This window comes from Diabrotica undecimpunctata, chromosome 8, assembly GCF_040954645.1.
Source record: "Diabrotica undecimpunctata isolate CICGRU chromosome 8, icDiaUnde3, whole genome shotgun sequence".
NCBI lineage: Eukaryota > Metazoa > Arthropoda > Insecta > Coleoptera > Chrysomelidae > Diabrotica > Diabrotica undecimpunctata.
The window spans coordinates 87,810,337-87,928,905 of record NC_092810.1 but is presented as its reverse complement, the minus strand read 5'-3'; the positions used below and the strand labels follow the sequence as shown (position 1 = coordinate 87,928,905).

Here is a 118,569-nt window from a genome sequence, read left to right as displayed (position 1 = left end):
CCGGTTTGTTTTGCTTACCCTATCTCGAACCCAGTAATTTCTGTCCCCAATTTTAGACCCCCTATAAGTAATACCCTATGTGGTAGGCAATATAACCGCTACAAATAATCTCAAGAAAAGAAAAAGCAGTTATCCAAAAATTAAGAATTGGACATACCTACCCGTCACACATGACTACTTAATGAAGTCCGAACCTAAGCTGCTCAAGTGTAATAACTGTGAAACACATCCTTTGACTGTCCTGGGTACGCGAAACATAGAATGGAATACAAACTAAAGTCAAATATTAAAGACATTAAAGACTCACCTGATCAAGTATTTAGCCCCATTGGTTTCTTGAAAGACATTCAGTTATTTAACAGATTCCATTTACTTTACCTCTAATTTATAACTTAGTAATAAAACTGTAGTATTTAGTCATAGGTTCTTATTTAAGGCTTATAAATTAACTGTAGAAGTAATATGTCCTTATTGTAATGATTGTATACAATATTGTTTATGTCCATGGCCATTGCAGCCGAGACACATTATTTTAAACAAAAAATTCTCGAAATAAATCATTAAAAAAGCAGATTTCTATAAAAATATATTACATTGTAATTATTATTTACAATTAAAAACTCTTAAAATTTTAAAGAACAATATACACGATTTATTACAAAAACTCCTAGTCTACAAAAAATTAAATATAATTTGCTTTGGTTATCATATCCTAAAAATTCGATATGTTGTTCGACACAAGACACAAGAATGTTTTTATATTGTTAGGACACATTAGTTACAAAAACAAATTAATAAATGCCAAATACAAAGAAAAATACCTTTCTACATCATCGTTAAAAAAATTTAATCTTGGTATATATCTAAAAAGACCGTTGGTACTTTGTACCTATGGCTTTAGGATATTCTTCTAGAGTTTCCGTCTGGGTTGATAGTCTTAGTTTTTTCTTTTTACTACTATTTTACTACTCTTTTTTTTTGTTCTCCGATACATTCGAAGGAATGTTTACTTCTTCGTTTTTTTAGCAACAGCATTACCGCTGATCACTTCAGCCTACATTTTGTTGTCATCTTTTATTAGACATTTTTTGTTTGTATTTCTTTTTTTATACATAGTCATTTTAAGAGAGGTAAGAGAGGAGTAGGTCGCAAACAAATGTCATCGTTACGAAATATAAAGAACTGGACAGGCATAAATTTTTCTTATATTTCTTCTGTTTACTTGAGTAATAATAGGGTTTCGAAGATACCATAAATGTTCTATAGTGGTTGTAACTGTATAGTAGATACCAAATTATTTTAGAAAATTTATGCAGGGTGCTAATAAATGGGACAGAGAAGGATGAAGAAAAATCGTGCAAAAACTGTAAAGGCCTGATGGTGTCACCACATCCCAAAAGGGATTAGGACTGAGGAGGAGGAGGCTAATAAATACATTTCTATTTGAATAGGATTATTACCTCAGACAGGTATCATAGCAATACAGTACAACAGGAATGATATCTGTTTGAGTTTATAATTCCATTCCAATAACTACTTTGCTAAAATAATTACTTGTTATTAATTACTAAAAAAAACTAACCTTGCACACTTTGTCTAAAATAATTCGGTACCTACGATACCTAAAGAAAGATCAGTACCTAACAGGATGATGATGTGTCCATTAACTGAGGACTGAACATCAATGTAAAAAAGTAAGTTAAACACCATGGTCACCAATCTACAAATCCAAATAAGTGCCACCACAAGATAGTTCACAAAAGACCCGAAGATGACCGGAAAACCGTGTGCCTGACTACGAGTAGGGTTCAAACGAACGAAGTTTTTGTTCATTTGAAACAATTATAAAAAAATAAACAATAAGAATTTCTACCTAGATAATCAACTAAAAATTTTTATTCGCGTTTTTCTATCAAAAATATTTTGTCATATTTAAACAACATAATCAAAGAGAGGAAAATACAAATACTTGGGTCATGTGCTGAGAGGTGAAAGATATGCATTACTCCAAATCATATTGAAAGGTAAAGTGCAGGGCAAAAGATCAGTTGAAACACAGAAATCTTTCGTGCAGCAGTTTCCAAAACTATAATTGCCATTTGGATTGCTAGCCTTCGAAAGTAGACGGCACAATAAGAAGAGAAGAAACGACAAACTTCTTGGTACTTAGAGGGTACTATTGATGTCCAGTTTTCAACTGTTGTCCTATTATTAGTTACATATTATTGCATCACACAAAACTATTGCAATGCGTCTAAACTGAAAGTATTAAAACTTAAAGTAAAAAAACTACGATATTTGGCAAGAAACAAGATCTAAGTCTTCGAGATTACTTTCTCCACGATAATAGTAACCTACGCACGTAGATCTTCGGGAGGTCTTTCTAGCGTACAGGGTCTTCTAAATTCTTGACCTACTTCGTGGATCCATTTATTCGACACCCATTTAGAACCTGCCAAAACAGGACAGGCGGCGTGTCTGGTCAAAACATCGCCATCGCCACTAGGATGAAGGTTGTGCCAGAAAGCAGCTGATCCTTTTTTGGGCCAGAGGGCAGCACCGACGATAGGAAAAACAGTGGCTCCACCTTGTGGCACGTCACTCATATAGAACAGAACCGTAGCTATTCTGTTTCCGGTTCCTAAACTTTTGAAGGCGTTTTTCTCGTCTTTTCTCGCGAAATCGAAGTGAGGTTCGTAATGGCCGCCTATACCGTAGTTAACAACTTGTAATTCTTCAGCTGTTGCCATCGAGAGGCCAGTCATATCTTCGACTCTTTGAGCAATATCGGCTATATGTTGATGCTCGTGTTCTTTTAACCACGCGGATTTACTGATTCTATAGTGGGCTATTTCTAACTCCCCTGTTACCGAATTTTGTACTGTAGCTCTTTGGAATTTCGGTCTGGCCAGACGTTTGACTGTTTCAATTTCTTTGTCTCCCATAACGTCGTGGAAAATGTACAGATTTGGGTTTATGAACGCTTCTTCCACTTTGAAAGGTGCGATCCTTAAGAAGGGATTGTTGTTTGTAACATACCTGAAAAAGAATAGAAAATAATTATTGAGTTGAGAATAAAAAATCAATAGTAGTAAAAAGCAATTTTTGAATATTTTTAGTTTGTACTTTAGTCCTTCCACAAACTGACTTTTTATTACTTGATATGATAACTTTCCTACCGAGAAATACTCCAAGAGCAAACTGGATTTACCAAAGGTAGAGGTACTCGAGAACACCCTCTGAACATAAGACAAGTAGTAGAAAAATCTAGGAAATTCAATATCTCACTACTATACATTTGTTTCATAGAATATCGCAAAGCGCTCGACAGGGTCCAATGAAAACACTTATGGCGAATACTAAAAGAAGTAGGCCTACCACAACACTTAATTTCGCTTATAACTGAACTACGAGTATACTAACACACTACTGGAACAATTAAAGTGCTTGATACACTCTCAAACGAATTCCATCCAGAACAAGGTGTCAGACAAGGATATATACTGTCTCCACAATTATTAATTTAATATATATGAGGACATATTATGATAAGAACGTTTGAAGGATGGGATCTCAATAAATGGCAGAAAAATAAACAACCTACGTTTTGCAAACGACACTGCCCTTCTTGCAAATAGTCAAGAAGAGTTAATTGATCTCATACTATTGGTTCAAAACGAAAATCAAATATTTGGTCTGCAGTTAAACATATCAAAGAAAGAGATCAGGATAGTGGATAGACTACATAACAATCATCCACGCATAAACACGATTGACCAGTTTGAGGTTATGAGCTCATACTTATATCTGGGATCATTGATCACAAATACGGGGTCACTAAAAGAAGAAGTAAAACTTAGATGTGATCTAACAAATTTCACAAACTCTAAAAATAAGGTTGATCAACTGCTTAATATTCCCAATATTGACATATGGATGTGAATCTTGGACCCTACAACAAGCGGAAAGAAGAAAGATAGACGCCACTGAAATGTTTTGTTGGAGAAGAATGTTACGAATTTCGTGGACCGAACACAGAACAAATAATTTAATTTTAAACGAGCTAAAGGTCAGCAAATGGTTTTCCAGCAAAGTACATCATAACTAAGTACATAATACATCATAATTAAAGAATATAATTTAGAAATGGTACTACAATTAAAAAAAAGAAAACAAATTATTCATGTAATACCGAAAACAAAATTTGCATAAAACTACTGAATTTATGTCCATAGGTTTGCGATCACTACATGAATATCTTCCCTATTCTACGCGCGCCGTTAAATATTCATATCTGTCTAAGCTCTGATCTTGCGAAGCCATGATATTGCTCTTGTGCCTGCGTCTCTGTGGTCTTGTATCTTTCATTAAATTTCATTGATCTTAGCAAATTATGTCATCTCTCATTATGTCTATCTTCTTAATCTTTCTTAATTGTTGTTATTAATTCTAGCTCCCTATATTTATGTTGTTTAGTACTGTTTGATTCGTTTTGTTGATCATTTAGTTTATCATGTACCGTTGACCTGAAGATGCACAGCAAATTATAGTATGCGAAACCGATCGATCTTCTTCTTCACGTGCCATCTCCGCGACGGAGGTTGGCAATCATCATGGCTATTCTGATCTTAGATGCTGCTGCTCTGAATAGTTCAATTGATGTGCATCCGTACCATTCCCTCAAGTTACGCAACCATGAGATTCTTCTTCTTCCTACACTTCTCTTGCCCTGGATTTTCCCTTGTATAATCAATTGAAGTAGGTTGTATCTCTCATTACGCATAACATGCCCCAGGTATTGCAGCTTTCGTGTCTTGATGGTTTCCAATACTTCCATTCTTTTGTTGATTCTTCTGATGACTTCGTTGTTTGTTACATGCTCGGTCCATGATATCTTCAGGATTCTTCTATACACCCACATTTAAAATGCGTCCAACTTTTTAGCAGTCGACGCGTTAAGTGTCCATGCTTCTCTCCCATAAAGCAGAGTCGAGAAAATATAACACCTTGCCAGCCTAACTCTCCGATCGATGGTGCTAGAATAAATTGATTTTGAGTAGGTCTTATTATTATTTCTTTTTACCTATTTGAAATTGACTCACACAGGCAACATATTCAAGATGTTATCAAGAGTATTTGAATATCCACGCAATCAAATATTTCTGTAAGGTCACGCATTAATCCGTTACTAGGTTTTCCTGCATCAAGACCCTGAACAATATGTTCGATTACTTCCAATAAAGCTTTAGTCGTTGAGTATTTTTTTTCTAAAACCAAACTGAGAGTTACATATAATTGATTTGTTATCAAGATAAGTCACCAAATGAACGAAGAAGTATTGGCAGATCAAGAAAAAGATGGTGCGATAATTTAAACAGTGGTCAGAAACAAAAAAATATCATACTTATCTTTAAAAAATGCGTTTAATTCGTCTACCTTATTTGTAATACTCTGTACATTTAAGTAAAACACAGAGAAGTTTCTTTAGTAATGATATAGTTATTTTTTTATTAGAAAAAAAAAGTCGCATCCACCGAAAGGTTATTAGCGACGGAACAACATATAAATAACAAAAGTGAATAACTATAGATTATAGAAAATATTTATAGATCTTAGATCATCATCATCTTTGGCTCGACAATCCTCTGCGGATCCTGGCCTGCTCTAAGATTCTAAGATTAGTCGCCTTTCTGTTCGGTTTCTGGCAATGTGTTGCCATCTTCTGATCTCTAGTATCCCTAGGTCGGTCTCAACTCCATCTAACCATCTAATTCGCGGTCGGCATCTGCTTCTTCTTCTTGTAGGTGTTCCTGTCGTTAGCTTTTTAGCAATCATGTTGTCAGGCATTCGTATTATGTGTCCGGCCCATCTAAGTCGCTGCGTTTTATTGAACGTTACGACATCTGGTTCATTAAAGAGTTGGTATAATTATAAAGTAAAGAAAGTAAAAAAGTAAATTATAAAAAGTGTTTGACTGTTAATCGAACGTTACACTAATCACATATGGGTGGGTTATTCTTTGTGAAAAGGTAAGAGTGCGTTTAACAACTTGGTATAATCCTAGACGTAAACGCGCAAGCTCAATTTGTGTATCCACTGAGAAACATTAGTTTTGCTTTTATTACAATTATGATTCGCGCAAGCACAATTTGTTAATGCCTGTTATGCGACGATGGCATCCACTGAAAAACATTATTTTTGCTTTTATTACGATTATGACTTGTTTAAGTCATTGGAAACACGCTTGTCTATAGGCTCCGAATAATCGCTTAAAATTGCCTGTCGTGCAGTCCTGTCAGCTTTTTTGTTTCCCGTTATTCCGACGTGTGAGGGTACCCACAAAAATTGAATTTTTCTTCCATGTTGATGAGCTTGGGACAGCTGGTATTTTAGGAACTTTAGTAGACGGAAAAGAAGATTGTTTTCTGAGGAAACGATTGATGCCCCCACTCCGTCTTCGGACTTAGATGCACCTGTGTAGATTTTATGGTGGTCGGGGTACTTTTCTAAGAGGACTTCGAACTTAAAGAATTAGGAAATTGTTTGTACTGGATGTATCGAAATAAACCGAAGATGTATCACAGATTGGTAAATCGATCAGCCAAGGATCAGGGATTAAATATCCGAGGAGAAAACACCTGGAAAATTAGTGTTTAGATTTTGAAGTATGGATTTAATTCTTTCGTAATACGGTTTTTTAGTACAGCGAATATATTGCAATTTGTTTACATATTTATTGTAAAGGTATTTTGATATATTGGTTTTAAAATATTACAAGCGACTGAAGCTGCATGTGATAGTGCAAGGAGATTGATTAGCCGTGAATAATCTAGATTAGAACCTATTAAAGATCTATACAGAAGAAGTATAGTGGATTGGTCTGAGCCCCAGTTTTTAGAGAGATCTTAATACATTTAATCTTTTATTACAGGAAAGGATGAATTGTGAGCTGTGATCTTTCCATGTTAGCTATGAATCAAAGATTAAAACCAAGAATTTGTGATGATTTTTAAACTCCAGCTGTTTCTCATAGATTCTCAGGGTTGAGGGTTGTGGCAAAGAGCTTTAAGAGAATACAACACTCCTATTGATTTTTCTATTGAAAATTGAACACCTGTAAGGTGGTGCCAATTTTCGAGTGTCTAAAAGGTTTTGAAGAATTAAGGACGTTAAGGAGATATTTTTGCCTTTAATAGATACAACTAGGTCGTCAGCATATAAACAGGCTTGTAAGGGTGCTTGAACGTTTTGATTATATCATTTATTGCAACTAGAAATAATGTAATATTGCTACTAGAAATAATAAATGACTGAGTATGGATCCTTGGGTGTACCATTTTCCAAATTATAAATATTTGAAAAAATATTATTTATTTTCACTTGAAAAGATCTGTTGTTTAAAAAGTTTTTGTTGAGGACAAGGCAGTGACCTTGAATATTCCATTTATGAAGTTGTCTCAAAATGTTGTACTTCCAAGCTTTATTAAACGCACGTTCTAAATAAAAAAAATATAGTAACACATTTTTGGTTTGTAGCAAAAGCTTCATGTATCTCACTTTCCAAGTCTAAAATGTCTGTGGTTGACCGATCTTTTCTAAAGCTATTTTGCTCGGAGATTAAGAAATTTGAATTTTCTAAAACCCATAATAGCCAGAGTTAACAATATTTTCTAGTAATTTTCATGCTGTAGATGTCAAAAATATGGGTCGGTATGATTCTGGGTCATATTTCGGTTTGTCAGTTTTTAAAAGAGGAATGACTATTGCCTTTGACCAAATAGCTGGCCATTGGTGGCCAAGCCAAATTTTGTTAATTATGTTTAAGAGATATGTTATGGCTGAAACAGGGAAATGTTTCAGAAATGCTGAAGAAATATCATGAGGTCTAGAATTAGAATCCTTCAAGTTAAGAAGAGATAAGTTTATCTCTTGAAAGGACATATTATGGTTTAAGGAATTATTTTAAACTTCAAACGGATGAATGGGGTTTTGTTCGGCGAATTCTTTGCATTTGCATATTGATAGCTGAATTTTAAAAGATGGAGTAAACCAATCATATCAGTTGTAAATGATTCTTTGACGACGTTAATAGTGTCGGGTGACCCTTGGACGTTATCAATCGTTAAGGACAACTGGTGGTAATTTAAAACGAAAGGTGGTGTATGATTATCTATAAAATTTTCAAGAGTTTTCCGTGTAGCTGGATCTTTGAATGAGCGCGGTTTTTTTAAGTTGGAAGAATTGGGTTTTGTGAACAGATTTTGTGATGAAATTGCTGAATCCGTAGGAGGAGAAATGATCTCACCAAAACTGCGTTTTCTGGAGGTACTTGCGTTGGCGCACGTATTGTCAGGGGTTTTACTTACATGCTGTGGATTTATTACATTTGGAAGTACTGGAACAAACTCATAAGTAGTGACAGAAGTCGAGCTTGCAGTTTTATTTGTAAGATTGGCTGAAATAGTTGTTTCAGAAAAATGTGACAATTTATCAGTTTTCTACAATTTTATCTAACGAGAGAGGTGCTGTAGGTTGGAGGATATTGCTTCCGAATTTTGTGAAAACGGTGTTGTCGATGAATGAGGTTGATTGAAAGTGTTGCTAAAACTAGGAGTGTCGGTAATTTCTTGGTTATAAAGATTTGAAGGTGAGCTTACAGTTAAAGCATTACAGGGATTCGAAAGACAATGGCTAGCGATATGTCCTGAAGCTTTATATTTATAGCAGATTAGACTATCCTGAGAAATGAAAATTCTATAGGAAGTATTTATTTACTGTAAACGAATCAGGTACGACAAAATTATATGGACTGACATAGTCTTCTCTTCGGAAACTTAGTATGTGGCAATATCCCGGTAGGTTTAAAAAAATGGTTAAATCATATTTAAGCCAATATTTTTCGATTCATTGCAAAGTTCTTCATAAGGAATAGTTGAAGGTCCATTTGAAAGTATTAGTCTCTCAGCTGGTGTTATAAGTCGACGTGCCTTTATACTTTGATCTTGAACCTCGATTGAGCCGTGGGAATTCATAAAACCCTCTAACAATTACTTAATACGAGATACGTAGATAGATATACGCAAATTCCTTAAGGGATAAGGTAATTCTGAAGACGAGTTCCATCGATTGCGCCGAAAATTATAGCATGATTTTTTTTTGAAATTACTGCTGGTCTAAAACTGTGGAATATGACTTAACGGTGGTAAATTCGCTTTGAATAGGGGTGGAAATCGACATAGTTTTATCTTGGACAGTGGGCCCGAAATTCTCGGCGCTCACCTGTCCAGTTGCTATGGCATGCACACCTCGTATCGATACGAAATTTTAAGATTATTTAAATTGTAATTTTAAATTGAAACCAATTTGATTTGTGGCTTAATAATTATCTGCAGATGACTTACAGACTTATAATTTATGCTGATTATTGTACTATAACTTAACTAAACACCATTCGAAAATCCTACCGTAAATTGCAAATTTTGTAGGATCAAAGAAAAACAATGTTTACTATTTTTACCGCTAGGGACGGCCTCCCGATATAGTTATTTTATATATAAATGAACGAAAAAATTCATTAATATATATGCCGTCAGGTCATAGTTCACAATTTAAAAGTTTTTGTGACGATGCTTCAAGAACTACAATTTTCAATGAAGCATAACTTTTTGTATGTCTTGAGTTTAATTGGTTAACCTCAATGTTTTCATCAATAGCCTTAACCCGGTATCTGGCAACACCACAAATAGATGTCGCAAAATTATTTTATTGTGTATATAATCTTATATAACTCTCAAAAACACACTGTGGTACAAAAAAACCGGAAGGAGATAGGGGAAAGTGGTTTTTGAATCCGTTGCCTACAAGCAACATTGCCAGTCAAGAAACACTATTTGATACTGATAACTTCACTAATGAAGATCTCAAAATTTTGTTAATCATAAATAAAAAACTGTTTAACTAAAGGACATTTTATTGATTTAATAAAAAAATTAAAAGTACCTAAGACTAAAAAATTATAAATATAGGCCTAATTCTAACTGTGGAATGATAAAAAGCAATTTTTGTTCGGTGTAAAACAAAGCCGCATGTTACATTTTTCACACTGCACAGTTGTATAGCCAGTTTTACAAAATCTACATCTTCCTTTAGCGGTATAAAGTGGCCAGTGACCTAACGCATCTGTTCTGGTAGCATCATCAGGTCTTACAACAAGAGGGTGGCGAATAATGTTATCTGTATTTTCTATACTTGATGGACGGCCTCGCTTTACTTTGTTCTTTCCAGTGTTGGACAAGGACCTAGCTAGTTCCATTCTAAACTTCTTGAGAGGCATACAATTTATATTATTGGCTTTACTATCATTTTGATATAATATCCAAGCATTTATAATACAGACATCTAAGAGCCAGATAACTATTGGAAAGTACCATCTTTTACTACGACTTGGACTTCTGTAAAGACCCAATAAAGAGTTAGCTTTATCCACGCCACCCATGTGTTTATTGTATTGAGTGATTAGATTTGGGCATGGCAGGTTTATTTTTCTTTTATGTTCTTTAGAATACCTTTGTACATGATTGACTGGCTCAATCCCACAACCAGTGCTAGCAAGAAGTACACATTTGTTATCTGCCCATTTGACAACTATAATATTCTTTTGTTCATCGGATTTATAAACATAGGAACCCCTGCCACGTTTTAGCAAAACCTTATCAGTATCCAAGGTGCAACCTGCTATTCTATTTGAGCGAATAGTGCCCAAGCTAAGGATATTATACTTTTCCTTCAAGTAATCAAATAGTCTCAAACTGGAAAACCAATTGTCACAAAAAATCATTGAATTCTGGTGGTCATCCAATGTTTTACATAGTGCAATCACTGAAGATGCACCGACACCCAAGGATTGTTCTTCAGAAATCTGATTAATAGTTCCCTGTAGTTGAAAAAATGTCGAAGATCCTTGGTAAGGAATGAAATCGGCAATATATCCTGAAACACCTGCCCTTACAAAGAACTTGTAACCCCATTTATGAGGCTTATTTTGTATGTATTGTCGTAAATTGCCACTGTATGTACCTTTGTATGCAACCATAGCCTCATCTATGGAATATTGGTTTTCGAACTGATACTTATAACAATTTGTAGAAATATGATCTAAGAGGGGACGAATTTTGAAATAGCGGTCTTTCGTTTCTGAAGTTGCTTCTAAGTTATCATTGAAATGGACCAGTGTTCTCAGTTTTTGAAATCTTTTTAGGGACATAACATCAGCAACAAAAGGAATTCTTGAAGAAGTAGCCCAATAATCTTCTATTGCTGGCAGCTGTATTACCCCCATAAAAATCAAAATGGAGAAAAAGTCTGTTATTTCGGAAGTATTTGTGTTGACACTTAACCCAGTTTTTTGAGTACTGTATAAATTCGTCTGGTATACAATATTCTCTATTAGATTTAGTGAAAAAAACCTCGTAAAATACTCAAGAGGCAAGGCTACCTCTACTGCATTATTGCCTATAGTTGGATTTTCGAACGGAATGGTTTCTATGTCACTTTCAGACCAGTTATAATTTACTGACTCCACTACTTTTTTACGTTTTCTTGGTGGTTCTTCATGATCGCCTTGTTTTCAATTTCTTCATCATACTCCTCCATATCAGACAAATCAGAGAGATCAGGGTTAACAGAAACAATACACGACATTTTGGTCTTTTTTTCCATAAAAGAAGGTAATTAATATTTCATTTAAATTTTCCATATTGAAATCTTATACTGAAAAAAAAGTCAATTACTAAACTGACAATGTTGCTTCAGGGCCACATGATGTTTGTTCAACAAAATAATATCATTACTTACCGTATACAGCAAAAAATAGCAGAGAATTACACTAAAACAACCTTTGTTTATACACCAAATAAAAATTCAACCTCATAGTACTCCTAACAAACGGTTGATAATAAAAATTATGACAGACCCACTTACACGTAGGTCTCTACTGGTATCCTCTCTAGTAAAATTATTTTTTTCAAATATCTCTATTGAATATTAGATGTCGCCACCAGTTTTATATAACTAACACGACTTGTTGCTTACAATTATCATTGTCACATAACAGCTATATAAAGTAGAAATTGATTTAAGAGCTTATAACGACGATGTTGCCTGAGAGCATCAAAACCAGATACCGGGTTAAGATGATTTATTAGATCTTCCAAAGATGTATCTGGCGACCAGTTGGTTGTATGATTGTAGTTCATAGTTCTTTTTACAGCTGACTTTAGTACAAGGCGTAGTAGTTACTCGTGCCTATTAGAACATTTTTTCGTTTTTTAAATGTTTTATGTTTATTGGTCTTGGTGTCATTTTGAGGAGCGAGAATTTGTTGTCACTCAGTTGAATTACATTGGAACATAAATTATTGTGCATAAGGAACTACTGTTGTTACATTTTAAAGTGTCGTTTCAGGTTGTTTTATATTGGCAGCAGTTTTGACAGCTCTTGGCACTTGGATAACTTCCTTATAACTTTTTTATCTAATTTGGAGGTACTTTGATGATCTAAAGCATTTCTGTCATTATACTATTAATTTCATGGCTTAATATTGTTATTTGATCTTGTAAGGCTTTAAAAGCAATTTCTGGGTTGAAAATAATTTTATCCTTTTGCTCAATCAGATCTTTCATATAAGTAATATTTAGAGCACTTATTATGTTACCATGACTACTTTTGTTAGATAATTCGACCTCTTGTATCTCGATGTTTTCGGGATTGTAACAATTAATGGTCTGTTGATCTATCTTTATTACAGTTTTATTAGTAGAATGTAATATATTTCCACAAGTAATGCATCATAATCTCGTCTGGGCTGTTTTTTTACATCTCGTGCAATTGTTAATGTTGTCCAACAATACAACCTCATCACAATTATTATCAATAATTATAATATATAAATTCTGATTTAAATATTTACCGTGGTGGAATAAATCGACTAACGCTTGTTGACAGGTTTGAAAGGATATCTGATGTTATTAATATACCGTGCGTTAAGTTTTGGATTAGATATTGCAAATACAGCAAGCGCTAAAATCGGCAACATTGCCTCGTACGAGGTAATTGTAATTCTCCGATCCCCACCGCTCGTTTTCTCGTTTTCTGTCTAGAGTTCTAGACACGTCCTAGACAGAATACAGAAAACGAGAAAACCATTTAGTAACACATAATAAGGCAAGGGATATGCAACTCCGTTCGTCGATTTTGGTTTTGCTTACGTACACCCGGTTCATTTATTATAACATAAACTCGATAAAAATACACTGACTATTATAAAGCGGTGTATTTGTATTGGTTTTTAATAATGTGAAAAATTTTTTGTGGTTGAATTAAAAATAAAAGCGCATTTCTTTAAAAAGATAAAACAAAAAATATACTCTTATTGAAAATAAAAAATAATTCCTAATAAAATAAGAAATAATTCTTTATGCCCTACAGAAATTATTCAAATATTTGACCTTATACGGCTGAGCAGTATCACAATCTGTCATAAAAACTTCTGCGGACAGAAGTAAGAGTTTCTGCTGTAATGGAGACTTCTCTTATTCGGTTTCTTAATTCATCCAAATTTTGGGCTCTAGCCTCAGGATAATCATAGATGATGCTTTTTAAATGTCCCCAAAAAAAGAAGTCCATGGGTGTAAGATCTGGAGATCGGGCAGGCCACTTAATATCGCCTGTTCCACTGATAACTCAATTCGGAAAGTATTGTTTAAGTACTTCCTAATTATTCGAGCGTTGTGAACTGAACAGCCGTCTTGATGGAACCAAACATTCTCCATGTTTACATCAGGAAGATTGAGAATAGCGAGAAGAACATGATTCTGTAACAAATCGAGGTATACTCTACTATTCAAGTTGCCCTCAATAAAAAATGGTGTTATTATGTGGTCTCCTAAAATGCCAGTCCAGATGTCCAACTTTTTCAGGACGTTGAAACAACATTTCTGTGCTGGTTTTCCCGCGCCCAATACCTCGTAATGGAAGGATTGTGTCTCAATACTAACGAAACAGAAGATTCATCAGTAAATAAAACGTTTTTAATAAAATTGGGTTCATCATTAACCTTCGTTATTAGAATTTCACAAAACTCCATTCTTCGAAAGTAGTCGTTTGGATAAAGCTGCTGCGTTTTCGAATATTTAAAATTCTTGTAACCGTGCTTTTTCCACACTTTCGTTACAGTAACATTGCTAACATCCAACTCCCTAGCAACGTTTCTACTGGAACGTGTTGAATCTACCTCGATTGTTGCACAAATTTGTGTATCCCGGTATTCTCTTTCCTCAACTTTTTCTGGTGACACTTCTTGAGCGTGACATTTTTTGAGGCAATAACAATATTATGAACAACCCCTGTATAATGACAAATTATTGGCGAAACGGAGGTTCGTGGAAAGTCGACGGCGCGCAGTTTTGCCATTTATAGTGTGTATATCTAATTTAAAACTTAACGTACGGTATTTACCATTTATTTTCGACGTTTATACCAATTATTGCGTCGTCTAGTGCTTCTTTGAATATACATTCAGAGTATAAGTTGAAGAGCAATGGAGACATGACACAGCCTTGCCGGATACCTCTTTCCGTTTGGTTCCAATAGGTTTTGAATTATGCGGTGGTCTTTTCAGTCTATCATCAGCTTTTGTAATTTATTCGATAATTATTTACCATGCTTCCCCCTATCAAAAGTCTTCACGTAATATATGAAGCGCAGGTATATTTTTTTCTGGTGATCAAGGCATGTGTGAATTAGTGTTACAAAACAAGCTTGTCCCAAAAAATAAGCACAGAAGATCGATTGTGTTCCCACAAATATTGCTTTAGGACGTCAATGCTTAGCAATAATAACAATATACTTGTATGTAAATTTTAAGGTATTTTTTCTTTATGCAAACATTTACTTTAACGCTTTCTTAAATAATTTTAAAACTTCTTTTTTTTAACATATCATTTAACAAGTTTTGATTCGTGAATCTTTTAAACATTCCTCATCATTCAACATCATTTTAAACCATCTCCAATGGTTTATACGCTTGAAACTAATAATAAAATAATTCGACAGGCTATTGACCAGCGTGTTATTAGGAGAAATTCTTCATCGATGAACTGTGGTTTTATTAATCTTAATAAACACACCATATTTGTAATAAGAATTAATAGAAGTGCTGGTTATTTTCAAATAATAATAAAAATCCGACACACATTCATCAGAATATAGTTGTTAGTCCAGTCAATACTTGTTAAACAAAAATAGCTGAAGTTGATTGTATGTAATGTGTCGAACCTTAAGATTTTTATAGAAATGCTTCGGGCTTTTTGATCTCATTTTGTTTTACATTAGATTGATTGGCTAGAAGCCATACCATTGTATGGCTTCTAGCTTCTAGTAGACTAATTGCGTATTACACTGGATATGTGTAGTACGTTTCTAAGTACCATTTTCTTTTTGTTCTTGTATTGTCATTTACATAGAGGCTCATTCCAAGCTTGAACTCTAGACGTCAAATAAACTACGTCTACATAGTTTGTCGGTAGTTCTCAGAAAATATAATAACTAAAAAATAAAATGCCGCAAGTAAATAGCTTTGGAACCGTATTAAGATTCCTCTGTGTACCCAACTGACGTAAATTTGAACTAATCGACATCAAAAATGATCGGCAACAGGTAGAAATTTTCGTATCGAATTTCTGAACCACTTCTAAATTAGTTTAACGCTATCATCGAGATTTGATTGATATTTACAGCATTTTTATATTAAATATAAAATTAAATTGCATTTGATGTCGACACTGAAAGAAAAGTATATGTGTTTCCGTTTATTGCGAAAACAGTGTAGTACAAAATGTTTAGTTAAGTGAACGCATATTTGTGTATAGGGAAGTAACAAAACGGTTTATTACACTGTTCTCCCGATACACGAACAAATTGGGACATCATCTGGAGTTTTTCCTGGTTTTCCTCAAGATTTATAATGAAATTATTAATGACGAGAGTTAGGAAAAGAAAAATATTAATAACAACCAAACATACGATAATCACTTTTCTAATACCGGCTATTGAAAGTTAATTTTATGTCAAATGAACTATCCTTCGATATTGACAACCCAGAAACGCACATCAAAAATACTAAGAATACAATTTTAAAGTCCTCTGCTTTAAAATATATAAATATGTCTAAATTGTCAAAAAATAGTTTTTTTAATAAATAACGGGACTTCTGGTTCATACCAATAAGATATTTTACAAAAATGCAGAACGGTTGCTATCATTTCACTAGTTTCAAACGGTTGGTGAACTCGAAATGATTGTTAAAGCATTAACGTGTGAACACGCACGTTCTGGGTAAATATCCGTTAATTATGAAATGGATGAGTGCAATTTCGTTAACGATCACTTACAACAATTTTTTTTTATATTGTCTAAAGCACGAGCTTATTTTCAACCATACTTGGGGGCTTTGAACTTAAATAATTAATTCCATAAGATTAGAACTTATCATGCGTTGAATATACAATGGACTCTCTCTCCTATAGAGATGAACGGAATATGGACTCCAGATTAAAACAAATATCACTAAAAAAAATACTTTAAACGCAATATAGATTGCTCCGAAAATAAATATGGCGTCGTTAGTATGTTCCTAATGTATTTTTATGTCAGAAGAATTCTTAGAACATTGAAAAACAGGACAAAGAACACAGAACAAAACGGAAACAACATATAAACACAATGCATGAAAATCAGCTAACTAAACAAATACTAAATTACAAACCGAAAGAAAGAAAAAGAGTAATGCTTGATCTCTAGAATTAGGAATAAAAAGACTATGAATAAAACCTTACGGCATGCATTAAAGCTGAAATATAAAATTCACTCACGCACAAAAGGACACTGATACGCCCATCCCTACTTCCTAAACATATATATATATATATATATATATATATATATAAGCGGGGATCCTACAGCTTCTGCCGCTTCCCGCATTTCGATCGCCATCTTTTTCTATCTCTCCAGGTGTCTTCATCAATGGCTCTATCTTTCATGGTTTCCATAACACCTTGTATCCAAGACTTGGCTGGTCTTCCTCGTTTCCTTTTATTACTTGGATTGTATTCCATAGCTCTTTTTGGCCATCTGTTGTCGTCCATCCTCTGTACGTGTCCATACCATATTAACTGTCTAGTTTCTATTCTTTCAGAAGTTGTATGTACTCTATCTGTTTTTCTTCTAATTTCAGAATTAGGTATACGTTCTACTCTTGATATACGGCAAGCTCTTCTTAGGTAGTCCATTTCAACCGTGTCAACTTTTTTCTTTCCTTTTACTGTCATTTGCCAACATTCTGCTCCATATGTAAGAATGGGCTCTACAATTACTTTGTAGATAGTCATTTTAGTTCTCATAGTAGCTTTGTTGGACCAAAGTATCGAATTCAGAATTTGAACACTCTTCCTGCCTTGTTGCACTCTATAGTCTATATCTCGTTCCGTTGTTCCTTTACTGCAGATAATACTTCCCAAATATTTGTATTCGTAGCACCTTTTCATTTGTCTAATTTCCAAATCCGGGTCTTCGTCTTCATTGCCTATTCGCATATATTCTGTTTTAGACATATTCATACTCATCCCCCATTTTTCGTATTCATCTTTGAGCTTTCTAAGCATATAATCTGCATCTTCTTCACAGCTTGCAATTAGTACTTGATCATCTGCAAAGAACAGCGTTGTCAGATAATGGTTGTTAAGCTTCAACCCCATTCCCGCACATTTTTGTCTCCACTGGTGCAGTGCTTCTTGGATATATATTTTGAATAGGGTGGGGGAAAGACAACATCCTTGTCTCAAGCCTTTCGTTACTGTAAATACCCTTGAGAAAGTATTTCCTGTTTTTACAGTGCTTTGAGGACATTTATAGATGTTCAGTATTGCTTTTAGATATGTTTTACTAAGGTCCGTTTTCGTCAAGACACTAAATAAGAGTTTTAAAGGAACTGTATCATACGCCTTCTCCAGATCTATAAATACCAGATGCGTAGGGAGGTTTCGAGCTGTTCGTTTTTCAATTACTTGTTGAAGGGTAAATGTGTTGTCCACGCACGATCTTCCTGCTCTGAAGCCGCTTTGTTCTTCAATTTCTTTATACTCCTCTTCTATTCTTCTTTTCAATATACGACCATATAACCTTCCCAGCGAGCTAGTTACGCTAATGCCTCTATAATTTCCGCATTCTTTTCTGTCTCCCTTTTTATAAATGGGGCTAATGTGGGCCAAATTCCAATCGTCTGGAATCGTTTGGCCTTCAATTAAGCATTTATTAAAAATATTCACTATGCTTTCCAAAAGAGCATCCGGTCCATGTTTCACCAACTCGATGGGAATGTCTCCAGGCCCGGGTGCTTTTCCATTTTTCATTTGTTTCAATTCTTTTTTCAGTTCTTCTTTGTTTATCTTATGCACCTCTGAGTTTTCTGTCATTGAGATATGGTCAGGTCTTTCCATAAATTCGTGCCTACTTTCTGTTAATAGCGTTTCGTAATATTTTTCCCACTTTTTATTTTGAATCAGGTTTATATTTCCCTCATCTTTTCTTTCTTTTCTAATACTTTTTATGAATTTCCAAGCTTGTGTCACTTTGGTTCCTCCTAAGCATCGGTCCATCTCTTCGCATTTCTCTTCCCACATTTCGTTTTTTCTTTTAGTGACTTCCTTCTTTGCTTCCCTGTTGAGTCTGCTGTAAATTCTGCGGTCTTCTGAGTCTTTCGTGGATAGCCATGTTTGATAAGCTTTTTTTTTGTCTTTAATTAATTTTCCTACTTCTTCGTTCCACCACTCAGGATTTTTTCTTTTGTCAGCTTCTTCGTACCCCAATGCCTCTTTGGCCGCCTGATGAATGCAATTTTTTATATCTTGATATTCTTTTTCGGCTGTTTCTCTTCGAGTTAAGTGAGTTAGTTTTGAGGCTAGTCTAAGTTTGTAGAGGAATTGTACTGATTCTTGTTTGAGGCTATCAATATTATATCTTATCTTTGTGGAAGCTGCTACCTTCTCCTGTTCAATTTTGTTCTTGTTTACTTTCCTGTAGTGTATGGTTATTTTTGCGACCACCATATAGTGGTCAGATCCGCATTCGGCACCACGATACACCCTTACGTCATTTGTTTGGAGCCTTTTGTTTTCTGGTTGGATGAGATAGTCGATTATAGATTTTATCTTTTTCTTTGGTTGTTCCCAGGTAAATTTATGTATATCTTTGTGCTGATAAAATCCATTCATTATTTTAAGCTGTAATGTTTCACAAAGATCAATGAGTCGCTCTCCGTTGTTGTTTATTTTGTCTTCACCATATCTTCCTACCACATTGTCTTGTAATTTTTTGCCTACCCGAGCATTGAAATCTCCTAATAGGCATATTTCTTTGGATCGGTTTACATGGGTCAACACGTCAAGCAATTTGTCATAGAATTCATCCTTAACTTTTGTATCAGAATCGTCACTAGGAGCATATACTCCTATTATAACTATCGTCTCCCCATGTTTCTCAAGATCCATCATAATGATCTGCTCGTCTATCTCTTCCCAACTCTTGATATTGTTTTTGAGTTTTGTATGCACGGCTATAGACACACCTCTTTTTGCTCTTAATGATTTTTCAACTCCACTGTATAAATGAATATAGTCGTTCTTGATTTCATTTCCCTTTCCTTTCTTTTTTGTTTCTGTAAGAACGCATATGTCTATTTGTTGTCGTTCTAATTCTTGAAAAACTTCAGTTTCCTTGGTTCTTAGACCTTGTACATTCCATGTGGCCAATTTCATAGTCCTTTTTCGTAGCAGTCGTCGTCTTTTGTTTCCGTCCTTATTCCGAGGCTCTTGATCGAAATTTTTAGCAAATAACTTTTTTCTAGAAGAAGGGGTGCTGGCCCATCGTTCAAACCCCCAGACTTGGAGGACCAGGATTTGTGAAGAGTATGTAGTAGGAGTAAATGTAGTGACCCGTCTGCCCTCGGAAACCTAATAGCCATTCGGGGTCGGAAAAAAACGAGAGTTAGCCAAGAGAGGCTGATAGGAAAGATTAAAGACATTTTACTCAAGACAAGTTGAAACAGAGTAAAATGTGAAGGCCCTTATGATCCGCCAGGTGCGTTTCATAAGCGTATGAGTATTGATACAATTTGTGTTCCCGCTCACACCTCGGGGTGTTGACTACAGACTGTATGGCTCGTCCAGCATGCCATAGCATGGAGGATAGGGTACACGTCATTTATACAATGTAGATACCCCAGCTCCATGGCCTAACCCTTCCTAAACATAATTTTTATATTCAGAACCGTTTATTTTGACGAATAGGTTATCTAACTTACAGTTAACGAATTTGTATACCTGGGAACGCTCGTCAATACTGAAAATGACACTACCGCAGAGATAATCCGCAGAATTTGCACGGCTAATAGATGCTATTTTGGGTTTAATCTCTTTTTTAAATCTAAAGTTATATCAAGAAATACAAAAGTAAAACTCTACAAAACAATAATACGCCCAGTCCTAACATATGGTTCAGAAACCTGGACTTTAACAAAAAGCAATGAAAACATGTTAGGATGTTTCGAAAGAAAAATACTAAGGCGCATCTATGGAGCGGTAAATGAAAATGGTGTCTGGAGAAGACGATACAACTTCGAACTCTATAGGATATACCAGGAACCAGATATCGTAAAACACATAAAGATAGGACGTCTGAGGTGGGTAGGCCATGTAATGCGGATGGAGCAAACCGACCCAGATAGAAAAACGCTCCTTGATAGACCTATTGGTCAAAGAAGAAGAGGAAGACCCAGAACAAGATTTCTAGATAACATCGATGAAGACATGAGAAATATGGAAATACGTGCTTGGCGGAGGAAGGCGATGGATAGGGACGACTGGAGAAAAATTCTTGGGGAGGCTAGGACCCACACAGGGTTGTAAAGCCAAAATGATGATGATGATGATGGTTATCTAACTTAATGGTATTATAATTTAATAATATCATCGCTACATACCGACATTTCAGTTTGGCTTCTAAATCGGCAGGCATTTTTATTTCCCCTCTACACAATCTTTCATAATGTTCTCTTCCATACGGATCAGAAGGCACAAACACCTCGTCTTGCTGTTGTATATCTTCGGATTCATCATCGCCTTTCTTTTTCGGCGAACTGATCGATTTTTGTAGCTCGTCTTCGTAATAAACCTTATTTCCTAACGCCCTCGGATGTGTTGGAACGATCTCCAAAAGCTTATTTGTTAGATCTAATGCTAGGTGTATATTACCTAAAACAAAAAAGGAGGAAATCATTATAATTTATACCACACAGCAGCTTACAAATTCGAATGTAAATACTAATTTTTGAAACAACCTTACTATTAGTTTGATTTCATTACTTCTGACGTGAAACTAATTTGCAAATCTAAAGAAATTTATGACTCGTATTTGTGTGAAGCTTATCTAATATAATATCTTAAAGGACTCTTTATGTTGTTTTTCTTCTTCTTGTAGAGTCTATCCGTTCCGGATGTTGGCGACCATCATGGCAATCTGTATTTTACACACTGCTGCTCTGATAAGATTTGCGGTTGTTGTGTTGAACCAAGTACGTAGATTTTTCAGCCAGGAAATCCTTCGCCTTGCTGATCCTCGTTTTCCTTATACTTTTTCCTGTAGAATTAATTGCAGGAACCCCTATCTTTCACCGTTCCTCATGGTATGATCGAGGTATTCAATTTTGGCTGTTTTTATTGTGGTTAACAGCTCTTTGCTTTTTGTATTATTAATAAAACTTCCTGATTAGTAACGTGGTCGATATAGGATATCTTCAGGATTAGACGATTGTTCAACTTGTTGTTTTTACAATTATAAAATTGTTTCCTTACATTTTTCGCGATGACTTTATTAAGCTGCTTTGTTTTTCAGTTTATATTTCTTATATAAGGTTTATAACGAATTTGGTCACCTTCTACTTCCCAGTTTTCCATCCATCTAGTCGCATTCACTCAAATCTTTCGTTCGTAGCCTTAGTTATCCAGTATTGCATGATTTCTCTTGGGCGCCCTCTTTTTCCTTTTCTCTGTTGGTTTCAATATCTATATTTTTTACCAAATGAACTAATGTTCTAACGATTCGTACCAAATTAACGATTCTATGATCTTTTGGAAAGAGACAAAGAAAGAAAAGATACTGTGAGGACATAATAAAGGCAGTTGATAAAAATATGAAAGCAATAAGCAAAGGCAATACTCCAATTGAAATTATAAAAATAATGAATATTTTAATACTACAAAACAACTACTCAAAAAATACTCAATATTTGTTGCAATAAAAAAAAAGCAAAAAATGTGAGGAATGTAGTAGATTAGCAAATTAGACTACCAGTCTAATGGGCCATACATGGAATGGACAACTATCTCTACGAGTAATACGTATATGAATATATAGCACATTAAATGAACACATGAGAGACGCACTTTCCCAATAACGAGAAATGGTGAAGAGATGCAGAGAAACTTCTATGTATACTTGGGCTTCATATACTATAATAACCCCTTCGATAAGGTAAAATACATGATAATCATTACTACTACATACTAAAATCATATAATTTATATAATTTAATATTAATATAATTTAATATTTAAATTAATATAATTTAATATTTACAACTTATCATTCAAGAAAAAATCGAAGGTACAGGGGAACGGAAGAGTGCAACAATAAAATGTCGATAGAGTTTAGATCAGAGGTAGACAAGATAAAATGGGCTAATGTAGTTGCCAACGTCCTAATGGATACGAAAAACTAAGAAGAAACGCAGCATTGTAACATATACATCATAAACATGTGTTCATACTTACTATTGTTGTGGATTTGTGCACCTAAGTAATTATAATTTTCGAATTTTTTTAGTATATCTCCGTTATCCATTTGTAGGTTTATATTTTGGTCTCATGCATACATACATTCATCTTTAGCAATTGTTAGTCTTCATTAACTGTTAATTCTCATTTGATGTAATCCTCAAATAACTTTCTGTTCGTATATTGACTGCTACGGCAGTATATTTTATATTTTATATTTCTGGGCAAGACTGACTTGGAATTTACATTTCTTAATTGTATTTCTTAAATAACTTTACTTGATAAAAATACAAATATCAAGAATTTACAATTAAGAATATTGACATCTCTCTTTTTAATATGAACTTTGATATGATTTCTAGCTTTGAGTGATGCTACAGTTGCCTTTTGTATAGGTCTCTATTATACAGTAGCGTGATAAGTTTTTTTACACAATAGATTTTTTTTTTGAAAATTATTGACTTCGGAAACTACATACATTCACCATTTATTAATTTATTTAAATTCTAAAATTTCCGTTTCAATCGAGCACACCATAATAACCATAACCTTAACTAATATATTACCCTGTTTATAAGTAGAAAATGCTAAATATTCCAAAATATCACTCTGATGTATCGTTTGGTTGGCTTCTTTACGCAACCTTTCGTTGGCTTCGGTCATCCACAATAAAGTATGGTAATAATCACCGTTGTTGTAACTCTGTCGTCCCAGTTCAAAACAGTCAGCTGCAGTCAGTTCAACACTGTACTTAATGCCGTTCAATTCGCCCCTGGCTAGTGAAGATGTGTCTAACCTGGAAAAGAATAATTATTACAATACCACCACTATTTCATTACATATATCGTTAAAATATTACTAAAACATGGATTTTTCAACAAATTAGAAACGAAAAAGAACTTTTGTAGACTGTAGCATGAATTTTTTCCTTTGAATCTCGAATAGTTAAATATATAGATAAAAAGAATTTATTTGATACACCCCTGGCTTGTACGTAACAGTAATCTGAAGTTGTTTACTTAAGGTGGTATGACACAATGTTAAAATTTATATACTTTTAGGTACAGTTATCGTCACTATTTCAAAACAAATCTTCAACTTATGATTATGTACGTAAACTGTAAACTTTATATTTTAATGATATCTAGTTAAAATTTCCAAAGAAAGCAGTATTTTTTTCATAACTGTACTTAAAAATAAATCCATGTCATAACTTTAGTGGTAACGTACCTAAAAATTTGTATTGTGTGATAATTTTTGAAGTTAGGTACAAGATAACTATCCAAAAATCTCTATTTTAAGCAAATGTTTGTTATACAGACTTCCGTAATTTTTAAACTAACTGAACCTAAAGATAAAATTACAATTAAAAGCTGCAAACTAGGGATTTTGTTGATGTTACCGTAATAAGCTGGCATTTTGATAGCGAGAAATTAGTTCGGCTCTCGCTTAATAGATGAGAAAATAAGTTCACGTGTCATTTAGTAGAAGGCAGCAGTGATGTATTAAATAGCGACAGATGCGCGTTTGCCGAATTTAACAAAAATCTGCAAAACATTGAAAACTAGTTTTGCGGTTATGCCAATTGTCTATGGGTTATGCAGTAACCATGGTAATACGAGTCACGTGGTTTTGTTAGCAAAGCGGCCCCTCCCAGTTAATATTTTGGCTTCGTTTGTCTTTATATGTTCAATCATGATTGTATAACGTCACAATGTCTTAAATACAAGCATATCATTTTTATCCTTGGCACCCTGACGTTATATATTCGTAGTTGAAAGTCAAACTGTGATCAATAAAGTTTAATGCGGGATTATACTGGTTTTTACATAATACATAAACATAAAAACAATTCCAGTTTTAATCACTTTTTAACAAATTTAATTTTTATAGACAAAACAATATTATGTAATGATCGATTAAATTTTGTCAATTAATTATTTCCGTAAGTGAAAAATATTATTGAAATTTACTTGAGTCGTAATTAGAAATAAGACGAAAATCTGAAGTTTTCTGAGAAAAAAACTTCTGTTGACATTCGATATGAATAAAATTGTTATTGTAGTGACGCTGTTTTTCAACTGACTAACGTATTTTAGATTTCTTATAAATACTGTTCTTATACATAAATAGTCCAATTACCATAATCCCTTTTTTGATCATAATTTACCTATTTTTCAAACAATTCCAAATTTCTTCATATCAGTTTGGAATAAATATTTTTGGGCAGGTAAATAATTCAGAATTGTCGCCTGAAATAAGTACCTCATAAAATATTTCCAAATGAATGAACGTTTTGTGTATAGTTATAGTAGGATAAATGTCAAGTAACTACTTTATATGTTTACTTAAAAAATTCCCTAATCAGCACATCCAGCTTAGTGCTAAAGTGAGGCAATTAAATTGTACGACTTTTACGTCTGGGAATGTATCATGCGTCATATTAATAATAATATTAGAATTGCATACAGCAGCGCACCCAGAATTGACCTCTGGGGGGGTTTTGGTTGGTCACCGATTTTTTTTTATGATGTTACCTCCATTTTGAGTCCTTAAAATGTGTGAGTAACAGTGTCGGAATAGGGTCCTGGGGGGGTTTTAACCCCCAAAACCCCCCCCTGGGTGCGCCAGTGATTGCATAGGATACAGTTAGTTAGATTTGTAGATTTGTATATACCACCAAAGCAAACTGTATTAAAATAAAAGCAAACTTGTGTAATTTAATACAAAAGTAAGTTTTTTGTACTTAAAATTTAATTTTGTATTATTTCGAACCCAGAAAACGAAGAACGAATTATTTCTGCGAAAACGCAGAACGGTATTTCTTAGTGCATTTGCGAAAATTGCTATTGTTTTGGACAGTTTGTTAGCTGAACCGGTAGACATGAGACCCTGGCAGAAAATTAGCGTAAAGTGGGAACCTGGGAACTCTTACAAGTAAAGAACAATGAGTTTTGTGCAGTGGAGAGTGTGGTACTTAAAAGTATATTCGAAGAAGAGTTAATCAGTGAGATGGAGGCAAAGGATAAATACAATCCAAGATACTTTAAACTTAAGTACAAATATGATACCTATTCTGATTTCATGACCAAGATATATGTACTTTTTACTGTACTTAAATCAGAATAGGCAAGGACAACCAGACCTGTGAATTTCAACGACGAATAACACTTGCTTGGGCGGCGTATGATTCACTAAGAGACATCTTTAAGAGCAACATCCCGATAGCTATGAAACGGAAGACATTTGACCAATGCGTTCTTCCGATTATGACATACGGGGCAGAAACCCTCACGCTCACAAAAACAACAGCACTAAAAATGCGAGTGGCACAAAGGCGCATGGAAAGATCAATTCTCGGCGTGACAAAAAAGACAAAATAAGGAATCAAGACTTAAGGAAAAGAACAGGTATCAGCGATGTCGTCGAACGTATAGCCAAGCTGAAATGGAATTGGGAGGTCACATAGCGAGACTGAAAGACACAAGATGGACCAGAAAACTAATTGACTGGCGCCCACGAGAAAACAAACGCAGCAGAGGACGACCACCAACACGCTGGATGGACGACATTACACGAATATCCAAGAAATGGCAACGAGAAGCACACAACCGTGAAGAGTGGCAAAAAATGGGAGAGACCTATGTCCAGCAGTGGACAGAAGAGGTTGCATGATGATTATGATAATGACAAATATGATGACAGAACAGGTTCAGTAAGTTCAGAGTCATCAAGTGTAAAGGCAAGCGCAAATTTAAATTACCTCCAATCGAGTTCAAAAATTATTCAGAGTTTGCAGTTTAGGTTTGGCAGAGAGGATCTCCAGATTGAAGTTTATATTAGGGAGCTCTTAAAGTTAATTTTGAGTCGAGTTTCTAGTAGTCCTTGTAATATTTCTGCTCTTTATGATATAGTTGCGAGTCAACTTCATTCACTTGAGACCTTCGACAAAACTGCTGACTAGTTTGGCGCGGTATTGTATTCTCTTATTGAGTCATGTTTGCTAGAAGATAAGATTCGACTATGGCATCTTATGTTACCGTGTCCATGGAAAATATCGGAGAAACTGCAGAAGTTACAACTTTAGAAACAAGATTGAGTGGGCTAACGAGCTTTTTACAGAGTGAAGTTCAAAATGAACAAAAAATTGATTAGCAACGGAAGGTTTTCATTTACCGTATTTTACCGCTTATACGTATTTCGACCTCTTTAGGTCTCCTCAGAGCGGTATAGCCACTACTCTGAATCGAAACAAAATCTATCCCGTCGTAGACCAATAGTTATCAAAATAACTATTTACGGACGTAACTACGCCATCTAATAACAAAAAGAGAAATTAAACGATTTCTACCTTGTAACAGTCGTTACTTTTACTACTATTTATGTTAAAGCCATTTCAGAGATGTAGTATGGGTTGCCTAACTTTAAGTGTTCATTTGCCCATTAAGTGTGTATTTTTAATAATTTAAGTTGTCACTCTGATCTAATTTGGTACCATTGCGAACCAGAGAGATGACAGGAGATTAGGGGGAAGTGGAAACTGGCTCTTGGTTAATTAACTGTGAATTAAAATTCACTTTTGATCGAGAGTTTGAAGTGGTACAAAGGTGGTAGTTAGCGAAAGAAAATCCAATTAATGCATAGAATTTCCTTCACTTCAAGAAGTTAAATGTTTTAAGTATAACCGTAACCATTTAATTGACGGTGTTTTCGGAAACTCGGGAGGCTGAAGTGAAATTTCTAGCACGGAATTGAGTAGCTATCTGGTAACTATTTTTTTATATTATATAAACTAACTTTTTGTTCCCACATCCCACATCCTTAAGGTATTCAGAATGACCTTGGGTCACGAATACAAGCATAGTATGGCCGCTTACAATCATTCTGGCATGAATCTGATTAAAATTCTGAATTTTCCGTAAATCTCTAACATCTATTACCATTTCCACAGATATTTTAATGAATATCTATTATTCAGAATCATTATTTCATATTTTAATATAGTATTTTGTTCAAGGCCATTATATTTTTACTCTATGTGAAGCAAGGTCACGCTACATCCGATTGGATGGGTTTTTTTTTTCATCTACTATAATTATCTTTTTGCTCCGGTTTCTTATGCTGAAAGAAACTTTCCTCACTTTTTCTTTGATTTCTTTTTATCAATGTTGAGACTAGAAGTAACGGGGAATTGTTTTCAGCCACCTTCCATAGAACTATAAACTTCCCTCAGAACTTTAACTCTATAAGAATCAGGGTCATTGGGACAAGCCAGGGGGTATTGTCTACTCCACCCTAATTTTTTCTCCAGCCTGCACCTAGAGGTAGGGCAGGACAGTAACCATCGGAACTGAGCCAACTAGCACCAGCTCCGTGCTAATTTCGGACCTCAAGGAGGACTTCGCTGGGACACCGAAGCCATTCGGGAGTATCCTTCCAGACAACTGTTTCACCTAGGAGGACAGTTGGTTTTTGCTTCAGAACTATATATATATCTTGTTTCACCAGTTATAGGTTTTTTTATATAACATATTTTTATATGTTATATAAAATAATATAAGCGAAAGCTTGATTAAAGAACAAAGAGTTTTACTTTCCTGCCCTATTAATGACTGCAACCTCAAAATAAAACTTTATTTTACATAACGTGTCAGTCAATAATACCTAACTACTATATATATATATATATATATATATATATATATATATATATATATATATATATATATATATATATATATATATATTAATTAATATAACTCCCCTTGGTGTAAGGTATCGGTAAGTTTGAGCTCAAATTCTACCCAGAGATTATCTTCCATTGTTTTTTTGTATTAACCATTTATTTCATTATTAACTTTAATTATTTCATTATTTGTTTACTTAACTAAATTTTTATATTTCATCTTGCGTTATTAACTCTGGTTATTATCCCTTCAGGATAATAGACCGTTTCAATTGTTTAACTTGGCTTGTTCCCATTTATATATTACTTTGTTTATATTTGAATTTAGAGGTGTTTAACAATATTGTTGGTCATATTGTAGGTTAGTATAATATATTTACTTGGCTATACGTTCTTCCAACGTTAGCATTATTTTGTTTAAGGTTGTTTTTTAACCTAGATGTAGGTTGTACACTATATATCAGAGTTATTCTGTCTAGTTTTCAACTTTTTATTATAGTTGTTTTCAACATTTTTTTTTTTAAATATTATATTGTGAAATTTTCATATACTTTTTGGTAACTTAGAGATTGTCAAAATCTAAGAAGTTATATTTAATAAACTTGAATTTGTTTTGCATATAATTTTTTATTAATATTTCCTTACTTTTTACATTTACAGCATTTTTGTTTATTACATCAACTTTAATTAATATTAGCAGTATACGATACCTGGAAGAGTGACCGTTACTCTTTTTAGAGTAGTATCCCTCTTCTGGCGCCCTCAATTTGTTTTCTTTGTTAATTTTCATTATATCTATTTATTTTTTATATCTTCTTTTCTATCCATCATACATATTTTCCTGATTTACTGTCTTTAAAAGGCATGCAAATTGGCCGTATCCATCCTTGAGTTTCTAGTGGTCATTCTCTTGCCTACATTGCTAGCCTAGCCACATTCCGTTCAATATTTTTTTCATACTTCTTCACTTAATTGTTATCTATTTTACTTCTATCAATTTTATCCCATATATATAGACCACTCTTCTTATACATCTCTCCTCCTACACACCCCAGTTTTTTGCTACATCGGCGTCCCAACGCGGTGCCTTTTACAAGTTTTGGTTTTAAGACAGTAGCTTTTAGCTGATTTCTTTTTTTTTCTTACTTGAGTTTTTGTATTTTTGCTTTTTCTTTTTTTTTACTCATATTATTGCTGATTTATTCTATCTTTAAATTTTTTATTAATACTAAACAGGTATACTTATACTGCTGTATTGATTTATTAGTTTATTTATTAGATTTATTAGTTATTAATATTTTGAGACCTCAGTGATAGGTTATAGTAGTACAACTTACATTCTAGGTTGAATTTTGTATTTTTATTGAGGACTTATATTTACTTACTTACCTACACATACTTATATCGTATATTATATAAACTTTTATTCCTACAGCCAACAGTATTATACTTATAGGTACTATTAATTGTTGCATATATATTAATATTTGGTTTAGAATAGTTATAATTTACATATAACTAGAAATTATTTTGAGTATTTTAGTAAGATAAATAAGGTATTTATTTGATTATATATATATATATATATATATATATATATATATATATATATATATATATATATATATATATATATATATTATTTTTGTTGGCTATTTTGATCTTGGTGGTGTGTTGCGAATAATTTGTCCACATTTTTTTTGCAACTTAGGTATAATTAATAATTAGTATTTCATATTTCTGATCTTGGTATCACTTTGTCCATATTTTTCCTCTCATCATGTGTGCTTTCAAAGTTGAGCATCTTTTGGTAAACGAATTGGATTACGAATTGAATGTTAGGGGTATAACGCCTGCAGAGTCGGCAAAGGTTGAAGACAAACGCAAGCTTTTGCGTGGAGATTTAAAGCAGAAACAGGACAATAGGAGTTTTACTCAGATTTCTGCTACACACATCCCTTTCGATGACCAACAGAAAGGAATATCCGAAACCTTAGATGATTTGTCGACGAGAATAAGAGATTTCAGGGGAACTGTACAAGATAACTTGTATGCGCGACTAACTTCTCGTTTAGCTCACATTTCTGGCCGCGTACATTTGTTACATTGCACTACTGAAGAGCAGGAATCTTTTAAAAAGACTGTTTCTCTGAGAATACTTACATTGGAGGGTGAACTTGATTCTAGAGTTAATTACATTGTTACATCTACTCCTAATGCTCCAGTCAATGTAGTTCCTAGCTTCGCATACTCCAAACCTGTGCAAGTACACAAATGGGGTGTTTCATTTTCTGGTGAAAAACAGCACACTGATGTGATGTCATTTATAGAAAGGGTTGAATGTCTTCGTGTTTCTAGAGGTGTCTCTGAAGAGGATTTGTTTGCTGCTTCTGCTGAACTGTTCACCGGTACAGCTTTTACATGGTTCATGAATAATAGAGGTAGTTTTTCTTGTTGGTCTGATCTGGTACACAAGTTGAAGTCAGATTTTCTTCCTTACTCATTCCAGGATGATCTATTGGACCAAATCAAAAACCATAAGCAGAAACCTGGAGAATCTGTCACCATGTTCATTCACACTATTTTGGGCATGTGTAGCCGTTTGGAGACTTCTTTATCAGATTCTGCTAAGATAAAAATTATTCTTAAATGTCTGTTACCTTTTTATCATCAACAGCTAGCTCTTATGGACATCCAAACTATTGATGACCTTACTGTAAAGTGTAAACGTTTAGAGGAAACGTTATCCTGGTCCTCTCAGTCTTCATCCACATCTCGACCTTCTTCTAATTTTTCTTCTCAGCCAAACTCTTTTAGTTATCGTTCTTGGCAAAATAAGGGCCCTGAACGTAATGTGTCAGTTGTAAGTTCTATCGTCTGCTGGAATTGTCGTCAGTCTGGTCATTCGTTTGTTGAATGTTCGATCCCTCGCACTCGTATTTTCTGCCATGGTTGTGGTAGGGAAAACACTCTAAAGAGAAATTGTTCTAAGTGTTCGGGAAACGAATTGTCGGAGGTCCGTCCCCTGAGCATTTCTCCGTCCACCATACAATCAGGGAATCAAACCCAAACTTCAAACGAGACCGCTGGTCCAAGCACATTCAGCAACCCAAACCCATCTCCGAGTCGGAAAGGGAAAGGGGTAACTTTCAAAAAAGCAAAGCACACCACAAGACAAAATCAGTCCCGAAATTAACTACTAATCATGAAACGTTGAATCCGCCTGTTTTAAGTGATCACAGATGGTCAACTACCAATTCTTCTTTACCCAGTAGCGTTAAACACAATTCTAATGATTACAGTAGTGAAATAGTTCCATTATCAGTATCAACTTCTAGGTTTGTTGATGATGATGATATGTCTATGGTTGTACCATAAAATATTTATAATCAATCAAATACTTTAGATTTAGATTTAAATTCTTTACTAGTTAGGAAGGTTAATGATAATAGGCCTTATTTACCCATTAAGATTTTAGGACAAGCATGCTTAGCGTTGTTAGATAGTGGCTCTAATATTTCATTGATAGGTGCACATTCGTTACATCTATTGAAAAATGCAACTCCTTCCATTATGCCCATTTCATCTTTGCAGGTATCTACTGCAGATGGTACAGTTCAGTCTATTACAGGCAAACTTCAAACTGAAATCACTGTTGCAAATATATGTAGAGAAATCACATTTTATGTTATTCCTTCTGTACAGAATTCTATAATTTTAGGCATGGACTTTTTCAATGCTTTCAATAGCACGTTAAGTTGTTCTGATTTTTCGTTTTCAATTTCTGAATTTAATTTAGCTACTTTGAGTGCTATTCATGATTTTTCTAGTCTATCTAGTTCTGAACAAAGGCAATTAGAGAACATGATCTCTAAATTTACTACTCTTTCTTCCAAAGACAAACTAGGTCGTACGTCTTTAATATCTCACACTATTGAGGTGGGAAATCTCACTCCTTTTAGACTTTATCAGTATCCCATACCTCAAGCATGGCAGGCTGATTTAGAAACAGAAGTCGATTCGATGCTCTCGTTAAACATCATAGAACCTTCTACCTCGTCTTACTGTAGCCCTCTATGGTTAACGAAAAAGAAGGATGGATCCTTTAGGATCTGCTTTGATGGTCGGAAATTGAACAGTATTACCACTAACCGGGATGCTTATCCTATCCCCAGAATAGATGTGATTTTGAGCAAACTTCAGAATGCCAAATACATCTCTTCTATTGATTTGTCTAAGGCCTTCTTACAGATCCCATTAAGTGAAGAGAGCAAGAAGTATACTGCTTTTGCCGTCAGTGGCAAAGGACTATTTCAATTTGTCACTATGCCTTTTGGTCTTGTTTCTGCTCCCCAGACAATGTGTCGTCTGATGGATTTAGTCATTGATCCTCAGTTAGAGCCCTATGTTTTCTATTATCTGGATGATATTTTAGTTGTTACTCCTGATTTTTGCCTGGTTTTGCCGTCCTAGTCTTAAGTCTTGGGTTATGTTGTTGATAATCAGGGTCTAAGGACTGATCCTGATAAAATTGTTGCCATTAAGAATTTTCCTATACCTAAGACCACAACCAAAGTCCGTAGGATATTGGGAATGTGTGGTTATTATCGTCGGTTTGTACCATCTTACTCTACCTTGTTGTCACCTCTTACTGATCTTCTGAAGAACAGGAAAAAGGGACAAACTATTACTTGGACTCCTGAGGCAGATGAAGCTTTTAGGCGCGTTAAAGATGCTTTAACGAGCGCTCCAGTCATGATGTCACCTAATTTTAATGAGCATTTTTATTTAATGACTGATTGCTCTAATACTGCTTCTGGTGGCGTGTTATTTCAGTTGAAAGATGGCTCTGAACACCCCATCGCTTATACGAGCAAGAAGTTGAATAAGGCACAGAAGAACTATTCCACTACGGAGAAAGAACTCTTAGCTATTATCCATGGGTTAGAAGCATTTCGTTATTATTTGGAAGGTCGTAATTTCACTATCATTACAGACCACAGTTCTTTAGTATGGCTTCATAGCATGAAAAACCCTTCACAGAGACTTTCCCGATGGATCTGTAAACTGGCTGCCTATTCCTATAAGATTATCCATAGAAAGGCAAACGGGGTAGTAGTTGCAGATGCTCTTTCCCGTGTCCATGACATTAACGTCTTAGATCTGTCCTCTTTAACTCCTGACGCGTGGTATCAGAATATGATTGATAGGGTTACTCAAGACCCACAAAAGTATCCTGATTTTAAGGTAGAGAACAATGTACTGTACAAACACATTTTAGGTCCGGTAGAGACATTATCTAATATGTCCGACAGGAAAATAGTCGTACCTACGCCAAATCGGGAAAACATTTTGCATATGTTTCACGATGAGGTTACTGCTGGTCATTTTGGCTTTTATAAAACGTATCACCGTATTGCAGAGTTATATTATTGGCCCGGCTTGCGCAAATCTGTAAAAAAGCATATTGCTAAGTGCATGGTTTGTGCTACTTGTAAACCAAGTAATTTACCACAAGCTGGACTCATGGGTTCCTTCAGGAACATTGATTTTCCTTGGCAAATGATCTCGTTGGATCTCATTGGACCATATCCTCGTAGCTACAAAGGAAATACCTATTGTTTAGTAGTTGTGGATTATTTCACTAAATTTCCTTTAGTTTTTCCTCTTCGTCAGGCCACAACTCCAGCAATCGTGAAATATTTGGAGGAACAAGTCTTTTTGTTGTTTGGTGTTCCCCAAATTGTTTCCTGTGACAATGGTCCACAGTTCGTGTCTAAGGCTTTTAAAGACCTTCTAACCAAATACAAGGTTCAGAAGATCTTTTATAATGCTGCGTACCATCCGCAAGCAAACCATACTGAGAGAGTGAATCGAAGTATTGTCACAGCCTTGAGATCATACACTTTCCCAGATCACAGAGCTTGGGATCAATATATTCACTCCATAGCTCAAGCCATAAGGACTTCTGTCCATGAAGTGATACAGTGCTCCCCATCATACTTGAATTTTGGCAGAAACATTGCTTTATCTGGTGACTATTTTGGGTTAATTTCTGAAAATTCCGCAAATCTCCCTCAAATATCCGAGAGACTTCATCGTCTAGATGACCTTCAGACTCTACCTCCAATTTTTGCTGATATCAGGAAGAAGTTAAAAACTTCTTACCTCCGGAACAAAAGTCAATACAATTTGAGGAAGAGAGATTTGCGATTCTTTGTTGGCGATAGAGTTTTAAAGAGAAACTTTGTAAAATCAAGTAAAGGTGGTGCTATTTCGGCAAAATTTTGCCAGAAATACATTCCGTATACGGTTGTAAGGGTAATATCTCCTTTGGTATATGAATTAAGGGACAATTCGACCAACAAACGAATTGGTCAATTTCATGTAAAGGATTTACTGCCTGATAACACCATCGACGAGGTTAGTTCTTCATCCTCAGAAGAAGACTAACTTAACACTTTCGTTTAAGCTAATCTCTTTCTCTGTTTGTCTTTAGCTTATTTTGATTATATTTTGCATTTTAGTCTAAGATTTTCTTAATCACCAGATAACGTAGGTACACCGCTATTTTTTGTATCTTTTGGCATTGGTTAATGACTTCTATAACTTATTAGATAATTAGTATGTATGACTTATCCATTTTTTTTTGTATTATAAATGATGCACTTTATAATGAATTACTATTCTTAAGTACTAATTTTCCCAGGAGAATTACTCCTTTTAACCTCTTATGATACGAGGGTTGTTTAGTATATATTTACATATTTAGATTTATACTTATAGTTAATCCTATTACTGATAAGGAACTATGGAACTATGTTGTTACACTACTGGATCATATATTGTGTGTTATATTTTTGATATTTGATTCCTTAGTATTTGTTTTGATATATTTGTTCAATATTTGCCAATTTGGAAAGATGTTGTGATTTTTTTTTATCTTTGGTCTGCTTTATTCTCACTTGTCACGAAAATCTTAAATACTCTACAATAATTTATGTCCTGATTCCATATACAGGATGGTTCTGGAATTAGTTTGGAATTTTGAAGTAGGTAAGGATGACCGGTGTCCTTCTTATTTCTTCTTACTTATTCTTCTGAATTTTCTGTCAATGAATCTGTCAATACTCAACTTTAGTGAATACGTGGGTTCGAGATTGTTGCTCAGCAACTGATCACTGCTGCTCAATTAGGTTCGTACTATATGTGTTTATTGCAGAGTAGGCAGATGTTTATGCCTCATAATATTTCTGGTCAGGAAATGCTCGCGACATGTCCTAACCATTCTTGTGTGATTGTCCAAATATTTAAGTTACCTTTTCACAACTTGATAGGGAAGTTTAATTAGTTCATATTAGTTATCTTACTTCAGGTTATGTTTTTTTCTTTAACTATCCCTACACATGTCAAGTTAGTCATTTTCATTATTTAAGAGTTTAGACAAATGAGTTGTTCTCTTAGTGTAATCCCACTTCTTTCCTTAGGCATAAATTGCTGTTTAGATTTAGGACTATTCCCGGATAATTCCATGCTGCAAGAACTTGTTATAAATCTACAGTTTTGTTTAACATTGGTTGCTTGTTCTCGACATATTTTTTTTTTCTATCGTTAGTAATGGTATTATAGGAAAAGTCCACCACTTATATTTTCTTAGGATTTCTATTGGGATTTTATCGGTGTCTGGTTATTCTCATACTTCTGTTGTAGCCACATGCTATAGTTAGCGAATACCAGCACACTCAAAATTTATTTAGCCTCTGAATTCCTTTAGTCCATTTTAGACTTTAGGTATTTATCTTTATCTTTGGTTTAGTTCAGTTACATATTACATTACTTAGTCTGAATAAGTGTGACAATGCTGCTTCACACTTTAGGAAATTTTGCTTTATTGTAATTACTTAGTTGGTATTGGCTCATATTACCGGATGAGGGTAAGAGCTAATTTAGTTATTAGCATTAGTGAGAATTGGTCCTTTCCTGATCGTTCTTCTTTGGATATGCTCTATTTATAAATCTGGTGTCCATCGATAGTCCGATTTTGGATTCAGTGTCTGATTCCTAACTTATTTGGTTTATTTGGTTATGTAGGTTCGTATCACCAGATGTGGGTGTACGTAGACCTCATTTAGTTTTGAGATTTAGTATTGGTGTGAATGGGTCCATAAATCTTCCTGGTCGTTCTTCTTTGGATATGCTTTTATGAATCTGGTGTCCATTGATAGTCTGACTTTGGATTAAGCGTCCTATCTCACATTTATTTTGGTTATTACGTCTTTGATATACTTTGGTATGTTTACGATTTAGATTACTATTTGTGTTATTTGGTTTGGTGAGAATTGCTCCATAAATCTTCCTGATTGTTCTTCTCTGGATATATTACTATCAATCTGGTGTCCATTGTTAGTTCAATTTTGGATTAAGTGTTCAGTTCTTAACCTATTTAGTTTATGATTTCTTTGATCTTAGTTTAGTATATCTCCGGGTGAGTTATTGTTTGAATTGGCTCATACATTTGCCTGGTTGTTCGTCCTTGGATATACTTAGTCTTATAGATCTGATGTCCATGGATAGTTCAATTTTGGATTTAGTGCCCAATTCGACATTTATTTGTCAGCAAGAATTTAGTTGGTATATTTAGTTAATATTTGGCTTTTAAGCATATTGTCGATTGAGATTTTGATTCGACTTTGAGTCATCTGAGTTTGTGGTGTCTGGCGCCATGACCATTCTTTTTTTTCCCGTGATCTTTAGTTCGTGGTTATTTTTTTGTGTAAACTTGCGGATCAACGTGGAATGTTAGGCCAGTACACTTAGTTATTGATACTTTTAATTTTAGGAACAAAAAAAAATATTTGATTAAAATTTTTTTTTCCCGACTAGTAGGGGAATGTAACAGTCGTTACTTTTACTACTATTTATGTTAAAGCCATTTCAGAGATGTAGTATGGGTTGCCTAACTTTAAGTGTTCATTTGCCCATTAAGTGTATATTTTTAATAATTTAAGTTGTCACTCTGATCTAATTTGGTACCATTGCGAACCAGAGAGATGACAGGAGATTAGGGGGAAGTGGAAACTGGCTCTTGGTTAATTAACTGTGAATTAAAATTCACTTTTGATCGAGAGTTTGAAGTGGTACAAAGGTGGTAGTTAGCGAAAGAAAATCCAATTAATGCATAGAATTTCCTTCACTTCAAGAAGTTAAATGTTTTAAGTATAACCGTAACCATTTAATTGACGGTGTTTTCGGAAACTCGGGAGGCTGAAGTGAAATTTCTAGCACGGAATTGAGTAGCTATCTGGTAACTATTTTTTTATATTATAAAAACTAACTTTTTGTTCCCACATCCCACATCCTTAAGGTATTCAGAATGACCTTGGGTCACGAATACAAGCATAGTATGGCCGCTTACAATCATTCTGGCATGAATCTGATTAAAATTCTGAATTTTCCGTAAATCTCTAACATCTATTACCATTTCCACAGATATTTTAATGAATATCTATTATTCAGATTCATTATTTCATATTTTAATATAGTATTTTGTTCAAGGCCATTATATTTTTACTCTATGTGAAGCAAGGTCACGCTACATCCGATTGGATGGGTTTTTTTTTCATCTACTATAATTATCTTTTTGCTCCGGTTTCTTATGCTGAAAGAAACTTTCCTCACTTCTTCTTTGATTTCTTTTTATCAATGTTGAGACTAGAAGTAACGGGGAATTGTTTTCAGCCACCTTCCATGGAATTATAAACTTCCCTCAGAACTTCAACTCTATAAGAATCAGGGTCATTGGGACAAGCCAGGGGGTATTGTCTACTCCACCCTCATTTTTTCTCCAGCCTGCACCTAGAGGTAGGGCAGGACAGTAACCATCGGAACTGAGCCAACTAGCACCAGCTCCGTGCTAATTTCGGACCTCAAGGAGGACTTCGCTGGGACACCGAAGCCATTCGGGAGTATCCTTCCAGACAACTGTTTCACCTAGGAGGACAGTTGGTTTTTGCTTCAGAACTCTATATAAATTTTGTTTCACCAGTTATAGGTTTTTTTTATATAACATATTTATATATATATATATATATATATATATATATATATATATATATATATATATATATATATATATATATATTAATTAATATAACTCCCCTTGGTGTAAGGTATCGGTAAGTTTGAGCTCAAATTCTACCCAGAGATTATCTTCCATTGTTTTTTTGTATTAACCATTTATTTCATTATTAACTTTAATTATTTCATTATTTGTTTACTTAACTAAATTTTTATATTTCATCTTGCGTTATTAACTCTGGTTATTATCCCTTCAGGATAATAGACCGTTTCAATTGTTTAACTTGGCTTGTTCCCATTTATATATTACTTTGTTTATATTTGAATTTAGAGGTGTTTAACAATATTGTTGGTCATATTGTAGGTTAGTATAATATATTTACTTGGCTATACGTTCTTCCAACGTTAGCATTATTTTGTTTAAGGTTGTTTTTTAACCTAGATGTAGGTTGTACACTCTATATCAGAGTTATTCTGTCTAGTTTTCAACTTTTTATTATAGTTGTTTTCAACATTTTTTTTTTTTAAATATTATATTGTGAAATTTTCATATACTTTTTGGTAACTTAGAGATTGTCAAAATCTAAGAAGTTATATTTAATAAACTTGAATTTGTTTTGCATATAATTTTTTATTAATATTTCCTTACCTTTTTACATTTACAGCATTTTTGTTTATTACATCAACTTTAATTAATATTAGCAGTATACGATACCTGGAAGAGTGACCGTTACTCTTTTTAGAGTAGTATCCCTCTTCTGGCGCCCTCAATTTGTTTTCTTTGTTAATTTTCATTATATCTATTTATTTTTCATATCTTCTTTTCTATCCATCATACATATTTTCCTGATTTACTATCTTTAAAAGGCATGCAAATTGGCCGTATCCATCCTTGAGTTTCTAGTGGTCATTCTCTTGCCTACATTGCTAGCCTAGCCACATTCCGTTCAATATTTTTTTCATACTTCTTCACTTAATTGTTATCTATTTTACTTCTATCAATTTTATCCCATATATATAGACCACTCTTCTTATACATCTCTCCTCCTACACACCCCAGTTTTTTGCTACAACCTGGCGAAACCGAATTCAAATTTTTACCACTGTGCCTTCTAAAACTTGCAAAGCAAACAGCTTGATAAATTACTTGCCATTTTTTGGTATGATATCGGTGTTCATTTTAGTTTTGAAAATCACATAGTTTGTTTTTTCCTGATTTACTTTCAGTCTGTTCGTACTGAATCACATCGGAGTCTCCTCCAAAGTAGTTTGCAATATGCAGAAGGCTGTTCTAAGACGATCCTAAGATCAATATATTCGTGTTATCGGCAAAGTTTACTAGATGAATGTTGCCCCTATTTTTTATAATATTCATAGCTAGATCATTAACATAAAAAACAAATAACAAAGGGCCTATAATACTGCCTTGTGGGCAGTATAATACTGTCTCATGAACACAACAGATGAAGCCGATAATATCTTACCTTACACCTAAGAACGACAAAACAGTTAAACTAAAGAAGCACTATACGGAACATTGTTATGTTATGTTATGTTGCATACCTCTAATTGCGGTCCTGTGCTTTGGCGAAGCCGAGAGTACTCTTTTCACCTCGAATGTTTGAACGCACCGTTTTCGATCGATGCGGAGTTTCTCGGCATCGATAAGCAGTTTCAGAAATTACGATCTGTTTATATAAGCTCGCCGAGTCGGCATTAGATGATCAGTATTGACGAACTGTTTTGTATGCGGTATAGCGGTAACAGTGTGAATTATAAGCGATAATTATTAATGTAATTAGTAATTTAAAATTTGTGATATTTGTAGTTTTTTTGAGTTGAATAAAGTTAGTTAAACTACGTTGTGCTTCACTGAATCTCTCAACCCACAGAAAAGCATAACAATAATTGGTGTCAGAAGTATGGGATTCAGTGAAAGAAATTATTTTCGAGAATTTTTATGGCCAAACCAAGAAGCAAGAGAAAGATGGAGGAAATTCGAGATATGATTGCCGCAATGGAATGAGGTGAAGGCCTTAGCGCAAAATAGAACCCGATGGCGCGTTTTCACTGAAGCTCTATGCTCCACTTAGGAGTTCAAGAACATGGAAAAACGACAAGAATAAAAAGAAAAACGTTGTCTGGAAGAAAAGGAAGCTGAAGAGGGAAGTGGTCAGGAAGAAAAAAAAGCTGGCGAAAACGGCAAAAAGAAAATAAAAAACGTTGAGAAGAAGCTGAAGATGGACGTCGCCAGGAAGACAGAGAGTTGCTCATAAGTCTTACATCAAAAATAAAGGCCTCCAAAGTAAATAATGAAGATATGAAAAAAGAAATCGAAGACACAAAAGAAGACATGATTACAGAAATTGAAGTAACAAGAGGTCTAGTGGAGAAAAAACATAATGAATTAACGAGAACTCTTGAAAACATCCTAGAAATTGAAAAGACCAAAATTGAGAGTTGAAGGTAAATTAGAAGTAATTTGTCCTCTTGTCAACGAAATAATTAAGCCTCCTACATTTGACAGCGAGACCTCCTGGCCAGTGTACAGAAGGCAATTCGAAATCTCTGCACAAGATAATGGATGGGAAAATGAACAGGAGACAACAGCTCTCATATTAGCACTTCGAGGTAATGCTGACGTAATCCTCTAAAACATCCCAGAAGACACACAAACGAGCTGTTAGACCGTTGTATGGGCTCTAAAACTAAAATATGGTTACCAATATTTGAAAAAAGTCTACCAGAGTCAACTGAAAGTGCGTATCCAAGGCTCCAACGAATCTGTGCAAGAATACGGAGCGGAAGTGGAAAAGATGGCACGATTCGCTTGGCCCAAAGCCTCGACAGAGTTTCTGCACTAATTCACCAGCCAATGCTTTCTTTCCTACCAACCAACGAAAAGGAAAGGTCTGAGTCCCAAGTTGCAGTTGTGCTTTACTTAATCTCTGAACCCACAGAAAAACGTAACAATATTTTAGAGATAACGAAGAAAGAAATAAAAATAGTTATGATTCAAATGTCAAATAATAAATCCCCCGGCTTAGCAAAAATTAGATTAGAATAATTTCAAATAATAGAACAAGCAAAATTTAGACAAGCGTACAGTACGATAGACGACATGCATACAGTGAGGCAAGTATGGATCGTTCGATAAGGTCTAAATATGGGCATTAATAAACGCGCTAAAGAAAAGGCGAATAGACTATCGATATATTCAGGCTATTAAAAGCATATACACCCAAGAATTAACCAGTTGCCGACAAAAAAAGAGGCGTTAGAAAAGGAGATCCACTATCCCGAAACTATTCCCTAACTTAGATGAAGAGTCTATATGGCGAACTCAGATAGATATGGAAGACCATAATCACGCAAAACAATCAGAGGAAATCAAACAAAAAAAAACAACACTTTCACGCGAAAACAAAAATCAAAAGTATTCACATAATGCGTTCTATCCACTATGACCTATCATAAGTTTGGATATCCAGGAATGAAATACTTAAGATGTTGGAAATTATGATGAATTTGTCATACCTTTCGAAATACGCAATATAAAACATATACACAAAATTAATATGGAATACTATGGAAGAGTGGGATATATCTCTGATAGAGACCAACCAAAAACATTTGATGAAACTACAGAATTGTAATATACGGTATTTGTTTTTTAAATAATATAACCAACTTTAAAGATAAAGTTACATATTAGTTCATATACAGGGTGACAATTGGCAATAGGACGATTTTGAACTAAATGGTACAAAAGAAATTTGCAAGAAAATACTATTTTATTAATATCAAAATGAAGCTTATATTATGCCATTTACAATCTAATTAAGTATGGAAAATAATATCATCAAAAGGAGATAAGTTTTCGATCCTCTTTATGAAATCCTCTATAACACGCTCTAACATCGCTCGATCAATAGTCAAGATTTTCTGGCGAATTACGTTCTTCAACTCGATCAAATTACGAGGCTTGCTAGCATATACACGACTCTTTAAATCCCCCATAGAAAAAATCACAAATTGACAGGTCTGGAGACCTAGGAGGCCACGGCAAATCTCCGAAACGTGAAATGAGTTGTCCTGGCAACAGATTGGAGAGAATATTTATTGAAGCATGGGCAAGTATGTGCCATGTCTTGGGTTTATCCCTTTTCGGCGTAGTTCTAGAACCAAAAAATTTTGGCCTCTTTTTGGCTTTTAGCCTCTTCGAAAAAATATGGCCCAATAATGCCAGTCGGACCAATGGCACACCACACTGTGACTTTTTGAGAATGTAAAGGACGCTCATGGAGGTTTCGTGTGTTTTCAGGAGCTCAGTACCTGTAATTCTGTTTACTAACGGTTCCGTCCAAATGGAAATGAGCTTCGTCGCTCATTAGAAGATGCTGACCTCCAAGTTATCCTCCAAAAAAGCTTGCATTCCCGAAGCAAAATCCTCACGTTGTTCAACATCTCCAGTAATTTCTGGACAATCTCCAATTTGTAGGGGTGAAATTTTAGGTCCTTATGCAACATTTTTCTAAACGATTCCCGATTAATGTTTAGCTCAATTGCATTTTTTTGGGTGGACAGTGTAGAGCTTCTGACGACGGCATCTCTCACTCGCTATATGTTTACAGGAGTTCTTACTGTTCTATTCGGACCTTGTTGTTTTTTTTTTCATGACACTGCCTGTTGTTCTAAAATTATTATCCATCTTAAGATTGTGTTGAGAGATGGAACCGCTCCACGCCTACCAATATTAAAGTGAGTGTGAAAAAGCCGCTGCGTAGTGATCACTGATTCTTGATTTTGGATGAACGTATCGTATGCACACCTACGATGTTCTACCGTCCATTGCTCCATGTTTACTGAAATGGCACACTACTGCAGAGGTAGTAACGCCGCGCTTGTTCCACTCTCATCCCCTCAAATTTCGTACTATGCGTTCTAAAAACATCCGCTTCCCGATTGTCACCCTGTATTTCTCTTCTGTCAATTCTTCTTTTACAATACTTTGGCTGAAGGACTTGCTTCCAAGCTAACTCTCCAAACACACACACACACACACACACACGCACACACACGCACTCTTATGCACTTACTCTTACACGATTATCTTAGAACATTGTTCAAATGCTAAAAAGACAACAGGTCAAATAAAACTAATAAGTTTGACAACGTTGAATTTCCCCTTTTTTATTATTTCCACTCATGTATTTTCGGCGATATTTAAAGGGCAGACCTAATATACCTCTGTCTTTTTAAACAGGTGTTTCTCACTCCATCTCACGTAAGGTACATACCGACGATAAACTTTTACCTACACTGTATAAAGAAAATTTAATTGATTAATAAAAATAGTAAAAAATGAACAAATTGGTTTTTCATTGGGTTTTAAACATTGTATTCTTTACTTTAACATTGATTAATAAAAATAAACAAATTGAAAAAAAAAGGTTTTACAGGTTTATGATAATTTTATAGGGGCGAAAATATGTAAGAACTTATTATTTAGACGAGCTACAAGAAATAAAAAAAGAAGGCTGTACGTTGTGTAGAACCCGAGATATTGCACTTTTGCAAGGGTGCTCCGTTTTGAAGGTCCGTTTTCAGTTTTGAATGAGCTTGAAATAAATTCCCACCACCATTTTATTTATTCTATTCGGTTCGATTTTAGTTCATTTCCAATGTCCTAGTATATGTCCAAGTCTGGACGCCGTATGTCAGAACAGTAGGGCACATAAATGGAATGCTTTCGTTCTTAAAAATAAAGAAAAATATAAGTTTAAATATTTTCCGTTGAATTTCTTTTATTGTCCCAGTCCCTGAACGTATCTTCCAACTCACGAGTAAATAGTTTAGATGAGTAGATACTATTTTATTAAGAATAAGCCACAATTGAATGTTAAAATAAGTTTATTGACGTTTCAATTTCAATTTTAACCTTCAATTGTGACTTCCAATAAAATAGTATCTACTTTAAAATGCCACAAGAAAATAGCTTCAGAACAATAGTTTAGGTGAGATTGTATTCCATGGTTTTACTCCTCTGTTAATTTTCATTGGATGTATTTGTAAGTTTCGACTCAGCTGAACATTATAGATTAACATATTGATCTTGAATATGTAAGGCAATTTATTAACGCTTCTTCGACCACCCATTGCTCTATGCTCTCGAAGGCTTTTTCATAGTCAATGACTACCAAGTCAAGAATGCACAATTAAAATTAACAAAAAAAAAATTGCTAAATTTTTTAATTATACGAAATTTTAGTATAATGAATTCATAACACATTCCAAAAATTTAAAAATACGCTTAGATTTAAGTAAATTGGATTTATTGAGTCGCTTAGATTTTTTTAAAACAGTTTATAAGAATTATGACCGCATATTCAACGCATTAAAGATAACGTACCACACAAATGAGATAGGAAATAGGTCATCATATTATTTGATAAATTCATTGCATTAATTTTATCGCTTTAGTGAAATATTACTAAAAACTATCACGAAGTCGGAATATAATCGAAAATATACGACTGTTCGTTTTTGTCTATTCCAGAAAATAAGTTACTATAATTGTTTAGGTGATGATAAAAGAAATTGGAATAAGCAATTTGTTACTCAAATAAAATATAACAATAGCTAATAAAATATTAATTTCTGTTTATATATTTTTCCTGCGCATAATTGCAAAATTATTTCAAAAATAATTACATTTTTAAACTCTTCATACTTATATAGTAAAAAAATCCTTACATGAGTCTCAAGCACACGTGGCGAGTTTACAAAATAACAAGCCGACGAGTGCGCCAGTAGTCGAGTGCACACAAAATTTCCCACTTTCCACTTACTCCTACTTGCCACGTATGACTCCCTATACTGTCTTGTTTCGATTTTGTAGGGTTTGTTAAATAAACTTTGGTTTAATTGAGTCGCAGCCTGCCTGTAGCAGGGGTTCGTGAGGGCCCAGAATATCGAACATAAGACACACATATAGTTCAGGATATGACGGTAAAAATAGTAGAAAACCACTGATTTTTTTATATGCATCGATTTGCTTGAAATGACAGTAAGTAGAAAATAGTTCAAAGATTAAAATCAACCCTACGCCAATATGTGCTTTTCCTCTGGGAACTGAGGGGTTACCACCCCAACTCGGGGGGTGAAAACAATTTATCGAAAAACCATGATAGTCGCTAGAATGGTGGATTGTAAGATATAAATGTTTTTGTAATTCATTTGGTAGTTTTAAAAAAAAATCCGAAAAATCACTAATTAAAGCATTTTTCAACAAAAAACTGCAAATAATTCGAAAAGGAAGCATTTTTCCAAAAATTACCAAGAGAGAAAAAGTATTAACTTCGATGAGATACGCCAAAAAAAATTTACTCAAACGATTCGGGAAATTGTTTTTTTAAGTTTGTTAATAACAATTTTCAGCCCATTAAAAAAAATACATTTGAACTTGAAAATTTGAATTTCTCAAAATATCCCCTCTTTCAAAATAACTCGGCAACTCAAAAGGTACAGAAAAAATTCTACAATAAAAAAAAACTTTTTTTCTTAAGATTTTGTATTATTTTTTACTTCTGTAAACTAAAAATTAAACGGGATATGATCGTTTAAAGGTTGTATTCGTATGTGTTTAGCACCATCTTCAGCCCCTTTCAGAGCAACCTTTTTTAAAATGAAGGACTTGAAAAAAATTTTATATACACCACTTTGTAGCTTTTAAAATAAACGACAAAGTATTGTATACTAAATTTTTTTCAAGCCCTTCATTCTAAAAAGGGTTGCACTAAACGGGGCTTAAAGATGGTGCTAATCCCATGCGAATACTACCTTTAAACAATCATATCTCATTTGAATTTTAGTTTATAGAAATAAAAAATAAATCAAAATTTTTAGTGAAAAAAATCATTTTTCTGTATCTTTTTTTTAGTTTTTTTTTATTGTAGTATTTTTCTGTATCTTTTTTTTTTTAGTTGTTGAGTTATTTTGCAAAATAGGCGATTTTTTAAGAAATTCCGAAAAAAGTGTCTTCACTTTAAACTTGTATTTTTTCAAAACTAAACCTTCTAAAAAAGTTAAACTTTCAGAATATAATTTCTATATATAAATGAAGTAAATTGTAAATGAACAACGAACAGTTTCAACCAGGGTGGTTTTGGTGGGGGTGAGTTTGTTACTTTCTACGTCACAAAAAATATCAGCGGACTTTATTTAAGTTATAACTTACCTTAATTTTTATACAAATAACTTTTACTAGTGGTCATTTTAAATGTTTTTGTAAGATCTTTAAAAAAGTTTCTTTCTATAAGTTTTCCATAAAAAACTTACCGTTTCAACATCATATGTTTGGATTTTTGTATTCGATGAATAAAAGTCTACTTTCGAACAGCCATAACTTTGTTATTATTAAGTAAGTTAATAATAAAAAAACAACTATCTTTGCTTTATAACCGTCATTTTATATCCAAACAGTTTTACCGATTAAATCTAAATTTTTGGAGTTATTCGCGAGAAACCGTTTAAAAACATGCTTTTTTGGCGTGTAATTTGTGAACTTTCAGTCACAAATAACTCCAAAAATAATAACATTTCGAAAAAACTCTAATACACATTTTTGTCATAAATAAATTCACTATTTTAGCGACTACCATAGTTTTTTTATTTAACTATTTCAGCCTCCTAGTTGGGGTGGCAACAACCCCCAGAGGAAAAGCACATATTGGCATAGGGTAGAATTTGATCTTTTAGCTATTGTCTACCTTCTTCTTCTTCTTTTGTTACCTATTCGTTTCGAATATTGGCGATCATTCTGGCTATAATTACTTTATTAACGGATGCTTTAAATAGATTAGTTGTTGTGGAGAAATATCTCCTCAGGTTTTTTAACCGTGATATTCTTCTTCTCCCAATTCCTCGCTTTCCGAATACTTTGCATTGAGGGATTTCCTTCAGTAATCTGTATTTAGTGCCGTTTCGCATTATGTGTCCGAGATATTATAACCTTCCCCTTTTAATCATATACATCACTTCTCTTTCTTTCCCCATTCTTCGTAGTACATTCTCGTTGGTTATCTTGTCAGTTCATGATATCCTTAGGATTCTTCTGTATAGCCACATCTCGAAGGCCTCAATCTTTATACCTACTGTCAAAATTTCAAGCAAATCCATTGCATATAAAAAGAATTTTAAACAGAAAACCGTCATATCCTGGACTAATAACTTAATCAACCAATTTAAATAACGAGAAACTACAATTATTCAGGTACCATTTATAACGAAAATGCCCACCTCTTGAAATAAATATCCGAATTAAAAAAGTAAGGAGTAAATTTATAAAAATAGTAATATAAGTATTCTGTGATCGAGACCTCAGCTTAGAACTGAAAATATGGCTTATGAGATGTTAAGTTCCATATGTGCTGTACTATAGTACCGAATCATAGACACCAAAGAAGAATAATATGAATAAAATAAAAGCTGAAAACTTTGTTTTCAAAACTTTCACAAAATTTATTTTAAACTCTTATCACTACAGCTGTTTCGACTGATTGCCTTTCTCAAGTGATCTATTTTTGGCATGCGTTTATACTTTATAGTCTCTAATAAAATAGGTTGAGACGGGGAGAACTGTTTGTCTCAAGTTGGTCATTCAGAATTATATCTGTGTTTTTAATTTGTTGATTTCCATAGATTCTAACAAAGACAGCTTAAGGCCTTTATTTTTAATGTGAAGAATTTTAAATTCGTCGTTAAATAAATGATTATGATCTAGAAGGTGAAGTGCGTATGTAGAATCTGTTTTTCTATTATTGAAAGCCTTTTTATGTCCTGTTATTTGTTTATTAAAATTTCTACCAGTTTGACCGATGTAAGTTTTTGGGCAGTCGCCACATTTAAGTTTGTACACACCACTGTAACATACTGAAACATACCAGTACGTCGTCACAGGAACTAACAGGCAACTCGACCAATTTTTATCGTATATTAATTCACTTCATAATCATATTGAATTTACAATAGAAACAGAACAAAATCAATCCATAAATTTTTTAGATTTAAAAATTATCAGACTTAAAAACAAACATGACTTCTCCATATTTCATAAACCTACCCATACTGACACGACTATTCACAATTCATCATCCCATCCCACACAACATAAACTGGCAGCCTATCATAGTATGTTACATAGATTAAAAGAAATTCCGATGTCAAAATACAATTTTGAGACAGAATTAAATATCATTAAGCAAATAGCAGTAAACAATGGATACAACGAAAAAACAATTAATAAAATGTTAAATCAAAAACTACACAAGAAAGCCCTGAAATTAGTATTTCCACCACCAGAGAAAAAAACCAGTACCATCTGCTCGATTACATATACAGGCAAAATATCAACAAAAATAGCCAAACACATAAAAAAGAAAGGAATAACACCAGCTTTCAGAACAAATAACAACCTAGGCAAATATATTAAAAACAACAAGAGCCAAAATAAAAAACACACAGTGGTGTGTACAAATTTAAATGTGGCGACTGCCCAAAAACTTACATCGGTCAAACTGGTAGAAATTTTAATAAACGAATAGCAGAACATAAAAGGGCTTTCAATAATAGAAAAACAGATTCTACATACGCACTTCACCTTCTAGATCATAATCATTCCTTTAATGACGAATTTAAAATTCTTCACATTCAAAATAAAGGCCTTAAGCAGCCTTTGTTAGAATCTATGGAAATCAACAAATTAAAAAACACAGATATAATTCTGAATGACCAACTTGAGACAAACAGTTCTCCCCCCCTCAACCTATTTCATTAGAGACTATAAAGTGTAAACGAATGCCAAAAATAGATCACTTGAGAAAGGCAATCAGCCGAAACAGCTGTAGTGATAAGAGTTTATAATAAATTTTGTGGAAGTTTTGAAAACAAAGTTTTCAGTGTTTTATTCGATAAAGTAACGGTCGAATCCATCAATTATTAAAATAAAAGCTTTTGAACTCTGGCTGTATACACCCGAAAAACATTGTACTGACTATTAAAAAGAGGAATCTGCTCTATCTGAGAAGCATCATGCGAGGAGAAAAATATCAATTAGTTTATAATGCAAGGAAAGATAAGTGGAAGAAGATCAAGTACAAGGAGAAGACAGTCCTGGATAAAAACTCTAATCGTTTAAAACTACAAATAGCCATCTGCTTAGCACCAGCAATCCCAAAAAAGCATAGCCTTGATGATACCAAACCAAACAAAAATGGTACTTAAAGATGAAGAAGAAGATCCTTTAGCGTACTGTTCTAACATTAAGAAATACTTTTATATTTGGATATATTTAACTTTGCCTGATAAAGAACCCTGTATGTATATTTATTTGGCATAATGTCAAGGTGGAATATACTGTATGAATCCTTAATATGCACTAGTTATTTCTAAATAATTTCTCCTTAGCATCAGCTCTCAAAAAGTCTTGATTACCTTAAGTTTCTTAAGACAATTACAGTAATGGTCATACTACGCTACCGATAGTTTCTCAATAGTTGTATGCGCAATTGTGGCGAATAATTAAATTTTAATGTCAAATAAATTAAAAAAAAAATGCTTTTACTAAAAATAGACAATTTATTTATTTGCAAACAATTTAAGGCTAGTACATTGTATAACAAATACATTAGTTTACCTTTTAAGGAGTAGTATTTCGTTACTTTCGCAAAAGACGGGGCGAAGATTTTGTAATGTTATCTTTCTCACGAAACTGTCAAGGGGCGATGGTTTATCAACAATTGCAAATGTAAATTCTCCTTTCTCTCTTGCATTGTAAAGATGATCAAGGTTACAATGCGGCATCTTCGTTAGCAATTATTGTAATGTCTTTGTTCAAGTCATGCATTACTTGATGATTTTTATAAACTTTGACATATTCAAGGTTTTAATTAAGTATTTTCATTTTTCAAGTTTCTATTCGAGAAATATTCTTGAATAATAGACATTCACTGATTCAACGCAAAAAACTTATGAGAAAATAGTATTCGAACTTTCGTAACACATAACGATGGGGCCTATCATTATTTTTTTTCTTGAGTAAAAATTTTTAATATTCAAAATAAAATGGAAAACGTGTTCGTTATGACTAACCACTTAAATTTAAATAACAGGGCATGTAATTTTTATTAAGGAGCTGAGGCCTACAAGGGATTTCAGCAGCGCAGAATGCAAGAATGCAGCGTAGAACACCTACGAAAATTCTACCAGCGGATAAATAACGTAGAAAAGAATCTAAATCTAGAATCTTCTTCTTCTTTAGGTACCGTCTCCTCTAAGGAGGTTGGTAATCATCACAGCTATTTTCACTTTTGAGATTGCAGCTCTGTATTTTTCCCTGCATTATGGTTTGTAGCAACGCATATTTATCCCCTCTCATAACGTGGCCGAGATATTGTAACTTTCTTATCTTAATCGTATTCATGATTTCCATTTCCTTTGTCATCTTTCTGAGAACTTCAGCATTTGTTATTAGGTCTACCCAACTTATTTTTAATATTCTTCGGTAGGTCCACATCTCGAATGCTTCAACTCGATCGCTCACCTCTTTCTTTAACGTCCAGGCCTCCACCCCATACAGCAGCACCGAAAACACATATGACCGTAATATTCTTATTTTGAGTTGTAAACTAAGGTCTCTACTGCATAATACTTTTCTCATCTTATTAAATGTTGCTCTAGTTTGTCCAATTCTCATTTTTATTTCTTCTGTATACTCGTTATTTTCATTAATAATTGTACCAAGATATCTGTATTTTTTTACTTTTTACATTGGGACCCCTCTTATGTTTAAAAAGTCTTGTTGTTGTGTTTTGGAAATTGTCATAAATTTTGTTTTATTAGCATTAAGCGTTAGTCCGCTTTCCTCACTAGCATTTACTACATTATCTAAAAGTGTCTGTAGATCTTGTATATTTTCTGCAATTAGTATAGTATTGTTGTGAATTTATTAAAAGGTTCAATATTTATAACACTTACGGATTTAATTTATTTCTTTATTTATATTAACTTATCTGACAATAATTTATTATATCCGTACGTAACAAATTCGCGAGCGCGGGTCTTGAGAATTAACTGTCCCTTCCAAATAAAGTTCCGTTATTATATACCAGTGCCGTTATCTCGAAAACTCTAAAACCTTCGATGGCGAAACGGTAAAGGCAAACTGGATTTCCCTCGCATCGGTTCTGGAAGGTCGCTCAGGTAAATCGGAGTCTCTCGTAAATTCTAAAACATATTAGAATATAAACATGTTTACAGGTTAAAACTATGACTCATATTTTTACGTAACATTGCCCCCCTCTCAAAAGATGGTTCCTCCTGGAACCTTGTCGGGACTAGAACTGGAACGGTATGCTGGTATCGGCAACTGGACCCTCTTTTAGAACTTCCAGTTGTATAAAAATGACAAGGGACGGTTTTCTCTCCGCACCAGTAACTATGCGGATTGCAACAGACTAACACCTGGACTTCGGTGTCTTTAAAGATCTCCTCCACCATATTTCGGATAACCCTCCAATCTAATTGGCGGCACTCCAACTTTGACATGGCTAACTTTTGCACGTCGGACTCTAGTACGTGCTCTCTCAATTGAAGTAAGGCTTCCCATACATCTCGGTAGGTAGGTTGGTCACGGGCAGTGTCTTTTGTTACCAGGTAGAAAAGGTAACGTGATGCATCTTGGAGTTTCAAGGTTTTACCGGGAGCTGGCACCTGGCATTGAAGTTCTGCAACTCGACCAAACTTCCTTCGAAAGACGGATGCCAACCCTGGTGCGTCTTTGATACTGGCCGGGATGGTAAGGGCCAGTGAGTAGTCATCGGGGAGCGCGAGTAGATCTTGCTTTTCTTCAGTGGTAACACCATGTCTTGCTTTACCGGTACCTCCATAGGCACCCACGAATTCCTCAAACGTGAGGTCAGACACGTCTTGGACTTGGTTTACCTCCACTTCTTCATCTACGTCGTGGTCACCTTCAAAAGACGCCAGCCGGTTATGGTGTACTATCATCGGCTTTCCCTTCGGAATCTTGCTTATTCGGTAGATGACATCGTTGATCTTCTCCATAATGAGGTATGGACCTTCCCAAAACTGCTGCAATTTGGGAGAACAACCTTTTCGCTTCTTGGGATTATACAGCCATACTTTGTCGTTCTTCTTAAAGCAACCCTTTTCGGCTTGTGTATCGTACCGTTTCTTCATTCGGTCGCTAGCGATCTGAAGGTGGGAACGGACTAACTCATGTACATCGTCCATTCTTCTTCGTAATTCGATCACATAATCTTCACCTGCTACATCTTCTCCAGGTCGACATCCAAACTCGAGATCACAAGGTAGTCGCATTTCGCGTCCGAATAGGACTTTGGCTGGTGTCTGGCCTGTTGATTCGTTAACAGCAGATCTGTAGGCCATTGTGAAGAACGGAAGGTATTGGTCCCAGTCTCGCTGATGATCGGACACCATCTTTGTCAAATACTTGCCAACTGTCCTATTCATTCGTTCTACCATACCATCCGATTGCGGATGATACGCGGTAGTTCTTGTTTTCTTCATGCCTAGTCTATCACATATTCCTTGGAATAGATCGCTTTCGAAGTTCCTGCCTTGGTCACTATGTATCTCCAAAGGCACTCCAAATCGGCTGATATATTCTTGGATCAACTTATCTGCAACGGTGGCGGCCTTCTGGTCGGGAAGTGCGTAAATCTCGACCCACTTAGTAAAGTAATCCATTACTACCAGCATGTACTTGCCTCCATTTTCACTTTCTGGAAATGGCCTAGCGATGTCCAAAGCTATTCTTTCAAACGGGCTTCCAACATTATATTGTCTCGTAGGAGCTCTCCTTTTTCGGTGAGGCCCGTTACTCGTAGCACAAATAGTACATTTCTTACACCAGTCTTTTACGTTGTCGGAACTGTTCATCCAATAAAACCGTTCCCGAATTCGCTGAAGGGTTTTCCTTACACCAAAATGCCCTCCCGATGGACTGTCGTGTAACTGACGAAGTACTTCGGCTATTCTGCTCTTTGGGATCACCAACTGTCTTCTCTTCTCTGAACCGTCATCATTTTCCAGGACTCGTTTAAGCAAGCCATCTTCGATGATAAATGAGTCCCACTGGGCCCAATACGTCTTAACTACTGAGCATAGGTTTGATATTTCCTGCCAAGGTGGTCGACGGTTTTCCTCTTTCCATTTTCGGATTTTTTGTATAACTGGATCTCTCTCTTGTTCTTCCCTGATCTTAGTAGGCGTCCAGTCGTTGTTGACAATCGTCGTTCTTAGCACTGCTGCTTCCTTGGATTCTGTTTTGTTGCAGTGGGAACACTCTGCTGAGCATGGCCTTCTGGAAAGAGAATCAGCGTTTCTGTGGCTAACTCCGGCCCGGTGCTCAATCTTAAAATCGTATTCTTGGAGTCGTTCGATCCACCTGGCTATCTGACCCTCTGGATTCTTAAACTGCATCAACCACTTAAGGGCGGCATGGTCGGTTCGGATTAGAAACTTTCTGCCATAGATGTATTGATAGAAGTGCTCTACTGATTTAACTACTGCTAGAAGTTCTCTTCTCGTGACGCAATAATTCCGCTCAGGTTTTGAAAGAACTTTACTAAAATATCCGAGGACTCGTTCCTGTCCTCCTTGAATCTGAGACAGCACTCCTCCAATTCCCACATTACTTGCATCCGTATCTAAGATGAACTCTCCTTCTGGCAGTGGATGCCCCAAAATTGGTGCTGTTATTAAATGCTTTTTCAACGTTTCAAAGGCATTTTGGCAGTCTATATCCCAGCGGTATTCTCTTGCTTCCTCTGTAAGTCGCGTTAATGGCTTAGCGATATCTGCAAACTTCTTAATAAACCTCCGGTAGTAAGTACATAGTCCAAGAAAACTTCTCACTTGATGTTTGTCAGTTGGTTTTGGCCATTCCTTAATGGAATCGATTTTTCCCTTATCCACGGCCACTCCTTCTTTACTGACTATATGACCCAGATAATTGACTTTACCTTGAAATAGCTGGCACTTCTTGGGGTTTAGCATCAATTGGGCAGCTTTAAGTCGATTAAAAACGTTTTCTAAATTCCTCAAATGATCTTCGAATGTCTCCCCCAAGACGATTATGTCATCTAAATAAACCAGGCATGTTTTCCAAGATAACCCTCTCAACACATTTTCCATAAGCCTCTCAAATGTCGCAGGAGCATTACAAAGTCCAAATGGCATAACGTTGAATTGCCACAATCCAGATCCTGTGGTGAAGGCTGTCTTTTCTTTATCGACTGGGTCCATTTCTACCTGCCAGTATCCAGACTTCAAATCTAAAGTAGAAAACAATTTACTTCCAGCCAATGTGTCCAATGTGTCATCGATCCGAGGCAGAGGATAACTATCTTTCTTGGTAACGTTGTTCAGCAAACGGTAATCCACACAGAACCTCGTCGTTCCGTCTTTCTTCTTAACCAGGACCACCGGAGAGACCCATGGGCTCGTAGAAGGTTCTATCACCCCGTCTTTCTTCATTTCCTGACCAATCGTTTCAGCTTCCCCTCTTTTCGCCTGTGGTAATCGTCGAGCTGTTTGACGAATTGGCTTAGCATTACCAGTATCAATTTTATGCTTAACAACGGTAGTTCTTCCCGTCTTTCCTCCTTTCGGTACGAAAATATCACGATACTGCCGAAGAAATTCCCTTAATTTCCTTTTCTCCATCTGATTTAGAGACTGTCCTGCAACTGCAACCATTTGGTCGAATTTGTCGTTGGAATTATCAGATGTTGTCGCCTGACGGATTATGGATGTCACAGGTACACAAGTTCCTACTTTTGTCTCTTTCTTTATGGTCACTGGGTAGTCGTTGACATTGATAAGTCTCACAGGAATTTCCTTAGCCGAAGTCACCAATTCCTTTCCAATTATGATTCCACGGCCAACCTCATCGTCGTGGTTCCAAGGCTCCATCATAACAGGTCTCCCTTCGTCCACAAATCCCTGTAGCCGCGCTACTATGATCGTTTCGCTTCTCGCAGGCACGACTGTATCTTCTGTAATGGCTGCTTGCACAGTGTTGTCATTATGTGGATGGAGAAATACCTCCTCGTTGCCAACTTTGATTACCTTATTCTTAAAATCCAATTGGAATCCATGCATATTCATTACGTCCATTCCTAATATAACATCCTCTTCGATGTCAGCAACTATAACAGTATGGACGAACTTTTCTGCTCCAATTCCCAATTGTACCTGGATTTCTCCATGAATGTTAGCATTTTCACCTGTAGCGGTCCGAAGTCGCAACCTCGTTGGTAACAGTTTCTTTCGGCTGTTTATAACTGTCGGGCGTATAATGGTTCTGGTCGCTCCGGTATCCACCAACAACGTATGCTTTTTACCATTTATGTCTCCATCGACATATACACTATCTTCACGACATTTCAAAGAAGCTATTAGTATGAGAGGGTCTTTGGAAAAGTTCTGGGTCGAAGCTGCCCCCCTAAGGCTGACCCGTTCTAGTTTTCCTGATGGTGAGTTTCTTGATTTGCGTCGTACCTAGGGTGCTTACAGGAGCTTCGCACGTGTCCTATTTCGCCACAATTCCAGCATCTGATGGTCTTCGTTTTCTTATATGTCATGCTTTTCATCATATTAACGAGCTGGTCAAGTTTATCTTCATCTCCTTCCTCTTTTACAGTCCTAACTTTACTGTACCCGCCAGAGGCCTGCGTAGCTGACTCGTATTCGAGAGCGGCGGATAAGACATCAACCAGCGTCTTGTGACGAGCTAATCGTAGTGTTCTCTGCATTTCATGATCACGAAGACCATCAATAAACGTTTGAACGGCCAATTTTTCCATCATGTCTTCGGGAGCTGTTGGATAAGCATATCGTACTAATCTGGCAATATCTACCTCATATTCTTGAAGAGCCTCATCTTTCTTCTGTCTACGATTTTTAAGCTGCGACTGATATACATGCTCCAAATGTTCGTGGCCATATCGCATATTTAACATCTTCTTCAGTTGTTCGAAATCATCGGTCTCCTCTACGGCTATGGTCTGAAGCACATCTAAGGCATCTCCTCGAAGAGCGATAGTCAGGTTTACAGCCTTTTCTTTTTCAGACCATCCATTCGCTCTTGCGGCTGATTCGAACTGTTTCATGTAGTTGTTCCATGATGATTTTCCGTCGAAAGTTGGGACTTTAACATGAATAGAACCTCCACTTCCTTCAAATTTCGGCCGTGTCTCCAACTTAAATTTCGTCTGGTCTTCTTTTATCTCCACTGTAATTGGATTGTTTCCTCTCTCTGCTGTCCCTGTTTCCTCCATCTTCCTTTCCATCTCTTTAATCTTTTCTTCGAAGGCCGACATATCGGCAGCAACTTGGTTTTTTAACGAAGATATTCTATCGTCGAGGGCAGACATCTCAGAAGTTACTTTAGAGATTTCCAAAGAGATATTAGCAGAGACTTTGCTTTCCAGCGAAGAAATCTCGTTAGAAACTTTGTTTTCTAATGAAGCGATGTCGCCGGAAACTTTGTTCTCTAATGATGCGATGTCACCAGAAACTTTGGCTACATCAGAAGAAACTTTCGAAATCGACGAGAGGACAGCATCTTCAAATATATAAGTCTCTGGATCTAGTCCTTCTTCTAGCAAAGCGTTCTTTAGTCGTTGGACTAACTCAGCCTTTTTTCCGGTAGAAGCTAATTCTCTGTCTTCGAGATGTCTTCTTAAATTAGTCACTGTCAGCTCATAAATCGTAGCCATTTTCACAATTTATTTTATATTCACTTGTATTATTAATCTCACTCTGACACCATTTGTTGTGAATTTATTAAAAGGTTCAATATTTATAACACTTACGGATTTAATTTATTTCTTTATTTATATTAACTTATCTGACAATAATTTATTATATCCGTACGTAACAAATTCGCGAGCGCGGGTCTTGAGAATTAACTGTCCCTTCCAAATAAAGTTCCGTTATTATATACCAGTGCCGTTATCTCGAAAACTCTAAAACATATTAGAATATAAACATGTTTACAGGTTAAAACTATGACTCATATTTTTACGTAACAGTATCATCGGCATATCTGATATTGTTGATGGGTCTGCCGTTGACTTTTATTCCAATTGTTACATTTTCGAGTGATTTTTTAATTATTTCTTCCGAATATAGATTGAACAATAAGGGGGAGAGTATGCAACCTTGCCTTACGCCTCTTTTTATCTCTACTTCCTCTGAAAGTTCTTTGCCTACCCTGACTTTGGCTGTTTGGTTAAAGTAGAGATGAGTTATTATTCTTAAGTCTTTTTTGTCAATGTGTTTATCTTTAAGTAACTGTATAAGACGGTTGTGTCGGACCTTATCGAATGCCTTATTGTAATCAATAAAAAAGACATAGAGTGGTTGGTTTACATCCACACATCTTTGCATGAGGACGTTAAATCCAAATAATGCCTCTCGTGTACCCATCGCATTCCTAAATCCAATTTGGGTTTCAGAGAGGTCTTGTTCCACTTTTCTGAAAATTCTTAAATGGATAATTTTTAAGAATTTTTGTAGTGTGTGACTCATTAGACTAATTATACGGTGGTCATTACATTTCTTTGCATTAGGTTTTTTTGGTAATGTAATAAATGTTGATTTGAGCCAATCTCTCGGAATAATACCCGTATTATATATTGTATTATATAAGTCTACTAATACATTGATCTGATCTTCTGATATTAATTTAATTATTTCAGTTGGAATTGTGTCAGGCCCCGCAGTTTTATTAGATTTTGCCAGATTTATTACATGTATTATTTCATCCTTAGTTATATTTGTTCCTATATCATGTTCCTCACAATCGTTCATGCTATCTTGTTGTGTCCTGTCATCCTCAAACAATTCTTGTACGTATTCTCTCCATCTGTTTAGTTTGCCTTTAATATCAGATATTATTTTACCATTCGTATCAACCAGGTGTTACTATTGTTGGACCGTCTTATACCTGCTAATTCTTTAATTTTTTTGTGCAATTCAAAACTGTCATGATTTCTCTGGAGTTCTTCTATCTCTAAACATTTGTCGTTGTACCACTTCTCTTTAGCTGCCCGTATTTTTATCCTGATCTCCTTGTGTGTGGCTTTGTTTGTATTCGTTTACATTTTTGTTTTTGTATGATCTTCTTTTATCCATTAGTTGCCGGATCTCATCTGTCATCCATGGAGTCTTAGCTTCATCGATTTTGTGACTACTCAGCGTATCTTTAATTGGCATCATTAATGTGTTCTTAAATGTTTCCCATTTTTCGTTGGAATTTTCGTTATCATTGATTATCGTTTTGCTTTACTCTTCGTTAATTTTCAACGTTAGTTCTTCTTTTATATTCGGGTGTTTTAGCAGAGTGCTTATTTGTTGTGTCTTTTGTTGATTTTTTATTTTCTTTAAGTGGATATCGAATTCTACGATTACTGGATTGTGGTCTGATGACACATCTGTTCCTGGATATGTCTTTGCCGATTTGATGGAGTTAAGGTATCTCTTATTGATAAGGATATAATCTATCTGGTTTTTGATAATTTTTTCTTTGCCATCCATAGGTGATTTCCATGTATATAATCTACGTGGTGGTAATTGAAAGAATGTATTTGTCGCTATCATTTCAAACTCCTGACAGAATTCCGTCAGTCTTTCTCCTCTTTCTTTTCTTATTCCTAGTCCGAATTCACCAATAATGTCTTGGAATTTACCTTTTCCTAATTTGGCATTAAAATCCCCCATTGTTATTGTTATATCTCTATTATTGGTGCTGTCTAGTGCTTTTTTAATGTCATTGTAAAACTCTTCCATTTCATTTTCATCTTTATCTGCAGTGGGGGCGTACACCTGTAAGATATTAAGAGTTCTATGCGCTGTTTGGGCTGTGATCATCAACACTCTATCCGATATAGGAACAAAACAAGTTACATCCTGGCAAAAACTGCGATCAACCACTATCGCGATGCTATTATAGTGGTGAATATCTTCATTTCCTGAGTAGTATATTTTGGCACCGTCGACTTCGATTTCGCCAAATCTAGGCCATCTAGTCTCGCTTAGTCCCATTATATTGACTTTAAGTCACCTCATCTCATGTATTACATTGTGGATCTTCCCTGCTTCATATATAAACTTCACATTCCAGGTACCTATCTGCAGATCTAGAATAATTTCCTGTAAAGGCAAGGATGGCTCAATAATAGGAGACAAAGAGCAGATGTTTAACAGACAGACGAATCGTTTTGAAACACTGCTAAAAAACAATCATGAAAAATACCCGATATACTGGCGGTTCCTATACTGGAAATAAATTTGGAGAGCCCCTTCCAATCGGAGACGAAATTAAAAAAGCCATTATAAAAACAAAAATAACAAAGGCCCTAAAAGTTCTGATATATCGATATATCTGCCAAACTCTTTAAAAACGGCGGTAACACTTTTTTGAAACACTTCCAAAAATTAATTTACCAAGGAAAATAATAATAATAATAATAATAAAGAATATATCACAACACTTATTGATGTGGCGATACCCAACACCAATAATTTACGTGTTAAATACAACGAAAAGATCGCCAAGTACAGAGATCTAGAAATACAAATCAGGAGACAATGGAGAATGGAAAGTACCCAGACGATACCCATTATTCTTTCTACCGCTGGAGTCATCCCGAAGAGCCTCCTAGAAAACATAAAAAAGCTGGGTCTAAACGAACATCTATATAAGATTATGCAGAAAGCTGTGTTACTTTCGACGTCCAGATGCGTACGAAAATTTTTGGGAGATACACCGATATACCAAGTCACCTAGGACTCGATAACATGGAAAGAGTCCCACCAGAGCTCAATCCTTTTGATACCGTAGGTATCTGGGATGAGTGAATTTTCCCCTTAGAGGGAGTGTGAGCCGTATGGCTAAATCTGAAGAATATATCTGAAATATATTGTTGAAGATCCTCAAGTTCAAAATGACAAATGCCGATATGGATGCCAAGCCCAAGAAACCATCCAACATCTTACCGGTGGCTGCCAGGCATTTGTCGGTACTGATTATAAAGAACGCCATGACTCAGTAGGAAAGATTATCCACCAAGAACTAGCTGACAAACTGGGACTTCTCCAAACCGACCATCTTCCTTATTATCAATACGTCCCTGACAGAATGCTTGAAAATGACAACTACAAGCTATACTGGGACCGCACTATGCTTACAGACCAACCTGTTGCGTTCTGCACATACGATGACCTCAATATAACAATTTTGGTCATCCTGAAGGGGGAGAGAAGATATTTTGTTCAATCTAGAACTCGCTGGTTTCCCCCTTTTTAGATTGGGTATGTATATTAAAATAAAAGAAATGAAAGCAAGTGGACTGTATAAAACTCTATTTTAAAAAGAGGTGAAATAAACCATAAATATACATAACCCAATATACCTACAATTATAAATAAAGAAGAATATAAACTTAAAAGAAGAAGAATATATGTAGTACAAACTTACACACAAAAAGAGAACCATAAACAAAACAAAACTGTCGATTGTATATATACCACGTTATAGATAGAAATAATATACAAAAAATAAAAAATATGAATATATATGTCATATAAAAAAAATTATTAAACTCAATGCAAAAGTATACTCATAATACACATTATGAGTTAATATTAGGTAATAAAATACACAACACTGTGATATATATACAAAAAGAATAGTGAAATTATTATAATATGAAAAATATACAAATCTACATAAAGGTAATGAAATGTTCTCAATCAAGTTCAATCGCGATCGCGGCACAACAGATAAAAAGTTCGAAGCAAATATGACATCTATATACCAAGTAAACGTACTTGATATATGCAGCAACAAAATTATGGTGTATTGTAGCTTACCCCATAAATCACAGCACCAACCGCTGTCCAACGACGTCTTCATCGACGTACACCAGGAACCACAAATTTTCTAATTTCAACTTTTCTACATCAAACCGACTTCCTCGGTCAAACGACCGCTGGCAAGTGTCAAGGTACTCTTAACCCAAACGCACACACATGTGTGTGGTTTGAGAGATAAAACTCGACTCTGATTGTGTAGATGCATCGCTTATCTCAAATACACATCTGTTTCATTTTGCAGATTGCCTGTCTCGTAGCATGTAGTTTTTAACCCAGATGCACCCTTACACATGAAATCTTGATATACGGGGAGAATCAAAACTACCATAAAGTCTTAATATTTAATAAATGTTTATTAACAGTTGCGAAACTGCAACATTCTCCCCGCGTTGGCATACGTGCCAATAAAACATAACTGTACTTTGTACTCCCGACGCACTGTACAAATTAGGAAACCGTAAACACTTCTTCGGTTACGAAACGAACGCCACACTTACAATCCTACAAAGCTATACATTTACAAAAGAGCACAAAGAACAATAACTTATACATACAACAATAAACTTATACAACAAACGATAATAGGTTACAAATACATAACTACATACTAAATATACATCACTACAATTATACAATTCTCAGTACTATACATAAAACGGATTTCCTCTCTTATAGGAAGTGCATTCCTCTATTATCCTAGGATACAATACATGAACTTGACGCCATCGAGATGTGACTACTCAAGCGAATCCTCAGGATATCATGGACGGACCAGTTAACCAACGGGACCGTATGAAAAAGAGCGAGGAAAGAAAGAAAAGTGATGTATATGATTAGAAGGCAACAATCAGAAAGTCTCGGACACATATGAGAGACGGCACTCAATATAAATACTACAAATAACCTTCTAATAGTTCTTGACAAGCAAGGAAATGGGAGAAGACAAATATCCTGGTTAACAAACCTAAGGAAATGGTTCTCCGCAACAACAACTAAGTTAAAGACAAACAAACAGAATATTTGTAGCCCGAATGGCCACTACAATATTCGAAACGAATAAGCAGCAAAGGCAAAAGAAAATAACGCATGAATTGTAACACTATCCCTAGATATTAGCAATCTACCTGGACAGACATAATCATGACGAAAATGTAAAATGAAGAAACTCTATTCTTCCATAAGCTTTATTCATAAACGATAATTATTATAATTTACACAACAATAAGCAAATTATATCTCAGGTTGAGACTCAGCTCTATCTCATAAAAAGGCAGTGAATAAGTTAGTAGTAGACTTAGTCAATTAGAATAAATCAGAATTACTATAAATAAAGAAATAAAGAATAGATAAAATAAGAACATTATACTGTTCAATAAACAAGGCTTTTTATACATAGTAAGGCCATTTTGAAATGAACAAAAACAAAAATGGTGCGGCTCCTAAGAATTCTTTGTACCTAAAGAATTCGTACAATGTCAATAGAAAATGTCTTAACTCTCCAAACGTTAAAACCGTTATTTTAATATAACGTGGCGCAAATACATGAACAAATAAAGCTACGCAAGCTTTAAGCAAAAAATATATCCCATAATCTATGGCAATAAAAAGAAATCTCGAACAGGTAACACAATGATGGATGGGACTCTCAACATTATAAAATGTGCAACAACTAAGTCCGAAATGATCTCTACAATTGGACGTAGCTTGGGGCCCTACATGGCCCAACTGTACGTGTGTTTTAAAGATCTTTAAACCAACTAGATTGTTCGAAGAAAGAAGAAAATGATGCTTTTGAGCATAAGGAATGGTAGCATTCCTCAACATACCGCTAACTTTTGTACGGTGAATAATTTTCTCTGGAAATAAATTCGGAATATCAAACTGATTATCCGGATTGGCAATACCGGATGGCAACGATTCCAATATACGAGGAAACGAGAGACTTTTTAAGTCTTGAACAATAAGCAATTCGGCTTGCTTTTTACGAACGTTTCTAATATAACAAAACACAAATGCCTTTACTCGGCGTAAACGAGAAAGATAGGAGTACATTTTAAACATATGTACCCCGAATGCTAAATCTAGAGATGGGTGTAATGCCACTCTAGGAACTTTTGACCCAATTAGGGTCGCAATATCTAAGTTATTAGATTCTTTAAAATTGTCTCTGTCACGAGACGATAATAATTTTGGCTCACAATGCCAAGATTTCGATCGAGCAAGTGTATCGGGGTTAGCTCCCCGCGAAGCTGTATCGGCAGCGTCATCATCAGACACCCCATCATGGATGTCGTGCAAAGAAAAATCCTTGGGTAAGGATTGAATATTAGAATGGACCTGAGGTCCAGATAGATGTACATTATTAAAGGATAGTCCCGTAAAAGAACTCGCGCTTGTATGAGCGTCACGAGTCCTGTAGGACTCTCTATCATTTACCACTACAACAGGTGGAAGGGAATATGCAATACTGCTAAGGCCCGTAGGTAACGCCTTAGGGACAGTATCTACATGAGCTAAAGTCGATGATAGCTGACGTGACGAACTAGGCGCCATCACACGAGGTGTTTGAGACGTGGATGTCTCGAAAGAAGGTTGAGGTTGTGAAAAAGATGAGTCTTTTGACATATGATTTTGAGAAGATTTAACTACATTGAGTAGATGGCATAAATCTGAAATAAGTGTGGGAGGTCTTTCCCCCACATGTAACCTAGAAGAACAATGGGATGCACTACCTACTTTATAATACGTAAAGGATGAGAGGACGGGCTCCCATATTATAAGTCCCATTGCCTTACAAAACAAATCATCTACAATGTTTCGATCCTCGCTATCTTCAGCGGAATCTACCAATAAATTCTCAATTGCATCCTGTGCGCATTCATATTTATCATACTCAACCTGTAAATACTCACGACGAACTTTCAAAAGATAATCAATATCGACCAATGAAACATTTTCTGCAATCCAATTACAGTGACGAATAATTGCATTCTTTGCAGACTGTCTCTTGAATTTGAGGGTTTCCATTGTTTAGACAAAAATGGAGCAGCTACTATATAAAACTGACAAGACAAGGAAGAAAAAGATTGTGAACGAGTAAAAGTAATTGTAAATCTCTGGATTTGTCACAGAAACAAACCAAAGAGATACTTGTAATAGTCGAAAGCAGGTCTCTATAATAAGACAACTACAAATAAAATAAAAAAGAACAGTCTCCACAGTCCAGGTATCTTATCAAGGAAAAGATATATCCCAACATAAAACGATTACAATCTGTTACTAATGTCCCTACAATCAGGAAAAATTAAACAAAAAAAATGGTTGTAATAACCGAAAATACTTTTTCCACCCTCACAAACACTAACGAATACAAAAGAAGAAATGTCTCTACAGACTGGGTATCTTTTTTCATAAAATAAATACCCCAATGTAAATGGTTATACTAACCGTAATAAGGTCTCTAGCATAAGAAAACCCTAAACAAGTAAAAGTAAGATTGTCTTTCGGCAGACTGAGTATATGCTTAGACAAAAGAAATACTCCACTAAAAGCACTATGAAAAAATCAGCAAGAAATGGGTATACAAACCCGAAAAAGGTCTCTGTCATAAGAGCACCTTTAAATAAAGTATATAAAAAAGAAATAGTCTTTCGACAGACTAGTTATCTTTCAGTATAAAAGAAGTCTCAATGTAAAATGGTTATAAAAACCGTAAAAAGGTCTCTGTAAAAAGAGCACCTTGAAAATTAATGTAAAGTACAAAATCGTCTTTCTGCAGACAACTGGATATCTTTTAGTATAAAAGATATACCGTAATGTAAATGGGTATAACAACCGCAAAAAAGGCCTCTGTCAGAAGAGAACCTCGAGAAAGCAATGTGTAAAAAAAGAAATATTCAATAAATGGTTATAACAACCGCAAAAAGAAGGTCTCTGTCAGAAGAGCACCTGGAACAAAGAATGTAAAGAAGGAATAGTCTTTCGGCAGACTAGGTATCGTCTTTCGGCAGACGAGTAGGTATCTTTTTACATAAAAGAAATACCCGACTATATAGTTATGATAACCGCAAAAAGGTATACAGTAAATAAACCTTGTACAATGTAAAAAGTAAAATGTCTTTCGGCAGACTGGGTATCTTTTCAGATAAAAGAAATACCCGACTATACTATGGTTGTGATAACCGCAATAAGGTCTCTAGCATAAGAGAACCTTGACAAAGAAATAGTCTTTCAGCAGACTAGGTATCGTCTTTCGGCAGACGACTGGGTATCTTTTCAGATAAAAGAAATACCCCAACAAATAGCTATCACAACCGACTAGGCTCCTACCATAAGGAACCCGTGAGCAAGACACATAAAATGGTTATCAAGATTGATAAGGTCCCTACCATAAGGAAACCGTAAACAACGACATATTAACTGGTTATCATAACCGACAAGGCTCCTACCATAAGGAAACCGCAACTACACATGAAACAGAACATGGAAAAAGGGTATCTACTACCAGAGAACCCCAAATACACACAAAAAAACAGAAAAAGAAGAAGAAAATCCGGCTCGAAGGACCATTATGTTGCGTTCTGCACATACGATGACCTCAATATAACAATTTTGGTCATCCTGAAGGGGGAGAGAAGATATTTTGTTCAATCTAGAACTCGCTGGTTTCCCCCTTTTTAGATTGGGTATGTATATTAAAATAAAAGAAATGAAAGCAAGTGGACTGTATAAAACTCTATTTTAAAAAGAGGTGAAATAAACCATAAATATACATAACCCAATATACCTACAATTATAAATAAAGAAGAATATAAACTTAAAAGAAGAAGAATATATGTAGTACAAACTTACACACAAAAAGAGAACCATAAACAAAACAAAACTGTCGATTGTATATATACCACGTTATAGATAGAAATAATATACAAAAAATAAAAAATATGAATATATATGTCATATAAAAAAAATTATTAAACTCAATGCAAAAGTATACTCATAATACACATTATGAGTTAATATTAGGTAATAAAATACACAACACTGTGATATATATACAAAAAGAATAGTGAAATTATTATAATATGAAAAATATACAAATCTACATAAAGGTAATGAAATGTTCTCAATCAAGTTCAATCGCGATCGCGGCACAACAGATAAAAAGTTCGAAGCAAATATGACATCTATATACCAAGTAAACGTACTTGATATATGCAGCAACAAAATTATGGTGTATTGTAGCTTACCCCATAAATCACAGCACCAACCGCTGTCCAACGACGTCTTCATCGACGTACACCAGGAACCACAAATTTTCTAATTTCAACTTTTCTACATCAAACCGACTTCCTCGGTCAAACGACCGCTGGCAAGTGTCAAGGTACTCTTAACCCAAACGCACACACATGTGTGTGGTTTGAGAGATAAAACTCGACTCTGATTGTGTAGATGCATCGCTTATCTCAAATACACATCTGTTTCATTTTGCAGATTGCCTGTCTCGTAGCATGTAGTTTTTAACCCAGATGCACCCTTACACATGAAATCTTGATATACGGGGAGAATCAAAACTACCATAAAGTCTTAATATTTAATAAATGTTTATTAACAGTTGCGAAACTGCAACACAACCAGTGGCGCATAATAGACCGGATCTCATACTAGTTAATAAACTTACTAGGCAAACAATACTTATTGATGTGGCGATACCCAACACCAATAATTTACGTGTTAAATAAAACGAAAAGATCGCCAAGTGCAGAGATCTAGAAATACAAATCAGGAGACAATGGAGAATGGACAGTACCCAGACAGTACCTATTATTCTATCTACTACTGGTGTTATTCCCAAAAACCTTCTAGAGAACATAAAACAGCTGGGTCTCAATGAACATCACTATAAGGCCATGCAGAAAGCTGTACTCCTCGCGACATCCAGATGTGTACGAAAATTTTTGGGAGATACTCCAACATACCAAGTCACCTAGGGCCCGATAACGCGGAAAGAGTCCCACCAGAGCTCAATCCTTTTGATACCGTAGGTATCTGGGATGAGTGAATTTTCCCCTTATAGGGAGTGTGAGCCGTATGGCTAAATCTGGATAAAGAATATAAAGAAAAGAATAAAGAAATTTGGCAAAGGAAACAAACACCCACGGACCGGAAACCAGGTATACTCTACCAACTTTACATCTTTGCCACTAACATCTAGACGGACCTGATTGCCTCGGGATGCACAAAGAGTGCATTATATTTTCGACAGTAGATATTACAAAATTGGCAACTGTGTAACCTCGAATGCTGATAAAGAACGAAATCCAGTATTTGACATTAAAGAGTTATTAAAACCATAAGATGACAGGATCCTTTAATAAAGTGCAAAATACTTCATGTCTTAAAAGAGAGTTATTGCTATCATGTTAAAGATTTCTTTTATTTTGACAAATGACATTAAATATTTTTTTATAATACAAAAATAACCTACAAATGTCCATAAGATCCTATGTGTTACTTATATACCTAATCCTACATTATAATAAGATCATTGAAAAGAGTAAAACGTTGAGTTTAATTAAATCGTTATTTAAAGAATACTATACTTAATCCATAATACTCATCTTACAATATGGAAGAACCATTGGATATAGCTATTAGTTTAGCTGGCACAAATGAAGAAATAGAGTTTTTACTTATGAATATTATCAGTATACAGTAAAACAATAATCATGAAGATTTGCTAATTGAGAATAATAATACATAATACCAAAAACAATGTTCATAAAATAAAACAGAACATTTTTGACCAAATATCTATGTAATTATAAAAGTGAAGGTAGACCTAGACGTCTTTCCAGACGTCGAAATAAGAGTAACTTAAATAAAAGTTCTCTGTCCTGTATTTAATGTAAATACATTCGGCCTGTATTTTATTAAAGAACAAAAATAAAGGACACAAAAGGATTTTGATAGAGAATATTTAAAAAAATAATTTTCGAGGCATACTTTGTCATTTATGCATGTGTTTTCATTGCTTTGTGACAATTAATCATGGAAGTGATAAACAATTAGGACTTTTGCACGGAAGTGATACTTCTTCTTTTTTAAAAATACTCTTTGGTTTAATATGTATGGCTTCGTTAAATGTAATATTTTGTTTTTTAACTAAAGTGTAATTAAATTTAAAATATATTCAAACTGATTCCTATTCATTCTAAAATACCCATAATATTTTTCATCGCCATCAATTAATTCTTTGTATAAAGTCCAATATTCACCTTCCTTTTTCCGTTCTCTTAGCATTGGATGTACTTCAAACCTTCTTTTTACTACAGTTTTTCTTTCTTCATCGTTAAGTAGAAGAGTAATTGCACATAATTTTTGTCGCGAAAAGCGAGATCATATCGTCACCGAACCAAACTGAAACGTTCTATGTATGAAAATGTGAACGCGCATTCCGATTGCTGGACTGGAAACGCTACGTGCCGGAAATTATACGTGCATGATAATATGCCGCGACCTTTAATTGTTTTCCATTATTGTATTAAATATTTATTTTGCTTATTATTTCATTACCAAATGTTGGTTAATAACTTTGAAATTGTAAATCTGATCTAGGTATTTAGTTTCTAATACAATTCTTTAATTGTTACTTAAATTCATTTAGTCTTTGTAAAGAGTATGCCAATATTATTCATAAATTAGATTACAATATCTATTTAAATATTTAGTCACTATATCAAAGTCATACTATAACCTAGAACTACATTAACTATATCAATTTTACCTCTCAAAATTTATTAGACAACAAAAAATCCATTCCTGTGTGTCAGTTCCTCCTTCACACAAGTAATGCAGTGCACAACCTACCAACTACCGCCCTCTTAAATTAAATTTCTGTTTTGTCTTTTGAATGTGTTCTGTTTATCCTATAAATGTTTTTTTAATTTGAATTTTTGAAATTTATTTCTAATTGAATTTTCTTCACAATAATTTCTTTCTGCCTAAACTCCCAAGAACTTTCCCTTCATTAGTTAAATAGTTGCAGTAAAACCGATGATCACCTGTCACCAGTTTACTATAAAGGATTTTTAAACTAAGGTTTCTCGAACATTTAATAATAACCCTTGTATCGGTATGTAAGTTTCAATTTTCACTAAATCATTTTTTCACTGAATTTTTAATTATATAATTTAAATTCATATTTAATAAATTGCACACATTTAATATTGGCATAATTGCTATAGATTTTGTACCAGACAGCGCCCTAATACGGGTAATTATATTTTCAGCATTTAGTTTACCATGTACCGTTGATCTGAAGATGCATAGTAAATTATAGTATGCGAAACCGGTCATTGGTGGTATAATAAATTGATTATGAGCAACTCTTATTCTAATTTCTTTACCTATCCTATTTATTCTTATATCTTTATTTTTAATTTTCATTTATTTCAGTTATAATTCCTGTATTTGACTTCAATCTGTTCTATGTCACAGACATGGTACATATAAATTTCTATTCTCAACTTCAGTCGACAAACGTTAATTGTCAGTTGTCTACGCTGTCATGTCACACTTCAATTCTGAAGAAAGGGAAGGAATCCCCTTTTTGGCTTTTGTGGAGAAAGGTTGTTTTATAATAATTCTGTGTTCTGTGCAGAAGTGAATTACAATTCAAAACGCAGGTGGGAAAAAAAAAGACAAAACTTAATAGAGGTAACTAACTTCTTATCCTTATAAACTTTAATTTTTATTTGTAATTTTTATTGTATATAATCAATTGGAAAACAAAACAAAGTTTAAAAAGGCTTATTAATGGGGGATAGCACATGGGGGGTCTGCCCCCTAGTGTTGAGATGGTAATAAGTAAGATAGATGATTCAGATTTAGAATGCAATATAAATTTAGACAAAACATTTGTTGAAAATAATGGTAATTCAGAGACCACTAATCAGCATGACAGTAAAAATGACAAAAAACAATATTCTTATCAGTATACCGACACTGACCCATTCGATATCTATATGGAATCAAAAAACAATACCGTCGAAAATTATAGTTTTTTAAAGCTAGCTAAATATATACATGATAAGAAAATTGAGAATGTACAAAAAATTAATAAAAAAGGTAAAAACCGAATTAGCGTTGTTTTTAAGAAATGGGAATGTACTAATAAATTGGTTTCAAATATAGAGATTAAAAATGATGGATATGAACTCTTTATTCCTGCTAATAAAGTAACTTGTAGGGGTGTAGTCAATAATGTTGATGCGAGTATTCCTGATATTGAATTAATTAGTTTTTCGGGTACATCCTCAGTAAATATTAAAATTTTGGAGGTAAGACGTTTCAAAACAAAATCAAAATATGATTCAGGCAAATATATAAATACAGAGACAGTTGCGTTTACCTTTTCAGGAAAACAAATTCCAAAAGAGGTTTCTATATGGGATTCCCTTTAGGGTAAAGCCATATATGATTCCGGTGGTTCAATGCTATCATTGTTTTCGTTTTGGTCATACAAAAAATCAGTGTAGGGGGATGAAAAATGTAAAAATTGTGCTGATAAAGCACATGAAGGTGAATGTATGATGAAATGTGTCCACTGTAATAGTAATTTTCATTTAAGTACTTTTAAAGAGTGTCCTGAATATGTCAGACAACAGAAAATTAAAGCTGTTATGTCTTTAGATAATCTCTCTTATTTTGAGGCAAGTGAAAGATATCAATATGTCTCCAATAAAAAGCTAATACAGTGGAACCTCGATTATCCGTCACGGCACCGGACCAAAAGTATGACGGATAATCAAAAAGACGGTTAACAGAACATTAAAAATTCATAGTATCTTAACTCTCAAATGTTTTATTTGACAATATTAGAAGCATTTATGTTAGTACAGTCGAATTAATTTGATTTAAAATATTCCGAAATCTTTGTTTGTTTTCTTGTTACTTCACATTTTGTAACAGCTGAATTTCTTAATCGGCGAAAAATCATCAAATCTACCTTATTTGCTTCTTCTTATCGAGAATACCACTCGATGAATTGTTGTATGCAGCTCCTCTAGCTTCTTTGTGCAAATCTTTATGAGTTGCAATAGCATCATCAACATCGTCATCGTCAAAGTCTGTGTCAGCTTTTGAATCAGTTTCGTCCGCCTCTGCTGCCATTTCAACGATTTCATCATCTGTAAGCAATCGATAGCCGTTTGCATCCTCATCACAAAGTAACCATTCGTTTATGTCATCTTTAGGCAATGAAAACAAAACAGTTGACTCAGCCATAACTTCATTTGTTACTGCATCACGCTCTGCTGTCACGGGGGCATTTTCATCTTGAGTTGATTCAGGCCATAATTTATTCCACGCTCTTTACAGCGTTACTTCCGAAACTTCAGCCCAAGCATCCATAGCATTGTCGACTGCGTGTTTTAAATTGTATCCTTTCCAGTATTCTGGCAAAGAATATTCTTCTTCTATAATTAGGTTTTGAATAAATTTTTTTCTGTATTTCCTTTTAAATGTTTCAATGACCGATTGATCCATTGGCTGTATCAATGATGTTGTATTCGCAGGTAGAAAAGAGCACGTGATATTTCCATCGTCACTTCTCAGCATACCAGCTTCAGGATGGGCAGTGCATTGTTCAAAATCAGAATTGCTTTTGGTGGCAAATTTTTAACTTGCAGGTATTGTCGAACATCCGGTATAAAAACGTAAAAAACGACGTTAGAAAAATAGACAAACAAATTTTGGTTTGCAGTACATACCTTTTTGAACCAGTCAGCAAATATTTCCTGGGACATCCATGCATTATGTTGTGCGTAGTAGTTAACGGAAAGCGCGTTCATATTTATGCCCTTAAAACAACGTGGTTTTTTTTGCTGTAACAATTAATAATAAAGGAATTCGATGGTCACCACTTGCATTTGAACACATCATGAATGTGATTCGTTGCTTTTGCGTTTTAAATCCGGGTGCATATTTTTCAGGCAGTGCAGCGAGTGTTTTCGTTGGCAATGCTTTGTAGTTTAAACCAGTTTCATCCGCATTGAACACTTGATCGCGTGTCAAACCATATTCATCGATCATAGCTTGAAACTTTCTTTTATATTCGTCAACGACTTCAATACTTGCGGCGCTCAAATTTTCACCTGCGATTTTCAGTTCCCGTATGCCGTGGCGATTTTTGAACTTTTCGAACCAACCGCTGCTTATTTTGAATAGAGAATCGCCATTCAATTTCATGTTGAAAAACAAAGCTTTTTCAGCAACAATTGGTCCAGACAAAGGAACACCTTCGCTTCTTTTTTGAATGAACCACAAATACAGAGCCGTGTCGAGTGATTCATTTGTGGCTTTTTTCATTGTCTTACGATGTTTCACCTGACCATCCAACGATTCCATTTGCGAAGCATACTTTTCAATTCCTTCAGCGTTTTTCTTTAAATCATTGATTATTGTTCTCGGAACATCATACTTTTTGCTCAATGCGACAGCAGAAACACCTTTATTTAGTTCTGTAATAATTTCTATTTTTTTTTTTTTTCAATTGACAAAACAACACGTTTTCTTTTTGATGCTCCAGATGTGGAAGGCTCCATTTTTCAAAACTTAATTGATCAAACGACTAAGTGACACAATCAATGTTCGAATTTGAGTCAAACTGAATTATGGTGACACACAGATAGTAGAAGTACGGTATTATTTATCATTACGTATTTAAATTGAAATTTAATCCAGAGCCCTTACTAAGGACAAAAATTGTTTACATAAAAAAATGCGGTGGTAGCATAACTGCACGTGTACATTTCAAGGAATTTCGTTTGGTTTATCGCAATGCTCAAACAAAATGAATTGATGACTAAATTTTTACTTATGTAGTCAATATAACTTATGTATGGACCCTGACGGTTAACAGAGGTGACGGTTAATAGAGAGACGGATAATCGAGGTTCCACTGTAAAACAAAACACATTTAGAGTAAGCCAGGACGAATTTCCACCTCTATTAAATCAGGTTAATATAACAGATATAATTCCAATTAATGAGCGTTGGATAGAAAATATTCGTAGTAACCCAGAACAGTGGTTTAGCAAAAAAACAAAAAATAGCGGGAACAAAAATAAAAGAAAAATGAATGAGTCCAATAAAACTTATGACACATAGCATCATAATCAAAATTTAATATCTCCAAATGGGAGATTTGAAGAGAGACCCTTCTCAGCAAGGTCTAAAATTCCAATCCCTGGATGTTCACGTACGGAACAACTAGAGAGGGAAACTGAAAAAAACATTGAATGAAATATTATAAAAGCTGAATTGGAGACATAAGGAAGACCTAATCACCTACTTGAACAAGCTAATTACACATGAAACATCAACAAATAGAAAATTACTAGATCTAGAGGGATCCCAAGAATCCATACATCTTACAATGGAACATAAAAAGTTTAAACAGTAATTATAATAGTTTAAAGATTTTTATACAAGATCATAACTCTAAAGTAATATTATTAAACGAAACATGGTTAAAAACAAATCATCATTTTTATTAATTAAGAGGGTATAAAATACATCGATTGAATAGATTAGATGTTATGGATGTATTGCTACTGCTGTTGATAATAGTTTGGATCATAAAATAGTATATACTTATAACAATAATAACAGTAAAATTCAAATTTTAGCAGTTAAAATAATAGATTGGGACATTACAATTATTAATATTTATATTCATCCTGGGGCAAAAATAGAATTAAAAGGATGGGTAGGACGAATAGATAAAATCAGAGGCAATACAATTATAATGGATGATCTGAATGCACATAATGCACTTTGGGGAAGTCAGGTAACTACTAATGCTAATGGAAGGATAATTGCTGACTCTCTAGAGGATTTGGATCTAGTTTGTTGTAATGATGGAAGATCCACACGGATTACACTCCCAGGTCAGAATGCTTCAGCAGTAGATCTAACACTAATCTGATGCTGTCGATTTCGAAACTAGAGAACAAAGTTTCTGGTGACATCGCATCATTAGAAACTGAAAAGTTGGATGATGACATTTGGGGTCAGGGGTACAAAATTGTAATGAACCAGTTCAAGCTGTACCCTCTGTATGAGATACCACTAGAAAGGAAGCTTGAGATTACCCTGAGCTGTTCCACCCGGAGTGCAGCGGGACGCCGAAGCTGAGCGAGCTATACCTTTTACCGTAGACGAACTCAACGAAGCGTTGAGTGCCCTAAGGACACGAAAGGCTCCGAGAATCGATGGAATACCACCAGAAGCGGTGAAACAGGCAGTACGGTTTCAGAAAGAACAGGAGCGCGGTGGATGCGCTGATGGAAGTCTTCCGTTCCGGGAGTTACGCGTGGTGGGGGTTAACCAGAGGTGGGCAATCCTACTGTTGTTTGACGCCCGGAATGCTTTCAACACATTAAAATGGAAAGACGTAATGAAGGCTTTACGAGAGAGAAGGTGTCCGAGGTACTTGATGAATTTGGTCTCCGACTATTTGTCATAGAGGAAAATTGTGATAGAAAAAGGAGTAGTAGTTGACGTGACGGTGTAACCCCTTTCGAATTTGCTGACGACCTCGCTATGCTGGTAATGGAACGGGACAGGGAGGACCTTATCTTTGGTGCACAGCGTACATGCTACCAAGGCGAGGAATGGATGAAAATGCATGAGCTAGAACTGGCTGCGGGTAAGACCGCGAGGCTATAATTCTCAAGGGACCAAGGAAAAGAGACGGGATAACATTCGAATGTGCGGGAAAGAGAGTGGTTCCAAAGAAATGCGTAAGGTATTCAGGGGTGACTCTGAGTCAAAACGGAAAATGGGGGAAGCACGTAAAAGCGGCGACTCAAAGACCTGCCCAACATCGGAGGGCCCAAAACTGAGAGGAGGAGGGCCCTTCATTCTGTTGGGCAATCGATCGTCCTCTACGCTGCGCCTGTCTGGGGTATTGCAGTTTTAACAAAGGCGTACAGAAAGCAGCTTACCCGAGCAGATAGGAAGAGTCTATTGAGGGTGGCGTGTGCATACAGAACAGTCTCTGCCGAGGCGTTGGGAGTTATCACCGGGTCGATGCACGTTAGTGAAGGAAAGAGGAAGAATATACGAGAGAAGAAATGAAGACATAGCAACAGAACGTTTAAAAAAAGAAGAAAGGGAGAGGTCCATAATGGTGTGGCAAGAGGAATAGAACGAGATGAGAAGGGTGGCGCAGTGGACGAAGTCGTTGATTCCTAATCTGAGAAGATGGATGGATTGCTGGCACCGGCGTTTGGATTACTTCCTGACGCAAATGTTTTGAGAGAAAGGAACAAGAAGAAAGGCGATCCGAAGGACAGCAGGGTGCCCAGGATCAAGCAAGAAGATAAGGCAGCATGAGAAGGGGTCAGATTGAACATGAACAGGGGGGAATAGAGGGAGAGAAGAATTCAGACGTAGCGAGAAAGTGGTAGAATACGTGAGAATTGTTTGTGAATGAGAGATCGGGTGAATGCCGTGCCGATGTTGCGTCCCAATCAAGGCGATACGGCCGGTAATTCATCGCTGAGGGTGTTTTTTTAGCAGGTAGGTCTCTGGCATTGACGGCGACGGTGTCCGAACAACCCAGCGCGCGGTCTCGAATATCATCGTGGCCACGCTGGAGGACTCCTGCTAACCGGAGCTGGAAGGCGGTTCTGCCCACTTTCTAGGACCGAGGTATGTTTCGAACATTTGGACCACCCTCCCTCACAAACCTTACTTTTTCTATTTGTTAGTTGTAAAAAATTAAAATAGCCCTGCTTAAAACAGATGGTGCTACAAATAAAGCCAAAAATCATGCTTGTGAGGTGCTGACTGTAAAATTTGATTCCAGTTGCATAAAATCGCAACGTTTGCAATATCTGATTTATGGGTGATAAACAATTGTTTCTGAAAAAGAAATGAAATATAATATATTAACATTCTGTATTTAAATTTGCACATACTTGTCTGTAATAAACTCCAAATCATTTTCTATGTGTTCCAACACATAAAAACATGTTGTTTTGGATATTCGAAACCGTGGAAAAACATCCACATCGTTACAAAGTTTCAAAATAATTTGGTCGATTCGTGATAACTCAAGGTATTCTTTCTGTTTCTTCTTAAGAATCAGATGACGATTCGAACCGATCCAGGTTTTCGATAAATTTGAGTGCTTCCATATCATGACCAAAGCAACACTTTCTGTTTCTGGTTAAGAATCAGATGACGATTTGAACCGATCCAGGTTTTCGATAAATTGTAGTGCTTCCATACCAAAACAACACTTACTAATATAAAATAATACAAAAATACAACAACATACAAATTAAGGTAAGTAGCAAGTTAGTGACAAACTTCATAAGTAAGTACATCCGTCAAAATTTTAAAAACAACCTCATTTTCAACTATAAGTAATACCTAAAATGTTTAAATAGGTAGATCGCAAAACGTATCCTACCATAAGATAATGCTTAAGCGGTTTAGACAATTCTTAGCGTATGGTGAAATCCGTTTTAGAGTTAGGAAGTACCTAAGCCGCATAATAAATAACAATCAGAATGCTCACTCTCAGACGCCGCCTTTGAAGTGTGTCAGCACTCTATCGCCATATTTCGAATTAAGAAATTTGTGACAAGCTACGACAGAACTGTAATTTAAATTTTTAGAGATTAATAATTTAGTAAATTTGAAATAATTTAATCTATTCTTCAACTAAAAGTACGAATAAAATAGTGCATATTATGTCTATGGTTGCCGTAAATAAATTAAACCGGGTTAATTTTTCTAAGCACAACAGATAAAATTTCACTGAACAGCACTGGTTCCGTTTAAAACATGGCTGATTCCGTCTACGCGAACGAGATGCGCGTACTTATCTTGACAAGCAGAGTGGGCATTCTAATTGTTTATTATTCTGTGCCTAAGCCCACTTAGGCAATTCTTAAATATTTAGGTATCGTTATTTAGTGTTACTATTAGAAGACTAAATAAATTAAAATAAACATTACAATAAATTTAAATAGAATCACTTAAATGATTTTAAATAAAAATTTAAAATCATTTAAATTTTCAATACTCGAAAATATTGTAATATAGTGACAATAAAACATTTGATTACACCTGACTAAACTGACTTTTTTAAGGCAGTAAATTACAGGAAACATGTTTTATGCACGTTAATTTCACGGCCTGAATGTAACTACCGCGGTTGGCGATAAACGATTGCTAAACATACTATATTTTCTAGAACAATTGCAATATAATGCACTTTTAACGTTTTGAAATGTAGATAGATATAGTAGACAGGAATGTTATTGTTTCAATTTTTCACGTCAATTTTGGAACTGATATAAGGTTGAATGCTCGAATAATGAACTTTGAAAATTAAAGGCAGATATCGAGCACAGTATCTTATATACTAAAAGGCTAAGCCCTTTTCTTGTGCGCAATACTCCTCCTAAACGGTGATAGATAGGAGAATAATTTTTTCGACTAATTAAACAGATTGTTGAGTAGATTCCCCCTAAGGTTTAAAATTTAAAAAATTCGAACCGGTTTAAAAATGCGGCCATAAAATGAATTTTTCCTATAGTAAAGTATAGGAATTCAATATTATACACAATGCAACAACGCGTCAATTCTCGAATGCTGGAATGCACCAACAAGTGTTTCCACTTAAGGAATAACGATAATGACCACTCAAAATTCGGGATCCTCCTGTCTCCGATTTTAATTTATGGGGTCTGTTTTACACTATCTGATGAGTTGGTATTTTTTTATTTTTATGTTTAGTTAGAAAGTATTCTGTTTCCAACAAGTGCAGCGGGTGTGAGGGGTTGTGATTGATAATTAGAGATTTAGACTACGTTTTGAGTTTAATACTTAAAGAATTAAATAATGAGGTAAGCATTACTTTGTTTTTAATTTATTAGTTAGAAATATATTATTAATTTTGTTGGGAATAAGCCACAAATTTACTTTAAATTAGGTTTATTTTAAATAAATAAATAAAAAATAAACTTATTATAAAGTAAAATTGTGGCGTATTCTCAAAAAAGTGGAACAGTAGGCGGTAGTGTAGACTAGCGCGGAGCACCATACTGTTTTCTGTATTTTTTAAATTTAAATAATATTTAAATATAAATTTAGTTAGTTAGTTAGAGTTCTCAAACCGACTTCTTTTTCTTAAACGTGGCATTTTACAATCTAAAATATGCAAAAAAAAGTTACTTCCGGTTTTACTTCCGTTTTTTATTTAAGAGAGGCGGAGTCTAACAATCATATTGTTTCCGTTTCCTAATGTAAATCTTCCTGAAAATCCTAAGAAACTACTGTAGTGATTTTCAATTTAAAAAAATTGGCGTCGATACAGTTTATTTTTAGGATTTTTGGAACATTTACACCAGGCGACGGAAACGATGGATCGTTAGACTCCGCCCCTCTTAAATATCAGCAAAACTTACATCAAACCTCGATGTCGAGTTGGTCCGCTAGTTATTAATTAAATCTTGCCCAAGTACTTTCGCTTCCTAGAGCATCTTTAGGGGCATTTCGTCAATGCCGAAAATGACGTGCCATTGAAGTTAATTTTGGAATTATTTTAACAAGCAAAAGAAAAAACTTCTCACGTATTTCATTCAAAGTTACTTATGTACTGTATTTAAAATAAAGATGATACAAACTGTTGTTAGTTGTGAAGTTGTGTATAAAATGATTTGTGATAAATGCCTAAATGTGTACATGTACACAGGGTAAGAACTTTACAAAACGTGTAACCGAACATGGAGAACATTTGTTCATGTGAAAGTTAAATTCTATGTAGGTATGTCAATTAATTAAAAAACAATGAATTAAACTATAACTTTAGAATTTTATAATATACCTATTTATTGGGATGTTTGACAGCACGATAAAGGGCCAAAAATGGCCTAATCTGTAGAAAATCATAAGTGGACACAGTGTACTACAGTTCACGTAAGGAATTTATTTAGTATATATCTACGTACCGAAAACACATGCAAAATGTACTAAGACAAAAAGTAAATGTCTTTTATTTTAATAGAGATACCAATGCTTTTCCTTAGGAAAAGCAAAATCGGAATTCACTGCTAATATACAACGATGAAACATGAGAGAAAACAAATACATTATCTATAATCTATATTAAAACCGTCTACGAATGTCATTTTGTTAAAAAACTGGAGCAAGACGTAAGTATCCAAATAAATAAAATTTCATAGGAGGCTTATCTACTAGAATAAAAATTTCTGCCGATAAAATCGAGCGAAAAAAAAATAAAGACCGAAAAGAAATGACTTCATATATTTTTGTAATATTTGATGAGGGAACGCTACGGGGTGCCGCCCTCCCTAGAAAAATTATGTACAAACAATTAATTATATATCACAGTTTCATATTTCATATTTACAACTTTCTGTTGAACAATCATTCTCTTTTCTGATGAAACTTTATTCCATTAAAATATATTTACCTAATCAAAGTAAATTTTACAATAATTATACATTTTTTTTTGAGCGTCTACACTATATGGGCTGATTTCATAACGCCCGATAAAGGCATGCGGTTACCATGGAAACTATATGCAAAACCCATCGAGTTAGAATCTATGGAGAAGCTATGAGCATATTAACGTGTGTATTAAAAACGGCGTAGGTAGGCGTGGCTAACGGTGATACCAATATGGCGGTGGGATCATGGCCGGACTCAATAATATTAAAACTACTATAAAAATATGACTAGTTATTCAGAAGATTTAATCATAATCTAAAAAGTGCAATACATTTTTAATAAACTATGATTTATTTATCCCGCGGTAAACACTAAAAACACGATATATTATACAAATAAAGATAAATTAATACAGTCAAATACTATTAATTTATTCTCTGAAGTACGGGCATTACTTTCTTTACATATTTGTATACTAACCTGTAGAACGTTATTCCTGAAGATTTTTTATTAACATTGCTTCTGCCACTGCAACTACGTTGAGAACAAGAAACCATTATTATGCACTATCACAATATATTATTACAGTTTCTATAAAAGTATTATATAAAAAATATTCGAAAAACAGCAAACGTAAATAAACATATACGATCTGTCAAAAGTGTCAAAACAATATGGCCGAAGTGAGGTCGTTTTTAGTCACGTGATGCCCTCTCCATTGATTCTAACTCGATGGCAAAACCTAAAATATTTTCGAAGCCCATCGGGCTTCGAAAGTCCTATACTTGGGGCCTATACGGGCGTTTACAAAGCAGCTCTCAGAAAAACTTACCATACGATTGGTTTAGTATTACGCGTAGATACGGACTACGTAATTGTTTTGTGTTGATAAAATTAAGTTGAAGTGTTAAGAAATGGCAATGAGCGTGTGTGAATTAATGAAACTAAACCTTAGTTCTGTGCTAAGAGTAGTTACGACCACGTAAAGCAAGACTATTATTGAACTACGTACTACGTGGTCATAATGGATCTGAGGAGTTGATTAATAAGTGTGTGTTTTTAGAACTAGTTATTACACTAAAAATATAGATTCCACACTATTCACTTAAAATAAGCTAAATAATTTAAAGGTGCCTATACAAAATGAGCTGTATGCTTCAGATACGTATATGTATGTTTTTTATCATCATCATTGGTGCTACAGCCCTATAAAAGAGCCTCGACCTTCCCAAGTCTATTACGCCATATGTATATGTTTTTTTTAAGTGAAATAAAACAATCTTCATTTCTTGCACTAATGGTAGACGATACAGCAGATGTTTCTACGCAAACTCAGACGGTATTAGTCCTTCGTTATTTTTTGGCGGGAAAATACATGAGCGATTTTGGGGTTCCTCAAATCCGGAAAGTCAAGTCGCTGTTGGGATATCGACCTGTATTTTGAAACAAATTAATCCTGCTTAAAAGCTTGGCCCGACAAATTAATTACAAAGACTTACGACGATGCTGCTGTAATGCATGGACAGTTGCGATTAATTAATGTTAAAATCCGAGATATTTACCAAAATGCACATAATATATTGTTAGACGCACCAATTTAACAAATTATTGCTAAGTGTCCGTATATTTTTAGGTAATATATACGGCATATCCGCTCTAACAACAGCATTAAAGCAAGTGATGAACAAACGAATTGAAAAACGAAGGACATTTTCAGTCTAGAGCGATACAAACTGTATTTGAAAATCGAGAGCGAATCCTGGAATTTTTTTGAAAATATTGAGTCCGAAAATCCGATAATACATAACACTGAGACCACCTGGTTGGATTTATTTTACAAAATAACGCCACATGTTGACACATTATTTATGCAGAAACTGCAGAAAATTGAAACGGACTCTGTGAAATTGCAATATTGACAGTTTTGAAAAAATAGTTGTTAACATTAGAAACAGCCTACTACTCTCTGTAATAGAAAATATGCAAGAATCGAGGAGACCGAAGAGACGGGTACGAAATGAGAAAAATTTGAATTTATCTGCAAGAGAAACTTGTGACAATATTATATTTCAAATTAAGTATCTTATGAATATTATAGAAAGGAACTAGATACCTACAACTAAAACACTGATATCTTCTGCAATGCATTTCAAATAGTTAAAAAATATGCACTTAAATTGGAATTGACAGTATTCTTCTCGCGGCCAGAAATAACACAAGAAAACGAAAATGTTGGTTACCTACGTATTTAAATTTAATAGTGTCATATGGCTTGGATTCAACATTTTGTGTATAAAGTTTTTATTATTTTAATAACGATGCCAATGACAACTGCAGAAAGTGAAATATTATTCTCTACTATAAAATAAAAGACGTTTCAAAGGATTACAATGTAAGAAGAAAAACTGACGGCGCTTGCCATGTTGTGACTCGAAAAAACTTTAGTCGGAGGAATTGCTGACTTCAACGAAAAGGTGATGGAAAGGTTCATCTCCGATTAAAACAAAAGGATTTAGTTTCATTTTCAGTAGTAGGCTTTTGGTAAGTAGATAGGTACCTATTTACTTTTTGTATTCTCGAATCAACACCCCTTATAATTATTCGGAAAATGCTGTTATCGTTACGGACAATGCTATTTCCACTTGCAATTAACAGAAAACTTCCATGAACCTCTTAGAGAAAAGTTATTATTAAAAAATTACTAATAATTTGAAAATGAAAACAAAGCTTTTAAAGGTAATCTAAAGTCTAAAAAAATGTTACGAATAAAATAGCTAAAGATCGTAGAAAAGTGCTTCGTTTACCACTATTCAAATATGACTTAAATGCTATCGATTTTATATGTTTTTTTGTTGTTTAATTTACTACGAGTTTATATGGGCTTAAATTAAAGACAGTACAATAATATAATAACGTTATAAACGTCACATGTTTGTTAGTTTTCTTCAAATAATAATTTTATTTCAATTTCTTTCGATTTTATTCATTTATTAACTTTCTCTTTTATTTTTATTGTAAAAATAGTTGGCGCTCGACTCTTCGACCAACTTTCTATTTACTAAATATTCTGTCATAATCTTTATTTTTAATTTTCAATGTTCATTTAATTCAATTATATTTCCTGTATTCGATTAAAGTCTGCTCTATACCGTAGACATAGAACAGTATAAAATATCTATGCTCTACTCTAGTCGACAAACCTTATTTGTCAGTTGCCAACAGTTGACTTATGGCATGTCAGTTTTATTTCAAAGTAGGGAGTGCTTTTTATAATTATCCTTTATCTATAAAAATACGTGTTTCTATCGTAAATTTATTTCTACTGTTCAATCTTTCCTTTGAGGCAAGTTTATAATTCTTTACATTTAATATTTTACCAATATCCAATCTTTTCATGAACAATATCAACAATTTCTAGTAATTTTTTTATTCTTTTTTTTTTTTTAACCTTAACCTACACACCATGTGTTTCTTTTAACATTTTTAATCGTCTATATGCAATTAGAATCTTTAATATAATTTAACTAATTTATTTTAATAATAATTATATTCATTTAATCACGCTTGCCATCCACTATATTCTTTCAAAAAATTGTTTTTCTATGGCAAGGAAATTTAAAATGTATGCAGTCGCTAACTCAAGGTTTATTATTATAATTTTTTGGTCTATATAAATTTTTCTTGTTCCCTCTTGTTGGGTGGAACTTCCTGGACCTCGTGATGTATACCAGACATAGCGATGACAAATTTCTTGATAATTTGTTTTTATGTAATATGAAAAATTCAATTTTATTTTTTTGTACAATAAATATGATTAGTTAATATCTTGGTTTATTTATCCCAGCCAAACTCATTTACATTCAAGATACAGTGGCGCACCGAGGGGGGGGGGTTTGGGGGTTAACCCCCCCCCCCCGGACCCTATTCCGACACTGTTACTTACACATTTTAAGGACTCAAAATGGAGGTAACATAATAAAAAAAATTTGGTGACCAACCAAACCCCCACCCCAGAGGCAAATTCTAGGTGCGCTACTGTCAAGATAAGACGTTCTCACACCTGATCGACTGAGTTAGACGAAGCCTAATAATTGGCTCCCAAAGACAGTTTTGAGTTTTATTGTTATAAATTGGCTCCCAACTTTTAGAAGTAGTAATATTATTTTATTACACATTGGCGCCCACCGTTTCTGATGGGTCGTTCGATGGTTATACACTGGCACCCACCGTTTCTGATGGGTTGTTCGAATGTTACAAGATATAATAAAACATTAACAGTTAAAATGAAAGATGTTCATGAACTTATGAAGAACTTATTAATAATGATAATTGCAGAAAAAGAGGTTAAGTAGTGGTAAAAATATTTCAAATTCTTCATATTTTATAAAATTAAGTCACTCTTACATCCATAGCAACAAAATCATGGTTTTCCAAAATATTTGATGTTACAAATAAATAGATTTGCTCGTTACAAAAGAAACAAGTAGTCCAGAAATTAGGTTTGATTGCTACTAGATGAATGAAATAATTCGGTAACAATAAAATTATAAATATAAATCTCAAAATTCATATACTGAAATGTTATATATTCACCATTATCATATATGGTATGGTCTCCCTTATTACATACATGATGAAAATATAGAAGCCATGCAGATGTGGTTGCATAGAAGACTTCAAAATATCATATTTAGAATTACCATTCAAGAACTATTATGAAAATTATCAAAAGGAACGGAGATAGTTGATGAGATAAAAGTAAGAAAACTTCAATATTTTGGCCATGTATGGAGACAACTAACAGCTGCTACAAATTTAATTTAGGGAGTAATCTTGATGTTAAAACTGTAGTGTAAAAGTGAAACGAATTTATTCGTTCCGCCACCTCCAGGAATGGTTGAACTGTTAATTTATTCTTCATAGCAGCTACAAAAACAGAATTCAAGTAGTCATGATAAGTCAAGTTGCCAAGTCAAATAAAAATATTAGTTCAAGTATTTATCAATTTCAGGCTTATTACAATCAGCTTAAGACCAAGTTTTTTAATCAATTTTCTGTTAGTTTGATCATTTCTCATTAAATACGCTTAAAAATCGAAGCTTAAGTGATTATTGAGTAATATTTTAGTTTTTAGCTTACTTTGGAAAGATTTAGTGGTATGATATATAAACTTGAAATGTTGTCCCAGCAAGAGACCTTAAAGGTTGGTCTGTTCCGTAACATCACCATCAGGCTCACAGTCATAATATTTCAGAGTAATAAGGCAAAAATATACCCTGTTCGTGACACTCAAAAAGCCAGGATACTGAAAGGTTTTTGATATATACCTAGATTAGATTAGATTATGTGAGGTCGTTAAGGCCATGCGGCCTCACCGCACTTCGACCTATAGAGATCTTTTGTGCATACCTTAATCTAGTTAAACTCTAGAATGCCAATACTTCTGATGAAGTTGATTAGCTTCCTAGGTGACTTGTTTCCTATGTCAGAGGACCCCAGACTGACCTCTCCTAGGAATTTTAGTCTTTTGCAGAACAGTGCTACGCAGTTGCATAGTATATGTTCTGCCGTTTCTTTTTCATTGTGACAGAAACGACAGTTCTCACTATCTGATTTGCCCATCTTCTTGAGATGATATCTCAGAGGGCAGTGACCAGTGAGAAGGCCAGTGACCATTTTGATATCTTTTTTACTCATTTCGAGAAGGCGGTTTGTTGCAGTAGGGGACACTTTTATGAGCCTTTTTGCTTGCCTTTGTCCTGGTGTGTTAGACCAATATGATCTTAGTTGATTGAGTTCCCAGGTACGGAGTTCCTCTCTGATGTGGCTTTTCGATAGTCCACAGAAGGGTTTCGGACCCTGGAATGGGGTATTAGCTCCTTCTTTTGCGAGGCTGTCAGCTTCCTCATTTTTAGAGCCTTTAAGGCGGCTTGGCTGTCTGATAAAATAAGGACTTTTGCCCTACGGGTGTCTCGGTTGAGACATTCTTGGGCACTTATGTCTATAGCATGTATTTCTGCCTGGAAGATAGTTGGGGCGTTTCCAAGAGATTTAGATAGCCTGAAATTGGGCCCAGTAACTCCCACTCCTGCCCTTTCATCTATCTTAGTTCCATCCGTATACCATACGAGTGAACCTTCTTCCACTTTTGGTTCAATTTCTTCACCCATTTGGTGGTTTTTTATGACCACTTCAAAGGGTGTTTCAAAGTCGAATTTGACTGGCATAGCATCTGTCGGCATGTCCTTAGAATCCAATGGAATTTCTTCTAAGATTTTCAGGTGGCCAACTAGATCTCCAGGTTTCATTATTTGTGTCTGTCGCAGTTTTAAGGCGGTAGTTACTGCCTCCCTCCTTATGCAGAACTGCAAGGGAGGAAGGTTCAGCATCGCCTCTGGAACTGCAGTGGGACATGTTGACATTGCCCCTGTGATTCCCAGACAAGCTAGCCGCTGCACTTTTTGCAGCTTGGCGTTAGCTGTTGTTTGTTGTTTTTGGCCACCATACGAATGATGCGTATGTGACCGTGGGCCTAATTATTGTTTTATATGACCAAAGAGTCATTTTCGGTTGTAGGCCCCAAGTTTTTCCAAACATCTTGCGGCAGGTCCAACTTGCCATCAAAGCTCTGGATAAAATTTTTTCAATGACTATTCCAGGTGAGTTTTTGATCTAGGGTTACCCCCAGATATTTTACTTCCTTGGAATAGTCTAATGTGATGCCATTCATAGTTGGAGCCTGTAAATTGTATTTACGTCTCCTTGTGAAAGGTATCAAAGTCGTTTTACTGGGGTTGACATTTAAGCCCTCTTTCGAGCACCAACTTTTAATTTCGTTAAGAGCAGTTTGCATGAGACTAGATATAGTCTGGTCATGCTTGCCTCTAATTGTAACAACTAGGTCATCTGCGTAACCTTGGGTTATAAAACCAGAATCATGCAACTTAGTGAGAAGGTCATCCACAACCAAAGACCACAGCAGAGGCGATAATACTCCCTCTTGAGGGCACCCCTTTACCGCTGTCACAGTCACAGATTCTCCTCCAATACTAGCAGTGATGATTCTCGTTTTTAGCATTGACTGAATCCATTGTATTAGTGAGACTTCTTTACTAGTGCTCTTTTTATGGATTCAAAAGAGGTATACCTAATACTTATACAAACATATTCCAACTGTTTCCTGTGTGAGATTTACTTATAATTTTTATTTATAAACAAATTAGTGGGAAAAAATGTAATTTTTGGCGATTTTATGTTATCATTGAAAAAAATAAGGCTTTGAAGGCATTTTATAAAAATTGATGTACCTATTTGTCATTTATAATCTATTTGTAACTATTGTAAAAATTGTTCTAAGGCTTTGATATTTTTCTCAAAGTTGGGTCGTGTAATGCTTGATAGATGATAAAAATTTCAAAGCGATTTGTTGAATTGTTGAATTTTATTCTATTTGTTTATCCCAGACAGGTGTTTTTTACAATAACCTAAGTCAGAAAAAATGCAGTTAGAACAATTTTTCGGTTTCCAAATAAAAGAGTGAGTCTTCTTCTTTAAAAATAGTAAAAAAAAATAAAGAAAAACAATATTTATTATTGAAAAACACTTTTACAAAGGCATGTTAATTTTTTACATATAAACAAATAGAATAACATTTTTTGTTATTGCTTGTAAAATATTTATTTTTATATATTAAGAAAGAGTATATTTTTTACGAATATAAAAAGAAAAAAAATTGATCTAGGTCAATTTTTTTTTAATTCACAGTTTATTTGTTTATAACAATTAGGGGATGTAATTTACGTCATTTTAATTTTGAATATTCTAAGTTTATGTAAAAAAATATTGATTCAATTCACATTTCTGGAGAATCGTCGGTAAAGCTTTAAAATTGAAATACAGCTGACCTCGTTAATGAGGTACAAATGTTGATGAAAATTGAATTTCAAAGTTCAAAATCGGTACACGTAAAAAATGTATTTTCTCGGCTTCCAATGGAGCAATTTTCTTCATTTTTTTACTAATCTGATGGAACTCGAACAGAGACGTCTAAAAAACGTATTACCAAAGATGCTTTAGTTTTGTTATAAATAAATCTATTTATTTATACTAGTGTCATCAGAGACCAAAATGCCACTGAACCTATAAAAACCGAACGGACAAGCTAAATTTTGCTGAAAATGTTAATTTTGGTACCCCAAATATATGCAAAAAAGTTTACTACTCCTACTCCCTGACTTTCCCCTAAAACGACCCCTCCTCGTAGTGAGGAAAACGGAACAAATCGATTTACCAAGAACTTGCAGGCCGGCGAAAAAAAAAATTTCAAATAAAAAATGTAGCTGAGATTATTTTAAACAAACATATTTATTAGCAGTTTTTGTGAAAATGAACCGTTCTCTCAGAAACAACGTTTGAAGCGACCGCCGATTTTTAAGGACAACCGCTCTCGCGAAATCAATTTTAAACAAAATTTGTATGTATCAACTCGACGGTAAACATTCTATATCTTTTGATCAAAGTGTCCTATCGACAAAAGTCAAAAAACGTTTTAACAGTGAAGAGTGCAGCTTTTTTATGCAATTTTGCATTTTGTCGCAATTGAAGTCAGTTTCTATAAAAGTGTTGATTAAATAAATATTGCGCAATTGCCATTTTTTAAGATTCTAATGAGATCATTAAAAATTATCACTTTCATTAACCATTCAATATGGAATTTCTATTGTTAAAGCCCAATTTTCAAAATCTATGGTATGAAATCTTTGGCAACAAATTTGAGGCATTTGAAATATGCCTAAAATATGCTGAATTTAAGTTTTCACATTACAAACGATTGCATGTCACGGAAAATACTTCGAATCGAAAACGGTATTGGGTGAAATGTGTAGCTGAAGTTATGTAGTACATGTACTTGTGTAATCGAAAATAAACAGTTTAAAATGTTTTATATCGTTTGTAATGTGAAAGTTTCTTTTCAGCGTTTTTAGGCATATTTCAAATGCCTATCATTTGTTGCCAAAAATCAAAACCAAAACACCATGACATTTCATACCCTAGGTTTTGAACTGACTCTAATTCTAGGAAAACGCAAAAAACTGAATAAGAACTCTTCACCTGTAAAACGCTTTTTGATTACGAAAAATAAATAATTTTTCCATCGTCTTTGCAAAAATAACATACTTTATTACCTGACATTATATTTTTTTTTATAAAACGAGGTACAATTAATTTGAAACACAACAGCCTGGGTATCGTCAGGTCACGTGATTCTGTTTGAGCCAATGGAATCGCTGCGATCGAGGAGCGAAAGCTGTCGACATACGCTCATTCTCGTACTGCAGCTTACCTATAGCGCTTTTTACTCACACGCACATGTAAGTTTTTCGCTCATCTGGCGGCTAGAAAATATCACGAAAATGACTGTTTTTTTTAGAATATTTATTTTTAATTTTTCAAACCACAATGCAGTTCTGTCTTTCCAATAGTTCCTTGTTATTTCTTTGGCATCAACACAATTTCCCATATTTTGTAATTTGTTTTGAAGAATTCTGATGAATGATATAGAGTACTATTTTCTAAAGTTCCCACAAACTGGACCTCACTGACACAAAGACTGTGTAATAGTAATTTCTGAATTTGTGCATGACTCTTACTTTGTGCAACTATTTCAATGTTTTCACCATTTTTCAGAAAAACATTACTATGATTTTTCATATCCAATTAATAATAAACTTATATACCAATGTATAAATTTATTTATATCAGTGGTATGGTATTATGGTATTCTTAAATCCCAATTTCAAAAAAAGTAAAATATGTAGCAGTAATTGATTTAATTTAATTAATTTAAAAACAGAACTCAAACTACTTTGTTATGTTTTTTCATTATTTTCAGTGGCGCACCAAAATTTTCCTGTAGAGGGGGGGTGTTTTGGTTGGGCACCAAAATTTTTTTACGCTACCTCCATTTTGAGTTCTTAAAATTTGTGAGTAACAGTGTCAGAATAGTGCCCTCGGGGGGGGGGGAGGGGTTAACCACCCAAAACCCCCCCTGGGTGCGCCACCGGTTTTTGTATGTAATGCCCTTAAAAACTGGAGGTACTGCAGCCAAATGGCTTATTGTATGTTATTGAATGTTAAAAAATGAAATGAAAATGATTTTATGTGTACATAGTAATTTTATTAAAAATTATTTTAAAATCAAGATAAATGAATTTAACCAATAGAAGTCTTTTGGAAATCCGAAAAAGAATTTCTATGTTCCAAAACTGACACAAAATTAACTTTCTCCAAATAAACAACTTGCTACTCAATCAGTTTGGTACAAATGTGTTTCTTACACTCTTACAGGAATTCAGGCAAAATTTTAGCAAAAACTCCAATCCATGCATTAATCTGTACCTAGACTTTTGATACAAAAAAAATATTACAATTGCTGCATCATTTACTATACTGAAAATATAACAGGATCCTGTCAAAGAGGCTTTTTGATAAACAAATCTACTATTGATCACATATCATCCATTAGACAAATATTAATAAGTATTAGAAAAAATGATAGAGTACAACATAGACTGCCATTACGATTTTGTAGACTTTACAGCAGAGTACAATACTGTTGACACACCCCAATTATATTCGGCTATGATCAAATTTGTAATGTCAAAAAGAAATGGTAGAACTAAAATGGCAATGAGGAAAGTCAAATGTACAGTGTGGGTACAAGGGGATGTTTCAGAATCATTTAAAATTAACATATTACCAGGTAGATGCCTTATCATATAGGCTGTTCAACCTAACCTTCGGAATAAACTAAAATGGTAAGATATATAGCTGTAATATACAAATAATGGCATATGCTGAGTGTATCATAATGATTGGAAGAACCCTAAATGAAGCAGTTGCAGCTTTTATAAGTAATAAAAATGCCAGAGAAAACATGGGACTTATGTACAAGACAATATACATACAAGAAGAACATATCATACAAGAAAACTAAATACATGCTGGCTATATCAAGAATGCAACAAAATAACTTATAAAGTGTAACCATGTAATTATCTGGTGGACTGCAAAAACAACACATCTCTAAAGAAATAAGAAAAAGAATATGCATGCCTAATCACTGTTATTTCAGCCTGGGCCCTTAACTAAGAGCGAGAAGTATGTCAAGAGAAACAAAGTGCAAACTTTATAAAACAATAATATGCCCAGTATTCACTTATGGATCAGATACATGGGCAATGATGATGCGAGATGAAGAGTTATTATGAATATTTGAAATACAAGTATTGAGACCATGTATGGCAGAGTTAATGGAGAAGGCTAACTCTATAGAATTTTTGGTGGTGCAGATATTGTGAAAACCATCAAAATAAATTGTCTAAGATGGGTGGGCCACGTTATGCAGATGGGTAAAAGTGGTCCTGCTAAAATAACTATGTTAAATAGACTGGTCAGAAGAAGAAGAAGAAGGCAACCTAAACTCAGATATCTGGATGATGTGCAGGAAGATTTAAGAGAGATTGGAGTGCAGGGATGGAGAAGGCAGGAACTCGATAGGGAAGGATGGAAGAATGTTTTGAGGCAGGCCAAAGCTCACAAAGGGCTGTAGCACCAACTGATGATGATATTTGTTTTAAAAATTTCAAATATTTTTAAGCATTCAAATGATTACTGTTTCTCGTGTGAAACAAATGGCGACTTTCTATTACCAAAATAATGAAATTTATAAGGGTTAACTAATCTACTATTATCAAAAGTGGATTATTCCATAAATAATATGTTACAAAAAAAATCATACTTATTCAAACATTAAAACAAACCTAATACGGTTGTGAACCTATTTTGTAAGATATTTCTATGTTATCTATTCTATTTAATAGTTACTAACCATAATTTTAATTGGAAATACATTTATGTTAATGTTTTGATTTCTACTTCAGAAATCGTTGTCAAAATACAGTGGAGATTTGAATGTCAAAATAAACATATTTTCAGTTAAAATTGTGGTTAATTCTTATTACTTAAATACAGTAGGCAAAAAGAAAAAAAAACATAAGTTTAATAAGCTATAGTTTTTGAGCTACCGTGTTTATTTCGAGTTAATTTTAAAATCCTAATTAAAAAAATTAGTTTCTCAATATTTATCAAATAGCCAACATCTAGACCAACACATCTAAAAATAGGTTTATAATTATTTTAAGTCTTACTTCTATTGTAAATCCCTAAGTAGGTAAGGTATTATATTTCTGAACAGGCTATAGGGAAGGGGTGAATATATATTTCTTAATATTTGCTTTGAATACTTACCTATAGGTATCTTGTAAACGAGTTAAAGCAACAGCAGCACCATTAAGATCTTCGTCGGTAGGAAACAATCGGCTCTCCTTAAAATAGCTAATATTAGTTAAATAGTCTCTACTAATCTGTGATCCCATAAGATTTTCTAGTTCAGTCAAATCTGTGGTCAACCGCTTCACTAACGTATAGGCATTTATAGGATTCGAAACGTACGTCTGAACATCTTCAGTAGCCCTATTATGTTGGATTTCGTATATGTCCGCGTATCGTTTCAATAACTCAACCTTTTGTTCTTCTGCTTTGATGTAATTTTTTAATGTATCTATAATAACTTTTTCCGTGTCCAGCAATTCTTCCAAATCTGCTAAGGCGGTAAAAACTTCACACGATACATAGGAAACACAAAGAAAAGCGAAAAAAGGAACTAGCAAATGGCACAACAACATATTTAGTAAATTTTATAAATATCACGTTTAGTTATCAGTCTTCGATCGTTCCAGAAGCGAAATATATTCTGAAAGCCGCGACGTTGCGCCTACGTGAGAAAAACCTTGTCACGAATAATTGAGGAATGAAGTCAGAGATTTATAAAACACATGGTATATTATTACACCAATGCTCCTACTCTTCCAATCTGAAATACGAACACCCGATCCTCGATCCCAACATTAAAGATTACATTACGTATTGTACAGTAAACAAAAACAGTAATCATCATTATCATTGCGGAAAATGTCAAATGGTACAGTGCGCTGCAAAAAATCCAAATATACCAAAGATATTAGGTAATCCAGTGTTGCCACTTCCTTTATAAAATAAAGATATTATTTTGATCTGGCCATTGACATGTCGAAAAAAAAAACATCTTTCTATGATATATGAACTATTATATTAATTTTTACATACTTATTAATTATAAAAAAGATGTTTACCGAAACAAAGAAAAAAGGCCAAGGTAGCGGAGACGTTGGAGGTTTATACATATTTATAGTAGAGTAGAGAAACACAAGAGAGCACAAGCAAGGGTATCAATATTGATAAAAAAACGACTTAAAAGGAAACCTGAAAAGCTGGGAATAAATCAATGAGAGAACTATTAGAGTATCTATTACGTGGAATGGGTACGACTTCAAGATGCGCCATCAGAAAGTGCATCAAAAACAGATAGGTACATAAACAAATATTCTACGAAACCTTATCAGAACTCATTGAACATATAAATAGCTGCCAAGAAATTGTACTGTTGGGACATTTTAATGCTTATACAGGAAAAAAAACAAATGACATACTTAGTCATAGGTAAATACGGAGATGCAAAAATAAATGAAAATGGGGAACATTCAATGCAATTCTGTGAACAGCACTCTCCGAAAAGTGTAAACAGATTCTACCATCATAAAAATATACATAAGTATACCTCGGTCCAACCAACAAGAAACATTAAGTCAATTATAGATTATGTTATCGAAAAACAAGAAACACACATACAAGTAGAAAACGTAAGAGTGCTAAGAGGACAGGAGTGCGGAACTGACCACTATATGGTAAGATCAAAATGTTACCTACAGTATCGACGGCAACCACTACATCGAAATGACAACCAACCAGCACAATCAAAAAAACTGGAAATGAATCCACCCAAATACAATATTGATGCAATACAAAACGACTCAACATCATTTTTATATAAGTTACGGCTTAGCCAAAAATTAACAAACTTAAGCAGCTTATGAAGTACTCGGCACGATCCAAAGGAACAAAAAGGATACTCCATTGTGGTGGCGAAATGACATCGCTAATGCAGTGCACAACAAGAAACAGGCATATCAGAAGTGGCTGCAAATAAATGACCCAGATGATAGACGAGTATACGCAAGATCAAATAGAGAAGTAAAAATCTAGTAACTAATGCAAAAAATGTTTCCTGGGAAAGTAAATGCGAAGAGCTCAACAAATATATAGGTTCAACAAGATCAAGAGAAACATGGAAAACGGTAAAAAACCTGAGAACAAACAGAAAAGAAGTGAGTTAAATAGATTTAATAGAAAAAAGATCTTGGCACAACTTCTGACTGAAACAAGACCGCAATTCACGAACACCATCACAACAACGTATAAAGTAAAATACGATGAAGACGATGAAATAACAGTACAGAAAGTCGAAGATGCAATACGAAATCTAAAAAATCGAAAACTACGCGGACCACAAGGTATACCCAACGAATTATTAAGATACAGCCCACAAGTATTGCGGGAATTACTGGCGTGTGTTTTCACTTTATTCTATAAAGGAGATGACTTACCACTGGAGTGGACAAAAGCACATGTTAACAATATCTACAAAAAGGAGATAGAAAAAATTGTTCAAACTACAGGGGGCTAAGTGTCATAAATTTACTCTCAAGACTCTACGGAAAAATAATAAAAAATAAAATTGAATTAAAAAGACGAATAATTAAAAAATATATAAAAGCAATACAGCTTTACAAAAATATGACTCTAAACATTAAAACTGGGAGTAACGAATAAACAGCTACACGGACTATTGTGGAATAATAAAATAACAAAAGAAAATAAAAAAAGAATTTATAAAACAATAATAGCTTGAGAAACAATAATAGAACTTTTGAAAATCAATAACAAAACAAATACAAAATTAAGACTATGGAAATGGACTATTGGAGAAGATGTTGTCGGCACACTAGACTTGATAGGGCTAGGAACGTATACATTAGGAGAGAAATGGAAATTGACCTAGACATAATAGATACTATCGAAGCTAAAAGACCAAACTATGGACACTTGCAGAAATTGCCTGAAAATATATGGCCAAAAAAGAAAGAAAAATGGACTCCGCCCACTAGAAGAAAACGAGGTAGACCTAGACGGTCATGGAGAGAAGATGTCGAAGATGAAATGACCGCCAGAGATTTAAAGACTGAAGATTGCTCAACAGAAAATGCTGGAAATTAGGATGCGAGAAAATTTAAATCAATCATTTAAATATGTATATATATATTTATATATAAATATATGTATACATATTTATATATGTCTGTATATATATATATATATATATATATATATATATATATATATATGTTTATATATATATATATATATATATATATATATATATATATATATATATATATATATATATATATATATAAATATCTAATAATCAAAAATAATCTATAACAAAATGATAAAAAGACATCAAAATCTCTAGGTAAAATTAGTAGAATAATGAATTAAAAATCAAATACGGACAGATAATGAAACAAATTATCAAAGGATTATTTCAATTTTTATTATTATATTGTGACTTTTAAATTTTATGATTAATAAGCCAAAATGTTATATAAATGATGCTTAAATTATCAATGTCAAATCTCTATATTTGACAATTTGATTTTTTCATCCAAACCATTTCTTAAATTATCTTTTACGTAAATTAATTTCTTTTTCCAAAATTTTTACTTTTTGAAAAATGAAAACATTATCCTCTTTGATCAAATGCTCTGCAACAGCACAATAAGATTTAAAATTTCTCTTGATATCACCTTTATGAGAAGTTAATCTAAGAGATAGGTTACGTGAGGTCTGACCGACGTAACATTTACCACACGTGCTATACGGTATAGAGTAAATAACATTAGAGCTTTCCACACTTTGCACTGGAGTATTTGTTTTGGTGTAAAGACTGTTCAAGGTTTTATTATTTTTAGTGGCAATCTTTTACCAAAAAGGCCAGTATTACGACTACAAAATGCAAAATATCCATATGTATTGATACTCACCTAGTCACTAAAGCCCTTTCCAAGAATATAAGTGTATATATATAGTAGTTGAGAAAGTTTGGACCTTTTACTGAATTTTCCAATAAATAGGCAACAGTGCAATTTCCATTATGTTCAAATCATTAATTCAATGACAGAACAATGTATTTTCATTTTAATATGGTTAAACTTCGACGACATATTTAATTTTAACATTTATATCAATTTAAATACATATTTAATATATATATATATATATATATATATATATATATATATATATATATATATATATATATATATATATAATAGTAAATAAAATTTATAGTATTTTATATACATCTATAGTACTACCATTGTATTACATAAAGTAGTGGAGAAACTTTGGACCTTTTACTGAATTTTTTAACGAATAGGCAACAGTGCAATTCGCATTATGTTCAAATAATTAATTCAATGACAACTCAAAACAATTTAATTTTATTTTAATATCGACGAAATATTTAATTTTAACATTTATATCAATTTAAATATATTTTACCATCAATTGCATAATGTTGAGAGGAGTACCTAACCCGCTTATCTATGGAGTATGGCCGAGTATTTTTGCTTCTGAGTGTACTAAGAAATCAAGGACAATGTTGTTGTGTCTAAAGCTTCGGTTGCCTTTTGCCTAATGCCTAATTTATTTATAGTAGTTTATGTTGGGGTAAGATTATAATATTATGAAGTAAAATATTGTATTGTTATGTTATGTTTATTTCATGTATGTCTTATTGTATTATAAAACTAAACAGTGAGAGGTTAGATTCCATTATTGTTTCAATCGGAGAGGTATCATTCGTTTCCATACCTCTTCTAGCAAATAGGAAATGTGCAATGTGCAAGCATTGCACAATTAAGAAATTTGTTTTGTTTCAGGAATTTGCTTTATTACAATAATTTTGTTTTTCGAATACAGCTTTATTTAATTTCTGTGCTGAATTACCCCGTACTTGGCGGAACAACGCGCAATGACAGTTTTTTAAAGTAATTTTTTTTTTCAAAATCCGTAAAACTTTAAACCTTTTCTACGGGAATAACTTTCCCAATATATACAAGTTTCAGTAGTTAAATTATGTAAGTTTGTGTGCACATAAAAACTTTTTGTAAATATTTTCCCTTAGGCGCGCAGAGTTTCCCCGGTCTCCCTATATGATAGAAAAATATCTTTCTACTTTGTTTACTTACTTTTTTCTAACAATAATAAACAAATCATTTACAAAATATTTCAATAAAACCATTTTTGAGGTCTGATTTTTAAACGTTTTATTGGGAATCAAGATTGTTTCGAATAAAGTCATTTACAAACTACAGTACAGGCAAATTGACTATAGGAATTAGGCAGTATTAGTATGTTTCGTCGTCACACAGGTATTGTAAAAAAATCTTTTTCGTAGTCTTCATTTTCTCTCTTGCGTTTCCAAATATTTAAAACGTGATATTTGTTCTAGTGGTTGATTGTAGTTTATTATTTTCGCTTTTAAGATATTGTTACGACAAATATGACTCATATTTAACCTGTAAACATCTGGCGTTCAATTTTGTTCGAGAAGGGTCAGCACATCCGTCCGCTTCGAAGGGACTCCAGATATTTAATATATATAGAGGATTTCATTGTAAACACAGTCTGAATAATGGTATCGGGTCGTTGAATTGTAACGCTGAAATAAATTAGTATTGTAAATAAATAATATAAATTTAAGTAGTTGTGTTCTAGTTTTTAGTGATAAGTGTAATATTGTGTATATAAATTAAATAAAGACTTTAATAAACTAGTGTTAGAAAATTTTAATAAATAATAAAGATAATAAATTAGATATATAATAATAGTTCAATATATTTGACATTATAAATGCCACAACTTTTGTCGTTTAAACGAGATTTGGAGATGGTATAGAGAACACATTTGGTTTAGCTGATGTATTGGTAGTTGGAATTTATCTTCTATTTCTTGACTAGATATTATTTGTCTGCAAATAGTAGGACACTTGTTACACAAGCTAGGATTAATCAGGTTCTACTAGTAAAATCGACCACATAGCCAGAAGAACGGGGACTATGGAACCAAAGAATATAGACACATATAGAAGGCTACTTATTTCTTTTTCCTCTTCTTCTTCTTCTTTATAAGCAATTCTGCTTGTTCATTGGCCGATTAATACCTCTATGGAAGGTTGTCACTCCATCTTTTGCGCGGTCGTCCGATACTTCTTCTGCCGATTGGTAACTTATCTCTTGCTATTTTGACGACACGAGTCTCCTTCATTCTGCTTATGTGGTTATGCCATTCTTTTTTTCTATTTGGTGTCCATTCATTTATACATTGTACGTTACGTGAAGACATTCTAATGTCTTCACTTCTCTTTCGATCTCTCAGCGTATTTCCTGTAATTCTTCTCAGTACTCTCATCTCTGCCGTTTCCAGTAGCCTTTGCGTTGTAGTTGTGTCGGGTTTTGTTTCTAAAGCATATGTTATTATTGGCCCTACATTGGCTTTATAAATTCTCAGTATTAATGTGCCTTTTTCGCCATATAGTGTTATTAAGGCATACTGCCAGTCTATTTGCTTTTTGTACTTGATCTCTCACTTCTTTTTTCAGGTTTCCATAGCTAGACAGTGTAATTCCCAGGTATTTTATTTCCATTACTTGTTCAATACTGATGCCATCAATTTCTATTTTACATCTGATTGGTTCTTTGCTGACTACTATTGTTTTAGTTTTCTGAGATGAGATTGTCATATTAAATTCTTTTCTCTTATGTTAAATGTGTGGATCAGTCTTTGAAGTCTATCTTCATTTTGGGCTTTCAATATTGCGTCGTCTGCGTAACAGAGTATTTTTATTTCTTTGTTTCCCATTCTGTATCCTCTTCCTTTTTTAACGCTTTTGATGATTTCACCCTTAATCAAATTGAAGAGCATGGGGCTCAATGAATCCCGTTGTCTTATTGCGCTGCCTATTTCTATAGTTTCTGTAAGTTGTCCATCTATTCTGACTTCCATTTTGTTGTTTTGGTGACATGACTACTTATTTCAAATGGAAGAAATGGTCATGGTTAGTATACTTCAGAATACTCCTGTGGAGGGCGACTGCATAAACTTTATTATATTATTTGTATATTTCTACACATTTAAATTAAAACTTTGAATCACAATATTCAAAGTTCGAATAATATTTTATTTTCTACGTAGGATTTGATTACTAATTTATAAAATTAAGGTAAAAATCAAAAATGCAAGTCTAAGCATTCCCAGCTCCACTCTTTCATATTTCAGAATCAGTAGCAATTTGTCGACGAGGGACGGTGTGGTGGTGAAGGGGATCAGATAAGCGCTCCTTGGTGTTGAGGGAACAGAAGTAAAATATTCCAGTGTTACGAACATACTTTCGGCATGGCTCATATAACGGTTACAACTCTAAAACAAGAACATTCGCGATCCATCGAGTGAGAGACAGAACAACAGGTCACGTAGGCAAATTAGAGGGGGGACAACTCCCGAATGTTCTCGAACTTAATACTTTTGGTATATATATGACGTGATTTTAGAAGTAGAGTTTAGCTGATAAGAGAAAACCGAACTGTAAACTATAAATAAATATATTTATATAAATTTGAACCGCTCGTTTTATTTAATCTCGCTACAGTTGGTGTCCGGTGTGAGATTTGCAAATAAATTCAGCAGTGACTTTTGAAAAAGACTTTTGAACTTTTGAAAAGTATTGTTCGTCGGAAACATCCGCGTAGTTCGTTAGTGTCCTTTGTACGAAAGAACATTTAAAAAGTACGTGTGTGTCTGATCAAAGATGCTGCTAGTACAACTTTCAGTAAAACAGTTGCGTGAGCAACTGGAGGAACGCGATGAAGACTGCAGCGGGTCCAAGAAGATACTCCAAGAACGACTAAAGACTATTCTTAACAAGAATGGAGAAGACCCGGAGACATTCCAGTTCCAGTCAGCAGAAGAAGTAGTTTTAATGAAAATAAAAAATGTCTCGCAAATGATAGAAGAATCTTCTAAAAAAAATGATGATAAATTCGAGAATGTTTCCAAAAGATTCGATGAAACGTCTCAAATTATTAAAGAAATAGCTAGACAAAATGACGAGAAATTTGAAAATGTGTCTAGAAGATTCGAAGAGACTTCTCAAATAATTAAGTTTGTATTCAAAACAATGAGAAATTTGAAGAAGTCTCTAAAACATTCGACAAAGTAGAAGAGAAGATCAAACAGTTAGAGAGCATGATAACTAATACAAAAGTGCTACCACCAATTAATACGGTAGCTTTAGATCCGGTAGTGAAAGAAGAATCACCTAGAGACGAAATAACACATCCTATGAGATTCAAATTGCCACCATTTGATGGAAAGTCCTCTTGGTCCATATACCTTAGACAATTTGAAGCTATTGCGACAGCCAATCATTGGACAGAACAAGAAAAGGCTGTTTCCTTGACTGCTGCTTTACGAGGTGATGCTGCAGATATTCTAAGATCGATTCCTAAGGGTCAAGAAAAATGTTACCAGACCTTGTTTACTCGACTAGACAAACGTTACGGAGATGCCCATCTACAACAAGTCTACAAGACCCAACTAAGAAGTAGAATTTAACGAGCAAGTGAAAATTTGCAAGAGTTTGAAGCAGATGTTGCTCGTATAGTGCGGTTGGCTTATCCGGAGGCACCAGACAACATTTTAGAAGAAATTGCTGTAGATGCCTTCGTCAATGGGTTGAGAGACAGTGAACTACAGAAAGCTTTACGACTACCAAGACCGAAAGTTTTAGATGAAGCGCTCGCTATTGCCTTGGAACATGAAACAGCTAGTCAAGCTTCACGGAGCTATCGAGTACGAACCTCTGAAGAGAGTGACGAACAAATCAATAAACGTCTAGAGGAAATCGTACGGAAAGTAGTTCGTAACATGATGTCGAAGAGACACGAAACCAGATGTTCGAATGATGGCGACGTAGGTCACATTCGCCGTAAATTGCAAGAAAATAATACAACAGTCGAAAGCTAGAACAAATCGAACACAGGGCTGGAAAAAGTCATTCAAATGCTGATGCTAAGTCAAGACGGCCATACAGTGCAAATCGTAAACATTGTCTTGAATTAGAAGAACGACTTTGCCCCGTGAGACGAACCACCATCATTAATGATCAATGGCAGCCTCAACAGCTACAAGACGCTCAAGCAGATGATCCATGTATAAAAAGAGTATTGGATTGGATGCGTCGAAGTGAAAGACCTTCTTGGTAAGACATTAGTGCATGTAGTCCAGAAGTCAAGTGTTACTGGAGCCAATGGAATTGCCTAGTGCTGAAAGATCATCTTCTGTATAGAACCTTTGAGAACGATGCTGGTACAGAAACTAAGCTTCAGTTGATTGTATCTAAAAGTAAAGTGTCAGAAGTATTGCGTCAGTTGCATCACGGTGCATCAGGTGGACACTTTGGTATCACGAAGACTCTGCAAAAGGTTCGAGAACGGTTCTATTGGGTGAACTGTAAAGATGATGTAAGAAGATGATGCCGGAAATGTGAACTGTATGCAACCAGTAATGGTCCAGCTGGTAAAAAGAGGGTAGAGACAGTACAATGTTAGTAGTCCTATGAAAAGAGTAGCAATCGACATTGCAGGTCCACTTCCAGAGACAAATGATGAGAATAAATATATCCTGGTAGCCATGGATTATTTTACGAAATGGACTAAGGCCTATGCGATACCAAATCAAGAAGGTGCTACCGTTGCAGAGGTACTTGTTAAAGAATTCTTTAGCCGATTTGGTGTTCCCTTGGAGATCCCGAAACTTCGAGTCAACCCTTTTCCAAAACGTTTGTAAATTGATTGGTGTCAATAAGACCAGAACGACACCCCTGCATCCTCAATCAGATGGAATGGTCGAGAGAATGAACCGAACAATGGGTAAACACCTGTCCAAGGTTGTATCAGAACATCAAAGAGATTGGGATCAGCACATTCATTTATTCCTAATGGCCTACCGTTCGGCCGTGAATGAAACTACAGGCCAGACTCCAGCCTGCCTGATGTTAGGTCGTGAAGTTCGTTTACCTGCGACCTAGAGTTTGGCTGCAGACCTTCCGAAGAACATGTTGCAAGCGAAGATTATGTCGACCGCCTGAAGTTAAGAATGAATAAAGAATGAATGAAAGCTATGAAGTAGGTGATCTTGTTTGGCTTTATAATCCACAACGTCGTCGAGGCTTGTCTCCCAAACTGCAAAGACAATGGGAAGGTCCGTATGAAATTTAAAAGAGAATAAATGACGTAATATACCGAATTAAGAAGTTGCCAAAAGGTAAACCAAACGTAGTTCACATAAATCGTCTTGCACCATATGCTGGCTCAAATGAAACAGAAAAAGCACGAACCCTTCAATATGAGATCAAAGATGACCTGCGACCAAGCTTTAATGAATTTATGTCAAATTACGCAGAGAGAAAGAGTACTAGATTCAGCGTGACCACAGAAGTTCAGCAGGATCTTTTTAGTACTGCGCATAACGTCTCTCTAGCCCACTGTGTTGCCCAAGATCTTGAGATGACTAAAGGAATCTCATCCGTATTTTATAAAAAGTTCGGTCGTTTGGACTAGTTAAAAAACCAGCAGCCTAAAGTTGGAAGAGTACTGAGATTAGAAGATGGTCCTCGAGCTTTGCTGTATATGGTGACTAGGAAGTCGTATACAGACAGGGCAAGCTACGAGGATATATGGCGTGCTCTAACTAATTTGAAGAAAATCGTGTGCAATTATGACATCAAGAATTTGGCCTTACCCAAGATAGGCCATGAACTAGAAAATCTGGATTGGAAGATTGTCAGAAGCATGCTTGAAGTGATCTTCCGAGAAACCGGCGTACGAATTACTGTGTGTTGTATTAACCCGAAGAGATCGTATCCTTCAAAGATAGTAGACAGTAGACAGTTATTTCTTTCTGAGAGGTACATGCAGAACTGGAGAGTCCTGTAGATTCCGCCATCCTGGGCCTACATATAGCGTTACTGATCGGGACGCTCAGATTTAAGAGGAGAGCAGTGTTACGAACATACTTTCGGCATGGCTCATATAACGGTTACAACTCTAAAAAGGCATCAAGAACATTCGCGATCCATCGAGTGAAAGACAGAACAACAGGTCACGTAGGCGAATTAGAGGGGGGACAACTCCCGAATGTTCTCGAACTTAATACTTTTGGTATATATATGTTGCGATGTTAGAAGTAGAGTTTAGTTGATAAGAGAAAACCGAACTGTAATTTATAAATAAATATATTTATATAAATTCGAACCGCTAGTTTTATTTAATCTCGCTACAATATTATTTGTATATTTCTACACATTTAAATTAAACACGTACATGCAGAGCTGGAGAGTCCTGTAGATTCCGCCATCCTGGGCCTACATATAGAGTTACTGATCGGGACGCTCAGATTTAAGAGGGGAGCAGTGTTACGAACATACTTTCGGCATCGCTCATCATATAACGGTTACAGTTCTAAAAAGGCATCAAGAACATTCGCGATCCATCGAGTGAGAGACAGAACAACAGGTCACGTAGGCGAATTAGAGGGGGGACAACTCCCGAATGTTCTCGAACTTAATACTTTTGGTATATATATGACGCGATGTTAGAAGTAGAGTTTAGTTGACAAGAGAAAACCGAACTGTAAACTATAAATAAATATATTTATATAAATTCGAACAGCTCGTTTTATTTAATCTCGCTACAATATTATTTGTATATTTCTACACATTTAAATTAAAACTTTGAATCGCAATATTGAAAGTTCAAATAATATTTTATTTTCTACGTAGGATTTGATCACTAATTTTATAAAATTAAGGTAAAAATAAAAAATGCAAGTCTAAGCATTCCCAGCCCCACTCTTTCATATTTCAGAATCAGTAGTAATTTGTCGACGAGGGACGGTGTGGTGGTGAAGGAGATCACATAAGCGCTCCTTGGTGTTGAGGGAACAGAAGTAAAATATTCCCTCACTGCATATATCAAACAATTACGTAGATGTGCACATTTATATTCGTCTATATTCGCTGATGGAACTATTGGTGGTAGAAGGCTGAAGACCGAGAGAAAGATCTTCCACACGATGGGCAGACCAAATGACGACTCTGGTTTCAACAGCAAGCTAACAATATTCAGAGTGTCATTAGGATCTGCCAGGTTCTCAAGGAATAGGAAAGATTACCAAAACAATAACATTACAATTTAACTTTGATGGGATCGTAGTTGTAAGATCATTCTATTATGTCCAAATTTCAGTTCCCATTGTAAATATATCCGGAAATATTAACGGACATCGTGTCAACATTGACAAATCTTTCTCTTTTCTGAGGTTTTATTTATTTTAACTAAGAAAATAGTACGAAACAAGAAACAATTAACTTACAAACAATAGGAGGAGGCAGTACCTATTACAATTTCCGACTAATCTAACCCTATCAATACACTTCTTAGTTATGGCGAGTTTCAAGAAGCACTTAATAGCATAAAAGATACTTCATCAGGTACAGACGACATACCAATACAACTTATTAAAAACTTCCCATAGAAGCAAAAGAGTTTCTACTCCAAATTTTTAATATTATTTGGTCACAAAAATCATTTCCAAAAATCTGGAAAAATGCCATTGTTATTCCTATTATTGACCCCAGGCAGATCTACTAACGCCAACATTATATATCTAGAAAACACTATTCACGAAGCTTTTAAAAATAATAAAAAATGTACAGCAATTTACTTTGACATAACATTTGATAGCATTTGATACAGTATAGAAACACCCTATACTGAACATTCTAAAAAAAAATTGGGATATCAAGGAAATATTTTGGCCTATATAAACAATTTTTTAACCCAAAGAACATTTTAAGTCCGAGCGAATGGTGCTATATCCTATTTTAGAAAACAACAAAACCGAATACCACAAGGATCGATTATCAGTCCTACTTTATTTTTATTAGCAATAAACGATATAAAAATCATTGCGAAATCATTAGCGGTTGTATCACGGTGGGTCCAAAGGTCAAAGTGTTGTACAGTGGTACCCTTTCTACTCCTGTCCAGGCAAGAATACATACTGATGACCTAATTATTTACCTTAAAGGCAAGAGCGTTAATCGTATGGCATCGATATTACAAGAACACTTAAATAAACTAGTAAATTGGTCTCTAAGTACCGGTTTTAGGTTTTGCTCTAATAAAACAAAATATATAATATTTTCAAAAAGACATATCGAGGACAAACCGAACCTAATGGTTAAAAAACACAATCTTTTCTATACAAACGAAATAAAATTTCTAGGAGTGATATTTAATCAACAGGTAAATTGGAAAAACTAGTATCCAGCAGTTGTTCTATGGGGCGCCGATGGTAAAACACTACTCATGTTATACAGATCCTTAATTTGTTCCAAAATTGATTAGGGATGTGTTGCATATGCATCTGCCAGCACAACAACGTTAAAAACTTTGGATACGTTACATAACACCTGCCTGAGGATTATACTTGGAGCGTACAGAACAACTCTGATAAATAGCGTACAAGCTAAAATAGGTGAACCCACGCTAGAGCTTCGTAGGCAGCTATTAACCCTTAATTACACTTCTAGCATAACTGCAAATAAAAGAATTCCAATAAATAACATTTTAGACATATCCATGGCCAATGACTCTTTAAAGTTCAATCTCCCATATTTCCGCAGAATTTATCATGCAATGAACCTACTTAACTTTCCACCCTTATATCAATACAAAAATATATCTTCACCTTCGATTATAAAAACTCCAACAGTCAATTGACGGCTATTACAATTCCGAAAAAATAGCACCAACCCTAATCTTATCATATAACTCTTCAGAGATTTAATTAACTCCCATTCCGATTACACACTGTACTATACAAATGCGTCTAAATCTGAAAATGGAGTCGGAGTAGCAATAATTAACAGCACAGAGATTTTCAAACATAGAATTCCACATACTGCAATTATATCAACAGGAGAACTGTATGCAATTTACCAAGCCATACTGCACGCAAATGCAAATAAGATGAAAAAAATATTGATCGTGACATATTCTAAGTCATTACTACAAATAATCAGGAAAATATACACCCAGCATCCATTAGCTTTACTAATAAAGGAAGAACTAAATAAATTGCATACTGAAGATACAAGCATCAAGTTTCTCTGGGTCTCATCAGATGTTGGAATAGCAGGTAACGAAGCAGCAGACACAAATGCCAAAGAAACTATAAACGACAACAGTATCTCCATATCACCCCAATCTGTAAGTATGGATCGAAAAAGCTACTTCATAAAGCATCTGTTCGAGAACTGGAACAATAAATGGAAATCCACACCATCAAAGCTTCAGAAGATAAAAAATAAGATTGGACCATGGTAACCACCCGAGGTGTCCAGACGAAAGCAAATAATTATTTCCCATTTACGAGTTGGACATACCCTAGAACCCCCGAAAGTAGTATGATGAGTGCGGCTTACCCTCTACAGTAAAACATGGGCTAGTGGAAAAATGCGAAAAATTCAATCGTCACATAATTAAATACCATTTACCAAACAATCTTAAAGACATTTTTAATTCAAAAAACACAACATTTAACATACTTTTGTTTTTAAAAGACTTTCTTTGTTTTTAAAAGATAATCTTATTAGGTTAAAGCGGGTTTTGAGAAGATCAGTAAAACTTTTTCAAAACACCTCTAAACACCAAAACCATCTTCATTACTCACTCCAAGTTGTCCAATCTCGTCAGATCCGTAAAAGACCAAATCCCCAATAAAGATCATGGCGTCTATAAGATAACTTGTTCAAGTTGCCCACGTACATACATAGGAGAGACAAAGCCACAAATCCATAACCCTATTTACGAACATTCTATGTATGGCAAACATTTCGATACTACTTCAGCCCTAGCCCAACATCACATTCAGATAGACCACAAAGTAGATTTCGAAAAAGCAAAAACCATTGCTCTCATCTGCTCCTTAAAATGGAGAATCATTCGTGAAGCCATCGAAATTAACAAACGGCCTAACAATACTCAATACTTCAATACTCGCGATGACGTTAAACGACTGCCGGCAACATGGTGATCGCTGCTTCAGCGACCCCCGCCCCACCCCATCCCGCTTAGACCATTACGGGCATACCGTTCCCGCGCATACTGAGAGTATAAAAGCAGCTACACAGGGTAAGACCGTTCGAAATTTGTAAGCGAGCAAAAAACTCGGTTCGAGTTTGGCGGGTTGATTGAACCGAACACCACGCTGAAGACGAAGCGACTGACAGAGTGCAGTAACCCTAACTCAAGCTGGTCGGACGAACTGAATGGTTCCAATTCGACCGTTGAATTTACGAATTCGTTAAATCAGGATATCTCTGATTTAGTCTTTTTCAAGACTAAAGAAGTAGATAAAACTGACTTAGTCAATAAATGAACCTGTATAATTTCAGATTCCAATCCATTCAGGAGGGAGTTTCCACTACACAGACGATCCTTCAAGACAAACAAAACCAGGCCCACCTCACGAAGAGGTGGACCCGCCCAGGACAAGGAGTTCCGAAGTAACGACTCCAGCAAACCATCCCCAGGAAGCGGGATATTAGAAATAATGGCTGAAAACAACATCGAAATTATGGAAGAAGAACCTTTCCAGGCCATCAAATGCAGCAGGAGGAACTCCAGAGAAGATATACAGGGAGCGAGACAAAAAGCATCCACAAGCGCGGGAACTTCAGGAACGGGAATCGTAACGAAGAACCGATACCAGGTTCTCGAATCCGTTAGCACCGAGGAAAAAACCACCAACAAGAAGAGGATCAATCCCTCCGATTGTCATCGCCGGACAAATTAACAGCTACTCCACCTTCATCAAAGAAATTAGGGAACTACTAGGCCACAGCAACTTCCAGATATCTCCAGCAGGAAAAGCGGGAACAAGAGTCTTCACCAGATCAAACCAGGACTACGAGAAGCTGAAGCAAGATTTCATCTCTACAAGCACGGCGTTCCACACCTACACTAGAAAATCAGAAGTCACCAAGAAATTAGTCATGAAGGCCGCCCCAGGAATGGACCTAGACGGCATGAAAGCGAAACTAAGAGAACAAGGAATCGTAGCCAAGATAACGGAAATGAAAACAAGACAACAGGGAAAGATCAGCAGTTCCTACCTCCTGCAAGTGGACAAGCAACAGGACGTCAAAGAAGTTAAGAAGATAAATGGTATCCAAAACATTAGAGTCAAGTGGGAAACGTACTCCAAACCGAGCAGGGCAACCCAATGCTACAACTGTCAGGCTTTCGGTCACTCAGCCAGGAACTGCTACAGGACCCCAAAGTGCATGAAGTGTGCACAGTTACATACAACCAGGAACTGCCCACTACCGAAAGGGACCATAAACAAAGTCAGATGCTGCAACTGCGGAGAGGAACACACATCCAATTACCCTATGTGCAAGAAGCACATCGAGTACCTAGACGCACAAGCACAAAGAAGATCGAGAAGCCAACCGCAACCCAAGACGACTCCACCACCACATCCATCAGCTTTCAGGACTACGACAAGCGGACTCTCATACGCACAGTCAGCCCGAGGAAACAAGCCAACTCAACAAACCACAAATTACAACACAGAGGGAATCAAGAGCACATGGACAGAAATAAATAAAATAGTAAACGTGGAAAAAATGATGTCTCTACTTCAGGATATGAAGAAAGAATTACTAGCAGCTAAATCATACAGCGAACATGCGATGATTTTCATTAAGTACGAAGAAATCTACAATGCCAATTAAGCATCTGAAGATCCTACAACTCAACATAGCATCTCTAAGGCTACGAATTAGCGAACTAAGGGAAACGGTGATACGGCACAATCCAGATGTCATATGCCTATCAGAAACACTATACATGACGACAACACAGCTGTCAAGGATAACAAACTACGATGGTTATGGAAGAAAGGACATACCCAACAAAAGAGGAGTAGCCATTTATGTTAAAAATAACATAGAATGGAATCAGGTTGTATTAGATACTAATCAATTTGAAAATGTTGGTATTAAAATAGGTACTACTAATATTTTCTCTATTTACAGGAAAAGAAGTGAGGATCCAGCACTAGAAAAATTAGATGCAATGCTAAACTCAGCGCAAACTGTCGTCCTAGCCGGAGATTTCAACGCACAACATACAGCTTGGAGATGCTATACGGACACACGAGGTGGAACAATACTTCAAAGATACTGTGAAGACAGAAACCGGATGCTATTCGTTCCAGAAGATCACATAAGAATAAACCCAAACACAAGACAAAACAACTCTACGTTGGACTTTTTCATCACAAAAGAAGTTATTATGGAAGATGCCAGGGCATACTTCGAATGCAGTTAAGATCACAAACCGGTAACCGGAAGGATGACATCAAGAGTAGACCTCCCCACTATCGATCCGGTGGAAAGATGGAGATGGAAGGACGCAAATTGGCCAAACTACAGGAGACAACTCAACCTAATCGAGATGAAGAGAGAATTCCAAACTACAGAAGAAGTCGAAAGAAAAATCGAGGAAATAACGAGAAAAATTCAACAAGCAATGGAGCACAACATACCAAAATCTATGACGAACAACAAAGGACTAATTATCTCAACCGAACTGCAGAACCTCATAGAGGATAGAAACAAGGCCAGAAAAGCTTTCCAGAGAACAAGAAGACAAGAATTCAAGGACTACGGAGATGCACTTTCCGAAGAGATAAGAGTAGGACTCAGAAGTCTTACTAAGAATCAATGGCACAACAACATCAGGAAAGCAGAAGAAACCCAAGGAAACGTATGGAAAATGCTGAAAGCCAAGAGAAGAGGAAAACAAAAGATGCCTCAAATCATAGACAACGAGGGAATACACTTTGAAACTCAAGGAAAAGTGGACGCCATAGCAAGAAAAATGGCAGCTACACACAGACAAAACCATAACATGTCGGACGCAAGAACGAGAGAAGAAGTCAACAACGAATATGCCAGGATCAAAAGAAGAAACTAATTCTTAATGGATGAAGAAGACTACACCAGCCCAAACGAAGTCGCCAAAATTATCAGGAAACTAAAAGTGAGCAGAGCACCTGGTCCAGAAGGAATACATAACATCACCCTCAAGGAGCTACCGAAGAAGATTATAGTACAACTATACTATACTATAGTATATCTTGAAATACTGCCTGGAAAAAGGACACTTCCCAAATAACTGGAAACACGCCAAGATAATCCCCCTACTTAAACCTAGGAAGGATGGAAGAAGACCAGAAAGCTACAGACCAATTTCTCTCCTAGAAACAATAGGAAAAATCCTGGAAAAAATCATCTACAAAATACTAATGAAACATGCTGAAAGAAGAAGAATCATCCAAGAAGAACAATTCGGATTCAGAAAAGGAAGAAACTGCGAACTTCAACTAGCAAGAATAATCAGCGACACGAAGATAAGATTCAACAGAAAACAAAGGACAGGGATGGCCCTCCAGGGATACTGTACATAGAAAAAGCATACGACATGCTTTGGAAAAAGGCACTAATCTTCTCGGAAAAATCACGGAATTCACGGACAAATGGAAGATAAAAATCAACGCTGAGAAGACGCAGTTTATCATTTTCACTCAGCAACGCAACCCACCAGTACATGAAATTACAGTAGGAGGAAACAGGATCCAAGCAGGAGATTCAGTCAAATATCTAGGAGTCCACCTCGACAGAAGACTAAATTTCCAGTTGCATCCACAAAAAAACAAGGTAAAAGCTAACGCAGCTAAAAAACTAATACTCCCCTATATTTTCAGGACCAGTCCACTAACGAAGGCCAAGAAGATCCAGCTGTACCAGGCCTAGGTTAGATCGGTGATATTGTATGCAGTCCCAGTTTGGAGCTCAATAGCGGAGACCAACTGGAGGAGACTTGAAGCCACAGAGACATCATGCTACAGGATCATAGACGGATCAACATGGGAAGAAAGAAGAACCAATGCGACCATCAAAGAAAGACCACAATAGACACCACTAAGTGAGGTGGCGGAGAAAAGGACCAGGTACTTCTTCCACCAGGCCACAAAAAGACTTCGTAAGACCAGAGACATCCTCGAGAAAAACAGGGTCCAGAGGATGTTCAGAAACACCCACAAGCTGATCGACCACCTGATCAGGGACTAGCCGGGCAGAAGCCGTGAACACCCAACCAGGTAAGTAGGTACGATGCCACAAAAAGTACCTACAGAAGAAGAAGCCATGAAGCCAACAGCAGAAGTCCAGGAATCCAAAAGGAAGAACCATCCACAACAGGCGGTGCAAGAGCGGGACGTCGAGAAGAAGAATAAGATACTTAACAGTTTAAAATGTATTATTAATAAGGCAATAAACGTTTTTATTTTAGAGAACCGGTCATATTTTCTAATAAAAAATACTAAAAAGTTTCATCAGAAAAAGTTTAGACTCAATTTGATCATTAGGAATGATCCACGTGGCGCCCTCTATGACAAAACGTAAAATTGTAAATAAAATACTATTTCTTGTCTAAGATTATGCCTCTGTGCCAATTTTGATAGCAATTTATAAATATACAGGAAAACTATTAGCAAAAAACGAAAAACAAAAATTAACTTTAACACCCTGTATCTTTTTTCTCAGCAACATTTTATTAAGGCATATTTGGCCCAATAGCCATATTTTGGTCCAAATAACCTGTCCTTAGTCTATGTCCCAATAGTTATGACTCACCCTGTATATATATATATATAATATATATATATATATATATATATATATATATATATATATATATATATATATATATATATATAAATATGTTGGAAATATCGGGTATGTGGTCTATTAGATAAAAAATCTTTGTTTTTTCTAAATCTCAATATTTCGCCATTTATTTGATGGCTTCATCGGGAGTAACTGTAAAAAACAAACATTTCAAAACACTGACGTACACTTAGATTTACAATACTTACAGAAATTGAAAGATTATACACATAAATAAAATTAATACTAAAATAACATTATTGTTGATGACACTGTACATTTAATAAAATGCATGTTAAAATTTAAAATATCTTTGAGCACGTTCGTTACAATCAATAATAGGGAACAAGTAAAAAGATTATCAATAATAGGGAACAAGTATTTTAGCACAGACTGAAAATTACAAAAGTAGGTTATTTTTGGAGATGTACCACATTAACAAAAATAAACAAACTTTAAATTATAAAACAGACACGGGGCAATTAAGCAACATATATTGCAATATATTAAACAAAATTTAAAACTACACTCACCTTAATGATTAATCATACCAACTAGCCTTAATGATTAATTAAAGAAATACTATTCCTCTAATGTTTTCTTACATTGTTATTTTTTGCATTTTGAAATAATTTTTACTTGTTCCCTATTATTGATTGTAACGAACGTGCTCAAAGATATTTTAAATTTTAACATGCATTTTATTAAATGTACAGTGTCATCAACAATAATGTTATTTTAGTATTAATTTTATTTATGTGTATAATCTTTCAATTTCTGTAAGTATTGTAAATCTAAGTGTACGTCAGTGTTTTGAAATGTTTGTTTTTTACAGTTACTCCCGATGAAGCCATCAAATAAATGGCGAAATATTGAGATTTAGAAAAAACAAAGATTTTTTATTTAATAGACCACATACCCGATATTTCCAACATATTTATAAATTGTTTTTTGGTCGAAATAATCACGTTAAATATATATATATATATATATATATATATATATATATATATATATATATAATATATATATATATATAATATATATATATATAATATATATATATACATATATATATATATATATATATATATATATATATAAAATATATATATATATATATATATATATATATATATATATGTATATATATTATGATTGTTTATTTTGACTTTGATTTTAATTTATTGAGCCAATAAAAAAATTATAATTTAATTGTTATCAAATGTAAAATAAGACTCCTTATATTACCTGTGTTCGATGGATTCAAAGATTTGTTAGTTGTCCTTTATCGAGATAGAGAAGAAAGGATAATAATAAAAGAAAATAGTATATTACAAACATTAAGTATTCTTTATTTTATATAAAAAAGGAATAAACAATTTTCAACTTCTGCCGTTATCTTATCAATCAGCATACAAGAAAATAAATGAAATTTTTATAATAATAAGATTTTAAATCTACATAAAATTTATAATAAGTGAAAACCAATTTTTCTTAAACTTTCCTTTACTTGAAACAAAAAACAACAAAACTTTAACTTTTGATTAGTCAAACAAAACTCAATTCTTTAAATTTTAATGATAATGACCATGATGTCAACACAGATCCTTCACAGATACCAATTTCAATTGTACAAAACACTTACAGTTTTTTTTTTCTTATTGCATTGTATGTTGGCACATACCCAGAAAAATCCAGTCTCCTCAACGATATGATCTCTCCTCTTTGGCACCTCGGCTCCTTCCTAACGTCTCTGCAAACCTCCTGCAGACTACACAAAAACACCTGATTCACTTCTCCAAAAACTCAGCTACTTATTTATGCCACAAGGAACTCCTTTTGTCAACTTGATGCCGTAAAACTACTTTCACATATACTTCACAAAATGCCCACGGTAGATACAAGGACCTCTTTTAATCTACTTTTTATCTCCTTCTGCAAAACTATTCACTTCTTTTCACAATGCCGGTATTAAAACTCACGAACCACACCCTATCTTCTCACAAACGACTGTTTCCTTCGATGGCCAAATTACAACTGCCTCTCCCCGTCTCCTAATCAAAAAACGACTATCCAATCAAAAGCTCAAATCTTGTTTACTACTGTTAATGTTTGTTCTAAAAATTCTGTGTATCATTTGGGAAGATCAAATTACTGTTTCAGAGAAAGAATAAATAAAAATTAATTTTTCTATCCTCAGTCTGTTAATACACAATCTATACCTGTTTCCAAAGATTAGAATATGGTTATTTAATACACAAACAATGACAAGATTAACTTACAGGTAAAATGTCTTCTAATTTTACACAAAGGGGTTTTTTGATAATTTTGTTGGAAACGGAAAAGGTCGTTTCTATTCTTATCTACACTAAATCTTATTTTAAATTACTATATACATTTTGTTTATTTGTTTATAATGATATCTTAAAATTTTATTCCGATGGATCTTTTTATTTATTTTTTTCTTTGGTTGGGAAAGAAGAAGTATGACTATATATATATATATATATATATATATATATATATATATATATATATATATATATATATATATATATATATGAAAATTATTACGTTCCGTTCGACTTCCGGGGTCTCAATCTGCCTACTCCCCTCACTCGTGACGTATGGTATTCTGTAGAAATACAAAAACCTTCAAACGGCACTGAGGCCTCAGACCCATTGTTCTGTTTGTCTTTCGTTGGGTGTGCCTTCGTTCTGGGTGTTTTGCTGTCCTGTTTTAGGCTTTCTGCCTCTTCAGGACGTGGTTTGTTTTTCTATGTTTCTGTTTTGTGCACTGGCGTGTTCTTGTCGTGGATCCCTGGTGTTTGTGCTTGTGGTGCGCCTGGTCGTCGGAGGAGCCCCTGGACAATCAGGGATGAAAGGTGATGGTGAAACGGTTCTTTTCAGAATTTTTTGATCTAAAAATATAATTAGTATATATGTGAATTATCTAAATTTACAAATTGAGAAATTAATAACTGTGTGAAATGCGACGCGAGAGGGCAGCTGTGGCTGAGTCCTCTGCAATAAACAGGTATCGTTGTGCAATGGGATCGGGAAACCACAGAAAACCGATCCCCCTCTGTCTAGAACAAGCTCGAAGTGAGCATTTAACGTTAGTGGCGACGGCGATAGTAGAGGGGAGTTGCCTCCTGTATGTCGATGTATTCATCAGGGAGTTCGTTGCTGGCAAGTGCCACTAGAATAGCAGGTAGGAAAGGGATTTTGGGTTTGGGTTTTCTTCTGAATACATTGCCGGTGGATGAGCAGGTAGTTTCAGGATGCTTTGGGCTCTGAGGTTTTGGCCCCGGATGGTGCTGATTGTATAACTCCTGCTCAGAGAGGAGAGCCTCTCATTGATGGACTGGATGTTCGACAGGTGATGTATGAGGGCAGAAGGGTAATCGTGTCGCTTGTAGTTTACTATACGCAGGATTCTCCTCTCCAGCACAAGCAATCTTTGTGTGTAGTGGTCGGGCAATGTAATATAGATATTAGATCTATACGCGATGAACGGCCTGATAAATGTTTTATATGTAGAAATGAGTGATCGTGTATGTGTTTTTCCGAATTTACCACAAAGAGCGTTGAGTAGTCCGAGTTTGCTCCTGGCCTTGTTACAGGCTATGTCCAGATCGGCCTTCCAGCTTAGTGTTTGAGTAAACACCACACCGAGGTACTCGGTCACGGAGATGTAGTCGGTCTCTCCAAAGTCTAAGATTGTGCCTTGCGGAAATTATGGGTCTGATAGATTGACTGCGCTTTGGATGTCTGAAGAGAATCATTTGTGTTTTGTTTGGATTGGGTGTTACTTTCCATCTCCGACACCACCTATCGACCAGGTTAAGGTGATTTTGAGCAAACCCAAGTAATGAATCAACGTCTCGCGATGTTGTTACGAGAGCTGTATTGTCTGCGTAGAGCAAAGTGGTTGTGTTTGTGTATCGGAGGTTAGGGAAGTCACTATTGTATATAATGTATAGTATGAGAGCCCACACAGAACCCTGCGGTACTCCTGCTGTGGGAGTAAAGGAATCGGAGAAATGATCCCGCTCCTTTACCGTTATTAGACGATGAGAGACATATGAATGGATCAGTCTGACGAATAAGAGTGGCAGGCCGATGTTCAACAGTTTCTTGACCAGTTCCACATGCCAAACTTGGTCAAAGGCTTTGTGAACATCGAGAAAGATGCCTAGTGAAATTTTTCCGTCGTTCTGACTTTGTGTAAGGTGTGTGACGATTTCTGTCAATGCCGTTTTGGTAGAGTACCCGTCTCTAAAGGCTGAATTGGAATGATGGGATGATGTTGTGTTCTGTGGTAAAGTTAACGAGTCTTTTCTTGAGGATCCCCTCGAATACCTTAGCCAGGACATTTAAGTGTGATATCGGCCTGTAAGAGTTTAGATCGGTACGGGGTTTGTCCTTTTTCAAGAGCATGATTGTATTGGCTACTTTCCCCAGAAATGGGAAGTAGCAGAGTTTGAGAGTGGCATTGATTATGTTCGTCAGGTATAGAGTGACGCTCGGTGGAAGTTGTTTCACGCAGTTCCTGGCAATACTGTCAGGTCCTGGTGCGTTCGATTTGCCGATTTGGCAAAATTTGTTAAAAGTTTGTTGATCCACAGGCGGCATGATAGGATGATCATGAGGTGCCTGTGGATCGAAGGTTGCGCCGAGCTGTCGTGTTATGTCTCTCTCGATCCTTGTACGGAAGGCGAGATCAAATCTAGGATCGTTGGGAGAGATTAGGGTGTTTTGTAGATGGGTTTTGAAGGCGTCGGCCTTCTGTTGATTTGGTTGTTCACCACAAGGTGAGAAGGGTTGTTGGTTTTCTGTTTAGTTAGGCATTTGAGTTTGTGCCAGAATGCACCGCTATCGCGATAATCAAGACTGGAGGTAGCTGCAATCTATTGTCTGGACTGCAGATTGTTAACCTACAGTTTGATCACCGCAGACAGACGGTTATATTCTGTTTTGACCAGGGGTTTGCGGGTGCGTTGAAACTGACGAAGGAGTTGTCTCTTTTGTTTAATTTGATCGATGATAAATTGTGGTAAAGGTGGTTTACTAGTGTTGATAACCCTATTGGGGACTGATAAATCAATTGGTTGATTTATCAGTTCGGAAATAACCGTGATACCTTGGTCGATATCATTAGGCTGTGTTAAATTGCCTAACTCAGGAGTATTGATAGATAGGTAGGTTCTGAAGAGTTCCCAGTTGGCGTGTTTGTAGTCTCTTATTATCTTGGGAGGGTTAGCAGGTAAAGGGTTAAATATCTGTTCTTTAACCAGCAGGGTGTTCCGACGTGATCAAGTCACCCAAGAAGAATTCGTCATCCAGTAAATCGATCACATCGTATGTGCACACGATGTGATCGACTGACGACATACTCTAGGGACCCATAAAAGTCGGCTCATGATTACAGATACGATGTAGGAGAGGTTAATGAGCAAATCCGAAAGGTCATTGCCTGCACGGTTTGTAGCCGTGTCGCCAAATTATATGTGCCTGGCGTTAAAGTCTCCAAGAATGATTGCCTTATTCAGGCTGGAGACGTAACCAACCAATGCTTCGGATAAGGGTTGTACAGGGTGTTTATAATAAGAGACTAGTGTAAGTGTGCTGTTATTATCGAGGTGTATGTCAACTGCCAGGAAGTCTTCATCATTAAGGATAACATGAGGAGGGATGGTGTGAGGAGAGAAAGGTATTCCACATTTAATGAGGAAACCAATACCACGTGATATTTGGCTACGAGGACTGAAGACATGAAGATGTCTGAAGACAGTTCATACGGGGGAATACGTTTCTCTGTGGTTACTGGTTGTGTCTCTTGTGGTGTTTTTAGCATTTCCCTTCTGTGGGGGCATTTGGCCGAATAGGCCGCGTGGTCACCGCCACAGTTAGGGCATTTCGGTGTTTGAGGGGTTGGGCAGGAGGTGGATTTGTGGTCTTGGCCGCAAGTCGGGCACCGATGCAATGTGTAGAATGGCGGGTATCCGGACTATACTAACTCTTTACACTACGCTAGCGGTCCCTCGTTGTGTACATTTACCTTTATTTCCTTTTTTGTACTCTTCAATGATAGCAAAAGAGATCCAGACAGCATCAGCTAGTCCAGATCCTTAAACGGAAGCTTGCAGCCCCGGCAACAGCATACGTAGGTGGCCTTTCTTACTGAAACCACCTTTAAGCATACACCGTGACCGACAGAATCTCCGTAAAAGAAAATAAACTACTAACCTGCAAGAATCTCCAGTACTTTCCCACAATTTACTAATTCTTTGTTTCCTTTTTTTCGGGCCACGTGGTTTCCCACAATTGACTAATTCTTTGTTTCCTTTGTTTCAGGCCACGTGACGTCCCAAGCGGTCAGAACA

At 35.0% G+C, this 118,569-nt stretch overlaps 1 protein-coding gene across 1 annotated transcript; it reads right to left on the bottom strand.

Moving 5' to 3' along the window:
- Positions 1 to 573: 573 nt before the first annotated feature.
- Positions 574 to 93,225, bottom strand: PH4alphaEFB (prolyl 4-hydroxylase subunit alpha-1). The gene is made up of 4 exons (XM_072540568.1): positions 92,500 to 93,225; positions 23,510 to 23,739; positions 21,092 to 21,362; positions 574 to 3,039 (listed from the first exon to the last, which is right to left on the bottom strand). Exons 1-4 carry the CDS (start codon positions 92,934 to 92,936, stop codon positions 2,355 to 2,357), a joined length of 1,623 nt encoding a protein of 540 aa, XP_072396669.1. The 5' UTR covers positions 92,937 to 93,225; the 3' UTR covers positions 574 to 2,354.
- Positions 93,226 to 118,569: the final 25,344 nt, after the last annotated feature.

Bases quoted from the DNA above. Each gene is read 5' to 3' on its own strand.
- PH4alphaEFB (XM_072540568.1), bottom strand. From the start codon at position 92,936: ATGTTGTTGTGCCATTTGCTAGTTCCTTTTTTCGCTTTTCTTTGTGTT. The intron at 23,740-92,499 runs GTAAGTATTCAA...ATTCTTTTCCAG, and splicing joins CGTTTACAAGATACCTATAG to GTTAGACACATCTTCACTAG. The intron at 21,363-23,509 runs GTAATATATTAG...TTTTTGTTTTAG, and splicing joins ATTTTCTACTTATAAACAGG to GTAATATACACCTAGCATTA.